This window comes from Rhipicephalus microplus, chromosome 3 (assembly GCF_043290135.1).
Source record: "Rhipicephalus microplus isolate Deutch F79 chromosome 3, USDA_Rmic, whole genome shotgun sequence".
Taxonomy (NCBI): Eukaryota; Metazoa; Arthropoda; class Arachnida; order Ixodida; family Ixodidae; genus Rhipicephalus; species Rhipicephalus microplus.
This window is the reverse complement of record NC_134702.1, coordinates 26,859,498-27,003,676: the sequence shown is the minus strand read 5'-3', so window position 1 is coordinate 27,003,676 and position 144,179 is coordinate 26,859,498. Positions and strand designations below refer to the sequence as shown.

Sequence of the window (144,179 nt, the reverse complement as noted above, 5' to 3'; positions counted from 1 at the left end):
TAGTGCTTCTCCGATGTTTTTCATGTGTTTTAAGCAGCGACCACAAGGTGCTAACATTTTTTAAATACAATTTTCAGTGGTCATACTCAGAAAAAAATTTGCAGACTCCACGTGCATTCAGAATCGGTGATATGCGAAGCGCGAATGGCGATGTTGATATGTCACTTTAAAATCAGCACAGCGTTACGAGGTGGAGGTAAATGATGCCGTACATGTCTTCCATGTCATGATTATCAAGTTTGGATGTGTTGTTTACTTTCGTCATCTATTCACGTCACATGATACCAAATTTTGTATATGTGGAGCTAGCGAAACGGCCGCGAGCAGCTATAAGCGTGGTATGTTGTCATGTTCTTACATGACACGCATGTCAGGATTATCATGTTTACACCAGTCATATTTCGTCGTCCATGGACGTCCCGTAGCACCAAATTTGGTATAAGTGGAGCTTGCAAAACAGCCGGGAGCACTTCATGAAGGGCCCAATATACTCCAATGTAGCGGTCACGCGCGCGCACACTGGGTACAGCGAAGCTACGTTAGCAAAACACGATAACTCTTTAGTCTGACGCCAGGCGCAACCGGCGTCCGTTGGCGCGGCTCGACGGCAACCGGCGCGAAATGCGACATGTTGCATTTCGAGCCGATGCGTTACCTAAACAACACTGCGTCTCCCTTTTTTCGTGATGAGGGATGCGGGACGCGCTGAAACGCGCATGCGTCAAAGCAAAACAGCGCTGCGCGCGCCTGCGCGTATATAGCAGGACCGGCGCCTGGCGTGGCAACGCCGGCGTGATGCGACGAAATGAACGTCGGCGAGCACGCGCACCGCGTCACGTTGAAATCTATTGGCGCCTTGACTGGGCATGTAGTCATGTTCTCACTTGACACGCATCTCATGATTATCCAATTTGCACCAGTCACACACCTTCCTCATTCATTCGCGTACTGTAAAGCAAATTTGGTGGATGTGACGCTAGCGAAACGGCCGCGAGCGCATCGTGAGCGTGGCATGTAGTCCTGTTGTTACATGAAAAGGATGTCATGACTTTCATGTTAGGGTCTGTCGCTTGTGTTCGCCATCCAATCATGCCGTACCATACAAGTTTTGCAACATGCCATGTGAACGAAACTACCACAAGAGCTGCATTTATTACGATGAAATGTAAATCATGACATTCATGACATACATCTCATGGTTTTCATCTTATGACTTGTCAAATATGTTATGTCATACGAAGTTTGGTATTGATACCATTATCGAAACAGCCAGGAGAACTAAAAGTCATAGGCGGCTAGATAGATAGATAGATAGATAGATAGATAGATAGATAGATAGATAGATAGATAGATAGATAGATTTGTGGCGGGTGACTGCTACACACACCCATTGGGCGGGGGAACGCGCCGTTGTAATCCAAGAGGAGCCCGGGTGTTTGGTTTGGTCACTAGTGATTTTCTACCTATGGGGACGTGCCCCTTGGGTCACTTACGGTGCGCCTGTTTTGGGCCGTGTGATCAGGGCCTTGTTGAAGTCGTCTTGGCAGGCGCTGATGCTGGAGGGAGTGGGGTCCCTTTGTAATCCAGGCCACTGGGAGGCAGTGCTCGGTGACGGGTGAAATGTCCCGCATTCGCTGTAGGCCGTTGCGCCCTTCTGTAGTCCATCGTGATTAGTAGGAGGCGGGCTTTCGATTCAACGTCAGCACACTTGCGTCTGTCGCTACGATTAATCAAGGAACTGGTGCGCATTGGTTCTTTGCAGGACAGCGTGGTGCGGGAGGTCCACACACTTACAGGTGTATGCGCGCGGGAGGTGGCGTTCTCGCATTTTCCAAACCGGTTTCAAGGAAGCGCTGCCTGTGTACCAACCTCGCCCCCCCCCCTCCTCGTGGGCGCCTCGGGCAACATTGTTTTGCAGTGGCTAAGGAGACGAGAAGTAAAACCGAGCCTTCGGGCTTGGTAGTCGCGCCATATTTGGGTGCTCTGTTGGCCCGGGACAGCATCATCCACTTATGGGAGGTCCTTCTTGCGAGGGCCGGTGGCCAACTCGGCCACTTTAAAGATGTGAGGAGAGCTTGCTGTCCTTTTGGGATTTGCAACCTTGGGGATGCTTGCGGGCAACCAGGAAGAGATGTCCATGCGCGGGTGGACATTCGCGGGTTGTGCGTCCCTGCCCTCTTGAGCACATGCCATGTACGCCAGGGACGGCGTACATGGAAGGGACCCTACTTCAATGGGGGGCCGGCGAAGACCCAACGTAAATAGGTACAGGAGAGAGCCTTGTACGGATCTCGTCTGGGAAGGTACCCGGCCCTTGTTTATCCGTGTAAAACCGGGGAGATACTTTATGGTGGGCTGAGACTTCTTGTGGCGCAGAATGGACGCCGGTCATGAACCGATTAAACCAGCCCACTCGGAGAACTCTGGGAACAAGGAGGCGCACCGCGTAGCCCAAGCTCTAACAAATCGGGAGGCGCGTGTTGCGGAACCATTCTTTGATGGTGAGTCACCGACTTCCTTTAACGACATCAGAAACTTTTACAAAAGTAATCGGCGCGTCCCTTTACTTGCCGATGAAGACCTCACGAGAGCGTAGGCCACGATACTCCACCGCATTCAATCTTGCTCTTTTTCTTAGTTTTTACCGGCTGGCGCCTAATGTTACATGCGGATCAGTGAACCCCGTCTGCCAGAACTGTTGCACCGAAGAATAGGTCACACAGGATCACGTATCGTGGGGCATCACAGCCCCACAATACGTTATCACCGCAAAATGCTCCTGCCAGCTCGCTCCTGGTGTGTGTGAGAGAAGCTCATAAAAACTTCTATTAAGGAGAAGCATGCTCGCTATTGCTGCAGGGCCGAAAGGGTCGCTGCCCGCCTGGAGCCACCTTGAGGACCACGCCTTCTCTGTCATTATTGGCACCTACCCTCTGCAGGGGGACCGGCCAAGAGTCGGGCGAATCGCATACTAGATTTATGATTTATATTTAGTAAGAGATAAAATAACTTATAGATGAATTTTTCAATGTAACGTTAATTATGAATAATTGTGAATAAAGCTGGTTCCTCTTATCTTCATTGTCTTTGCTGAGGCGGCCGCCGAGCACGTGCAATCTCCTGGCGTTGTAGTCAGCAATGTCGCCTGAAATCACACATCTCCTTTCGGGAGAAAAAGAGCAAAAAATTGCAATTTAATGTAGTCCTCGAACTTCCATGGTGTCTTCTTACAAGCGTTTCTTCTAAAGCGCTTAATATCAGGTTTGGTGAAATTTGCACAGTGTCTGCCGCGGGGTGGCTCAGGAAAGTTCACATTTTCACGATCATCCTCTCTTTATCTTCCAGGATGCGATAGGTCACTTATAGCTGTAGCTGCAGCAGAATGTTGAGTAGATATATAGTTCATGACGGCAGAGATGCGGGATCTTATTTTGCTGACAGTTGCAAGGCGAACAGGGGCTAACTTGGACGCGTTCTTGGTTCCACACGCGTCCATCTTCCACGAGGTATAGGCCGGTTCGCGCTTTTAAACGATTTTATATAGGGCGCAGAGGACCGTGAAGAAAGCTTCCCAGGAACGGCAGATAATTTAACCCACACATGAGCACGAACGACGAAGTTTGGTGCCTTAACACCATGTTTTTCGCCTCTATTAGACCTTGCTTGTTTGTTTTCGATGTGCGTTCACTACCTTTCAATCACCCTTGACGGGCCTGTGCTGAGGCATTGGTCTAGTCTTGTGCGAGGTTGTTGTTCATGAAGAACAGCACGCGCCGCTCCAACAGCCACGTGAGACGTACGGCGAGTAATCAAGAATGGCAGTTCTTATGTCACGGCGTTCAAACCAACTGTACGTGAGACTTCAATGCAATGTTAAATCTTGCCACCAAGCCATTATGCTTGCGGGTAGTGCACGGAAGAGTTGTATAGTGTAATTCCGCGTTTCGTGGGAAATTCTTCAAATTTTGCAAATGAAAACTGTTACCTGGTCGGATACTAGACCACGTCGGTCTCTCTCTCGTACACAAAAAGTTGTTAAACAATACGGGGGAAAGAACTGAGCCCTGACGGACACCGAGGGTTTGTTCGTGCTTCTAAGAAGAGAAGCCATCTTGAAAACGCTATAATATGCCACTTAGAAATGAAGTTCTTCTTCTATTGTTGAGAGGAGGCGCTGCGCTGCAAAACTCTGAATGCAGGTGACGTAGATATTGAGGACGAAGATCCAGCGTGCGAGGTGCCTCAGTTTTGGGATATTGCCACAGGGATGCTTTCAATGCCGTTTGCGGTTATATTCAGGCAACCAAGCGTATACCTTTGTGATCTTCAATCAAAAAATTATTATTTATTACTCCCCAGGGCAAAGTGAAGTAAACGCAGCTGAGTGGTAATCATAACACCTCACATCTCAAAATCGCTCAACTTGACTTTTTTTTCTCGTTTGCTCTTTTTTATGTGGTTTTTCTTACACTAGTCTTATAATACAAATTCATTACACATAGTTATAATGATCACAGAAAAACTGCACTACACTTTCTTGGCCGATCCCCCTGAGTGGGTATGAGCCATCATCCCAGGGAAACAAACGAACAAACGAATCCCCAACAGTGGGTATGCGCCATGGGCAATAGGTGAACAAGAACAAGGACGGCACGAGAACACGGTCCGCGAACCTGCCTGCCATTTTACACCACGTCGACTCAAGCGCAGCTGCGGACGCCTCGCTTCTTCAGCCGCCTTCCTAACTCTCCTGCCGTTCAACCATGGCCGTCGGTGGTGCACCAGAGAAGAGGAAGCGCTCAGTGGGGTCTTCTTCAGGCTCATCCACCAGTTCAGGGAGACGAGTAGTAAGTGCGGAGATGTCGCCGTAAAGATTCACACTCGGCACACAGACCCTAAGCCACTTTTGCAAACGTTCGCGGCTACTTTAGTTTTCCCCCAGAACAGCTAGCCGACCGGGACAGCTGGTTACGACCGCACATCTTTTACACATTCTTTCTCCCTCGTTCGCCTAATAGCGAATGCCACAAATGCGTGGCATCTTCGAAAAAGGAGCGTTTCAGAGGCGCGGTAACTATCTTAACCCCAGGAGCACATGATAATCGGCTACTACCTAAAGATGAAATCTCAGCACTGCCTACACGTCGGGAATATTTGTATTTATAAATGCTCCATCCATTACCATTTACGCATTTTCGTGACGTCAAGCATTCCTCGATAGTTTCGCATAGTCGATTTTCCTATATAGACGCACGTCTGTATCACTGATTTTGGGCAGTAACCGCAAGCCTTTAGCCATTCATATGCGAAGCACTTACAATATTTAATAAAGAGTACTTACGGTTTTAGAAGAAACAGGACAACTGTCTTTCACATGTTAGATGGCGTGTGTTCAAAGTCTGTGTAAGCAGAGCCTCCATATTTTTTTCTTCGCTCGTAACCTGCTTCACGTTTGTAAACGGTAATAGGCGCTGTCCACATACTAAGGCGCCTGTAGCGCTTCAATATGTACACCACGACGCCGCTACAACCACCTCACTATGGAATCGGTCTATAGCAAACTCGCAGGCGCATTCTAAACTTTTATTTGTTTCTTACCATCCAACTGCAACGAGTGACTCGGGCTGCACATTCTGGTTTATTCGCTTTCGCGCAATCAGAAAGGCACGTATATGGCGTTTCGCTGTCTTTCGCAAGGTGATCCCTATACCAAAGCCGTATATGTACGATTTTGCTTCCGTTCGCCGTACATGGTGTGCCTCATCACGCCCATCAACAGCGCAGTATATTAGTGCGAAGTGTACGTCACTGTTGCGTACAATTATTATTCGGCTATTGCAGATCAAAATTTGATAACATAAGCGGACATTTGTTGGATTGATTGATTGATATGTAGGGTTTAACGTCCCAAAACAACCATATGATTATGAGAGACGCCGTAGTGGAGGGCTCCGGAAATTTTAAATAAAATGAGTTTATTTAGCGTGCACCCAAATCTGAGCACACGGGCCTACAACATTTCCGCCTCCATCGGAAATGCAGCCGCCACAGCCGGGATTCGATCCCGCGACGCGACCTGCGGGTCAGCAGCCGAGTATACCTTAGCCACTAGACCACCGCGGCGGGGCGTACATTTGTTCGGTTACATGTATTTTGTGCTGAGTTCAAGCCATTTATGTATCGCACAAGAGGAGCGCTAAACAATAGCCGCACACGGCTGGACAGACGGTCAAGCCCGAGCTGCGCGGACTGCGGTCATTTTAAGACAACGCCGGAAAAATAAACAACGAAGTTGGCTCCACTGCTGTCTACGCAAGATGGTGGATAAGCCAAAGGCACTCGCCGTGAAGGCCGCAGTGTTCCCTAGAAGACTAAGGCATTTGTTATTATACCTTTAACCCACAAACTAAGCCTCGCCGCGGTGGTCTAGTGGCTAGTGGAAGGTACTCGGCTGCTGACCCGCAGGTGACGGGATCGAATCCCGGCTGTGGCGGCTGCATTTTCGATGTAGGCAAAAATGCTGTAGACCCGTGTGCTCAGATTTGGGTGCACCTTAAAGAACCCCAGGTGGTCGAAATTTCCGGAACCCTTCACTACGGCGTCTCTCATAATCATATGGTAGCTTTGGGACGTTAAACCCCACATATCCATCAACCCACAAACTAAGTTGACTGAGTGCTCAGGTGACAGCACGAGAATATTTTAAACGCCAAGCGATCACGCGGACTTTCTTCTTTGCTCTCTTGTCTATGGTTGATAACTACCAGAAATTATGCACATATATAGTCTGTCATATTAGCTTACGGATATGTATTAGTTCGAAAAGCGAGAAGTGAACCTCGGCATGTCAAGTCCTAACATTGCTTTTTCTCTTCCTCGTGAACACAAGAGTCAACAATCGAATGTTGGAAAAGCAAGAGCAACGAGAAAGAACAGCGCGGAAAGAGAATCTAAGCCTTCGACGAAAGATGTTACGGCGGCTGCAACTACTACAAGCCTTACAGGGGTGAGTGGGGCGAGGAGTGATGCATGTAAAAACAGCATGAATGATCTCTTATGCATTTGCCTAAGACGACTCTGAACTCTAAAGCCGCATTCTTTCATCTCAGTCGACGGACGAGTTGCAAAAAATAATAATTTGTCGCAGTGCCGTCTGTACGTATGTACAAAAAGAAGTTGACTGCTGCCATTGCGCATGAGAAGTCTCGTGTGTATACAGGGTCACCATGCATACCACCTTGGCGCACAGATCGCAAAAAAAAATGTTTACATCGAATAGAAACGTCTATCCCACGTTCATACTTCACTCACACGAGCGCAGCGTTCTTGGGTGTTTTTTTTGTTTTCGTGCACAATGGCGGCATGGCCCATGGTTGCTCGACGGAGCTTTGTACAGTGTTGCTGGTATTTACGCAACTCGTCTCTCGTAGTGGCACCTAAACTCCCACCGCACGCACACGAAACGTTTCTGCAGCCCACGCGGTTTCACAGTCCCTGCGGGATCAGGCATCTTATCACCAAGCGAAGATGTCTTGTGACAGATAAGCCATCACGTGACGTCATCACGACGCCGTGATGATGTCATCACACCATTTTGTGCATGTTGACGCGGACTGTCCGTTTTCACGTTTCACGGAGGCCTTCATTTCCATTGTGTACTAGGAATTAAAAAAAAAAAACTAAGGCCTACTCAACCGTGAAAATGAACCGTCAGCGCCCACAACGAATGATTCAAAATGTAATGACGTCAACATTCGGAAGCGACACGGTGCGAGAGTATGTAAAACCGATGTCCTAAGGCCCTGAGGGACGTGCCGTAATTAAGGTCCCTCTGCCGTAATGCAACTGCAGCGCTATCTGTCAAACATCGCCCGTACGAGCGATAGTTCACGAGTCCGAGCACATCACGTACATGATCTGTGTTGGGAACTTCGAGCACAGTGGGCACAAGGCTTGCGCGGCCTGCGGTCGCTCAAATTCACGCCGTTATCATTGCCGCGATGACGTGGCCTCTCGCAGGTATACGGCGATCCGCGCTAAGCGCTGCCAAATTCCGGGGCACTAATAAAAAATGACGACAGGACAAGGCGACCAGTGCTTTGTCCTATGGTTATTGTTATCTTCTTTTGCGCAACTTTAGGCATCAAGCTTATCCAACTCGCCTGGGTTTTACATCCTTTACCTGAGTCTTATTTTGGAGGACCGTAGCACAGCGCAGAGAAGTCCGCTACTATGAGGTGTCTCGTAATATTGTCATACGGTTTTTGAACGTAACAATCCAAGATTTAATTTAATCGCCATATACTACGGTCATTCTGTAGCAGCCGTCAAAGTGCCCGATTGATTGCCTAGGACTATAATCTTGCCATAGTAAAAAAAAGAATGATTTTAAGGATAAATATGGGTGTCCACAAACGAGCATTTTAACTATAAATATTTCAATAACACTCCCGATAAATGCAAGTTCCATATTTTATGAAGACCGCCAGTTGGACAAGTTGATATAATTTCATGATGAAACAAGTGCCAAAAAGTACGAAGGGATTGTCCTGTGTGCTTTCCGAGTGTTCGTACCTTTTGCGCTTGTTTCATTGATTGATTGATATGTGGGGTTTAACGTCCCAAAACCACTATATGATTATGAGAGACGCCGTAGTGGAGGGCTCCGGAAATTTAGACCACCTGGGGTTCTTTAACGTGCGCCCAAATCTGAGCACACGGGCCTACAACATTTCCGCCTCCATCGGAAATGCAGCCGCCGCAGCCGGGATTCGAACCCGCGCCCTGCGGGTCAGCAGCCGAGTACCTTAGCCACTAGACCACCGCGGCGGGGCTTGCGCTTGTTTCATAATGAATTCATATTTTAGTGTTTGAAACATATTAAATGATTCTAAAATACCAATATGAGAATAACTTCTGTACACACTACTGTATACGATATATATATATATATATATATATATATATATATATATATATATATATATATATATATATGTATATATATATATATATATATATATATATATATATATCATGGGCCAAACGTACTTCAGAGGAGAAGAGACACAACTTAGCGGTTGTCCTCGTTTTATTTCTAACGGTTTTGACCGGCAGACCATTCTTCGTCAGGTTTGCGAACAAGTGCTCGCGAAGAGCTTGTTCGCAAACCCTGACGAAGACCGGTCCACCTGTCGAAACCGTTCGAAATAAAATTAGGACAACCGCCAACTTGTGCCTCTTCTCTCTCCCTCCAAGCCGCGTGCTGCGCGATCTGCTACCACCGTTTTTTTTTTTTTTTGTTAACGCACAACCCGCTCACGCTGACTTGTGCTGCTCACTCTGAGTAGCTCGCTATTTTGTAATTTGCTTAGGAACGTCTATGTGCATGGCGATGTTGGCTTGTTGGTGCACAATGAAAATGCAGTTACTTAACGCTAGTGAGGACGAAGACACGAATGTATACCTAGTGTCTTTTTCTTGTTTCCCTCGTCCCCACCATCGCTAAGCAACTGCCTTTCGTTCAAGCGAAGAAAATGCATTAGTTATCGTATACACTGGTATACACTGGTCACTTCGTTCTTTTCTTGCTTTCTTGCCCCGCGAACAGACAACCCATTTTACGGGAAAGCCGACAGAACTCACGTCGACTGCGAGGTCATCCGCCGTTGGAAGCGTAGCCGCGCCGAAGGTGAGTCAGCCACGCGAACCATTCATACAACAAGATGGGCGTCAACTTCCAACCGGTTTATTTCGCAAGAGAAACGCCTTTAACCGCGTGGATGTTTAAAGACCACTAAATAACCTCCGATAGTTTAACGTGTCTATTGAAGCCACACATCACGTTTGAAATGGCGCCACGATGAGAAGGGCCGCGGGCTAGCAAGAAATTCCAAAAATTTTTTTTTGCTCCTCGGGCCGTTCGGCAATCCCCAGTGTAAGCCGTGACGTCAACATTTGCATCTGATAATTCCAGGAACGAGATGAAGTTCTTTGTCTGCCCGCAGGCCTGCGCGCTCGCCGCTCTTCCTCCTCGAACGTGGAGTACTCAGCCTGAATGGGCCGCCTTTGGAACGTCAAACGCGTGCAACTCCGCTATCACGGCACAGTTTCGACAAATACTCGTGGCTGCGAGTTTGTTGAACAGTGTTCCACGAACGCGATACACAAATAAATCTAAGTCTCTGGGTTGTTTAGGGGCTCCGAGGTGACAGCCCTAGGGATCGTTTTCAGCGCTTTCTACTCCAGCTGCGGGAACGAAATCTGACGAGAGCGTTAAGCTAAGTAGGTGAGAGGGAAGCCGCGTGTATCGAGTTAAACCTGATAGAGCAAGGGTAGCAACGTTGCAAATATGAAGTTCGCCGGAGTGTGGAGCTGAAGCTGTACCGGAGCTGGTGTGGAGAGGAGGGAGCAGGAGAGAGCCGTGTGATTCGTAGTGCCAGAGAAATAAGTCGTCCAATGGTAGCGCGCTCTCGTGTACAGGTGGTGCTTATGAGAGAGGAGGATAACAGGGGAGCTGGGCAGCCTGTCTTATTTCTTTTGTCTATTTTCTTCTACTTATATTAGCTTATAAACAGTTCCACGGTCAAAACGGCATTACAAAATTCTCTCGGAGATCCGCCATTTCGTGTGCTTGTGTTTAGTAACTCTGATTTCAAATCCTAATTATTATACTAATCGAAATTCGTGCACTTTCTGCATTTCAAGTTGTAGCGGTAACATACAAAATAATTCGTCGAAATTTAACATTTTTACGGTTCATCTGAGATTTTGATGCTCAATTTTTCGATTCACGTGAGTTTTCAAACATGCTATACTGAAATCTTCTCTCTTCCTCTTTTATGTTTTTAGGACAGCTCTAAAATCTGGGGCGGACTCCTCCTTGAACAAGACGGGATGCGGGTAAGCAAAACATTTCTTCATGCAGTGGCGTCACACATGTGTCCACACTTCCAAATATTAGGCACCCAAACTATGCTTGACCACATTTTACTGACCGGCCCCCTACTTCAAGGACGTGCGAAACCTCACGTAACGAATTTCTGCCAATGCCTTTACGCCTAACGGCATTCGTCATAAAGGAGTCTTGTGGTAGCTAGCTCGCACGTTTTCGTATAATCAAATTATTGAACACATCAAAAATTATCTAAGTAAAAGCTGAGATAAATTAAAATTGAGGTGCAATATTGACATTTCGCGTCACCTCACAAGTTGATCACACAAACACCAACGACATTCCCCCTGTTCTGTCCACGTGCTTTCAGTAGCGGCCACGGGTCGCAGCGCACTCACAGCCAAAGTCAGTTCGTGAACACTCAGCAAATAGAGCTGCGGTAATCATAACATCTATAACAGCGGCAGAAGCGCATTAAAAGGCCGCAAAGCAAAATAATATTCTGCACCAAGGGCTCCTTGCCGAGTCCGGCCAGTCAAAGTTATTCCCAAGCACCTCCCCTCCCCACCTAAAATACCGTCCGTCGTAAAATGTTTAGTTTCGCGACGTACAAATCACAATCTTCTTAAATTATCGGACTACCTGATTGATTGCCAGTTAATTATAAGACCACCTCTTTCTCTTATTTTCTAGAGTGGCACAATGTCCCGCAGCCGAATGAAGAGAATGCAAGTGATCGTCATCATCGCCATGACAACGGTGTTCATCGCCTGCGCATCCCTGCTGATATTCCTCGCGTGGTTCGTATCTCAACCCACTATAAAGTTCTGCAACACGCCCGATTGTATAAGGCACGCCCTCGAGCTCAAGAAGGCAATGAACACCCGCGTGAAACCATGCCAAGACTTCTACAAGTTCACGTGCGGCTCCTGGAAGCCGCGGGGCAAAGGGAGGTCTATGGTAGCGCAAGTCTTCGAGCAGTCAACCACAGATGCCATCAAGGAGATGGAGGAGGGTTCCAGAGAGAAGGCCGTGGTGCCCAAGGCACCGGACTACTACAGGAACTGCATACATCGACGCGACCTGACGCCGGCTGAGGCCGGAGTGTTCATCGACTTCAAGCATCAGCTCGGCTTATTCTGGCCGGAGAAGCCGCAAGTGGCCATAGACGCTCTGCTGCCGTTGCTGAATATGACCATCACGTGGAATATCAACCTCCTTTTCCATCTCAGGGCACTTCCCGCCTACAAACGGAGGCCGCAGACACTGTATATCAGGCGAGGTATATTAAACACCAACTGGCTGGACCCCAAATGGACACCGCTAACGTTCGCTGAATCCGTCAGAATACACTGCGGCGTACTTGGAGTCGAGGCGCCGTCCTCCTCGAACATCCAGGAACTCAAGAACACAGTGGATGACATTGTAAACGCCGCCCTCAAAGTGCCGCCGGACGCCACCAGCGACACGCAGTTCAAGCTCAAGCAGATCGAGTATTTGATGCCCAATCGGTCGGACGACTGGCTGAAGCACCTGAACATCCTGCACAGTCCCCAGTTCACGTGGACACTCGACAGCCCCGTGGCGCTGGAAGACGACGCGATACTGCAGAACCTCAACGCGCTGCAGAAAAAGTACAGGGACAAGAAGCAGACGCTCCTGGAAGGCTTCGCGTTCGTATTTGTCCGGACGACTCTGTGGCTATTCGCGGGGAAACCTGAAATGCGCTACGGGACCGACCCCGAGGTCAACCGCTACCTTTGGAAGCGGGCTTGCCTCTCGTATACAACCGCAAACTTCGGTCTTCTTGTCGCGGCCAAGCACATTTACTCGCGCTATACTCCAGCTGTGCGCGCCAATCTCCAACGCTTCCATCACAGCATCCAGGAAGCGCTCAAGCAGCTGATACAAGATGCCACGTGGATCGACGAAACCGTCAAGAATAAGGTGACCATCAAAATAAACGAGCTGACGCTTAACGCGATGCCAGAGGAGAACTTTTTCAACGACGCCAATCTGGCTCGGCTGTACCGGGACTTCCCGACTATTGGCCTGTCGTTTATAAGCAACTACATTGCCGTAGCCACCGCCTACCGCCTCCTCATCGGCCACGACAGCTTCATCAGCGTCTACTCCAAACGACTCGGCGGCGGCGCGCCCAGCCGATATAATTACTACTACAACATCGCTTATATGTCATTGGGCGCCATGGAGCCCCCTATTCTCTACCTGAACGGTACTATGGCCATGATGTACGGTAGCTTCGGCGCCCTTATCGCCGAATGCTTGGTCCGCTCTTTCGATAAGCGAGGCGTCCTTGTCAACGACTTGGGGAAGAGCGAGCTTTGGTGGGACTCGCCGGCTTACACGCAGCGTATCAGATGCGATTTGTTATCAGACTCGAAGACGAGTGGTTCCGACGATGGCGTCTCCAGTACACCGCCACTCGGAAGCCGCGACCCTCGAGAAGTGCGCTTCTCGGCCCTGTTCCCGATAGCGCCGGCGTTGACAACGGCGTTCATCGCGCACCGCAAGGCTATCGCCACGGACGGTTACGTCCAACGGCGTTTACACGGTCTTGACGACTTCGACGACGACCAGATCTTCTTCCTCAGCTACTGCCTGACGACTTGCGCCGTCAACAGCACCGGGGAGGCGTGCAATGTGCCCCTGCGACAAATGGACAAGTTCGCCAGCGCCTTCCAGTGCGAAGTTGACACACCGATGAACCCGCGAAAAAAGTGCACGTTTTTCTAGCAACTGTGAAATTATATTGATTTGGTATCAATTCTAATTTCTTTATTTGGCAGCGTTTTCCATAGGTTAGTTTCGATTTCTTGTAGCGCAGCTTAGTTGCACAATCATTCTTTTTTATGTATGCAAGACCTGCCGCTGCACCAAGCCAACGGCTAACTCTGTGAGAAGCAACTGGTTGCCTTCAGCGACAGACGTTACCAATAATGCCCTTCACCGTTCATCTACGAACTCCTGTATGTCACAGTGTGCGCAATTTTCTTTCCCCCTGACCGTTAAAGCGAGTGCCGTACAAGCGCAGTTCTTGAATAAGGTGGGCACTACTACCAACACGCGCGTCGTGTCACGTGAGCGACTGCTTCGCGGAAGTTGCGCAACTATAGCCATGCCGCAATCAAAGATTGTGTGCTCATTGCACTGCGCTCCTTCACATGCACACACATGTGCATGATTAGCTTATGTGACTTCATATCGCGTACAGTTCTTGATGATCTGCGTTTATATGTAAAGACTGCATAAAACAGAGACGAAGCAAGAAGTGACCGCGTGTTTATGATAGTACGTCACGTCACACAATTAGCGCTTTCACCAATGTTCCTGACAGGGACATTGGTGAAAGCGCTCATTTTGCAACCGCAAAGCACCCGAAGCTTTTCTTGTGCGCCTTCTGTGATGGTTCATACCCAATGCAGGGGATTGGCCGAATAGTAGGTGAATTTTTTTTCAGCATTTCTGTGTACGATTTTCTGCGAGCCTACTCAAAATGAACCAGTTCGTTGCATGTTGACGGACCGAATAAAGGTAGGAGTTGGTCTTAGCTGCTACAAGGCGCCAGTGTGGAGACGCACACGATTATTGGTAACGTACTGCTGCGTTCCTCCCGCCATTCAAGCTTTCCACTGAGTTGCAACACTACGTCAGGCGCTTGGGGTCAATTTAAAGGTTGTAGATTCCGCCTTAGTGGAACAGGGGCTACGGCGCTCGGCTGCCAACCCGAAGGCCACGGTGGCATTTCGATGGAGGCGAAATGGTATATAGTGGCTCTTGTACTCGCTGTGCACGCTAAAGAACACCAGACCGTTGAAATTTCCTGAGCCCTCCGCTACGCGCCGTGCCTCTTAGTAGCGTTATGGCATGTTAAACATATATGTTACTAAAGGCTTAGGAATGACTGGTCGCGTAGGCCCGAGGTACAGACCTTTATTCTCGCTTGCATAAACAATGGGGTGTCAAATAAAAAAACTCGCAGCATATCCACGGAGTGAATGATAAGTGGGGCGAAGTGCTGGAAGGTTTCATCGCTAAACCATGAGCCATCCGTGAATATCACCCACTACATCATCAAAGACGTGCCAAACACTGTATTTATTTTTACAAGAAATGTTCTTATTCGTAAGTGGTAGCTATACGTCGCTTCCGTTCCTCCTCCTTTATAACGGCTATTATGGTCGGTGAAGTAGTGGACCGATGATGGGGCGTATTGGGTTTTTGCATGGACGAAGTATTGGGCAGTTTGCAAAGATGGAACTCATAGGCGGTTACGTACAAACAAGGGATGGACACAGTAGGACCATCAATGGTTCCCTAATGCGCACCTAAATACTAGTACATGACCATCTTGCATTTCGTATAGGCTACTTCTCAGCAGTATTTACTTTAGATGGGCCCTGAAACACTTTTTCAAGTAACCATGGAATGAACTCACTGGAAGAGCTTATTGCCTCACGAATTAAACACATCAAAACTTTTAAGAATCCGTCCAGTGCGAGTGGAGTTGCAAAGGTTTGTCGCATGGTGCAATTGCATTCTCTCTTCTCTCGTCCCGACGAAAGCGCTGGAAGCTAAGCAGGGAGAGATGGCCACAGAAAAACGTTGCGCGCACTTCACGACCTTGAGCACTTTTTTACTTTTTTTTCTTCGAATGCGCGGCTTACTCAGTGTGATCGCGCGAGCACGCTCGGACAGGTAGCGGCCTCCCGTACCGATCTCTGTTACGAGCGAGAGCGCTATGTTCAAATCAGCCAATGACTGATAGATGGGCTTACTACGTGTCACGTATTACTACGTGGACGTATTGCATCATTTGTCGAGAGAAGAGAAAGCAATTTTAGCTCACTTTAATAATTTATTGTGAATTTCAGGCCCTGTGCTGTGCTACAATATTTGGCTCGCGTGTTGTCGGGAGCCTCTACTACCGATCGGCAGCGTTTTCTGACCATGCTCAAAAAGCGTTGCAGGGCCCCTTTAAGGTCGGTGAAGCGGTGGATCAGTGATGGAGCGTAGTGGGATGTTTGCAAGGACGAAGTAGTCGGCAGTTCCGCGGCAAAGGTGAAACTATAGACGGTCACGTACATACAAGGATGACAGACCCACGCCTTTAGGAGCTGGACAGTGCACGGTGAGGCTTGAGGAGGGCAAGTGCCCTTTTTGCACCCCCCTGCTGATGCCCCCCTCCGTTTCTTTCTTCGGGTTCTAAACTGTAGAGCCACGGTACCCATTTGATAAGCACAGGAGTTCATTTATTTGGCTGTAGTGTTTGGAGCCGAAATACTTTGTCTAGCTTTCCGAATAATGCTTTATTCGCAATTATTCGACTGACGGGGTGTCCGCAAAACTAAAAACACCAGGCTTACGCGGAACGCGCAGCACAGTCACAGCGAAAGCTGTAAGAGCGGTTTTTCGGAGCCTTCTTTAAACAGTCTTTGGGTAACTACTACAAACACACTGGGAGGGTACCCACAACGTCGTTATTCGTCATTATTTTCGTGTATTAGGAAGGCATTACCTATGCTCATGAAGTTGCCTATGACTATGCCATATTTCGTCATTCTTCAGAGAAGCGTGGTACCCGCTACACACTTGCAAGTGATTTTGTGCATTTTTTTAAAGTACTGTGGCTGACGATGATGAGGAAATTATGCCTGAAGCTTTTGTAATACAGCCTGAAGCATTCAACAGCCCATTCATTACGCAATTAACATTGTGTCACACCTGGTTGTTCATTCGCTGTTTTAAACGCTTTATTACTCATGTTAACGTGATTTCATTCCCGACACTGCATGTTTTTTCCTGCCTCTTCCTGTATGCTTTCCAAACAGTGTCCCCACCTCTTTAGCTTCTCATCACCTTCGATTCCTTCTGTTACCTCTTGCAATACATAAGCAGACCATACTATACTTTATGTTATGTTCTGCTAGCGTGCTGGGATTTGGATGACCGAGTAGACTGATGAGGCTCGTAACCACATCACAAGTGGTTACAATGTTCGCCTTCGGATCGTAGGTACGTAGGTCAGAATCTCTCCTTGCCAAGAAGTTTTTTTCTCTCTTTCGCCACAAATTTCTCTATTTCGGTCGCTTTGTGCTAGCTAACTGGCCCATCAAAGTCACGCCAGAGAAATCTGTGCACGTGTTCTGGGAGCGACGTAGAAGAGGGGCGAAGATGATGAAAAGAGCTCGTGTCGTTTCACAGTGATGATAATGCACCATCTACGACACGCGCGCCAAATCTCGACCATAAAAGATCTGCTGTTATAAATTAAAGTATACGGGACGAAGACATTCACGTGAGGGCCGGGCCGCCGCCGACCCTCGCAAGGTCCACAGGCCACGTATTTGAGAAGATAGACTTGAAGAACACAAAAAAAAAATTGCCCGCAGCTTCCCTCGGGGGAACACTGAGGAGGATGCGGAAGCATGTAATTGGTTAACGGGTGTTAAATTGCGACTTACTTGGGTCGATGGCTGAATTGGTTAACGTGGTTGTGAAATGGGGTGTTAAATGAGTGAACACGTACGGCACGTATGCGAAAGGGCGGTGTTTTATTTATTGCGACGAACCAACGGACGAGCGGCAACTGAGCGAGCGAGCGCCGACCTTGAGTATATATACAGCGCGACGGTGCATGCGCTGTCAGCTGTCGAATGTTCTCGAAGGAGAAGCGCGCGCGCGGCACAGATGGCGACGGCGCGACGGCGCATGCGCTGTCAGCTGTCGAATGTTCTCGAAGGAGAAGCGCGCGCGGCACAGATGGTGGGCGACGGCGCGACGGCGCATGCGCGCGCGTCAGCTGTCGAATGTTCGAGAAGCGGTGTGGACGGCGCGGACGGCGCACTACAAGGCGCGAGTATAAGATGCTTCCGCATCTAAAATCAATTGCTCGTGCCGCAGACGACGAAGAGGATGCACCACGCGGGATCACGAGACGCGAGTTCGCGAGCCTCGTCTGACGCCAACAGAAACGCACTGGTCGACTATCGCGGCAGACGTCGTCCAGCTGCGTCGCTTCTGCGCTCCGAGTCGTAGCGTCGCCCACAATGGCTGCCAAGGCAGCGCAGGCTCTGGAGAAGCGCAAGCGCGCGGGTTCCAGGGCGTCGATCGGGTCCGTCGCAGCTTCATCGAAAGGGGTAAGTGCGGGCAAGCTCTTCTTCTGGAAGTAAGCCCCGCACGTCTCGTGCATCACTGACGCGCCCGATGTGGATGAATGTTCATGACGTACATAACCTCATTTTGCCGAGTTGAGGCATGTACATGTCGGGAATCCGCCATTTTTGTCTATTTTTTCACGGTGCCACCTCGCCGCATGCGCCCTTCCCCTAGCGGAGAAGTCGCGAAACGCTCTCACGGGGTCTCCGCTGTAGTCCTTCAACATCGAAGGCTTTGGTTATGAATATCCCGGTTGTGCTCGATAAACTTACAAATGCGACAGAATTTTACGTCGTTCATGCTATCACCAAACCGTCACATTCGTCAGATTCTCTTGACCTCCGACGCCAATTTTGGTTAACACGAAGTCAATCACGAGAACACTCAGACGTAGGCGGATGGATGGATGGGATGGACAGCTTTATCCTGCCATGATATTTCAGGTTAGCTCCATCCATCTACCATCCTGCATCATGAGTGACTTAGGCTCGCTGCATCCATCCATGCATCATGCATATGTGCCTTACATGTTTGCTTAGAAATGTCTTGCATTTGATAACAGTTTAGGCGCAATTGCGAACAAGCAGGGTCTACGTCTTTCGTTTGTGCTTCAGTCTTCTTGCGTGTCTGTGCGCTTAAACGTTTGTTTTGGGAAAATAGGCGGTGCGCACAGGGAGGCCTCTAAATAAAGAGGGGGAGGTGAAAATATGCCCCATCCATTGACTTAGCAGGGAGAGGAGAAACGCTGCAATAAACCACCCCCCCCACCCACCCTTCTTAGGGACGCCTATGATTCACGCCTATGTTTAGAAAACTTAGCACGCTGACACTTTCGCGAACAGGGTCGACTAGAGCTAGGGTGAATACCTCATTGGTATTAAGCCTCTAAAACCAGGGCGTTCGTAGCACTTCCCGAGGGAAGTGTTCGCCATGTGACTTCTAATTATCAGCCTTCTATAAGGTCTTGAGCACAGAGCCTTCCCTTTAGATGTGCATCACCCCTGCATAACTATATAATCTGCCCGTAAGTCAGTGTCGTTAGTGAGTTTGAGATTTGGTCCACTGTTGTCCACAGCCGAGCTCCGCATCTCGGCAGGACCGAAATGCAAGACGTGCGGGGCACTAAACAACGCCATGAGGCCAAAATAAATTCCCGAGTCTAGCAATGGCATGCCTCAATCGTACCACACGTAACGACCCAACACAAAGTTTTCAAAACAGGAAAAAGTGATACAGATAAAACGAAGAAGCTCCGATGGCTGAAATCTTAACCAACTCGTTCAAGCTTCAATCGTGTCCAAAGGCTATTTAGATAACTGTAGGCTTTGTCACGTGACCTTCACATAAAAGCAGGCGTTTCTGCCTGCTGTTTGCTTGATGCGAGAAAAAATAAAATTTGATCGAAAGCAGCACTTGGGTCGCAAGGTACCGTAATATAGAGCATGGTCCTGCTTGCGCATTGGCTGTTGGAGTACGCTTCACCTTATTGCAATAAAATGCTTTATCGTTTCTTCTCTTTTCACACGTGATTAGAAAGGCTCGGCATCGACGAAGGCATCAAAGACCACACCAAAGATCACGCCTAAGATCACGCCGAAAACCACGCCGAAAACCACGCCGACCAAAATGGAAATGGAGGAAAATGAAGGCAAGGCTTTCCAGACCGGAAACACTCAAATGGCAAGTCCCGCTCGTGAACATCGTAACAAACTTGGAGCCTTATTAGATAAAGGAAAAACACCGAGGGGGCGACATGTGACTATCTTGAATACCATGGTCAGTTGTAACGTAAGAATAAACGAAATCTACGCCCATAGCCGTCACTGACTCACCCAGACGTAATCTGTATAGATGCCACATCCAATAGAAAGGGGCTATTTATGTGACGTCAGGCCCCTCACGCTTTTGGTGACGGCGACGAAACAATACATGTTAGTGCCACTGCTTTTTGGTCGAAAACTTGTACTACTTGGCGAACCTTAGCCAGAAATTCAGACTTCACTTCTCACCCTAACATCAGCAAGGGACGACGAACTTTCGATTCGCAATATGTGAAATACGTACTTTTTTCACTGACAGTAAAAAAGTACGTATGATTAGAACGTAAGCCGCCTATAGGACGACTCTCTTGCAGAAATCGACGACAGGCGCACAGTAGTTCTAGGGGCAGAAGGTGATGATGATAACGAAGGAAACTTTAGTTTATTTAAGTGCAAACAAAACTGGGAGAGTCGTTATTCATGGACTCGAACCTCTGCGATAGTCCGGGCCCACCGAACGAGAGCCCGACAAAGTATCACGGGGGCGCTGTCGCGAAGGATGCTTTCCCACTGCTCTGGGGTACACTTCTAGCACACTCAAGTACGGGTAGACCGAAAGATTATCAGGAATGGAGCGAAGTAGGCAGAGCTGCACTCATCAACGACGTGAACGGTTGCGGAGATGCGCCATATCCGGGACAGGCGTCGGCATAGCTTGTACTTATCCCTGGAAAAATATAAGTGAGAAACATGCCAGTGTCACCTGTGCTGGAGGGGAGCTACTATTTGTCGGCTCTCTGTGGTTGCATCTGCTGCGGGCGCTACCAGGCCGAATCCAAAGAGGCACCGTGCCGTTGAGTTGGAGGGGCGACTTCAGACGCCATGCTGAGTATTACGCATCATTCACGCAGCCGCCGGTCGCTACGTCACGTAAAAAAAAGTACTACAGCAGGCGCGACGGATCAGTGTACAAGTATAGGTGACACCGGTGGTAACATCAAAAGTAGCACACTTTGGTGAAGTGCTGACTTACTGGTCTCATGTTCTCCTAAACCCAGAAAAAAAGAGATCAACATTTAGCATTCAACAAGTTAATTATTACTCCTCCTCTGTGTAATGATAACGTTAATTAAGAACAAACTCTCGAGTAGTACACAACCGAACACCACGTTGATATTATAGTAGCGGACAAAATTCAAGGACATTCGTCCGATCGGCTGCCATGACAACCACATATCTCAATTCGTGATCCAGAGCGGTTTTATGATGCCGCTGCTGCTCTACGAGCGGGCGAGAGTGACAACCGCACGAAGCTTGGCGATGAATGTGGTTATGAAACACGTGCAGGCGTCACACTGAGTGAAGACGTCTTATCGGTCCTTCCTGCAGCGACGGAGACATAGAGCCCCTCTTCGTAGATGTCAACCAGTTTTTGGGGCGATAATAACGACTAGGAAACCTTCTCTCCAGACGAAAAGCGGTGTCATGACGGTGACGAGACGAAGTTTTTGGCGGCTGTGTGAATGAGGCATCATTTGTTGATATGTGGGGTTTAACGTCCCAAAACCACCATATGATTATGAGAGACGCCGTAGTGAAGGGCTCCGGAAATTTCGACTACCTGAGGTTCTTTAACGTGCGCCCAAATCTGAGCACACGGGCCTACAGCACTGTCGCCTCCATCGAAAATGCTGCTGCCGCAGCCGCGATTCAATCCCTTGACCAGCAGCCGGTTAGCAGCAGAGAATGAGGCATAAGTGTGCACGTACTACACTTTCACTCGCACACAGTATATGCGACGTGCACAGATTATTATTGATTAGATTTGTGGGGTTTAACGTCCCAAAACCATCATATGATTATGAGAGACGCCGTAGTGGAGGGCTCCGGAAATTTTGACCACCTGGGGGGATTATTATTGAGACGGCAAAAATGCGCTCCAAGTGTCCATATATGTGATATCTAAACAAAAGAACGATGTGTGTTGAAAAACAATCCACAATATGAGCTTTTATAGTTCGCACTCTTGTGAAGAAATATTAATCCCTTACCGCCATTTTTGTCTACCTCCAGGAAACCGGCAAATGGACCAATCTCTTCCCGAATCCGGCGCCACTACAGGTATGGAACAGTCAACCATGCACTGAAATAAACTTTATTGTGTGAGCGAGCTATCCTTTAAAATGTCACCGCAACATCTTATAAGTATACTGTTGTATGACATTTAAAATGACCAATGAAGTATTGCACGACGGTACGTACAATATGGACACAGAAAACGATAAGCTTCAGATCCTCTAGATTTCCAGCAGCAGCCTCACTTCGAAGACGGGATGCTGTAAATTCCCCGATCACCTCCGCAATTACGTGCTGCCGGAGCAAATCGCGGAGGCCACGGGAGAGACCAGTGATATGGGACAGCCCGCACACTCCAAGAACAAGGTCGTGCGAGTACGCTACTAGTATTGAGAGGGTTCACGGCACCCGCAGCCAAAGAGTAACAAAACCATCTTTTCCCATAAGTCTCGCAGAGGTTTAAACTAGATCGATGCGCTAACGACATGCAGCCTGACTTCTGCCTTTTTGCGTTACAAGAGTGTAATACCCGCCAAACTACCTCGTTTCTGTGGTTGCTCTAGCCTATACATGGTACCAAAGTCATCTCTTTATTTTTTGCAGCCTGGCATGACGCCCCGGCGCGAACAACAACGATATAAAGTTACGACGATTGTCATCGCTGTGACAACTCTGTTAGTCAGCTGCGGGGCTCTGTTGTTGTTCCTGATGTGGGCGAGGCATCCCGAGACGACAGTGTACTGCAGCACGGCAGATTGTCTTAGGCACGTCACTGAGCTCAAAGAAGCCATGGATACTAGCGTCGACCCCTGCGACGACTTCTACAGGTACACGTGCGGCTCCTGGAAGCCAAACCACAAGGAGCATTCTATGGTCGCGAGGATGTTCGACCATATGACTAAAATCGCCATTGAGGAGATGGAGGGCCCCAGCGACAAGGCCTTAGTGCCCAAGGCATTGGACTTCTTCAAAAACTGCGCCCAGCCACGCAATTTGACAGCGGCCGATGTCAGAACATTCGTAGATTTTAAGCAGAACCTCGGTTTCTATTGGCCCGAGAAGAAGCAACCAGCCTCCGATGCGCTGTTCTCGTTGCTGAACATGACTATCAACTGGAAGATAAACTTCCTTTTCTCGTTGCGAGCTCTTCCCGCCTACAAGCATAGGCCGCAGACGCTGCACGTAAGTCGCGGGATATTGAAGAGAGCGTGGGTGGATCCCACGTGGACACCTCAGACGTTTGCTGAAGTCGTCCGTCTGCACTGCCACTTGCTGGGATCTGAAGCGCCGTCCAACGCCTGGGACGTCACGGTGCTGAAAACCACCGTTGAGGACATCATAGGCGCCACGCTTGCAACGCCACCGGAAGCCACGGGCAAATCGAAGTTATTTGCGCTCAAGGAAATCGAGGAGCTGATGCCGAAACGGGCCGACGACTGGCTTAGCAGCCTGAACAGACTGCACAGTCCCCAATTCACGTGGACTCTCGACAGTCCCGTGATTCTGGAAGACGAAGCGATACTGCAGAACCTCCAACTGCTGCTTAAGAAGTACGATGAAAAGAAGCAGACGCTCATGGAAGGCCTCTCGTTCGTACTCATTCGGTCTACAATGTGGCTACTCGCGGGAAAGCCCGAGTTACGACACAATGTCCAGCCCGAAGTGGGCCTCTACATCTGGAAGCGGGCTTGTCTCACGTACACGGCCGGCAACTTCGGCCTGCTAGTGGCGGCCAAGCACATCTACGCGCGCTACACCAGCACTGTGCGCGGCGAGCTCGAAGATTTTTACCACAGAATCCAGGCAGCCGTGAAACAGCAACTGGAAGACGCCGCGTGGATCGATGACACCACCAAGCACAAGGTGGTCGCCAAGATCGACGAGCTGACGCTGGACGCAGTTCCCGAGGACCTTTTCTTTTCCGAAGACAACCTTGCACGGTTGTACAAGGACTTCCCGGTCATTGAATCGTCATTCATGGACAACTTCATTGCGGTCGCGGCCACATACCGGCACCTCATCGGCGATGACAGCTTCTTCAGCGTCTACTCCAAGGGGTTCGGGGACGGCGCGCCTAGCCGATACAATTACTACTACAACACCGCCTACATTTCGCTGAGCGCCATGGAGCCTCCCATACTCTACTTGAACGGCACCATGGCCATGGCTTACGGCAGCTTCGGCACGCTGATTGCCGAGTCTATGGTGCGCTCGTTCGACAAGCAAGGAGTCCGTGTCAACACTAGAGGCGATGAGGAGCTATGGTGGGACTCTGCGGCCTACACGGAACGAGTTAGTTGCGACTTTCTATCGGACACCACGTCTGGCGATCATCGGGAGGCTCGCGTCTCAGCCTTGTTCCCGCTGGCGCCGGCACTTAACGCGTCATTCGCGGCGCACCGCAAAAGCTTCGACGTAGACGAACACGTCCACTGGCGCCTGGAAGGCCTCGACTACAACGACGACCAGATGTTTTTCCTGACCTACTGCCTCATGACGTGCGCCGTCAACAGCACTGGCGAGTCGTGCAACGTTCCACTGCGACAGCTGGATAAATTCGCCAGCACGTTCCACTGCCAACGTAACTCGCCGATGAACCCATCGAAAAAGTGCACTTTCTTCCAGTAACTAAAACTGCAATTCGTTTAGTACTAAGTTATTCGATTCGATCGCTGCACTGTATTGCAATTTTAAAGGTTGTTTTTATGACGTAATTTTATACCAATGAAGTAATTTAGCAATTTTCGCCTTTTGGAAAAAGAATTCACAATACACAAAGAACCATTGATTAGTATTACTACGCACATGTCACAGTGTAAACAAATTGTTTTACTTGATAGCCACTTGTAGGCACAGTGTTCGAACTTTATATGTCGAGCATGGAGCCAGCAATTGCTAATTGAACATGGCGAGCTGTGCAAGGTTTTTGAATGCAGCTACATGCATGGTCTGCGCCAAGAACTGTTGCCATCACTGAGTTGCACTTCGCTGGCTCTCTCCAATGAACTCTCGTTATACGGCATAATCGTGAAGGTAATTCGCACTAACACTGAGCATTGCTATGCTTTGACCATATAGTCTATTTATTTCAAATGCTTACACATTGGAAGAACAGTGCAATCGATGTTGGGTTCCAATGTACTAATCTACTATTCTACACGTCGAGCGCAATTTTCGTAGATTTTGTTCCTACGTATGGAACTAATTGGCAGCATGCTGAACTAATTGGCAGCATGCTGCAAAAGTGGGATGTGAATGCACTGGTTACATAGCATTCTCTTTCAAAATACTGAATTTTTCGTAAAAGCATAAATACACGCATCTCGTCTGACCGACAGCCTACACTCAAATATAATCTTCAAAATGAAATTAACCACGAAATGTGAAACAAGATGAAACAACAATGATGTTTATTTGCCTGATTTACTATGTCAAAGCCTGCATAGCATATACAGTCGTGCTCAATAAGAGTTAACAAGCTATCTGTACTCAAAACAGTGCCAACACTGCAGAGTGGCATCTATACTTTCTGTAACAATTTAATGTTTGGCAGTGCCTTTGTTCACGCTTGAGGTCACTTTGGTGCTGCAACTTTGAACTTGTTAAACTTTGAACGGATTGAACGAGACTTTTGATTTTGATTGAACGTAGTGAACGAGACAACTTTGAACTTATTGAAATTTGAACGTATTGAACGAGACTTTTGATTTTGATTGAACGTATTGAACGAGACAACTTTGACCTTATTGAACTCTGAACGTATTGAGCGAGACTGTGCAGGCAGAGTTGCGCAGCACCAGCAATACCAATGCTCTTGTTCGTAATTTCCCTTCCTTTTAACTTTTTCTCCGATTAAAATAAATGCGGACAGTTGGCACAGAGTCATGGAAAGCCTAACACTGCGCAGCCCGTGCCCACTACCACACATTCCCAGTCGGCCAACACGTCCACGTTTGAGATGCGTGGCTTCCCCCTCGGGAACACATGGACAGACTTTTACACTCTAGAGCGGAAGTCGCACACAACATCCGTGGGTGTGTTGTGGCTACAGTGCATAAGTGGCTTGGCCTGGTGGTGACTATGGCATGCTCACTTGCTTTTTTTTCTCTCGTTGACGCTTTATTTCTGCATTTTTTCATTGTCATTGTGCTTCCCTTTTTTCTCTCCCCTTCTGCACCTCAAACTTCCTTGTGGGCATTACAGGTGACGCCATAGCTATGACTAAAGGGCACACTCCTGTTTCACGACGAGGATTGCTTTCTAGCACGGCCCCACATTTGACGCAGCACAAGAGCCCAAATATTGTGCCACATACCCGTTTATGATGATGTTGACAGTTTTTTGCCACGGCCACACATTTTACACTGAGCTTCGCTTTTATTGCAGTAGCAGTGATATGGGCATTCGGCAACTTTTTGCAGTCCCCATCATGTCCCACAATTGACATAAGCATATATATAAAAAAAGGCACAAAAAATGACCATTCAGAAGAAAAGCATTTGGAACCACGTGACTGGACATCTCAACCAGTGGCCGCTTCTTCTGCAGTGGGCTGCGTTATACAATTATCCATGTGACTTTCATGTGTTGTGATAGTACTAACAGCGAGCTATTTGTGGCAGGCAGATCTGAAGGCGTGGGGGTGGGAGAGGCTTAAACGTGTTTTTTATCAAAGGCACCTATATATTGTTGCGTGAAGGCACAAGGGAAACTAGGCGTTTTAAAATATATTTACACAGCGCCAACGCGCAAGCCAAGATGGCGAACAAGAGAGCGCGCGCACCCAAGTCACCTCGTCTTCCTCGGCGCCTATCTCACTGTTTAAGTGGGGCATTGTCTCGTAACATAACCCCCGGGTGCTGAAGCACCGTCTCGGTGCTTTCTATTGTGTTGCCGAGTGGTAAAGCTTAAGGCGGGATACGTGGACAATGTCTGTAGACAGCGAAGCGGAGGCGGAGGAAGACTCGAGCGGGGCTATCTCGTAGGTCACATCTGTCACCTGGCGCAATACGCGGTAGGGTCCCGAGTACCGGGAAAGCAGTTTTTCAGAAAGTCCGACGCGTCTAGTCGGAGTCCACAATAGCACAAGAGAACCTGGTGTAAAGGAAATTTGGCGGTGATGTGAGTCGTAACGATGCCGCTGGTGATCTTGCGATGCTAAAAGGCGCTGACGAGCAACTTCTCGTGCTTTGCGAGCCCTGGTGATAGCATCACGGGTGTATTCAGTCGTAAAGTCGACAGCTGTCGGAAAGATGGTGTCGAAAGGTAAAGTTGGATGACGGCCAAACACCAGATAGAAAGGTGAAAAACCAGCTGCATCATGGCGTGAAGAATTATAGGCAAACGTAACGAAGGGCAATGCAACGTCCCAGTCCTGGTGGTCGGACGATACGTACATAGCGAGCATATCAGTTAAAGTCCGGTTGAATCGTTCAGTGAGTCCGTTAGTTTGCGGGTGGTAAGCTGTCGTAAATTTATGTTTCGTCTCGCAGGAGCGAAGCAGGTCGTCGATAACTCGGGAAAGGAAATAGCGCCCACGATCTGTTAGGAGTTGGCGTGGGGCGCCATGGTGAAGTATGACGTCGTGCAGGAGAAAATCGGCAACGTCTGTGGCGCAGCTGGTCGGCAAAGCCCGCGTGATAGCGTACCGGGTTGTATGATCCGTCGCGACAGCTATCCACTTATTCCCCAAAGTGGATGCAGGAAAAGGGCCTAGGAGGTCAAGACCAAGTCGGAAGAAGGGATCAAAGGGAACGTCAAGTGGTTGGAGGAACCCGGCAGGACTCATGGAAGGTTTTTTTCGGCGTTGACACTGATCGCATGAGGCGACGTAGCTGCGGACCGAGCGATAAAGACTGGGCCAGTAAAATCGACGCTGTACGCGGTCATACGTCCGAGACAGTCCGAGGTGACCGGCAGTGGGAGCGTCATGAAGCTGGCCGATCACGCTCGCACGTAAGTGGGAAGGTACTACAAGGAGCAGTTCGTGTCCATCAGGGCGGACGTTGCAACGGTACAATGTGTCATCCTTAAGCACGAACAATCGAGTAGAAGGATCGGGTGCCGCAGAATGAAGCTTCTCGATGATGTTACGTAAGGCAGGATCTCGGCGCTGTTCCTCACGGATGTTGCTTAAAGCGGAGAGAGACAGCACACATGGCGATTCATCGAACGCTTCAGGTGGGTCCACTGGATTCCGAGATAAGCAGTCAGCGTCATGGTGTAAACGGCCAGATTTGTAGGACACCGAGTAGGTATACTCTTGAAGCCGTAGTGCCCATCGACCAAGGCGCCCAGTGGGGTCCTTCAAGGACGAGAGCCAGCAAAGTGCGTGGTGATCGGTTATGACAGTGAAATGTCGACCATGTAAATAAGGCCGAAATTTTGCTACTGCCCAAACGAGAGCAAGGCATTCCCTTTCGGTGATGGAGTAGTTCCTTTCCGCCTGCGAGAGGAGACGGCTGGCATAGGCGATAACGCGGGCGCAGCCGCTTTGATGCTGAACCAAAACAGCACCGATTCCGTAACCGCTGGCATCTGTGTGTACTTCTGTAGGGGCAGAAACGTCGAAATGGGCCAGAACAGGTGGTTTTGTTAGCGATTCAATAAGTGTAGAGAACGCCGTAGCCTGCGCAGCGCCCCATGTGAAGGAGACATCTTTTCTCAATAAGTCTGTGAGAGGACGGGCGACTTCCGCAAAGTTGTTCACAAAACGTCGAAAGTACGAGCACAGACCGAGAAAGCTGCGTACTTCTTTAGTGCAGGTCGGAACAGGGAAGTTACGCACGGCTCGCACTGTATCGGGATCAGGACGTACACCAGAGGAGTCGACAAGGTGGCCCAACATTGTTAGTTGCTGGCGTCCGAAGTGACACTTTGACGAGTTCAGTTGGAGACCGGCATTGCGAAATACGGCCAGTATTGAGGAAACGCGGTCGAGGTGGGTTTCAAAGGTCGGGGAAAAGACGATAACGTCGTCAAGGTAGCATAGACAAATTGACCATTTGAACCCACGCAAAAGAGAGTCCATCATCCGCTCGAAGGTGGCTGGAGCGTTGCATAATCCGAAGGGCATGACCTTAAATTGGTAAAGACCATCGGGGGTGACAAAAGCGGTCTTCTCGCGGTCCATGTCATCGACAGCAATTTGCCAGTAACCTGCTCTTAGATCAATAGAAGAAAAATACTTAGCGCCGTGAAGACAATCTAGGGCGTCGTCTATGCGCGGTAGCGGGTAGACGTCTTTTTTAGTGATCTTGTTCAGATGTCGGTAGTCAACACAGAATCGCCAAGTGTTGTCCTTCTTTTTGACAAGAACAACAGGGGAAGCCCATGGACTACATGATGGTTCAATTATGTCTTTGGCGAGCATGTTGTCGACTTCTGCTTGAATTATGTGACGCTCGGTCGAAGAGACGCGGTATGGCCGTCGATGGACAGGGGAGGCATCGCCGGTGTCAATGCGGTGCTTTACCGCACTGGTTTGACCTAGTGGACGATCACAAAAGTCAAATACGTCCCAGTATGACTCAAGAACGCGAAGGAGTTCGTCGGCTTGATGCGGCAAAAGGTCTGACGCGATCATTTTTTTAACATCAGGAGACGGGCTTCCTTGCGAAGATCGAGCATGTGTGAAGCTGGAGTGTCGAGTCTCGTTCGAAGACAGAGCTGATATGACGCATTCTTCAGAAGGAGTCAGCATGGCGAGGGCGATTCCGCGCGGAAGCACTTGCGGACACAGAGCAAAGTTGAGCACAGGAATGCAGGCGCGGTTTGCACGTAACTGAATAACAGTGTGTGGTAAGGTAACACTGTGGGTCAAGAGAAGGGATGTGATGGGCGCGAGCACATAGTCACCATCGGATACAGGTGGCGAGGGCGTAACGGTGATGCAGGTCACAGTTTGCGGTAACAAACGGACATGTTCAGCAGAGCACATACGGGCTTGCGGTCGACTGGGCGGATCAATCGGACACGGTAGGTCAAGTTGCACAGTACCGGCTGAACAGTCGATGAGAGCGGAATGAGTGGACAAAAAGTCAAGACCGAGGATCACATCGTTGGTGCAGTGAGAAAGAACAGTGAAGAGAACTGAAGTTTGACGGCCGGCAATAGTAACGCGTGCAGTACAGACGCCAATAACAGCAGCCGTACTACCATCAGCAACGCGAACGCTGCGTGAAGGGGCTGGAGTAAGTACTTTCTTTAAGCGGTCTCGAACGTGCAGGCTCATCACAGAAATATGGGCGCCAGTGTCTACTAAGGCTTTAACAGATAAACCGTCCACTTCAACGTCGATCAAGTTCTGATTGGTCGGGAGCGTCAACAGAGGAATTGGAGAGCAAGTCGTATCAGCAGCGTCACCTCCAGGAGCTGCAGCCGCTAGTTTTCCGAAGAAAACCGCCGGGCAGAGGACGGGGACGGGGAACGAGGTGGCGGTGGAGATCGGGAAAATCTACGTCGAGGTGAAGGTGAGCGACTGTACTGGGCAGTGGTCGTAGTGGTCGGGTCGTAATTAGCTGAGCCATCACGCCGTGGTGGTTCCTGGTCATAGAGGTGGGCCGGTGAATGGGGGTTGGAGAAGCTTGGGTTTGCCCGATACGGTGAGGTCCACGTGCTTCGGCAATGACGGGAAATGTGTCCCACTCGTTCACATCGGAAGCAAATCGGCCTGTCATCAGGCGTTCTCCACGCATTTGGGTCACGATTACGTGGAGCAGGGCGGCGATACTGCTGTGGGTGGCTCGGGGTAGACGAACTGACAGCGCCGGGACGGTGCACAGAACAGACTGTGTGAACACCCGCGTTGGCTAGTTCCTGGCGAACAACGGTCTGTATTAGCGATATGGTCGGCTGAGGATCACTCGGTGCCAGTGCTCTCAAGGGGGCGGGTGAGATGGCTTCGATTTCACGGCGTACAATTCTCGTGATGTCACTGGAGTGTGAATTGGGCAAGGTCGGTACACGGAGATCCGCACATGTTGACGTCGCAGCAGTGTTGGGAAGGCGCGTAAAGTGGTAAGCAATGCGACGGCTTTTAGCCTCTTGAAACTGTTGGCACTCCAAGATAACATCTTGCACGGTGGAACAGCCTTTGCACACAATGAGGTTAAATGCATCGTCTGCGATGCCCTTGAGCACGTGCGCTACCTTGTCGGCTTCAGCCATGGTTCGGTCAACTTTACGGCAAAGGGTCAGCACATCTTGAATATACGCCAGGTAGGACTCCGTGGACGTCTGAACACGTGTGCCAAGTTCTTTCCTAGCGGCCTGCTTGCAGCCGGCAGATTGACCAAACAACTCGCGTAAGTTGGTCTTGCATACGTCCCAGCTTGTGATACCGTCCACATTGTTATTAAACCACGCCTTGGCCGTTCCTTGTAAATAAAAGATGACGTTTGCCAGCATTAAGGTTGGGTCCCACCTGTGATTTGTGCTGAAGAGCTCGTAGAGTTTAAGCCACTCATCCACGTCCTCGCCGTCCGTTCCCGAAAAGTTGCCGGGATCGCGGGGTGGAGCGGCCACGAGATAAACAGGAGAGGTCGGCGCCATTGATGCATTGGGCGTAGCAGTTGAGGAAGCGTCGCTGCCGGTGGACATGTTGGGAGCAGAGACTAGGCGTCCGCTGCGTAACTCCGTCGTGCGTTGTACCCCAGCACCTTCCACCAAAATGTTGCGTGAAGGCACAAGGGAAACTAGGCGTTTTAAAATATATTTACACAGCGCCAACGCGCAAGCCAAGATGGCGAACAAGAGAGCGCGCGCACCCAAGTCACCTCGTCTTCCTCGGCGCCTATCTCACTGTTTAAGTGGGGCATTGTCTCGTAACAATATTTTTTACTGTTGAGATGGACACAAAAAAGTGGCCCTGCGAATAAACGATGGAAACACCTTGAGTAAGACTCCCCCACATTCCGGGAAATACACAGAGCGGTCACTCCACATTCTGCAGTTTAGCTAAGAGTGTAGGGTTTGTCGGAACTTAGAGCGCGTCGCGCAAGCTCAAACACTTGAAAAGTGTGACAGTCGTATATTAATGCTTTTTCTCTTTGTACCTGCTCATCCTCGCCAAACGTCCTTTTCGCTGCAGCAACTTCTTTTCGCTGCAGCATCAGTTTGTAGCCTCAAATACTTGTAGTTCGTGTGACATACCAATTTCTTGCTATCATAATAATTGCAACGCACTTCTGCTAAAACTGGCTTTTTTTTTAAAGCATTCCTCCAAAAAAGACGTAAGCCGTCTCATTCACCATTTATTTTTGTCAATGCTCATAAAGGTTCACACACAGGTGCAAAAACTTGGGAAGTGGGCTGTGAAATAATAAAGCACAGGTAGATGGAATGACAAAAGAAGAAATAAAGAGGGTACATATATTCCAGTAACTCGCTTTAAAATGTACTGTTTCATCTCGTGTTATTTGTATAGTGGAACCCCGCTGCTACATTTGTCACTGCTGCATTTTCTTGGCTGTTACGTTGTCTTTCATCGGTCCCGGCATAGCTTCCATACAATCCTATGTACTGCGAACTCCACTGTTACGTCGCAACTGTGAGAACGTTCCTACATGATGCGTCCCAGCCAAGTCAGCCGAACCCGCCCAGCATGCAGCCCGGGCACCACCATTTTGATTTGATGTTGTAAAGTCTTGGTCTGGCTTGGCTACGGAACAGGCTGGAAGATGCCGCAGGCAAATTAGAGAAGCCGCCCCTGGATGGCCATTTGTGAAAAGTGCTATCACCATCATCACAGCACTTACAACAGAAGTTTCACTACAGAATGCCGAAATTATGTGACAGTCCCACAACCACACGTCGCACGTTGTGACTCGTCTTCAGTTGCTGTTGTGTGCACTAAGCCTGTTGAACACCGTTTAACTTTTCAACACAATCTTTGTCAAGGCTTAATGGCATTGCATAAATGGAAAGTGCTTTTCCTTGAGGAAAGGCTGGATGTAGCATGGAGTGCAGTGAGCGCCTCAACTGCAGAGCGCTGCTTCACGAGGTGTGGGTTCCGTATGGACTGCAAATGGGAGCTTGCCATCGAAGCTCAACAATCGAAAGCAGCCTTTTGTGAGCAAGAGCTCAATGATACAATGAATGCGCTGGGTGCCATGGGTATGACGTCGCTGTGGATGCTGCCATTATGATGTCAGAGTGCCAGACAATCGCATAGATTGTTGCAAACTCGATCGCATCTGAAGACGGGGACATCGGTGACAACGAAGAGCACGAGTCACACAATTCTAAAGAGTTGACAGTAGAGTTGGCCAATCTCAGCTTTGGGGAAGCCGTCGCGGCCCTCAACTACCGTCGCAGGTACGTCGCACACCAAAGCGATGGTGAAAGCAATGCGGCCTTCCAGATTATAGAGAAACGCATGGTGCTTACTGGCGAGCGAAACAAGCGGCAGTCAACTATCTTCGAATATTTTATGTCCTTGGCTCACTTTGCCGAAATAAATTGTTTGTAGTCAAAGCACCTGTGCTCTCATTCAATTTCGGAGCTTTCCTCACTCTTGTGTTTGCTCAGCTGTTACGTTTTTCCAGCCCGGTCCGCTGAAAAATCTACGAATGGGGTTGCACTATATAAATATATATGCAATCTATAAATTATCTTCATTCTTTTCACCCATATCTTAAGAACACCAGAAAGTAGGCAACCTGCACATGCCTGGACATCTCATCAAGTTCCTCTTGGAACTCTCAGAGGAAGTCATTACTAGTCATATTTGAAACATAGTATATACAAGCAGTTCGACAACAATAGTATAATAGAAAAAGGTACGGCAGTAACGTATTCACCTTGGGTTAAATAAAAAGATCACAGTGATATGAGTGATGCACATCATAGCGAGCAGTGAATAGCATACACAAAGAGCGATAGCAGAACAAATGAAGCAGCAAAAGGGCTGCCATGTTGCATAACATCTTGACAACAGAACATACATTTCAAACTAATGTTCCAAGCATACTTTCAGCATGGTATTGCCTGACAACACCACGATATGTTTAATACACTTAGGATGACAGTCAATACTTGACAGAAGTGAATGCTGTGTAGACAGGTTATTTATAGAATATGTTACGAGTAATCGTAAGTTTAAACAAAGAAACGTGGACAGAAAGATAACTTGCCACGGCCAGAGACCAAACCTACGACCTTTGAATAACGCGTCCAGGAACACTAGATGCTTTATTCAAAGGTCATAGATTCAGTCCCTGCAGTGGCAAGTTATATTTTTCATCAACTTTTCTTTTCTCACATTCACATCACAATTACTTCTAATAACATCCCCTATACGTTCCTTGGCATCGTAACCTGTTAGCTCTCATTGATATTGTGTCAAACAAGGAAAACGAGCCCTTAAATTTACACTTTCTTCCTTCATTTGTTAGCATAGAGACCTTTATGTTCTTAAGATATGCTATACTATAGATTGTACAAAAAGTACTTGTCAAATGTTATACAGGAGGACATCCTCGTTCCTACTAAAAATTTTTAAAATGTGGGTATATGAATGGTTGAGCTGAGAGAATAAAAAAGCAACAAGACAAAGAAAAACTGAGCTAGCACCGTTACGTATAGCTACAAGTGAGCCATTTCCCAAGAATGTCGATAATGTAACAACGCATAATATTGTATATATTGTAAACTGAAACTGCCGCATGAATATAAGCTTCAGAGTGGGTCAATGTACTTTATAATTATACCTCAGTCATTTTTTTTTAATGCCACAGCTGTTTCAAAATTTTTTTTCCAGGCTGCTGTCGCCATAGTGCAGAGCTTTCACCTCTATTGAACATTCACCGAAATGAGGCATTTGCAGTAATTATCTCTACAAAGCACCACAAATGCTCAGCCTAATAGCAAGTCAAATGCCTTTGTCATAAATTCCAAGTGAGATGTGATAGATAGGATGTACTTCAGTGCTGAAATACTAACAGCCGAGCCGAAAGCACGTCTACTCGCTTGAAGGTGCAAGTGTCGTGCTACAGTCATATTGTCAAGATATTTGTCAGGCCCTCATCAGTGAACCAGCTATTCAGCCAACAGATTGCGAGAACTGTAGCTTTCACACTAATTATCTTCCGGTAATCCTGAAATTTCACCAATTACAAAAATATTTTCTCACTACGAACAACTTAACTGGCATGCTCACCTGTTGACACTCACTTTTCCTTACCTGGATGTCTAACCGGGTCGGCAAGCACGGCGCAAAACCCACCATGCGCATGACTGGGTTGCTTCTCCTCTTGCCAAGAGGGCAAGGAACACACGTGAGCCCTATCTGGCTACTTAACCTCGTATATCCCCCCCATTCAAGAAAGTAATCTCATAACACAATGTGCGCTGTCAACGGCAACGGACAACCTCAGAGCTTTGCCAAGAGAGAGCCCATGACAGGCTTGTCCAGAAACTCCTTCCACCACGGCGCCCGCTGTGTGCCTCCCGGAGAGAGAACAAATGACTGAAACAGCTTCTTGTACACCTGGAAGCAAGAAAACACATTGGAAGTAGTACTTACAAGAATCACTAAGCTAGTTGATGCAACTTGACATAAAATTATAAGCGGACGGAAAGCTGTGAGAACATAAGGAACGAACAGGACAGACACCCAAATTACAAGTGATGTTTAATGGAATAGTATAACTTTATTAATGTCCTGCAAGGAGTACATAAACCTGCTTTGGGCTCCCGCATAGGAAATGAAAGACCTAGCCTGACAGCTGCATCGTGGGCTTGCTGGACGGCCCATTTCTGGTCGGCTAGGCTGGAGTTATGCAAGACAGCGTCCCATCTTGCCGAGGCAGCATCAAGGTTCGCATGGTTATACATAGTGGTGCCCTCCTAGAGCATGTCTCTATATTTGAAAATTCTTTCGTCACAGTACTGTTTCACAGACGAACAGCAAAACTTATCCCAAAGTGTTACCTTGCAGGTCCAATCCTGTTAGCCATGTGGACCTGACCCGGGTATACCAAACTCGCCAAAAAATGTTTTTTAGTTCGATATATGGCATAATTCGATATAGGCCCGGTATAGGTTTTGACACAGAGGCACATAACAAACTAGAAGAAAAGTACTTTATTAATATGATGGCTTACTTGTGTGCCCTACTGCGGAATAAAATATTCCCGGATTTTTTTCTGTGTCAACGACTTCACTGCCTGCGACAGCACGCACGCCTCCACGTTGTCCAACGAGTCGGAGCAGCTGAGGCCGCAACCTTCCACATTCAAGCAATAGCGCCGGACCAACGCAAATGCACTAATCACTTCGGAGGATGTAGGCAATGGGCCGTCGTCGATTTCCATATTGCTGTCGCTTTGGCTCGTGGTCGGCACGACGTCTGCAATGTAATCCTTATCCTGTAATTGGCCCATGATGGGGACATCATCGTCCGCACTGACGAACTTGTTGAATCTCGATCAGTCGATAGCACCCGGTAACTCTGCCAGCTCGTTCCAAACTTCGGCGAAAACACCTGCGGTGTCTTCAGTGCTATCAGAATTTGGGGTGTCATCACCAGGAATGCGGAAGCCGGCATGCCTAAAGCAATTCTGAATCGTCTCTTTCTTGACATCTGCCCACGACCTACCCAACATAGAAATAGCTCCGAGCAAGTCGATCTTAAGCTCCCTGCCGACACGAAGATTCTGCAGCAGCCTCTCTACCAGGCGCTTTCAATAGCCGGCTTTCATTGCGCTTAACGCCTTGATCCAGTGGTTGCAGTACAGACGTAGTGTTCGGGCGCAAAAAACGCAGCTCAATGTTGCTGAAGGTCGTACTGCAGTGGTGCGATGAACAATTGTCCACGAGCAGGCACACTTTACGATTTTCGCCTACCAAATCATCATTCCACGACGATAGCCATCTGCTGAAAAGCTCCCCGGTCATCCACGCTTTTGAGTTTGCTCTGTAGGTAACTGGAAGCGACAGCGCATTTCGAAAACACCACGGTGTCATGCTTTTCCCGATAACCAGAGGTCGAAGCTTTTTCGATCCGGCTAAATTAACTGCCAACAGCACGGACACACGACCTTTGTTTGCCTTGCCACCGCTTGTCTTGTCCCCACGACATGCAAGTGTCTTGTTTGGCAACATTTGCCAAAATAGAGCGGTTTCATCCGCATTAAAGATATCTTGGGCTCTATATATTGCTGCGATATCTCGCCAGTTTTCCTCGAGCCATTTTTCTACGCTGTCCAGGTTCGCCGCTCTGCTTTCATCTGTAACAGCTTTGCCAACGATGTCATGCCGTTCTTTGAACCGCTGAAGCCAGCTTGAACCACCTTGGAGAAATCATTCCTGCCAAGAAGAAAAGCAAGGTCGTTGGCTTTCGGCTCGATCATAGGGCCGGACACCGGAATGTTTCGCGACCGAACGTCCACAAACCACTTGTAAACAGCCGCTTCAACATCTTCGTACACAGCAGCGCGCACACGTCGGGCGCCACGAGCACCTGGCCTTTTGTCCGACTTGGCCCTGATGTCTGCCTTGTTCTTCAGGATAGTACTCAAGGTGCTAATTCAAATTTTGTATGCGGCGGGGACGTCGAACTTCTTTTCACCGCACTCAACCCGATTGATGATTTCGAGTTTCGCGGCGAACGGCAAATTTCGCCTCTTTGCGCAAGCCATGATGACAGCGCGCCAATACAGTTCACAGAGCACCAACAGGCAGCACCACAGACCACGCTGAATCGGCAGAAGCAGGTACACAAGCATAAATAAAGAAAAAATGGCACTCACTTCTACCGCTTCCGCGCCTCGGAGAAAGGACGACGGCCTCTGATTGGCTGTAAGCGCTGCGAGCGGGCCAAGATCATTTCTTGGAGGGGGGTGTTCGCCCGTGCACAACCGGGTCTAACCAACTTTTTCTAGGGTGGCGCCGGCAGTTTTTCCCGCCACCGCGAGGGAAAGCCAACTTGCTGGGGCACTTTTGAGGCACATGGAGTTTGGTATATCAGCTGTCGTTGCTATTCTCGTTCGATAAAACAGTAACTTTCGCTATATATTCTCAATGTAAACTTACCGTGTTTAGGAATTGTTCGATATACGGGATAATTTGATATAAACAGGTTCGATATAGTTGGGCTCGACTGTAACATCATGTTTTAAGTTTAGCTGAGCATACATGAATTCGTACGCTTCTAAACTAAATTTCTAGGCTTGTGCGAACAGTGAATTTTAGGGTCCAAGCGAATTCGAAGCAAATAGTGATTTTCGTCGAATATTTTGAATAGAATTCGAATAGTATATATATCACCTATGATAAAGAAAAGGGGCATATTTGTCATGACCAAAGTAACCAGCACAATTATATATTAATTTTTTAACATCGAGACAAGGCCTGTGCAAAAGCCATTTTTTTGCATTAAAAGAAGTGGCGAAAATTTTGAATAGTAGCAGGATTTGACTTTCGGTACAGTCCAAGTGATAGCTAGTAATATATGCTACATTTCAAAATTTGCTATACTTACAGCATGTAAGTTGGTGTAACAAACTTTTCAATTGAAAATAAAATAAAAAATAACAGAAACCTTGATGTGAGGCTTCACTGCAGTGCAGATTTTTCTTGAGTGTGTTTTGACTGCTTTGCAGCACTTCACTGCAGAGAAACTACATTTACATGCATTAGTACGTTTGAATAGGTAATTTCACTGCATAGTACCCCTCCATTGCAGTGAAACGACCTTTACAAAGTGTAGCAAGCAGATTAATATGCACCTACTCGTTCCCTTCGAATAATTCAGAATATTCAACAATTTCAATTCAATTTGAAGCAAATTCGGATACTGCATTATTCATTCGATTGTTCAAAGCATTTGAATATTCACACAAGCCAACAAATTTTCAATAAATATCATTTGCATGTTGACCATCTTTTCTGGCAATTATTTTCTGTTCTTGCTGCTATTCTGCTCATGTTTATACAATACAGGGAAAGTAGGGTACGGCAAAGTGCAATATGCACTGTGGTTATTTCTACGTATCCAGAGTTCTTCGCACAGTAGGTGGCAGTGGATCTGCTGCCCACAACTTTGGTCGACCGCCCATCCCCATGACCACTCGCCCGCCACTGTCTGCCTCACGGATTTTAACTTAACAGTACTTGAGAACTCCCTGTTGCCCCCAAGCACTGTCTACATCTGCTTTTGTTGGGCCTTGTCGAGACCTGGATATCGTCCAAAAGGTTGTGTCGTCCAAAAACTGACACATGTTTTCTTACTACCCCATTTGCACAAACAAAAAAGCTTGTGGAACACATTAAATTAAGGGTCTCAAACTTATCTTGGGCGTTGAGCTGAAGTCGGAGAATTTAGCCTCGCAAAGAATCACTTGCGAAGGTTTGGGGCCAGGCTTCCATCCAACATGTCGATACCGATCCCGAAAATGAACAAAATGTAGATGCAGATTCTCCGATACTGTTGGTTGTTTCAGAGTTACAGTTCACCACATGGTAACCCACGGGGTGCCTCACAAAAACAAGATGTGGGGTGTCTCGCACCAGTGTTGATCACACAGATGCTTTTTATAAAAATGAAAAAAAAAATGTGGCAAGGAGACAGTCATGTGCAGACTGCGGCTAGCAAATAAGTTTGCAACCTACACGTACGACACACACACACACACACACATGCGCGCGCGCGCCCGCGTACATCAGGGCATTATGAAGCCTTAGGTTTCATTGTAGAGCACTACTGCATTGCGGCGAAATCTACTCATGAAAACCGCAACTGCTGCGAACAGATCGGCACATCATAGTGCACTGTCTTGAAGCTGAGAGATAATTGTTCTCTAATAATGCCATTTTGCCCTTGCAATCAGAACCTTGTGTATATCCAACAGCTAAGTGCAGCCGGACTTGCATATAAAAGGTGTCAAATTTCCGTTACAAAGTTGCTCAGTAAGAAATAATACCCACACAATAAAGAACAATGGCTAGGTCGAATTGCTATCTGATTCACCTAAATGTCCTACAACTGCCATAAACCATGCTAAAACAAAACAATTTTTTAAAATTTGTAGCTGGCTTCGTCACAATGACAAAAAGTACTTTGGGAAAGAAAGACACACACACATGCACACACACAGCATGCACACACACACGCACACACACAAAGCTTTTGTATATATGTAGGATAGCAGAATGGCTAGAAGTGAAATGACCTGATCCCAGCACTTTTTTAAGTAATACTGCAGAAGTTTATCACACAACGAGCACGGATGCCCGGTAACAATTTCTATCAAAGCACGAATCCAACAAAATAACCGCGAGCCTTTGCAAAAAGAAATGCAACGTTACACTTGAACAGGTGTGAATGTCCATCTGAAGCTAACCTGTCCATCCGAGCATCCGAGCACAGAGTTGAGAGCAACATCAGGTGGAGCAATGACATCTGCCAGCGTGACGGCATCGTCCTTCAGCTCGCGGCAAAGCTGCAGAATGCCTTCTCGCATCAAATTCTTGGCAGCTTCACCTGCGCAATATCCACCTGAAGTAGAGAAATTAGGATGAGTTGAGGTCAAACAGAATTGGAGAACTGCCCAAAATAATATAATGCTGCAATCGACAACAAAAACATAAAATAAGGGGCATATTGATACATAAAGCAAGAGTATAAAGAAATTTAGTGAAAAAAGTGTTCTAATCCTACCGAGAAAAAAAAAGGTATACTTTGTGTACGTTGCTGTACAAACTGCCAATCTATTATTTTCCATAAGCTGAACTTGAAGGGGCTGAACTTGACAACCCTGTCCAAGTAGCCATAGAATGAATTCAGCATAGAAGCTTATAGCCTCCTGAATTGACTGCGACAAATATTTCTAGAATTCGATCAGTACAAGTGGAGTTGCAAGGATTTGTTGCACGCTGCAATTGCTTTCTCTCTTCTCTCGTCCTTACAAAAGTGCTGGAAGCTAAGCAGGGAGGGATCGAACAGGGCGAGAAGGTACGTCACGTGCATGCGTTTCTTGACCTTGGGCACTTTTTCTCCATTTTTTTGTACTTCTAAAGTGCGGCCTTTCAGTGCGATCACGTGAGCACACGAAGACAGGTTTCGGCATTACAGGGCGTTCCCAGTAACTCCTTAGCAGACCATGCTGACCAGTGATGCACTGATTTTCGAGCATGTACTATCATTTGTCGTGAGTGAAGAACGCTATCTTTAGCTGACGTTTGTGGGGGTGCTGACAATTCCTGTAAAGTTGTTTGCACCACGTGGCGCACATGTCTCGCCCAAAAGCCGCATTTTGGAGTGACAACCGCCGGGCTATAGATGGCGTATTGGCGTTGAGCACCACTATCATCATCATGGTTGTTACAATGGTAGCGCCGGCAGTGATTCTTGGCGGAAGCGAGAATTGGTGGTGGGAGAGAGTTGAGCAAGTCTCTTCTGCACGTGGCGGTTGCGGCGAACGGTTGTCTTCAACGTGGGTCCTCGCCGCGTGGCATCGCGGGCCTGCGCGCCGGGGGCCCTCGTGGTAAGTCAAGCGTTGGCGACGACACCTTGGGTGTGTTAGTGTGTTTGTCGTGTTATTGTGTAAAGATGTCCTAGCGTGTTAATTGCAATTGATTTATCGATTCGGTGGACGATATCGTCGTTCAAAAGTAGTTAAATAAATGTGTGTATGTTCTTCGGTTTCTACCGACCACGTCTTCTGTGTTCGTTCACTCCAAGAGCGTAGCAAGGCGTGTCGCCCGCCATTTCGAGACCCCACACTGGCTGCCCAACGTGCACTCTTGGAGTATCAGACGACAGTTTGTGCGATTCGTTACAGGCTTTTGTTTGAGCCGGGAAAGAGTAGGCCTAGGGGTGACTTTTTTTCTAGCATTGATGGTGTGCTTTGTTGAGAAGCGAGGAGATTGTGTTGTGATGTGTTTGAACTTGTCGGCGGGTTTTATTTTTTTCCAGTTTTTTTTTTTCAATGGCTTCCAAAAACATTGTTGAATTAGGACGAGAGCCATGCAGCCTGCCTGCTGCGGTGAGCAAGGCCTAGAGCATGTGGTTTGTAGGCCAGGCCCAAAGCGAGTGAACACGGAAGCCTCGTGGGTGGTCCGAATATTCTGTAAATAGCCTCTTGTATCTCTTTGGGCTCAGGGAGCCGGGCGTCATTGCTGTCTTGTATTGTAGCTCGACGCACCGTCCGGGATGGTGGACGCCAATTGCTCGGTAAGCTGCTGTGTGCGGCAAGTGATAGGGCCACCTCACAGAGTGGATGTCCCCTCGCGGCTGCCTCTTCTACGCCTAGGCTGGGTGCTGGGTGGATGTCGGTTGTTGCCGAGCGACTCATTGGGCCCAAGGCTCTGCGCAGCTGCCTGTCGCACGTGGCTCCACCAGGAAGATCGTGGCGTCGAGGTGTAGCACTCTGCTTCCCTCTCTTTTTTTTAAATCTTGCGATGCACAAGTCGGGGAAAAAGTGATTTTTGTTTTATTTTGATGGGCGTCTCGGCCGCCACCGATGTCTGGCAATACGGACCATCGTACCACGTGGGCGAAAGCCCGATGCTCCTTTCCCTGGGCCCTGCTCTATTTTTTTTTCTTTCTTTCGAGCGTTTTGGAATGTACACAGTGGGAGGGATTTAACACGCGGCTCGCTGTCTTGTGCACATCGTCAGCGTCGCTGGCCAGGAATGTGGTCGTAAGGTGGGGCGAACGAGATGCCTGCGACCTGCGCAACTGCCTGCAGTCCGGCGTCCTCGTGAGTGCTGGTCGCAACGGAAGACGTGTCGGCACGAGTGACAGATCAAATTGCCCACAACAACGTTGCTGTTGCGGGACCGCTACTGAGGTGAAGTCGAGTTGGACAGTGCAGCAGTGCCGACCGGCGGCGTTGTCGTGGTGCAAGGTCATTATGAAGAAACATGTGATGTCATTTTTTGTTAAAGCTTGTGTAGCTAATTTCCTTGCTTACAGAATATGGTCTTAATTAGAATTGAGGGAACGTAGGGGTGCTGACACCTCCTGTAAAGTTGTTTGTGCCGCGTGGCACAGGTGTCTCGGCCAAAAGCCGCATTTTGGAGTGACAACCACCGGGTGATAGATGGCGTATTCGTGTTGAGCACCACTATAATCATCATGGTTGTTACAGTGGTAGCGCCAGCGGTAACCCTTGGCGGAAGCAAGCCTTGGTGGCGGGCGAGAGTTGAACGAGTCTCTTTTGCGTGGCGGTTGCCGTGAATGGTTGCCTCTAGCGTGGGTCATCGGCGCGTGGCACCGCGGGCCTGCGCGCGGGGGCCCTCGTGATAAGTCGAGAGTTGGCGACGACGCCTTGGGTGTGTTAGTGCGTTTGTCATGTCATTGTGCAACGATGTCCTAGCGTGTTAATTACAATTGATTTATTGATTCGGCAGACGATACGTTGTTCAAAAGTAGTTAAATAAATGTGCGTATGTTGTTTGGTTTGTACCGACCGCGTCCTCTGTGTCCGTTCACTCCAAGAGCGTAGCGTGGCGTGTCGCCCGCTATTTCGAGACCCCACATTTTAAGAATTTATTGTAAATTCTAGGCCACGTGCTGCGCTATAATATTTGGCTAGTGTGTCCCTGGAAGCCTCGACTGCCGAGCAGCAGCGCTTTCTGACCATGCTCAAGAAGTGTTGCAGGGCCCCTTTAAGGCGCCATACTTTTGTTTTTGCTAGATATGCAGGCGTCCAAAATTTTTTCATAATAAAAAAATAGATTGATAATGAATATTGGTGCTCAATATTTTCTGCAAACTTAGCTCCTAAAAAAGTCGGTAGGATTAGATACTAGGATATATTAGGGGCATGTTTATAAGTGCACAAGTATTGCAGAAAATAAAGAAAACAGCAATGTACTTCAACACTATTATATAACTGCATTAATTTGACATTGGTTTTCAGCGTCAATTTAATCTGATTATTCTCATTGGTGCCATCAAAGTCAAATGATTGAATGTTGACAGCGGCAAGACATGGCAAGGCGGGAAACTCGAGCTCACCACCGTACAGGTCCCCTATGCGTTTCTCCAGGCTCCAGAGCGCAAAAAGGGAGTTAATTCGTTGCAGCACAACGCACAGCTGAGGGTCTTTCAGGTCACCAATGAAGTTCTGGAACTTTTCCACAATGGTGTGCTGCAGAAAGAAACGAAATGGACGCAGCCCAATGGTGACAGAAAGTATTGCTTCACGACAGTTCAATCTTCAGGTCGCAGCTTTCATGCACAATTTTCAGCTAGTCCATATTGTTTGCAAGAAACGATTGAATACGATAAACAAAATGTACGCGATGATAGTAAATGCTGACACATTTTTTGGTCTTGTCACTGGCAAAAGTGGGGGTGCAATCAACAATCTGTGTGCTGTTGCACATTGGTTGACTAGTAACGGTTAGAAAAGAATATCCTTCAATGGGCGCTGGAAATATTTACCCCCGCCATGCTTTGAATAGTTGTATGCTACTTCAGATTAGCACACCTCATTGAAAGGTACCACTTCACAGTTACATCAGGGCAATGAGTTATGCTGCGGTCGTGGAGGTCTCCGTGATGGGAGAGGAAGCTACCGTTCAATAATTATAGAAACTGAATTCTGGAATTTAACTATTTTCCCGCCACGGGGAAAGTATCTTGGCTATTTTGGAAGCTACACTATATATTTTTTGCTCAAAGAGCTACTGCAACTCCGCCTAACATTTTTTGTAACACAACAAATGAGAAGCAGAACGAACAAACTTTTTACACATATAGGTTCTCGTTACGAGATACTCGTTACACGAGCTGTGTAAATTGCCAGGTTCAATAATACAAGACAATTACATAGTTTGCAAAGACATATCTATATCTGCCGAGAAAAAAAAATATGACAGGAATTATGAGATAATAGACACCATCCCTCAAAAAAAAAAAACTCAAACTTTTTTCTATTAACGGAACTTTTGAGATCTTACTATAAGCACTCCAATTGGGCATGTCATGCAGCAAAGCAGCATAGTGTAACATAGCATTTCTTGCAGCAAACTCTTGTTTTCTGGTTGTTGTTTTTTTACTGCACATTTGCACTTCTTACAGTTAACAGTTTCCATTCTAGCAGGCTCATGGTTGAACCTTAACTGAGATGGCTTAAAGCAGAAAGCAAAGCTGACGGTTGTTTCGGGCTCGTTTGCATCGTCCGTGCACTCAGTTAAAATCAGACCGAAATGCAGCATTCACACATTTGCTGCTGCTCATTAAATCGACAAAATCAGTCGGAAACATGCCCCAATGTCGAAATTTGCAACCTACCAAAGTGCATGTGCGTGCGGCATTTGGTGGCAGCTATTTTTTTGCTTTCCACTAATACAACCGTGTTATACAGTAGCCAAACGGCAAGCCAGTAAGCAGCAAACAAAAACTTGGTCAGGGATTATTCGCAGCTATGTTTTAACAGATCATATGACTAAAGTTTGTACCTATTAATTCGAAGTGCACCAAAGCATTTTTGAATTTCAAAAGCAAAGCTTTTAAAGCTCGAGAGGTAAAACATTGGGTGTCTGCAAGAAACCTCTCCTGGTTGCTGCTTATCAGCCTTGCTCACTAATAGAGGCAGACCACGCAGCTACCATGCCGTGTTTGCTCGTCGCCTGAGCCGTGTACGAGCAACAAAAGGCCTGCACATCTCCCGGGGATGCCGCAGCCAGCTTTGCACGTTAGTTCTGCAGCTGAAAATTGGACATTTTTGCGTGGTCTGTGACACAGCCTGTGGTCCGACTTTACATTGCCTAGAAAAAGACTTAACATCAGCCAGGAAGGCTCTGTAAAGCGCCTAGAGTTTAAGCTTCTGCTTTTTTTTTCCTTCAAAGTGCAGTCAGCCTTGCCAGAAAGTGAACTTCCATGCTCATAGTTGACATCTAAGTGCTGTAGCTCCTAATTACAACACTTTGGGTGGCTTGACGAATTCTCAGCTAGATAGACTACAATTACAGAGGGGCCAGAGTGGCCAGCCAGGTCCAGCCACACAAACTATTCTAGCCAATACACAAGCTTAGGAAAGGGCAAAAAGCAAATTGGAGCTTCGAAATGAATTCCAATGATGTGGTCGGATATTTTCTAGCAGAATAATTCGAACAGTATAGTATATCACATATTATAAATTACATGAGCATTTTTGTCATGACCTTATATAAATCCCTAGTATTTTTTAGGAACGAGTACTTAACATGTGCGAACCTCACGCTTTTGGTTCGAAGAGAAGTTGAAGCAACTTTGCACGATAATAAGATTTGAATAACAGTAGTGTGCAAGTTGTAAGCAGTAAAAAATGCTGTTTTAAAATTTACTATAGTACCTAATGCATATAAGCCTGAATAACAACATTTTGTTAATCTCAATTGATTAATTAAGGCATAGCCAATATGTATTGTCTAAAACAGTTTGATGGACTTGTAGTGCGTGATAGAGCAATGGAAAAATACATTGCTGCAGCACCTACCATCACATTGTGATTGTTGAGGCTATTGGCTACGGCCTGCACGATTAGAAACAGCAGAATTAGGCAATGTGCCATTGCTGAATCTCATCGTGGAGGCAGTGGCTGATAGCTTCAACACCGTGTGATGGTAGGAGGCACAGTAATGCAGTTTTTCATTGCTACGTCACGCACTGCAGGGCCAGCAAACTTTTGCGAATGACAGTGCATTTAATTATGACGTTAGACTTTGCAGCAGTGTAAATTTTAGCGCGATAGGCGGTTTCATCGTGCATTAGCCCCATGTTGGCCTAAAACCACTTCTACAGCGGTGGTTACATAAGGTTAGATATACATGTACTTGTTGATTTTAATTTAAATTCACGTTGCCACTTTTACCGAGTAATAGTAGCTTATGTGGACAAACAATGGGCTGTGCTGTAGTACCTCAATGTATGCCAAGGCCAGTTCACGAAGGCAGAAGGCCTGTGTGTTGTTCTTGGCCGAAAACTGGTCTTCTCCCTGAGACAGCAGCGTCGTGTACTTCTCGTCGCTCACCCTCAGCAGGTAGCACACAAGCCACTTGTATGCTGCCAAGATCACTGCGTACGAGACCGGGCAATCGCGAGAAAGGCATAGGATGTCACAATCTCGAACAACACATTGAAGCAATTTCCGATTTCAAATCTCAATAAAAAAAATATTTTGTCCACATGGGTGCAGCAGTGAATGCAATAAACTCAAACTTCACGATAAAAAAGTTGCACGTTACATGAAAGTAAAGTCTTTATATAGGAAAATTCTTTACAAAGATATATTCTTAACACTATACTGTGACACTTTCTCATTTACTTCGTTATAATCGATATTTTGTTATATTTGGGTTTGTTATACCGAGGCTTGCATGTAGCGAAAAATTGGAATGTTATACAAGTTAAAGGGAGACTCAAATACAAGGGACACTCAAGTTAACGAGGTTATGGTGTCATGACGGGTCATTTTGTGTGGCGAACTCTAAAATCAAGTCGAAAGTTTACACAAACCAACACAAATAACTTTTTTTGTCCAAAAAAAGCAACAGGTACTGCAGCAGCCATCGCGAGTATCGCTGCCGCTTGTGATTGGTCCAAGTTTCATGACATCACCACACAGTGAAAGCGGCATACGCTTCCAGCTTTAGTTCCACACATGCCACAGGCGCATTGCCTGACCCGAAAATTCATGTTTCCCATGAAGCGTTGATGGATACGGCAACGCATTTTGTCTTGAAGTTGCATCGTCCTGTCGATAGAGATCCGCTACTGTCAGTGACCGATATCAGCGGCCAGGCGGCGTTTTTACTTTATCTGGTCGCTCGCGAGTGTCCTAACATAATGATTATAATAAATCATACTGTGGGTTAGGGTTTGCACACAAACTACACGTGACCAACGTGGCCTCCATTTCTAGCTGAAATCAGCGCAAGTGAGAAAATTTTGAGACTGGTTGGGCATTTTGACACAACGTGGTGCAATTTTAGCAAGTTTGATTGTTTTGGCGCAGCTCGGCGCATAAATGGGGCATTGTATCAAATTAGCGCAATTGGCACAGCTGTTACACACCACAGTTTGGCATCACGAGTCCATTTTAATGCCACAAAAACACAACTGAAAAATGTCAGGTGGCAAAAATCTCTAATCAGAAAAAAAAATGGTGCAATGGCGAGAAACTCCTACAAACTGGCAGAACTGATGGTTCGTTAGGCAGCATATCACAGAAGAAAGGAGGCACAAGCCCGAAGCTAACAGGTTGAGCGGCTCCGGCGACTTGGCTCGATCCTGCAACTGGTGTCACTGCCCCACTTGTCTCTCTCTCTCCCGCACTCCACTCCTGCGCTTCGCGTGTGGCAATGGGCGTTCCCTCGGTCAAAGTTTGCTCAATTATACCGTCGTCGTTTAATTGAAAATAGTGAAAGAAACCATCGCAAACATGTTCTATGAGGTCACGGATAGCGAATTCGCAATAAGTTCGAGAATGCGAACCGAGGCAGGAACTGCCGGCCAAGCTCTAATAAAGTTTCCTCTCTCTCTCTCTCTCTCGAGAATGCGAAACCGCTTTAGAGTCCCTTTAAGGCCAGCAGCTAACTTCTTAAGGATTTATTCTTATAACTATAAGAAAACAGTGGCGCAAGGTAGTGTGACCGTTCCAGAGAGCGAAGCGGTTTTTGTGACTCCTGCAGTCTCAAACTTAAGTAAGCAGTGAAAGCAGAGCATTTACATTGGTACACGAGCTGTCTATTGATGCCTGCCAAGATAGCGTGCACAAATGTGTCCTTTTGATGAAAGTTTGCATTTGCTGCCCAAACAATGCAGGCGTTCCCCCTCTACCTCTCAACAGGCATCCCTTTACGATATTTTGCTTCACTAAAGCCAGGCACAGCATTTCCTCTCAGCTTAAAAAGCCATCAGCGACAAGCGTTGCACGAGGGACGTTAGTATGGCATGCACCCTTCGTGCGACGCGAGGTGGCCGGCTCGTTTCATCTCTGCTTTGACCGCGTTCGTCCCCAGTGCTAGCACAGTTTCACTTGCACACAGAACATACGATGCATAAAGAGTCATTATCGATGTAGAGTTTATGTAGAAATTGACGGTGACAGCGAGAACCCATGGAGTGGGTCCATGTGATTGCTGTTGTAATGAAAATGCGCATAAGGTTTGCAAGCTTTCCTTTGTTGCCCCTCAGTTTCTCTTGCCTTCCCTTCACCTCCTCAACTATGGAGAGTAAACTTGAGTTGGTCTAATCATTTTCAGGTGCTTCATCAGCTACGACAAGGCTGCTTACCGTATTTACTCGCATAATCCCCGCACTTGCATAATTCTCGCACCCCCCACATTGCCCAACAAAAATACGATTTTTCTTTTCTCGAGTAATTATCGCAACCCCAAAAATTGCCACAATAATGTCATCTGCTCGTTCCAGCCGTTGATGATGATAGCGCACGACATCAGGCGCCATCTCTTAAGCATCAAGTGTACTAGTAATGCACAGAGATTCAATCTAATCCAAGCCAAGCTGAAGCGGCAAGTGCGCGTTGCCGCGTGTTTTGTATGTTGTGTCAGTAATCTTGTCACGTTATGGGACAATACTGAAGCTACACGGCTGCTTTCAAGTTGAAAGTGATTGATCATGCACTAAACAACGGCAACAGGGCCTCCGGTAGGCCCTTTGGAGTCGACGAGTTTTGTGTTTGCTACTGGTGACGGCAGATGAAAATCACCAAGACGTGTTGTGCCTGCCATGTACCTAAAACTGGGATTGATGATGGTAAACTTTATATCTTCAGAAGGAAACTGTGGACGATTCTGTTAAATTGCCATCAGCCCAATACTGACATCCTACGCTTACCTTTCGAGGGCTCCTGTTGATTGACGAACGCTAAAGCTACGCCCGCAATGCCCACAAGCTTTGTGTACGTTATTTTAATTCTCGACTCTTTGCTTGCACTTTTTGTGTCTTAAATAAATTTTGCCTTGTGTTGAACTTCTGCTTTTATTGTTGAGGTAAATTTTAATTAGTACTCCTCAAAGCTTGCTGTTAGTTGCTGGTGTGAGAATCTATATTTTCGGCCACTGTTTTTTTTTTTCACTCTGTACGTTTTCGTGAAACATTTTCCCCGCGTAATTCTCGCACCCCTTAATATTGTATCGGTTTTCCACCAAAAAAAAAGTGCGAAGATTATGCGAGTAAATACGGTATTTTCTCTACCAAGTGTTCCCATTCAACAGAGTACCAAGTGTTGCCCTCAATTGCATGGCATAACTAACCGTTGATGTCGGTCATCTCACGGACGGTCGTTGCTGTTAGGGTGCCCTGCAGAATGGCCTCCATGTCGTCGAGAAACTGGATGGTTGGCATGGATGCTGGCAAGGGCTGGCCCGTCTTGCGTCCTTGCACCAGTGACAACAGCACGTTGCTAGTCTGCTGCAGAAGCACGTTGTTGTCGCCCTCGTAGGTACAGTTGGCATCGTTGTCGTTGCGCAGCTCGCCGAGACCTGACACTGAATTTTGAAAGGAATAAAACGGAACAGGGCTTACAAGATGGAGCTGGACATTTGCAAGGAAGCACACTGTGCAGCCCCAGTTTCAATGGCCAACTGAACGCACACTCTTTCGATTATAGTAGTGGTAGATAGCAGGAAACGTCAAGAATGAAAAAAAATAAACTACATTAAAAAGGTAACTTATTTTTCTCACTTCAGTAAAATATCTTCTCATAATACTAAAACTACCATGCTTGTTGCGGAAAGACACTTGGCAAGCGAGAAAACGCTTGATTATTCTCCAAGTGGGCCATAGACTTTATGTACCAAGTTTCAAGGAAGTATGTGTAGCCAATGTCCCCAAAATATCAAAACCCACTGAGAAGTTCATGTTGTCACATGTGAAAATTCAGCACAAAATATAAATGTGCAACTTCTATCTTGATTTTGATTTCTGTTCATAAACTTATAGTGGCAAAATTAACAATAGAGATCTCAGAGTATAGTTTACCTCTGTAATTTAGTTCACTGTTCCCATTTCGTGCTCCACTGTTCCCATTTCGTGCTCCAAGAAAACAATCAGCAATTTGGCTCCCTCACAGCCAAAATAATGTAAACTTTTGTTTGTTGCAGGCATGTCTGAGACAAAGCACAAGCAGATAAATTAGTCTAGAGCACTCAGCCATGCCTGACAAGGCCTCTAAAAATTGCAGAGGGATGTGAAAAGCTTTAGCTGGTCCTAAAATCAAATGTCGGAGAAAAAACTCGGCCTCTAGCACACAGACTAACTTGAACAATGCGCTTTCGTTGAGAACTTCGAAGGCGTGAAGTTTTGTGGGCAGAGTTTGAACCGAATTCTAAGGCTGTTGCAAAATATGCGCCACATGTTGACATGAGTATTGTTCCCGGAACAGATGAGAAAGTACCTTTGAGATAGCCATGGCCACCACAGGCTTCGCGGCTCTCCTGTATTGCGTCCCTTGCCAACCAGCCGGCTTTACACTTGGCAGCACACGACAAAATGTGCAACTCCACGCCCTGTTCAGACTGTGTGGCACAGGAAAAGAAAGAGGAACAGATAAAGCCTTGATTGATTTAAAAGGGTGTATTGTTGGGCGAGTTGTCAGCCCATAATTAAAAAAAAGAGAGCTAAAAATGAAGACACAGAGAGGAATGGGGACAACACGAATGCTTACAACAAAGATAATTCTTCACAATTTTCACACGCCGATTCATTGACTGATTCACAGAGGTTTAATACTTAGCTTAAGACTTTCTTTTAAAACCTCAGACTCATATGCATCATAGAGTATTTCTCTCTTGTTTTTTGTTGCCACTTATATACCCGCCAAGTTCGAGGATTCTGAATCCGGGATATTTCCGCAACGGGGGGGTGGGGCGTGGTTTGAATTATTTGCCCATATTTTTTTTCCGGCACTACGAAAAAACCCAAGGTCAAACGAACAAAATAAAAACATTGCGAAAAACACGAGGGGGTGGGGGTCTCATTTGCAAGCGCCAACATCAGCATTGCGGTCTTATAGTGGCTTGAAGTGGCCGAACACACGAGGTTAGGGTTTCCCACTAATGTGAGAGTCTCAAAGGATGAACACAACTAGTAGAATCTATTTCCTTCAAAACAACTCGCGTATGTCTTCCTGGGACACATGCAAACGGACGGGATGGGGCGCAGCTGGCTGCCGCAAAAGCGCGGGTCAAAGCTTTGCTCGCTATTAGATTCTTTTGACAGGAACGCCAAGATTGCGTCTGGCCCCTTTTTATTGCGCTGCGGTATGTATGTATGTATGCATGTATATATATGTGTGTATATATATATATATATATATATATATATATATATATATATATATAAGGGAAAGAAGTTTGTACCTAAGGGCTCGTTTTTCCGTGTTTTGACACAATATTATGAGATCTAACAGATAATAATGCCAAGGAATGTATAGGGGAAGTTATTAGTTATTAGAACAAATGGAATGTAAATAAGAAGAAAGAAAAGAGGGTGAAAAAATAACCAGCCGGCTGGTTATTTTTTCACCCTCTTTTCTTTCTTCTTATTTACATTCCATTTGTTCTAATAACTTCCCCTGTATATTCCTTGGCATTATTGTCTGTTAGATCTCATTAATAGTGTGTCAATATATATACATATATATATGCCTGTGAGTGTGTGTGACGCTAGATGCGGGAGACGTGGTCTGGCTCAGATGCCATGTTTATTCTACTGTCACTTCTTCCTCCTCGGCTTCTACCAACCATCGCTACCTTGTTATGTCACATGATTCCCCCTCCCCCCAGAAGAAGTCGCGTCAGACACTTAACGAAACAACGAAAATGCAGAGTTTTAAAGCGAAAAATGTCAAAATGTACCATAGTTACATTTCAGAAGGGAGTTCCGCACAGAAAAATACACAAAAAAATACACAGCAGAGGGAAACAGTCCGGCCATATCTAAGAAAACTCAGGTGGACGAGGCTGGCTGTTGCGTCCTGGATGGCATAACCACACCCTGGAGATCTGCACTGGTGATGACATCGGTTGTGTTCTTGTGAGGAATGGACAAGGTTGGGAGTCCCTGTAGCATTTCAGGTTCGAATGTCGAAGGCGTCAAATTGTGTGTCGTGGCGGGAACAGACGGTGTGCTCCCAGTTTGCGAGTGCGATGCTCGCGGCTGACGGAATGGTGTCTTGGTCTCTGCGTTCTACGGATGATGCTTTTTCGTCTCTTTCGTCGTTTTCGGTGGTTTCGGAGCTGTAATCGTAGGTGCAGTCTCGATCTCTTGTGCCAAATGCGTTTCTGGCGCCAATCCCTCATGCGAAGATGCCTCACGTCTTGCTTGGCATTGTCGTCCTTGTTGGTGTATCCGTTGGAGTGTCTGCGATTCTTGGACTTGCTTTTGCTGGCGTTGCTGATGTTGTTGTGGAATGTATTGCGGTGGAAGCCCTGCTTGAACATCACGCTAGTTTTCTTGACAACTTGATGTGGTGTCCGGTTGGCAGCTGGTAGTCTTTGGGCTATTGTCATGCACTTCGGGCAATGAAGATAATGCTTCAGGGTTGGTAGAAAGTTCTTCAGAAGCTTCTTCTACCCTGTTCACTATGAGAGGCTCTTGCACATGGCAGCGTGCGTCGTTCGATGTGTCTGAGCGTTCGGCGTTGCTTCGACTGTCGAGTGTGCATGCGCCGAACGGTGATCCATGAACCTGTGCGGAAGGAGCATGGCTCGACAGTGTATGTTCCCAGTGCATCAGCTCGTCTATCATGAACACGGCGTCCTTATGAGGCAAACGGTGAGCGCCAGGAGCGCTTGAAGAGCCGTGAGATGGAAAACCAGGTCGTGGACCACGTACGTGAGACGAAGAATGAAGTGCATCAGGTGGGTAAGCAACGTCTAGTGTCATGTACTGGAGCGAGGAATTTTAAAATACCGGCTTTCATGAAGAGAAACCTGGTGGAAAGCTATGTTCCTTGAGAAATTAGCGTGGACTGTGACGGCTGAGTGCGGTTGTATGCAGATGGTCGGTAATGAGGAAGTCCTTGTCGTAGTCGTTAAAACGGTCGATCATCTCTTCTATGATCTTTTGCAATGATTCGTAGTTTTCGAATATGTGTCTGGTAAAACTTAAATTCCTCACCGGAAATGTAGTCAGTGAAGTTGGCCATCATCTCCTGTTCCGACCATCATGCAGCGGTAGCGTGGAGCTCAAACAGGTAGAACCAGTCCTGCACGAATCCATCGTCCGCTGCTCTGATGCACTTGGGGATGTCAAGGTCGCTTGATGAATCTGTCAAGGTGCTGGTCGTTGTGTCCTGGTAGGAGATGCTTCGGTAGCCAATGTATGGTCAGGGCGTCTTGTGGGGAACTGCGTCGATTATGAGCGACTGATGAAGGGGCAGGCAGGTCTCCATCCTGTCGACTGGTGTGACGCAGGAGACGTGAGGCTATATGATGAACCATTTGTCTTCGTCTTTCTCCTTCTCTACTATTTCACCACGCCGTTCTCGTATGGTTCATTATATATATATAAGTGAGCGCTCAAGAAAGAAAAAAAAAAAAAAGCCGCCCGCACTCGGCGCCCAGCTCTTCGCGTTGCACCGACGTGCGCTTATTTCTCACGTGTACCATGCCATGCGGATGAAAAGGGGAGGGGGTAGATCTCTGTGTGCGCGCGCTTATCCTTTGGTGGGGAGAATGGTATGCCTTCGGTTTTTACTGAAACAAAAGCGTTAGTAGCCGGGCCCACAAAGGTCAGTCCGGTCTCTGCACAGGCCTGTTTTGCGAAAACAGCACGCTTTTCATACACAGCGAGGTATAACAACTGGGACACTTGTAAGTTTGTACCCACCTGTACCTGTGATTATGTATCGTGCATCGTTGTTATTTAAACAGCGCATTACGTGTCGAACAATAAACGCTGTTAGTTCGCACTCGTCTTGCAAGTATTCTTTTCGTGCGTCATTTGTGCGTGAGCAGCGCGCTGCATGTTTGCATCTGCTTGCCGTTCTCAGCGTTGCATTCCAAGTTGTTGCTGTCCCATTTATTGCTTCGTGCTTGCGGCGAAAGAGTAACTATTTTTTACTTTTTACGTATTTACTGCTTTTAACCTACCGCTGCGTGCCCTCAGAGCTCGTAGATCGCTATCGTGTCGCTGCAACCACGGTTTGTGCGCGGTGGTTGTGGCAAATGGTAGTTCAATTTACCATTCCTATGCGTTTGGCTGTGCACGTGCCTTCAAAACTAAGTAGTTTTATGCCATCTGCGATAGCATCTGCCACAGTTTTGTCCGCAGAGTTTGCGGAAAGCAGCGTTGCTTTGACTGATTGAGCCCACACTTTCGGGGTTCTCTCGGTTACGTCGTCGCCATACATGACTGCGTCAAGAGCGACCGCGGTTTCATCCACACCGTCCACAGTGGCAACGACAATCACTTGCACTGTAGAAGACAGTGCATGCGCTGGTCACACGCATACTTCCGAAGCTTCAGAGTACGCTCCTTTTAGCCTTCGTTCGACAGTTTCCGTATCACCCGCCACAATTACGAAATGTTTTCAGAAAATTCAAATTTAGGCCCAATAGACAAAGCGGCATTTGGCTGGGGAATTCCACAAATTCGTATCTGACACGATTTCGCATCACTGAGATTCTACTGTACGTATAGATGAACACCTCTTGAACTCATTCGTAATGAAATGGGGTAGGTTCAAAAAGCCTGGTGCCTACTGAGCTGCTTTTTTGTCAATGCTGCCACATCATGCACAGAAACTTCGATTTCCGGGAGATTTTCATGACAACCGTACAAAGGGAAGAAACAGTCCCAATCCGGGTGTCTTCTGGCCAATTTAGGAGACTTGGCAGGTATGCACTTATGTACCTTTCTATTCGTTTCTTGCTTTCATGTCCTGTTTTGAAAAATGTTACACTTGTAGTTTTCCCAATTATACTTTAATCTTAAGGCTTGTACTTATTTTGACATTCAGGTTCTTATTCTGTTTATACCATGCTTGCTAGTGGATTTTATTATTGTTAAGTTTACATCTTGCAATTATCTTTGTTATAAGAATGGCACAGGAGACCCCATTTCATGCACAGGAATCATGCAGAGGGGACCCTATTTCAGTTTCTCACTACAGGACCTCCTTTTATATGTACCTTTTTCTGATAGATATGATATATATGTGGGGTTTAACGTCCCAAAACCACCATATGAATATGAGAGACACCATAGTGGAGGGCTCCGAAAATTTCAACTCCTGGGGTTCTTTAACATGCACTCAAATCTGAGCACATGGGCCTACAGCATTTCCGCCTCCATTGAAAATGCAGCCGCCGCAGCCAGGATTCGATCCTGTGACCTGCGGGTCAGCGGCCGAGTGCCTTAGCCACAATACCACCGCGGTAGGGCTGTATGTACACGGCATCCTTCTGATTCACTGATACTTATTATCTGACCCCTTCAATGTTTTCCCGTTAAGAACAACTGCGGACAAACCCAGTACATTGGCAGTGCTTTACTTTCATTCTTGCAATTCCACTGATTAGCTGGTTTGATCTGAATGTGCTACCGTGCTGTGGTAGCGCAATTTATCCATCTAAACCCTTTCATTGTTTCATTTTAATGCCCTTATGCCCCCTAAGGAGCATTACAGTTAATAGATATGCTGTGATGGGCAACTCCAATTCAATGCAGCCAGTGGGACTTTCTTAAAGTAAAGTGGAACCTTACTAAAATTCTGCCACTGTGGCTTGCACAGCAGCAGCCATTAAGCTTGCCTGCATAAAACCAGTCGCAGAATAACCGCTGAGGGTACTAGTGAATTCAGCACTGGTTCACGCATACCAAGAGCAGCAATACACTACTGCTGTTGGCTGATCGCTTTCATGCTTCCACGCAAATGGCATTGGTCTTTTGAGGTGGTAATCGTACGTAGATGCATGGCGGACATTAAGGTTGCGAATTTCTTCAAGTTAACACTTGTGTTTGCCTTTCCATTTGATGCTGCCTTCTTTTATATTTAAGCCTCTATATCACGTATGCCATTAGCCCGCTTCCTGAAAATTTTACTAATGGAGTCAAGACAAAGTTACCATTGAATACATTTGTTTGTTTAGCGAAATTTGGTATGACAGAAGTTGTAATGCTGCTGCAATGGACCAAGCAACCAATATGTGACGTTACCAATGTGCCTCTCCTCCCTGTCAATTTTATTGGTCAGATGACCTGGCAGATCACAGTATCATGAACACAACAGCACTTCTTGCATCTCTTTGCAATGACTACAAAGGCTCATAAATAAACTAGCAAACAGCGGTTAATGAGGCATCAGCATCCTTTCATTCTAACATACACCGTAATGCAAACACATACGATCGTGCAAAACTGTCACTCGGCAATAGAACATCAATGTCAGCACAGTCAGTACACAGGTGAAGCATCTCAAACAGGGCGAGTGAACAGATGGACAGGAGTAAACAAACGCAATGACTACAAAACAAGTGCACTCGATGCAAATACGCAGGGCATACCAACTTGGAGCTGTTGAATGACTAGCCTAAGTGGATGCTGTTCCTTATGTTATTCAGCCTGGCCCACTCCTGTACTACCACAAAAGAAAAACAAACATCCACCAATCTCACCACTTCGGGAGATTTGTCTCCAAAAAGGACCGCTATGTGGAAGCTGACAAACTCTCGATACAATGCAGCCGAGTAGTAGTTCATCACATGAGCCGCTGCAAGGAACGGGATCAGTCGCCATTGCTGAAAGGAAAAAAAAGAAAAGAATTCGTGTGAGCCCAACTGGTAAGCCTACACCACCTCTTGAAGAGGTTCCAAGCCACTTTTTCAAGTAATCAACCGTTAAATGACCTCAGTATCAAAGTTTATCGCCTCACAAATTGACTGCCACAAAAATTTCTCGCATTTGTCAAGGACGAGTGAAGTCACATGGGTTTGTCGCGTGCTATCTCCCTTCTCTCGCTGTAATGAGTGCACTGGAAGCTACACAGGGAGGAAGGGATGGCATGAAGGAAATAAGCTATGTCAGCGCACATCATGACCCTAAGCATGTGCGGTGAAGCAGAATCGCTCTCTTCCTTCCACTGTTAATTTTGAGTGCAAGTGTGCTGCACAGCATAATATTCACAAACTAGAGCGCTGCCTATAGCACATGGCGGGACCTCATGGCAAGAAGCGCATCTGACACAAACACCCACTTGATTTATGTCCGCTATTGGGCAACAGCATGCTATCTGCTGCTCAATGTCAGCCAACAGGCACCAGAAGATCTGAAGACAGTGAGTACAGGCCTCCGTGAAGAATAGGGTGCTTGTGAAAATGGCCACTTCACGCTCCGTTTGTAAGCTCTCTTTGCTGCACATGACTGCAAGATTTGGCCGAGACATTCATAGCAGTGTCTGCTATCCAAAAGGTCTGTTCTCTCACCAGGCATTAAATGTGGTTGAGGACCCCTTTAAAAGATTCACTGGCATACAAAGCAGTGTACTTACAAAGCTTTACACAATGCTGTTTGTATGTGCTCTGCTCCTCCAGCTGCACATATGTGCAGGCGGGAACTCAACTAACCACTTTCACGATCCCAGTAATCGTCTGCGCAACAACTGCAGCCAGATTTTACCTGCAGCTGGTATTCGATGACGGGCAACTCTTCCTGGTTCTCTGGGCCAAACTGGCGACGTACTGCTGAGTACCGGGTTGAGATGACGATGCTCTTGATCAGGTTTGTGGTACAGATGCCTACAATGGCGACACGTCCCATAGATAGGGAGCCCAGGGTCATTCCAAACCTCTTCTTCGGATCCTAACCATGCAAAATCGTTACACACGCATGCGATAAGTATGGGAAATAAATGGTACACATTGCTCAGTCATATATAAGGCAAGAGCACAGAGCAATGTCGTAAATAGTACACATCAGAACAAAAAAAAAATCTGTTCCCGTGATAGGTGGCCAGCGAGTCTCACGAAACGAAGATGCTTGGTCCGAATTATAATGTACTACTTACACACCAGAGCTTACACAACTGTTCAATGAAATACAGTTAAACCCCTAATAATAGCCATGCTCCAGACAGCAGTTATTGTCTTTTATATGAGATGTCTCTTATAAGCAGGGTGCCTCATATGCATTTTCTTATCAACCCGTATTTTACCGTAGGCCTACTGGTGTCTGTTATACCAATTAGTCTCTTATATTAGTGTCTCTTACAAGGGGGTTCGAAGGTATTGATTATGGCTTAAGGCATATTTTCAGGGTTAAAGGAAAATAAAATACATGACAAATCTTGTGTTCTAATGAATTATTATTGTGGTTTAACATCCCAAAACCACAATATCATTGAGGCGTATCGTAGTTCGGGGGATGCTGGGCTCAGTAAATTCAGACCACTTAAGTTTCTTCATCAAGTAGCAAAATCTACCGTTGGGTCAGCAGCCAAGTAGTACTGGAACCACTAGAACATCATGTGGTAGGTAACTTCTGTTCTAAAATGCTTCCAATCCCTCAATGGGGCATGTTTATGAGGTGGTAATAGCTTCAATATGAAGTGACATACGAGATGAAAGCTATAGTTAAAATACAACTGTCATGCTTTGTCAATACCTCCCAGTACAGTCATGTCTGCATAACACTCACATTACCAGGATGAATTTCACTCAATTACCTGGCTATAAGACATTCCGCATATAGTATGCATTCTTTGAAGTGTACTTTTTTCATATTTATCATAAAACTTGAAAAGTAATTTAACAAATTCTTCTGTAGAGCACCTTCAGTCTATTCATGCAGAATTTAACCATAATGATGCCATGATTATGAAAGGTCAAATCATACTTGTTCCGAATTTGTCAATTCCAAGCTCAGCCCGCGGAAAATTTAATGTGCTAGTTTAAAATGGTCATTTGCCACTTGGTACACCACAATAATTTTCATGTAGACATGATTACGAGTCCTTCAGACTGAGTTTAGTGGCAAAGAAAGCACAAATCATAGAAAACAAACTTTCAAGTGTCTTACCTTTAGTGGTGTAACGTATTCCCCTTCAGGTGTCACGTCTGCAGTCCTGTTTAGCAGATTCTCTCGAGGTATCCGATAGTCGTGAAAAGACAGAAACCTACACAGACATAAGGTATATTTGCTTCAGTTACAGCCACAAACAATTCCTTCGTTTATTGCTAGATAGGCTTAAAGGGACTGTCTACCGCTCGAAAAAATGCTTTTTATTGTGACATGAATGAGAGGATCGTTCATCACATCGACAACGATGAACATGCTTTTGTACCATAAAAACAAGTTTTAATTTTAATCTGAGGTCGAACGTCGACAAAAAACGACCGCTAGCAGCACCCAACAGCGATGTGGTCAATCTACTGGTATGAAAAGAAATCCTCGCAGGTAGATTTATTTTGCTTAATAACAAACATGTATGACTTGAAATTGTGTTTAAGCGCATGAGACAGCTTTATGTTGCACCAGATAACATTTTTTTCGTGCATTCGAAGAGGCGCCTGTTGGTGCTGACAACAGTGGGTTCGCTTGGCTGTCTGCCTGCCTGCAAACGACAGAGATACTCGAGCACGGCCTCCGCTCATTAGAACAGCAAAGGAACAACCAGGCGTCACACAATGGGACTTGTGTAACGATTGGGTCGTCCAATGCTTCAACCCATTACAACAGCTTGTTCTTGATCCCCTATTAACTGTGGCACAAACCCACATCAGGCATATTTCTTTACCTTCATCAGCCACAGCATAAAAATTTTCCCACAAGATTGCTGGCAAGTGTGTAGCAAATACCACACTTCTCTGAAAAATGACGAAGGATAGCATAATGAATGCCGGCCTACTACACAAAAGTTATGATTATTTATGGCTTAGTGGGTACCCTGCAAGTGTGCTTGTAGCAGTTACCCAAACACTGTTTAAAAAATGCCCTGAAAGGCCGCTCTTGCAACCTTTGCTGTCACTGTGCCGCGAATTCCACACAGGCCCGGCGTTTTTTATTGATAAACAAAACTTGATGAAGCTTGCAAAAACCACACATGGTTTCAGTTTTCTACTCTAGCCAACAGTACAATTGTCATCGCCTCCACCAACCAGTGTTACGGGCATTTATTTTACCGCTCGAAGGAGGTCGAATACAGATAAAAATATTTTGTTTTAATAGTTTCTATACACTTCCCAGAGAAACCGCTGCAAGACTAGACACTTCAGATTAGACACTGAAATTACCCTTTTTATTGCGGCACCGACAGAAAAGCAGTGAAAGAGAGAACACAATTCCTTTAACAATATGGCACTGCATCACTGGGGGCATTGCATCACTGGGTGGTACTTTAACATTGTGGCATTGCATCACTGGCACATGCAGGTAGGTAACCATGTGACAAAGAAGTTGTGTCTGACAAGAATATGCTTGTTTTTTTCACATAAGCAAGCCTGCCAATATTAAATATATGCAGAAAAATTGCAGCTGGGTCAATGTAACATGCAAATGCAATAATTTTAGTGTTCAATAAATCGATTCGCTATCATAGGCATTGGCCAGAAACTGCACAAAGGGAATCTACCCTTTTAAGCCACACCAGCAGTTGCATTGCCCAAGCAAAAGGTCTCAAAGCTAACAGGCCAGAGTCGCAAAAAATATTTACTAAGGAAAGGGCCAGGACAATGAAGCAAGTAGAACAAGGGGGCGAAGGCGTTAGTCAGCACAACATCTAAGCTAACGTTGCCATTTGAAAGGCCCTTCTCATATCTCATATACGGGTGATGTGGGTCACATATCTATACACTCAAACCTCTAAGTAACGAACATGAATGTAATGAATTATTGGTTACAATGAAGTGAAGGAAAAATAGTCTTGCAATATATACAGTGTTAGGAATAAACATTCGTAACGAATTTTCGAATATAACAAACTCATTTTTGTGTTAGATGCAACTTTGTTATAATGAGGTTTGAGTGTGCTGATCCCCAAGCTGGCTAAGAGTTGGACACCTAAATCTTCATTTTACGCCTATGTATCAACACATTGTGACGACAGAGGGTGCCTCACGAAAGAAATGCTTAAAACCAGTAGTGTCTATAAGTAGCACATAAACATACTTAATAAAAAAAGAGAGAGAATAGAACGTAGAGAATGTGCCCAAGCTGTGAGCTGTGAACGATAGGTCGGTGGGCTGCATGTTTGAGACACCTGCACTAAATCATACGAGGCTCTCGCCCTCCCCCCGCCCTCCCTTGCCCTATGTTCGCTATAAATACTGATGGCCATTTCATGGATCGCCAATAGCAACACCCATGAAGAAAGCAGTTATTCCAGCCTTCTTCACCATCCATGCAAGTTGCGCAAACTGCAAGTTAGCAGGTAACGTTCACTAGTGGGCTGCCGAACAGCTAAATTAACAACAAAGCATATGCAAGTCCAAAATGTGCCGTATCATGTTGCTCTTGATTGGTTATAAGGACTTTTACCATAAGAATCATGATATCTATAAAAATCACAACTAAAAGGTCAAGTTAGTTTAAATAATTGCAAATAGATTTAGACAAACGTGTACCTGAAATTTCTTGACAAAGTCCCTAAAGATTTGAAGCTTGTCTTGTCTTGCCTGCTTCAGTATTCCAAGCGAAGCTTCTTTGAAAGTTCGGTGGCAGCAGCAGTTTTACATGCGAAAGACCTTGCACCAGTGAGGTTTTTCTTTTTGGAAATGAGGCCCTCGAAAGTGTGCCGGTACTATGCACATTTGTATGTGATTGATGATTGATATGTGGGGTTTAACGTCCCAAAAACACTATATGATTATGAGAGACGCCGTAGTGGAGGGCTGCGGAAATTTAGACCACCTGGAGTTCTTTAACGTGCACCCAAATCTGAGCACACGGGCCTGCAACATTTCCACCTCCATCGGAAATGCAGCGGCCGCAGCCGGGATTCGAACCCGCGCCCTGCGGGTCAGCAGCCGAGTACCTTAGCCACTAGACCACCGCGGCGGGGCACGTTTGTATGTGCCGTTTCCTGCTAAATGACAGTTTCACAATCGTGAGCTTGTCGGCGATGTGCTGTTTTTCATATGGCAATCCAATCAAAAATCAAGGTCACTTGTCATTTCATATTGCCATAATGCATTGTGGTTTCGATATGAGCACATGACCATTGTCATAGCCCGTAGCAACTAAAGTTTTGCAATGCCAAGCCTGTGGAAGAGAGGCCCTATCACCAGCATGAATGAAGAAAGAAAATCAAGCGAAAAAAATGTGCAATGTGACAAAAAAAAAGAATATGGAATACTAGTACAACGCCAAGCAAGCACACACTCATTTCCCGAGTGATAGAAGGGGTTTTCTGAACTCCTTTTTTTTAAAGCTTTTTTTTTTTTTCATTCTCTCAAGATCAGAATGCGCAGAGGCCCAAAAGGGGAGCATGCTGACGTAACAACTGATAAAGACAGGAGTTTGTCGCCACGTGACATGTTTTCTTTGAAACAGAGAAGCGGATTGCTTCAAGGTAAGGGTGGCTCTTGTTATAAAGGAGAATGACACTGACCCATTGTCGATGCCATTGAGGCCCAGCTTGGGACCCATGTCGCCCACGAGGACACCTGGGAACGGAAGCAGAGTCTTGCGGTTCCTGATGGGAACAATGAAGGCGTGCAGGCCCCGGTTTTTCCTATCGGCCGTCAGCAACTGAGCAAACACTATGGCATCTGTAGCCGTCTGCCCCATGTTTCCTGACCAGACCTTGATGGCTTCAATGTCGGGAGTGTTCAGGACGAACTCCTGCACAGTGAAAAGATAATATGATAACTGCTGGAGTTTTACATCCCAAAACCCCGAAATGATTATGAGGGGCACCACAGTGGGGGGCTCTGGAAGTTTCGAACACTGGAACAAGTGTTTTGACAAGCAGATGTGTCCTTTCTGCCTTGACAAAGACAAGTCTGTTGCCAGCTTCACGAACATACCCTAATTAAATATTTTTTCACCTCTTCACAAAAAAAGAATGCACCAGCTGCAAACACACCTACCTCACCTGAAGATACGTGCAGCGAGACAGCCTTCTGGAATGTCGAGACCTTATATAATGTGTGTAGAATGAAAATTACAGAACAGCGCGACAATGCAGTAAAGACTACTTTGGTGACTAGAGCTCGTGTGAGGCTCTAGATGTACGACTTTTACAAAAGCTTAACATATGAAATGCTAAGAAACTTATCTTGCATTTCTAGAATTTCTTATTTTCTGAACTTTGATAAAAAAAAATGCAATAGGGAGGAAGATCACAATGTATGCTTTGGATGCTCCCAAACAAGTATTCCTAAATTTCTGTGATTATAGCAACCATGGTGAGAAGATTGTTAACGTACTGGTAACGTAAATTGTAACACGAAGGGTGACTTCCAGAAAGAATAAAATAAAACAAAAACAAAACAACTGCGTGCCTCAATATACTTTTCAGACAACTTGAATTTGGTTATTCCATTGTAATTTGAAGGCTGACTTCAGGTAGCAAAAATCGGGAAAAACCTTACGTTACATTCAAGTAAGCGAGGTAAGTTGGTTGGCTGGTTGGTTGCAAAACCTTATTGTGGTCCTGCAAGGCGCACGGTAGCGCGCAGCGAGCGACTTTCACGTCGGGATCGTTAGGTCAAGCCTAACGGTCCCGACACAGGGTAAGTGTCCACCAAAAATTTTGCTGCATCTCAACCCTCTTTTTTTTTTAAGCCAAGTGGTACACTTATAAAATTGGGACACAAGGAATTCAGCTGTACATTAAATTACTATAAACACAAAAACACAATACAACAATGTGATCAGTATAGCATTCTTATACCAATAGAAGCCCAGTGATATTATAATGAAGAAGATAAAGCAAGCTTTTCGATCTCTCTTTCACCCTAAAGTCCCAACTTTTGTATGAGACGAACGTCAGCAGCCTGAGAAAACTGACGCAACAGTAGAACGTGACAGCTTCTGACATTGTATTGTTGTTTTAGGATGCCTTGTCAACATCTTCAATGACAATGTTGCTGGTCAAAATTTTGGCCGCATAGTTTTCTCTGTGCCTCTCTACACAGCATGCAACTTGACAGAATATTGATACACTGCATGATTGATTTTCCAATGAGACATCTAGCTTCTGTTCGGCCTTGTACAAAGTCATAAACATAGATAATGTTGTCCGATGAGCCCAGTGAAATGTTTTTCAGAGGAGAATGGCAACACTTAATTACACATTGGGAAATACATCTAATAAAGCAACTAATGAAAAGTTTTGTTTCGTAAAGCGATGCTTTAAGTCGACTAAAGCTTCTAAGTATTCAAGTGCCCGGAACATCTGCCCTCTTTAACTATACACAGATAAACTTAGAATTGTGAATGAAAGTCCACAACTGCATCAAATGACCGAGACAACTTCAAAACGACACAAAAAGTAATGTCATTGGCAGGGTACTTAGCATTATTTTGTACCTTGATCATGGCTACAATGAAGGAAAATGTGAAACGTTACTCATCCATACTGTTGAGTGGTAAGTATATACTAATAACGAACATCCCATAAATATAATGAGAGCACGCTTGCTTGAGCCCGCCTTCATTTGACCATGAGGACTGGACTGTACTGTATGTTGCTTCTAAAACGAAAGAACACATAAGGTGCTGTCACTTGCCTGTGTGTTTGGATCGTACAGTGCTTCCGTCCGCATGGCTCTTGTGTTTGTTCCATGGCTGAGCTCAGTCAGGGCAAAGCATCCAGCTGCCTAGCAGGTAAAAAAAACATACAAAAATGTCACAAGAACTAAACCAAACCAATGGAGCAACTCCAAAGAGCTTACCTCAAACTTCAGTATTTCGTCGAATATCCGCATGTGCCTCTTCGTTCCCAGTCCCCTAACAGCTCCAATGAACATCTATGCAGAAGGAATGGAAAAGTAAGAAACACATCCCTTGAATGACCTTGTAGCACCGTAGCCCATTTCAAATCAAAGTTGCTGTAGCCAATGCTTTTTTTTTTTTTCTGAAGCTCGCCATTAACCCTTTCTGGCCCATTTACGGGAGGGTTCATGATGAGCCATTGCTCAACAAGTTTTGTGCGTGTTATTTCACCGCATTATACGCTACCTCTAAATGAGCAAGTCATCATCATCATCATCATCAGCCTGTCTACGTCCACTGCAGGACAAAGGCCTCTCCCATGTTCCGCCAGTTAACCCGGTCCTGTGCTTGCTGTTGCCAATTTATACCCGCAAACTTCTTAATCTCATCTGCCCACCTAACCTTCTGTCTCTCCCCCTACCCCGCTTCCCTTCTCTGGGAATCCAGTTGGTGACCCTTAATGACCAGCGGTTATCCTGTCTACGTGCTACATGCCCGGCCCATGTCCATTTCCTCTTCTTTATTGCAGCTATGATATCCTTAACTCCCGTTTGTCCCCTAATCCACTCTGCTCTCTTCTTGTCTCTTAAGGTTACACCTACCATTTTTCTTTCCATTGCTCGCTGCGTCGTCCTCAATTTAAGTTGAACCCTCTTTGTGAGTCTCCAGGTTTCTGCTCCGTAGCTAAGTACCGGCAAGATACAGCTGTTATATACCTTCCTCTTGAGGGACAGTGGCAATCTACTTGTCATAATTTGAGAGTGCCTGCCGAATGTGCTCCACCCCATTCTTATTCTTCTAGTTACATCAATCTCGTGGTTAGGCTCTGCGGTTATTACCTGCCCTAAGTAGACATAGTCTTTTACAACTTCAAGTGCACTATTACCTATCGCAAAGCGCTGCTCCTTTCCGAGGTTGTTGTACATTACTTTCGTTTTCTGCAGATTAATTTTAAGACCCACCTTTCTGCTCTCCTTGTCTAACTCCGTAATCATGAGTTGCAATTCGTCCCCTGAGTTACTCAGCAATGCAATGTCATCGGCGAAGCGCAGGTTACTGAGGTACTCTCCATTAACTCTTATCCCTAACTGTTCCCATTCTAGGCTTCTGAAAACGTCCTGTAAGCACGCAGTGAATAGCATTGGGGAGATTGTGTCCCCCTGCCTTACACCCTTCTTTATTGGTATTCTGTTGCTTTTTTTATGAAGCACTATGGTAGCAGTTGATCCCCTGTAGATTTCTTCCAGAATGTTTATATATATTTCATCTACGCCCTGATTCCGCAGTGTCTGCATGACGGCTGATATTTCTACTGAATCAAATGCCTTCTCGTAATCTATGAAGGCTATGTATAGTGGTTGGTTATACTCTGAGCATTTCTCTATTACCTGATTGATAGTATGAATGTCGTCAATTGTTGAGTAGCCTGTTCTAAATCCTGCTTGTTCCTTTGGTTGATTGAATTCTAATGTTTTCTTTACTCTGCTAGCAATTACCTTTGTAAATAGCTTGTATACTACAGAGAGCAAGCTGATCGGTCTGTAATTCTTCAAGTCCTTGTCATCTCCTTTCTTATGTATTAAGATGATGTTAGCGTTCTTCCAAGACTCTGGTACTTTTCCCGTCAGGAGGCACCTCGTAAATAGAGTGGCTAGTTTTTCTAACACAATCTGTCCTCCATCTTTCAGCAGATCTGATGTTACTTGATCCTCACCAGCAGCTTTGCCTCTGTGCATGCTCTCCAAAGCTTTTCTGACTTCTTCTATCATTACCGGTGGGGTGTCGTCTGGGTTACTGCTAGTTCTTATAGTATTGAGGTCGTGGTTGTCTCGGCTACTGTACAGATCTCTGTAAAACTCCTCCGCTATTTTAACTATCCTATCCATATTGGTAGTTAATTTGCCTTCTTTGTCCCTTAGTGCATACATCCACCTTTTGCCTATCCCAAGTTTCCTCTTTACTGCTTTGACGCTTCCTCCGTTTTTCAGAGCGTGCTCAATTCTCTCCATGTTATACCTTCTTACATCGCATACTTTACGTCTATTAATCAGCTTCGAAAGCCCTGCCAGTTCTATTTTGTCTGTTGTACTTGACACTTTCATGATTTCATCATCATCATCATCATCATCATCAGCCTGACTACGTCCACTGCAGGACAAAGGCCTCTCCCATGTTCCGCCAGTTAACCCGGTCCTGTGCTTGCTGCTGCCAATTTATACCCGCAAACTTCTTAATCTCATCTGCCCACCTAACCTTCTGTCTCCCCCTGACCCGCTTCCCTTCTCTGGGAATCCAGTCAGTTACCCTTAATGACCAGCGGTTATCCTGTCTACGCGCTACATGCCCTGCCCATGTCCATTTCTTCTTCTTGATTTCAGCTATGATATCCCTAACCCCCGTTTGTTCCCTAATCCACTCTGCTCTCTTCTTGTCTCTTAAAGTTACACCTACCATTTTTCTTTCCATTGCTCGCTGCGTCGTCCTCAATTTAAGCTGAACCCTCTTTGTAAGTCTCCAGGTTTCTGCTCCGTAGCTAAGTACCGGCAAGATACAGCTGTTATATACCTTCCTCTTGAGGGATAGTGGCAATCTACCTGTCATAATTTGAGAGTGCTTGCCGAATGTGCTCCACCCCATTCTTATTCTTCTAGTTACTTCGATCTCATGGTTCGGCTCTGCGGTTATTACCTGCCCTAAGTAGACATAGTCTTTTACAACTTCAAGTGCACTGTTACCTATCTCGAAGCGCTGCTCCTTGTCGAGGTTGTTGTACATTACTTTCGTTTTCTGCAGATTAATTTTAAGACCCACTTTTCTGCTCTCCTTGTCTAACTCCACAATCATGAGTTGCAATTCGTCCCCCGAGTTACTCAGCAATGCAATGTCATCGGCGAAGCGCAGGTTACTAAGGTATTCTCCATTGACTCTTATCCCTAACTGTTCCCATTCTAGGCTTCTGAAAACCTCCTGTAAGCACGCGGTAAATAGCATTGGGGAAATTGTGTCCCCCTGCCTTACACCCTTCTTGATTGGTATTCTGTTGCTTTCTTTATGAAGCACTATGGTAGCAGTTGATCCCCTGTAGATTTCTTCCAGAATATTTATATATACTTCATCTACGCCCTGATTCCGCAGTGTATGCATGACGGCTGATATTTCTACTGAATCAAATGCCTTCTCGTAATCTATGAAGGCTATGTATAGTGGTTGGTTATACTCTGAGCATTTCTCTATTACCTGATTGATAGTATGAATGTGGTCAATTGTTGAGTAGCCTGTTCGAAATCCTGCTTGTTTCATGATTTGACGCTTCTTAATTAGGTTCTTCGTTTCCTGGGAAAGCTTGCCGGTGTCCTGTCTAGCTACCCTGTCTCCAACTTCCACTGCACACTCCGTGATGATACTCGTCAGATTATCATTCATTGTATCTACGCTAAGGTTGGTTTCCTCGCTAAGAGCAGAGTACCTGTTCTGCAGTGACACTCTGAATTCCTGTACTTTCCCTCTCAGTGCTAGCTCATTGATTTGCTTCTTGCGTATCAGTTTCTGTCGTTCCTTCTTCAAGTCTAGGCGGATTCGAGCCCGTACCATTCTATGGTCACTGCATCTTACCATGCCAACCACTTCCACATCCTGCACGACTCCTGGGTGTGCAGTCATTATAAAGTCTATTTCGTTCTTATTTACGCCATTAGGGCTCCTCCATGTCCACTTGCGGTTTTCTCGTTTTCGGTAGAAGGTATTCAAAATACGCAGATTATTGCGTTCTGCGAATTCTACTAGTAGCTCTCGTCTGGCGTTTCTAGTGCCGATGCCATAATCTCCTACTGCCTGGTCTCCAGCCTGCTTCTTCCCTACCTTTGCATTAATGTCGCCCATTACTATAGTATACTGTGTTTTCACCTTACTCATTGCCGATTCCACGTCTTCATAGAAGCTTTCAACTGAAGCGTCATCATGGCTGGATGTAGGCGCGTAAGCCTGTACCACCTTCATTTTGTATCTTTTATTCAGTTTAATTACAATGCCTACCACCCTTTCATTAATGCTATAGTAATCCTCTATGTTGCCAGCTATGTTTCTGTGAATTAGGAACCCTACTCCCAGTTCTCTTCTGTCTGCCAAGCCCCGATAGCAAATGACGTGCCCATTCTGTACCACAGTATAGGCCTCATCTGTCCTCCTAACCTCACTCAGCCCTATTATATCCCATTTAATGCCTTCTAGCTCCTCGAATAATACAGCTAGACTTCCCTCACTAGATAACGTTCTAACGTTAAACGTTGCTAAGTTCAAGTTCCAATGGTGGCCTGTCCGTATCCAGAGATTCCTAGCACCCTCTGCTGCTTTGCAGATCTGACCGCCGCCGTGGTCAGTTGCTCCGCAGCTGGTGGGGACTGAGGGCCGTGAGTTAATTGACGAATGCCTACGGGAGGGGGTGGCCAGATACTGCACCAGGGTGGCCAATCCTTCTCTGGTGAGATCAAGAAGTAAACTTCTTTTACTTGGGCTTTGCTTTCTTCAACTTCTTACCAAAACAAAAGAAAGACGGATAAAGGTTTTGGACCACAAAGGGTTAAAACACATGCAAGAGCCCATGAGTAGTTAAAGGGCAAATGTAAATGATCAGATTTAGATATATATTTAACTCTCGAATGGCACCGAGAAAATTTAACTTTCCCAATGCACTTAAAAGAAAACAGATGGCATGCCGATTCCCCGTCATGAACTACAAACATTGAATGCACAAGTGCATGCACTACACAAACAAAAAACCCCAAAAAATGTACACTTACATCAAAGCAGAGAACTTTCTTGATGGAAAGAGACCAGTCATAAGCCCCGATGCAGTTGTTGCACGCAGATGAAAGGAATGGGTTTTGGAAGAACTCCTCCTGAGAGTAGAACTGATACTCAAAGATGCGCTTCATCCGCCGGAAGCACAGGTGACGGTGCTCTTCCAAGGTGATGTCATCAAAAGGCTGACGGGCAAACAGCGGGTCATTCTCCAGAGTCTTGAACACCTTAGCCTGGGCTCAAAGACGACGCAAGAAGCAAAGTTTAATTGTAGAAGCTGTGGGACCCTAAAATTTGAATTAAATGTGTACCGCCTACGTCTTTTAGTCACTTCATCAGGTGCCTTTCTCAGAACAACAATCTTCTCTTTTGGTTTTTTTTCGTCTTTTTCAAACTTTCACTGAACAATAGCCTTTATTTTCTAGTGTTTCAGCTTCGATAAATGACATTAGATTCCTCAGCATTCGTTGAGCAGACTAAATAAACTGTTTTATACCAAAGTAAAGGCTGAGAAAAAGACAAGAAAAAGACAAAGACAGCTGAGAAAAAGACAAGTTTTTTCTATGATACGTGAAGGTCACACAGTGCCAGGCTGTAGATACTCTGCACCTTGTGTAGTGTGCTCATTATTGGAACTCTAAAGAGGGTATTCTTCCTGACACAGCCAAGCTTCGGGCAGTTGCAGAGTTCCCTAAACCTGCGTCTCTGAAGGATCTGCGCAGCTTTCTTGGCCTCTGCTCGTATTTCCGCCGCTTTATTCGGAATTTTGCTATGATCACCGCCCCCTTGACTGAACTTCTGCGCAGTAACTCGAAAAGTTACGCTTGGTCACCCGCCTGTGACGATGCTTTCGAAAAGTTGCGCCATCTGTTAACCTCGCCACCAATCTTGCGTCATTTCGACCCGACTGCTCCGACGGAGGTACACACCGATGCCAGCGGTGTTGGACTCGGCGCCGTGCTCGCGCAGCGTAAATCGGGATTCCATGAGTACGTAGTCGCATACGCAAGCCGTACCCTTACCAAAGCGGAGAAGAACTATTCTGTGACAGAGAAGGAGTGTCTGGCAATTATATGGGCTCTAGGTAAATTTAGACCGTACCTATATGGTCGCCCTTTCGACGTAGTCACCGATCATCATGCGCTTTGTTGGTTATCCACGTTGAAGGACCCCTCCGGCCGTTTAGCTCGCTGGGCTTTGCGGTTGCAAGAGTTCGACATGCGTGTTATCTACAGGTCTGGCCGACGTCACACTGATGCCGACGCTTTATCACGCTCGCCTATGTCCGCTGAAAGCTCTGCATGTTTATCTGCCGTGGACGAAATGGTTGCGTTCCCAGATAACTGTGACATGGCGTCTGAGCAACGCAAGGATGACTGGATCAGCTCTGTTCTGCGATTCCTTTCAGATCCGTCGACTTCTCCATCTTCTCGAACGTTGCGCCGTCAAGCGGCTCACTTTGAGGTCCGCGATGGCCTCCTTTATCGCAGGAATTACAAGTCTGAGGGCCGAAAGTGGCTACTTGTCATACCTCGCCATCTTCGTGCTGCAATATGTTCAGCTTTCCACGCTGACCCTCAGCGCGCACATGCGGGCATCTTCAAAACATACGCTCGCATTTCCTCCCGGTTTTATTGGCGAGGCATGTACACCTTTTTGCGCAAGTACATTCAGTCATGCCCACAGTGCCAACGACGGAAAGCTCTGCCTCATCATACCTCTAGTCCGATCCAGCCAATTCCTTGCCCAGCCAGGCCTTTTGACCGCATTGGGATCGATCTGTACGGGCCTCTTCCATTCACGGCTTCCGGAAACCGTTGGATTGTTGTCGCTGTCGACTATCTGACGCGATACGCAGAAACAGCCGCTTTGCCTGCTGCCACAGCACGCGACGTATCTTCTTTTCTCTTGCGGCACTTCATTCTCCGTCACGGCGCACCGCGCGAACTTCTCAGCGACAGAGGACGTGTGTTCCTCTCTGAAGTCGTCAACGCACTCCTCGCCGAATGCCGTATTATTCACCGGACTACCACCGCCTACCATCCGCAGACGAATGGATTGACGGAAAGATTCAACCGTACCCTAGGAGACATGATATCAAAGTATGTTGCCTCAGACCACTCCGACTGGGACCTCATTCTGCCTTTTGTGACATACGCCTACAATACTGCTCCACAGGCGACTACAGGCTTTTCACCATTTTTCCTGTTATATGGACGAGACCCTTCCACCACGCTAGATACCATTCTGCCCTACCACCCCGATTCCTCCGAGTCTACGCCCATCTCTGAAGCTGCCCGCCACGCCGAGGAATGCCGTAAGCTCGCCCAGTCGTTCACAACCATCGACCAATGGAGACAAAAATCTCGGCGTGACGATAACCACCCGTACCCTAACTTTGTTCCGGACACTCTTGTGTGGCTTTGGGTTCCCGCTGTGCCTACAGGGCTTTCCTCGAAGTTTTTTTCAAAATACCAGGGACCCTACCGCATTGTCTCGCAGACTTCACCAGTTAACTACATCGTCGAACCCGTTACGCCATCCACAGACCAGCGCTTTCGGGGACGTGAAATTGTTCACGTACAGCGGCTGAAACCTTATTACGACCCGCTCGTACTCTGTTCACCGTGAGTCGCCAGGATGGCTCTTTTTCCGACGGGGGACGAAGTGTAGTGAAGAGGAATGCCCACTACTGCAGCGACATCGACACGTGGGCGCGAGACACGAGCTAGGACTGCCTGATTGCTGCTGCGACGCTGCCCGTATACTCGGCCTGCTCTTGCTGCTTCGATACCGACGCCGCTACCGCTGTTTACCTTGCATTTACATTATATTACACAGCCATTTACATTATGACACAGTCATTTACATTATGACACAGCCTGCCCGAAGCTTGGCTGTGTCAGGAAGAATACCCTCTTTAGATACAACATGACCGAGGATGGTGAGCTGACTTGCGCCGAAGCGGCATTTCTTAAGGTTGAGCTGAAGGCCGGCGTCAGTTAGGCACTGCAGCACTTCATCTAGCCTGCGGAGATGCGTTGGAAAATCTGGGGAAAATATAATCACGTCATCCAAGTAGCACAGGCATGTTTTCCACTTCAGGCCACGCAAAAGATTGTCCATCATCCGCTCGAATGTTGCGGGTGCGTTGCAAAGACCAAAAGGCATGACACAGAATTCGTATAGGCCATCAGGTGTGACAAAGGCCGTTTTAGGCTGATCTTCAGGTGCCAGAGGGACTTGCCAGTAGCCACTCCGTAAGTCAATAGAAGAGAAGAACTCCGCACCTTGGAGGCAGTCAAGGGCATCGTCGATTCTCGGTAACGGGTAAACGTCCTTTTGAGTTATTTTGTTAAGACGACGGTAGTCAACACAGAAGCGAATTGACCCGTCCTTCTTCTTAACGAGAACGACTGGAGATGCCCAGGGGCTGTTCGAAGGCTGGATGACGCCACGCTTGAGCATGTCAGCTACTTGGTCATCGATAACCTGGCGCTCGGCTGCGGACACGCGATAGGGTCTTTGACGCAATGGCGCATTGGTACCCGTGTTGATGCGGTGACACACGGCTGACGTGCGGCCGAGGGGAGTATGCTGGCAGTCGAAGGAATAACGGAACTTGTTCAGTAGTCGTAGAAGCTGAGCACGTTGCGAAACGGTTAACGTGTCGGCGATGGAGCTGCTCAGTACGTCCGGCCTAGTAGTCTGCGGCGAAGAGGCACAGGTCACTCCGGCGACTTCGTGTTCGGCGGAAGGACCAGCCGGCATGTCGATAATTGCAGAAGGGTCGAGACTGTAAACACGCCCGACGCACTCACCCCGAAGTAGTGTTATAGGACATGACAACAGGTTCGAGATGAGTAGTCTGCTGACGCCGTCATGAAGTTCTAGAAGGGCATAAGGTAGCGTCGAACACTTGCGACGAACGAAAAGAGCAGATGGCGTGAAAAGGGCACTAGACTCGGCGAGAGAGTTGCAAGACACCATGGTAAGGGCAAAAGAGTGCGGCGGTATGATGACGTCTTCAGCAACAAATAGTTTGTCCCCGGTTTCATGAGCATCATATAATGGAGCGTCGTCAAACACTTCAAATGCCACCTCAGCGCGCGAGCAATCGATACCCGGCCTTATTAGCGGAGAGAAAATCCCAGCCCAAAATGAGGTCATGGGAACAGGAATCCAACACTAGCAATTCAACGACATAAATGAGGCCATCAATCGCGATGCGAGCAGTACAAGCAGCGGTTGGTGTGACGTGATCTGCACTGGCTGTACGAAGTGATATACTAGCTAGTGGCGTCATAACTTTTCTCAGCAAGCGGCAGAGTCTAGCACTTATCACTGAAACTGCGGCACCAGTGTCGACAAGAGCGAGTGCAGCGACGCCGTCCACATGTACGTCCAGAACATTCGTTGGTGAAGTGAGAGGCCTTGGTCTTTTCGCTGGCGACGCAGTTCCTGCCTCTGGAACTGCGGCAATTAGTTTTCCCGCTCCGGCGATGAAGGACGACGACGCATCGGCGATGGCGAGCGGCGTCGAGGTGATGGCGAGCGGCGGTTAACAGGAGGGCGGTGGTCGGCGTACGATGACATCTGGTCGGGTGGCTGAGAGCCTGTGAACGAACGGCGCGGTGGCACATAAAGGGCAGGTTCGAAGGTCTGGTCGTAGCTCTGTCGGTAGACAGGAACGCGCCGACGGCAATATCGCGCTATGTGGCCAGGTAGCCCACAGGCAAAGCATATTGGGCGATCGTCGAGTGTACGCCATTGTCCACTACTCTGGACGGACCTTGGCTGAGCGAACCGAGGAGTGGGTCGGAGCGGCCCGGCTGAGGGAAGCGACGTAAAAGTCTCAAGAGGTGGTCGAGCCGCTACTTCAGCATAGCTTAGAGGTGCATTTACCTCGGCACAGGCAACAGGGCTCGGCAAGGGTGAAGTGTCACGGGCAGATGGCAGAGCCGCGCAAACTTGCTCCTGGATGACCTGGCGAATGTTTGCTGGCAGAGGTGACGCTGGTTGGCCGGCTGTTGATAGCAGCGATAGCTGACGAGCGACCTCAGCACGAACAAACTCCTTAATCTGCGATAGCAGCGACTGAAGGTCAGACGTGGTGGTCAGGCTGGAGAGGGTGTCATCCGGGACGTCAGGGCGTCGAGTGAGAAGACGCTGTCGTCGCAGCTCGTCGAAACTCTGACACAACTCAATGACCTCAGAGACAGTGACAGGGTTCTTGGAGAGCAGCATTTGAAAGGCGTCATCGGAAATGCCTTTCATGATATGTCGCACCTTGTCAGTTTCTGCCATCGACCGGTCGACACGCCGGCAGAGGTCAAGGATGTCCTCTATGTAGCTGGTGAATGTCTCACCAGTTTGTTGGGACCGGCCTCGTAGGCGTTGTTCTGCGCGAAGTTTGCGCACACCAGGGCGTCCGAAAACATCTACAATGCAGGTTTTGAAGGTAGTCCAGGTGGGGATATCCGCCTCATGGTTTCTGTACCACAGCTTGGCAACATCCGTTAAATAAAACATCACGGTGCCAAGCTTTGTGGGATCGTCCCATTTGTTAGTAGCGCTGGCTCGTTCATACGATTCCAGCCAATCCTCAACGTCTTTCTCATCGGTGCCGCTGAAGATGTCTGGTTCTCGCAAGAGCTGGGCACCGGGACAGCTCCTGCGTGGCGAAGCCGGTGGGGGTGTGAAGACAGCGTCGTCAGGCATGACGGACGGCAGCTTTCGGCTACGCAGTTCCAGGACTGGGGAAGACCGCAGCACTCTCCACCAAAATATAATGTAAATGCAAGGTAAACAGCGGTAGCGGCGTCGGTATCGAAGCAGCAAGAGCAGGCCGAGTATACGGGCAGCGTCGCAGCAGCAATCAGGCAGTCCTAGCTCGTGTCTCGCGCCCACGTGTCGATGTCGCTGCAGTAGTGGGCATTCCTCTTCACTACAGAACTCATGCATGTTATCTTCCCTTTCTTCTCTCCATATGTAGGGTAGAAAATCTGTTCAAAATACTAAAATTAACCACTGCATTTTTTATTCTCTCTCAACTTTACAGTTCATGATAGAAAAATCAGTCTACAAATGCCTTTAAATGCACATGACACAAACAGAAAGAATGAAACATTAAATACGTCAAAATATGATAAAGGATCTTCAGGTGTCAGAGCCTATAATTGATGAGAAAAGAACAAATAAGGAAAGCTTCGTTGCAAGGCCAACATTCCAACAAGGAAAAGCTCCTTTAGGCCTCACATAAAGTATGGGCACCCTGGGATGAAATAAGCTATGTTGTAATGTCAATAATGGTTGTGATGAGTCACTATGATAAGTGGCTGAGCTGGCTTAATAGGATGTTCACTGAAGCATGTAATTTACTGTGTGCAATAAATGTGCAAAACATTACTACCTACATAAGAAAGACCAGATTGTAAGTCTCGTTGACAGCAAAGGGTACACTGTGTCAGCTTCATGTCATACAAAACAGATAAAACTTAAAGTAATTGCAGTCCTTTGGTTCTCCTATATTCTCTCATAAAAGCGAACCCCCGAAAAGATGTAAAAGTTCAAGAAACCCACTGAGCCTGCATTAGAACATTGATTTGATTTCAGATAGATTTGAATATCTGATAGTAAACTTCATTATTAAAAAAATCCAAGTTTGAAGATAAGATACTTTTTATGTAATTATCCTTACTTAAACATGGTTTCAAGTATTATGTAGTGAAAATATGTAACACAGGCATTACCAGTTTACAAAAACATTACATGTGGGCAACAAATTCGGGCATGATAGAAAATATTTATGAAATATAAAAGCTACGCTTCATTACCATTCAATGAACTGTGTTGCTTTGCTACAATGCAGAAATATGCAGATGCTTTTTCAAGTTACACATTTCTCTAACTATTAAATACGCAAGTAGTCGCTCCAGACTCAAACATGTAAACACGTCCTCATTAGGACTCAAGGTTCACGGACACAGATTTTCATTCTGCTTCATCTACAAAATCTCTAACATCATTATAACACGCATTCCATGTAGATATTGTCTATAGAAAATTATCTGAAGGCACAAATGTGATTATCACCTGCACAGTTGTACTCTGATAAGTTGAAAGAAGACTGACTTAGTCACCTCAATAAGTGAGACAATGTGTAGCAAAAAGCAAACAGATGAGCCGTGACATCTTTGCACACTGGACAGTTCACATGCTACGACGTGGAACAGGTGTTACGTTTGGCATCCCTGTGCACATTGCTTTGTTCACCGGTCTCAACTTCAATGAGGAACTTGTGAGCCATAATACCAGTGGATTTGATGCTTCTCAAGACTCTGTTCATAGAAACCACTGAGAAGATCACATATAGAAAGGTCACTTTGTTTTCCTTTGTATTTCGTCTTTTAGAGAAGATACCCGCAGTAAGAGAGTGGCAGATTCAAATATTAAATAAGGAGCCTAATTGACTTATCACTCGGATGACTACATTACTCTTGCATGTTTTGGAAATCTGATAAACGTAATGTGGCACGTGTGAGGAAGTTGATGAACTTAAATTAAAAAGCGCAAATAATAATCATGATATAGGAAGCTAATTTAGCTGCACAAACACTCAGGTCCCCGGAACATCACAGATTTCAATGCCTTGTGTTTCATACTTGTTTCACGTTTATTCAGGTCTAGGGAAATAAGACAGCTCTGTTACTAGTTCATTTTCCTCATGATCACACCGAGAAATTCGCAAAGACTTGAGGTTACTGATGTTGAAGGAAATCTCCCAGCAGTAATTTCTACAGGTTCTATTTTCCGTGTATGTTTTGGAAATCTGACAAATAGGATGTGGTAGGTGCGAGAAAATTAATGAATAAATTAAAACTGACGCGCAAGAAGGACAATTACGATACAGGAAGAAAACTTGGCTCTCAACCACTTTGAATACATAATCCTTTCCTGGTAGGCGGCATAAAAAGCACCTGGAGGCTGAATCTCTAAAGGAAAGGACATGAATACTTTCGTCCAGGCCTATTTGGCGACACTGAGTTTTTTTTTTTTTTCATCAAGCTTATTTTTTTGAAAGTAGAAAATAAGTTGCATGACACAAACTGGCCTGTCACTGTCAACTGTCGTTTTCCTTTTGCCTAGCACGCGTTCATCGCATGAATGCAGAGCAATTCGAGTCCGTGTCAGAAGTGAATTCGTACTCATTCCACTAAATTACACATCTATGTTTCTGTAGTCTGATGCTTTGCGCTCGATTCGCGCCGCTTCAGGCGACGGCCACTTTCATTCGCCACTTGCTGACGTAATTAAGACATGCAGCCGAGCAACAAGCACGAGGAAACTAATAAGCAACACTTCTGGCAACGTACGAATACGCGTCTTAAAGCAACAACCTTCCTTGTTTCACTGGTACTAGTAATGTACAGTTTGGCGTACCAGTTAGCCAAGCACGATAACTGCGATAACTTATCAGCACCTCGCACACTAGCTGCGCATCACATGTCGCGCGAATGCGCTCGTGCCTTCGCCACTAGCTCGCGTCTTCGTACCTTGAAACGTATAATGTCTTCGCCCTCCAGGGCCACTTTCAACTTTCGCCAATCGAAGGAGGCCAGCTTCCTATAATTGTCCAGGGGTCCCGACGGGAACGAAGGCATGTACTCGAGAACGGAATCGGAGTTCTCATCTTGGGACGACATGACAAGCGGACGGTCGTTGAGCTTTTGAGTCCCGTTCAGCTAGTGTCACACGCCGCGGACAGCATGGGGAAAGAGTTCAATTATCTCCGCTTCGACTGTGCTCAATGTCGCGAAAGAAAGCAACAAATAAACGAAACCGCGCAGCGCCTAATACTTTTCCGCAATTCCGAAACACACGGACCATACAGGTTTTAACGGTGTGAGAGAAGAGCAGCGACAACTTTTTCTGTGTACTACGCGGGAGACAAGGCTCTAATCACTACTGTGGTTTTCAACATAACAGACTAATAGTAGCCAACAATTATGTTTAAAGCAATATTTATTATAAGCTTTTGCTTTACGACTAAAGCAAAACACAAATATTAATAGTGTTTGACACAATAGTCGAGTATAACTTGTGAAATGCACCAGTGACAGTGAACCAAATGTAATTGAACAAAATATTTAAAAAATAAAATTGAAAAACTAAATAAATGCTTTGTTTTTTGTTGTCAAGAGTTTGTAATTATTTTACACAACAAAAACACTAACTTTTATTTAAATTTTTTAAAAAGTCACTCAGGGTTGAGTCAAGCTTCTTTGACAGCGCGGTTTATTCAAAGTTATAGCGCCGTTAACATCTTGCAAACATTTTCATTTTTGACAGATATTAGTCACCATGCGCTGTCTGCGCCACTATTTCTCACTGAAAGGTGAGGGTGCGATCTGTGGACCTACGCAAATTCAGTCAGGCGCTGAATAAACAGTGCTACTGCACCATCATATGTTTTTTGAGTTTAAGTTATGTTTAAACTTGGTGAGCTTCGTTACAGCGTTGCCAAAATGCATGAGACAAGGCACTGTAGCAAAGTTAATCTGCAGAATGTGACCTCCAACTGAACAGCTCAGGCAACTCAAGGTTCAATTGCACATTCTTTCAATTAACTACCTTCATCAATTGTTTTAGGCCACATGACGGTATACTGGTGTACCGGGCCCCCTCGCAAAATTCGGATGGGGGGGGGGGGTGTTTTACCGTGAATATATAATAAAATTAAGGGTTGTTCAAGGCCTTAAAGAAGTGCTCCTCCTGCTCTACCGCACCCCTTCGAGAAAATTCGTGGCTACGGGTGTCATGGGTGGGTTTATGTTACCCACTGCTTCAGCAGCAGTGTTCCTTATACCAAGTGTGACGATCAGAGAACGCTTCCATCTAGATCACCGAATGACATCGACTGCAGCAAAGATTGTGGCCTTCCACGAGGTAATTCATTATGTAAAGACGCAGCCTTCTCGCAACTGGTCGAGATTTTGTAACTGTAAACCAAAGCTTCAAGTTATTGATTCTGCACATAAATAGGGCGACATGATATTTTTGCTCAAGAAGTGAGCGAGTCACAATATGTATCACTGAAAACTGGCCATCGCATAAAGTATTAGTCAATTCCTCGGCACTGCAACCTGCATGGAAACAAGCTGATGTGGAAGCAAAGATGGCCAATGTTAACACCATTATTATGGTTCATTCCATTTTCATGAACGGATAATAACGCCATTGTGTATACACACTTTCTTGAAACTACAGAAGTATATAAATCTTTACCAAGTCATTGTCATTCCCATTTTCACAAACTCTACCTAGACATGCACATTTGAACACCGCCAATGATGAAAAGGTGCACTATACAAGCTTATTGCACAGACTACGCTTGGCGATCCATCTCCGATACTTACTCCTTGTCGGCTGTACAGAGAGTTCAAATTGTGACTATGTGGCACTCCTGTTGCGCAAACAAGTTTTATGGCCACTTTCTTGTTTAAATATCTACGAAGCAACAGGTATCGAAAAGAGTTCTATCAAAACGCCACTTTGTCATCAATGGTGAGCAAGTTTTTACTCTAAACTGATCTCGACCAGGGACCGTTCCTCTTCCTCATTAAGACATCTCTTCTCGTTTTACACTCTAGTCTACTTTTTTAACGGTGAGTAGCAGGTGAGAAAATTTATTCAGGCCGACCTTCCAGCTTTTCTGTCACAAAAAAGTCCTCTCCATTAATAATTTTCTCACCTTGACACACTCGATCCACTACTTTTGAGAATGGCAATGTTTGCAGCCACACTACTAAAGAGCGTACACCATGAACACCAAGCAATCAGACTCTCTGCAGGACAGTTGAGCTTTTGTAGAATAGTTGGCCAATTTAAACTCCCGAAGTAGTTCACTTTAGTGTCCCTTGATGTAAGCAAAGTTTTCGACTGCCAACACAAACCACTTTCCACACAATATGCTTCCACATTTTCACAATCCAGATGGGAATAAGTTACCACTGATATTACTCGAGGTACGTTTCATAACGAAACTTGCATTGTTTCACATAAATTTTCATTGCACTATCTGCTATTATACAACCAGAGATGTAGGATTTCTGAAAATTTTGTTACAGGAACAGAGTAATTCATTCTGCTTCATTTACTAGCAACTGAAGTTCCTGTTGATGACAAAACAGTGTTTCGACGGTCACGGGATAAGCTTTCCGAGATTACACTCTGGATACTGACGAACGTTAGAAAGATGAAAGATGTCGTGTCCGTGCCATCTAGCACTCGAGGGAATGCTGCAATTTGCAGAACAGCTCCATGCTTACGCATCACTCTAAAGGAAGACTCCAAAAAAAAGAGAATTCGCAGAGATTTCTCTAACAATGTAATGAGACTGCACACTTCTCATCAAGCAACGAAATGTCCCATGAGAATGAGAGTTATTCCAAATGAGGCACTGGAGGACACAGCACACCTGTCCTATATGACTTCTTTTCTGAAATCTTCTGCGCACAAAACAAGTACAGCCAACTCTCGTTAATTCAAACTTAGAGGGACCTCTGAATTTTGTTTGAATTATCAGAAGTTCTCAGATACTACTATACAACTCCAGGTGAGGTGACAGCACGCATTATGATTAGGCATTGATTTTATCACATTTAAAAAAATTTTATGTGTTTTTAAGTTCTAACTGCCCACAATGAACACAAAGCAAAAGTGCAAGTAAATGGCCAAGTTTATTGGCTATTTACTGCTGATCAGACCTTTTGAAGAAATCGTGAATTGCCAACTGCTTCTTAGCTATATGTGCCTTTAGCACAAATCTTTCTCTATACCAGTTGAGAAGCATCTCAGTTTACCATGCGCGTGCTTCATTTCAAACATTTGTTTACTAGCAAACCCTTTTTCCTTGAAAGCCTGAGGTGCTTATTTTTCATTTTTAGGCTGTCAGGATTATATAGGCATGCAAATTTTTAAATAGTAGCGAGAAAGCAGCAGATTTCTTCTGGTATGGAACTGCAAAAAGTATGAATTAACCGCATGATGGAGTTTGAATTAAGAGGCCTTTAAATACATTAAAACAATAAAGGACCAACCAAAAAAATGAATTTTGTTTGAATTAACCAAAAGTTTGAATTATCAGAGTTTATTGAGAGTCTACTGTATATTCCTTTCAGAATTTTATACCTTCCAACCCAAGTAGCCGCCCTTTTGTAGGGAAAAAAACCATGTCAACACTCCCTTGCTTTCACAAGGCATATACTTAGTCTAGCATTGAATATGTTTAATCAAACATCAAGCTACTTATTGTATGTGTAAGATGGTAAACTATAGAGGGTAACGCAAAAAGCTTCACTCATTTTCAATCACCAATTACAGTGAGATTGTTAGAATACTTGTAGACTTTGTAATCCTTAATTTTTTTCCTCTGCTGCTTCTGTGAATATTAGATTTAAAGCACCCAGTAACTTTCCTTTGGGTGCTATTACACTGGGTAACTTCTCCATTTGATTACACACAGGCCCAAGTCATTATGCTAGGAATGTCATGAAGAAGTATAACTTGTTATGCAAACAAAAGAACAGGTAACTGCGAAATGCACAAGGCAGAACAACCTGAATGTTTCGGTTTGCCAGTCAAGCTGGCTTCAAAAGGCAAAAAACAGTCTACAACCGTGATTCCCAAAGAGGGTTCTGTGAATTTATGAAGCTATTTTTGTGGTTCCATGAAACCCATCCTTGAGAAAAAAAAAAGCGTGTTCTGGAGGCACATCGTTCACCGACAGCAACACTTCATGAATTTTGATATGCTTCACTGCTTAACTAGTTGTTATGCTAGTTGTTATGGTCTATTACAAAGAGTGTAGCACTTGCTTATGCTTCGTTAACTTGTACTTCTCCGTTTCGACAATACCACAATGATGTTTACATATCTCGGTCGTGTAATTTAAAACAAAGTGTATTTTCTTGATCTATGGATATAGGTTCGCGTCATTTTTCTGTTTAATGATAATGAGTCGAGACGATTCCTCTCATAAATTAACAAAATCAGAATTACACACTATTTTGGATTAGATAGTCAACAGCCGGGTAGTAAAAGAGTAGTAACAAGGCAAGAAAGGTAGTAACGGCTGCCGTTATTACCTCTCTCATTCCAGTTACTATCTGTTTACTAACCTAGGTAGTAAACAGGTCACAAAAAGTTAATAACGGTTGAAGCTAGTAACTGTTTACTAACGTAGGTGCAAATGTGTGCACTGCTGTAGAGCTGATTTTACGACATATGCACATAAGCATACTTCTTATAGCCCTGCAGATTTGAAGAGGTAACACAGCTAGACATAAGTTTAACATGGCAGCAGACAGCATAGCTAGTTCACGCACAGTTGAGATTAAATTGACGATCAAGGATCTTTGCAGTTATACCATAGCTTTTCCGAGAGAAATTAAAAACACCTGTTCACGCTGTACGTTGCGCTAATTTATGATGCCGCTCTTCATTTTTTCTCCTTCACTACTTTCACCAGTTCACAAAGGGCTCCTAATAGATCAGTGGCTGAGCACCACTGGTCTAGAATTTTAACCAGTGTTCCAATAGAAAAAATATAAAGTAAATAAAAGCATGTCACAGACAGACTCCATGAATGCGGAATTGACTTTATACAGGGTGTGACGTGCGTGGTCGGCTCCTTTGCTGTTTGTCACAAATGACGTTTCACAAAAAGCAACAACTAAGAGACTTCTTCCTCTTCTTTATCCCAGTCCTTCATCTCAGCACCGAGCATAAAGTCATCTCGAAGCACTCCCCATGACTGCTGCTTGTCAGATGATGTTTCCTGCAAATACGTAAATTAATGTGGAAAAAGCTCTTGTTTTGCTTGATAACAGCTTTGTGACACTCAAAACTAATCAGTTTGAACAATACACTGTAATATGTAAGCAATGATTGGGTGTTCAAAATGTTTGAGCACTTGATTGTTTATAATGACAGGACGTAATGAAAGGTTATCAAAAGTGCTTCTGAAGCATGCAGGTTAGATAGATCCAAGCACTAACCATCGCTCGCATGGTTAACTGAAAAAATCATAGCACCGAGTTCTGTGTAGTGGTATGTGCAGATAACAACACAAGCAACAAGCATTTTAATCTGATAACAACATGACTATGACATTTTGTGCAGTTGGCGCTGATAGCATAGACTAGAACAGGTTCAGACTGGTCCAAATGAACTTTTTAAATATGGTGCCCATTAGTTTGATGAAAATGGGAAACTAATGATGAAAGTTGCAGATGAACACCATAATTGTTTGAGCTCTACTGATGCCACAAGCACTAACACCAGTGACATTGCTGCATGAGGTTGCAGATTTCAGAGCCTTCTGGCGAATTCACAGGCATCGCACGTTACATCAAGAATGCAATGACAAGGTTTTTAAAAGAAAAATGAAACGTTGCGCAAATGCCAATAAGTGCTGAAAAATAAGTTTTTGTACCTTCTTATCCTTGAGCATATCAAGGAATGCGCCCTTGCTAAAAGACTTCAACACTTTGTCTCGCTTGGTCTCTGACTGACCAGCGGCACGGAGCTTTTCGTCAACTTCCTTTTGGTGAGCTTTGACGGCATTGAAGAGCTGTACAACACCTCTGAAAATATGCAAATTGTAAAATAAATGGTGACTTAAACTAGTGAAGAACCATCGAAGCAATAATCCACTATCTCTGCCACTGAACTGCACTACACAACTACACACACATGAGCATATGTAGTAGATACCATATTATCTGAAGATGATAACCACGAAGTGACCACTTTTCTACCTACCATGAAACTTTGATTATATGTCCTCCGAATTCGCCACGACCCACATTTCACGACGAATTGGTTTTGTCCCGGCAAAATCCCCATAATGTATTGAAAACCTTGGTTATACGATGCAGCTTTACCCCAACCCCGCATCTTGCAATGACTTTCAGATTCTGCCCTAAAAAAAAAAAACTACTTTTACTAGAATGAAGCGTCGACCAAATATTCACGAGCGAAAAGTATGAACTTGTGTTCCCCTAGGTTGGCAATTAGAAAAGTAGAGAGTGACATAAGATGTCTTCTCAGAATGAAAAATTTATTCTGCTGGAAGCTCATGCGCTTCTACATACGCCCCGATCGCGTGCATATGTATCCAGGGTTACCTAGTCAGGCTCTATTCATACAGAGTAGATTCAGCAGGCCGAAAAGCTGATGTTTTCAAGTTTCTGGTTCGTGGAAACATTTCCTGGTCATTAACAGTACGTTATGTGGGGCTAGTTGGTACATATTAGGCTGAAATACGTGGCGCAAGGTTGCCAAAGCTGTTTGCTGTTTTTTCTTCGCATTTTTTTAATTTTTCTTGCGCAGGCTTGGGTGTGCTTGGTTTTTTTTTTTTGACGTCTTAAATCAGGAATATCTGTTTGTTGCTGGTTTCCAGATATCATGATTGCAACAATCGTTCATTATATTATTACGACGTGTATGTGCCGGATTGATAAGAGGGAATAGAAGTGTGGACTTGGAAAGAAGAAGATCTCTCGGCAGTTTTATCCGGTGCGGCCTCGCCATCCCAGCTTCCGTTCAATAAACCCCCGTACCCCTACTTCAGGCGTAACAGAGTGGTGGAGGTGCGGGGTACAGTATACGTCGACGAACCACGGAGCCACAGCTGTTCGAACTTCGCCGGAGCCGTCGTATTGCCGGTCTGCCACCGACACCAACTGCCATGGCCGAGAGCGAAGGTCACGCCTTCTCAACCACACAAAGGTCAGTGCCAGCTGCACCTCGATATCACTATATGGAACCCCGCCCGTTCGCGGGAAGAGCAGGAGAAGATGTGGATGCGTGGCTGACACAGTACAAAAGGGTGAGCCGGTACAACTGCTGGGATGCCACCGACCAACTAGGAAATGTCGCGCTGTTTCTCACGGAAACAGCTCTGATGTGGTACGAAAACCACGAAGATTCCTTAACAACGTGGGATCGTTTCACTGAAGAGCTCAAGAAATGCTTCGGCGACTCTGATTCAAAAAAGAAGAGCGCGGAGCGCACGTTGGCTCAAAGAGCTCAGACTCCTGGAGAAACGTGTACCACCTACATAGAGGAGGTCCTGATGCTCTGCAAGATCATAGACCCGTACATGACTGAAGAGGACATGGTCGGCCACCTTCTGAAGGGTATAGCAGAGGACGTCTACAACTTTTTGATAGGCAGGGAAGACCTCACTTCCGTCTCCGCCGTCCAACGCCACTGCCGTACTTTTGAGAAGCTAAAGACCCGTCGTATTGCCCCGAAATTTGGTAGGCTGGCAAATGTAACAACGGTCGCCAGCGTCGACGTGAGCCCGCCCGCCGACCTTGCCGCTACTATCCGGACAATAGTGCGGGAAGAACTACAGCGACAAGACACACTGTTCCACGACACCATCCGTCATACGCCTACCTGTTCATCCTACTACCCGGCCCCGTTCGCTCCTCTGCCACCATCAGTATGTGTGACAGACGTTCGCGAAGCTAGGGCTTCGTGGCCACGCCGAGACTCATTCGCGTCTGACCAGCGGTATGACCAACGTCTTCGTCCCGGCCCCGCCCCACAGAGGCGCGCAACTCCCGTTCAGCAATCTGCTCCACCCCGTTCGGTTAGGCGACCCTACACAGCCCAGCGCTCTCAGCAGTGGTTCGGCGAGCGACCCCTACCCATCTGCTACAACTGTGGCGTCGAAGGCCACATTGCCAGGTACTGTAACTCCCGGCAGCCGCCGAGGTACGACTGCCCACCGAGATCCCACCTGTCCGACTTTGCACAAGCACCAACGTTCCCTGGAAGCGCATCTTACGAGACACCAAGGCCGCTGCGAAACCGTTCTCCAGCCTCTGACCGCAGTCTGACACCCCCCGCCAGCCCCTCGCTCCAATCGGTCGCCGTCTCCTAGGCGCCGCTACCCTTCGCCGCCTCCGGAAAACTAGGCAGCAAAATGTTCAATATCATCAAAATGTTCATGCCTGCACGTGCGGTTAATGAAATGGTCTGCGCATGTCCTCCAAGAGCCTATATATTGTGAGTGCTTCATGAAAATAAACTTAGTTGTGAGTTGGCGCTCTTTCAGTCTCTTCTCGTTCTTCTCTTCGGCAACCTTGCGCTACATATTTCAGCCTAATTTTCTGGTCAACATACAGCTGATCTAGAGGTGTGCACGGGCTCCGGGTAGCCCAAAAGCTCGAGCCAAGACATACCCGCGGACCGTGCTGGGGCAGCCCGACCTCTTTTCACCTCAGACTCGAGCCGGGCTCGGGCTTCCTTGTTAATTTATTGGGCCAGGTTTGGACTTGGTGAAAAGCCCGAATTAAGCCAAAAATAAAGATTATGTGCCGGAATTGTCCTTGTTCATTTGTGTGCTTTCTTTTAAGGGTAGAAGTGCACTTTTTGTGAAAGAAAAACGTATGTGAAAATTCAGCTCATGATTCAGCTTAGTGAAAACACCAAATTTTGAAACTACTATAAAAGCCTGCTGTAGGTTTTTTTCCATTGCAGCAACACTCAGCACAAAGTGTTTTATACAGGAAACATCTAAAAAATATTCAAATTGCCTTTCAAAGTGTGCCTAAATGGTCATTCTCATAAGATCTATCACTAGCACTACTGACACCTACATTACTGTGAAAGAAGGGTTAGAGTGACGTGCAATAAGCGATGGCCTACAGCTCCGCTACACTGCACAAGCCTAGATAGTAATGGCTATGAATAGACATTTGCTAGCTTTTCTCAGCATGTAACGAAACTGGCAAGCTTACTGGCACTGTGCAAACTGCTTCGCGTTGTTACACAAACTTGTGAAGGCAAAATTACATCATTTTAGTTTGCTTGTTTGTGCATTTCTTTACTTTAGAATATTATCAAGTTATACCAAGTCACCATACCCATAAACGTGAAGGTCTGAATAGGTGGGGCCACCTGGAAGCATTAAGATGAACCAGGCAAGCAACAAATTGTTGTTGTAGAAGTACAACATATTCCACTTCTCCGCTTGTGTAGTTTTGGTAGTGGCATAGTTCCTAATGCATTATCTTTATTATAAATTATTGTTGCCATGGTTCCTCAGCAAAACAAAGAAATGCACCAATAATTGTTGTGCATGAAGCGGGACAAGATGTCGATATATACATTGATCCGGTACTCCAATACTCAGCAAACACCTCTGGGTATGCAGGAATGCTGTATGTACTAATAGTCTCAACTAGAAAATTTAGAAAGTGTTAAAGGCACCCCGATGGTTGCTCGCATGTGGCGTGTACAAGAGCCGACGACGCAGCACCAGATGCATCACAGAAATGCCGGCCCATGTTTTCAAGCATCTCACCCAGTGACACCATCGTCAGATTCAGCACCCAGGAACCGATACCAAAAGTCATTCACGTAAATAAGGCGATAGTATTAAATTACTTGGCAAGAATGCATGAACCTTGGAGCCTATATCATACTTCCTGGTGTAACAAAAAATGTTTGCAACAAAAAAAGCACAAGCCACAGACTCGATGCCGCTACTCTTTTATTAAAATCTATGTGTTACTGATGCTGGTAAAACATCCATCAAGTTTTCTTGGATAATTCAAAGGGGCGACGCTGTGCCTAATGAGTTTTTTAAAAGTACTTTATTGATATCAACAAACTTCGCTGAGTTTATGTATATTTGTGTGCTGATTTCAAATGTGCTACTTGTTTTTTTTGCCTAGTACCACTATGTAGTTTCTAAATTGATTGATATGTGGGGTTTAACGTCCCAAAACCACCTTATGCTTATGAGAGACACCGTAGTGGAGGGCTCTGGAAATTTCGACCACCTGTGGTTCTTTAACGTGCACCCAAATCTGAGCACACGGGCCTACAACATTTACGCCTCCATCGGAAACGCAGCCGAGTACCTTAGCCACTAGACCACCGCGGCGGGGCGTTTTTAAATTCCAGTAACATTTTAGGAGCCATACTTAGCCTAAAGTGGGAATGGTACAGAATAAATAAGCACATCACAACGACCTGAAGCTAGAACAGAGTTCAAGAAAACAAGAACAGATGTTTTAAGCCTATTCAAACAAAAGTTGTGGTATGCTGAATATTTGTGACTGAAGTGCCAACTTGATGTAGACTCATTAGTGAATGCTCAACATGCCACAACTTTCATTCAAATAGGTTTTTAGCGTATGTTCTTATTTTCTCTCACTCAATACTCACCCCAGATTATTCTCATGTGCTTAAATGCTTTGTAACTCTCTCAGTTTAGGTAAACTATGACTCCCGAAAATGCCATGATATGTTTGATATTTTAAAAGCTACTCGTTACACTACAAAAATAATTGCATATTTGAAATCTGGGCACAAATATACATAAAATCTGAAAGTTTCATGGCAATCGATAAAGAATTGAAAAATAAGTTTTAGGACCTAAGAGCTGATAAATTTGAGACAGTAACGTTACAGTAAACCAAAATATTGCCAATGGTCCGACAATCCAGGAGATGACTTTGGATGAATTGCAAACAGAACTCGGCATGACAGAACTGGTACTGACACATATATTTCTGAAGTTGCAGAAACTCTGTTACACACTTTGCACACGTGTAAGAATAACACAAAAACACTAGAAAAGCTGATAAAAGCCAATCAGATGTTTAATTATTGTTATCATTTTTTTCTGGAATGTCAGATGTGGCAGAATCATCATTATGACGTGGAGCAAAGTTTATTGAAGCTGTGCATGATGATGTTCGAGAAAAAGTGAAAGAAGGTGCGGGACAGACATTATATAGCTCTAAGGACTACCCCAAGTCGCAATGTAAAAAAAAGTATCTCTTTGTCTGTTAAGTCAATTGTCATGCCGACCTAGCTATTATATAGGCTTTTGTTACACTCTCACAAAAATGCGAACAAGCTAGTTCATTGATTTGATATCACTTTGCAGCAGCATGATTGATAACAACCCACCTGCTAAAGCTATAAATTCACTCAGCCGTAATAACAACATGTCTTCCGACTCTACATAAGAAGATTTACCGTATTAACATGATTTTAAGTCGACTCGAATGTTGGTCAACCCCCTAAAAACGTACAGACAAAAAAAAAAGGCATAAGCACATTTTATAACAATTTTATTTAGGATGTCCCTGAAGAAAAAAGAAACAGTCGAATTCCGGTGTACCAATGTGGCTTAACGGCAGAGCTTGAAAGTTGTGTGGGAAAGCTAGCTTCGTAAAAATACACGGGAATAATTTTCCGAAACACTTTACAACTGAAAGTAGTTTTCGATTCTAGGTCAACCCCCCCAGCGTCAGATTTGAAATTAAAACGAAATTGGCCGACCTACATTCGTGTAAATACAGTAAGTTTCTCACCACTTTATATAAAACCTCTACTCATTTAAATTGTAAATCTTTGCACGGAGGTTCTCTTATCCTACGTGCGCTGAAGCTATGTTTTTCCCACAGTTGGACTTTGAGCCCACGATAACTGGTGTGCAACTGAGCCTCACTCAACATTACAGTGAACACAAGCCACGGTAGTGCTCCTATGTAAAGAGTGAGTTCTCCTACGGCCTCCCTTACGTGTACCAAGATTTCCAATGAACAGCTTTTCCTAAAGCCACAGCAGCAAATACACAGAGAAAACTATGTCAGTTAGTGCCTCCCAAGTCATGACTAAAACATTCGAGCAAAATTCTTCTTACCTAGTGGCAATGCTCCTTAACCGTTTTTCACAGTCATCATGCACCGGTTTTATCCGGCTCATTTCCTCCCATTGTCGCCTCTGAAAGTCAAATAGAATTAATACAAGTGAGTCACAAAGAAAAAAGAAAAACTCATGAATTTACATTTTGGAGTAACATCCCTGTTCTTTATCTCAATGGTCGTCCGAGACAGTAATAAAAAAAAAGAGTAAAGCAGCATGGAGCCAACTCCATCAGTAACCGAGGTCCAACTAGATGCTATTCCCACAAGACATGCAAAAAATGTTCAATAATCATAAGCAAGGTTAATAGGAAAACAAGGAGTAGGCAATTATATTGTTACGAGATTAGAGACCCAGCACCTCCAATATATTACGGGGTTAGAGACTTTTGTACAAAATGCGTTTACAGAAGAAAACACACAGGCAAGAGTCACAATGGCTGATTGGCACCCTCGCGTGCCTATCAGCTGCGTGGGTTCTTCCTCTTCCTTTTTCTTCATCTCCGTGACAATGTATAACAACCTTAATAGATGAAAAATTAACACACACTACTCAATCATGTACCTTCCAGATGTTCAGCTTTACTCTAGCAGGAAATATAGCACACAAACAACCTTAAGTTCCAATAACATTATTTTTCCAAGCTTGTGCAATAAAAAACTACACTAGTGCTTTGAAAAAGTGACTTCTTAGTGAAATTAAAACAAACTGTAACTTACGGTAACTAACCTACAGGTGAAACAGAGTTATATAGAATGTAAACTACAGCTCTATGAACGACTTCACTGTTGTGGAGAGTTCGTTTCCAGTCAGATTAGTTAATGACTCGCTTCAGAATGTTGGACCACAAGTAAGAGACTTGCTTCATTATCTCCCACAGCACGAGTCGAATTAACACTTCATTAGGACACAGATGAATACATATTTGCATCATGTGAACAATAAGCACTTGCAAATGGTTAAAATGTAAATGGGGTTGCGAACCAACAATCTGCTTCGAAAGCGCAAGAGCACGCTCACACATGACCACACACAAAGCAATGAGACGTGCATGTAAGAGCCAATTTCATACCTGCCTTTTGAATGCATGAGGAAGAATAGCAAGAAGTTGCTCATAAACACGAAAGCCAAACCGTTTTCCTCAAGTTGTATTGCCTTCTATGTCTAGCATGATTGTAAAATTTTTTTCACTGCAGTAGAGTAAATGAACTGTCATGCCAGCAACCTTGCTGCTGTTATGATAGACAAGCTGATGTCATGCAAACATTTATGTTAACTTTGCAACATCTCCAGTAAAGCCTAACAAAGCAGAATAGCCAGTTAACGTCAAGGTGCTTCGCACTATGCCGATTCCTATAAAACAGAATATCTCCACAATATTGAATTGCTTATTTTTCAAAATGGGCATATCCTGTACGACCCATAATGTCTTGAACATAAAACCCTTCAAGCAACTCTGAATGTGACAGTTATCAAGGCACACACTCTAAAAAAAGATTGAGTAAAAGAGTTTCTTTTAGTCTCACAACAACAATCATCTGGTTTGCTTACACTTCCTTTTTCTTGAAAACTTGGCCCTGGCCACTTTCAATTCAAGAAATCTATGTCACGGTGATAATGCAAAAGTAATTCGTGAACTGAAAGTGCCGAGCATGCAGCGACAGTGCAAGGAAAGGAACGCAAGATAGATGAAAAGTATTGTTGTGAGACAAAAAGACGACCTTCATACTCAATTTTTTTCCTTGAGTGCAGAAGCAATCAACCGTGCGACCCAATGAAATCAAAAGAGCAGGTCAAACCTTTTCTTTCCTTTCCCGAATTTCTCGCCTGGAAAGAAACTCTGGTTCGTTGGGTAGTTTTTGAGTCTCCTGTTCCTTGACTTCCCCTTCCTCACCCACAATTTCAAGGACAGTGGTCGGTTTCTGGCGCTTCTGCTGTCCGTCCTTTTTCGCTTTGAAAAGAATGGGAGTCTTCGTCCTCGGCTCCTTTGTACGCAGTAGCTTGCTGAGCACATCGGCCCAGGCCTCGTTGCCTTCGGCTGCAGACTCATCAGACCCACTGGCCGGATCTGGCTGCTGTTCTTGAGAGCACTGATCAGACTCATCAGACCCACTGGCCGGATCTGGCTGCTGTTCTTCAGAGCACTGATCAGACTCATCATCTATGAAAGATGAGGGGAAACAAGCCATATTCACATGAATTGAATGGATGAATGCCAGTATCACCAAAATAGAAACAAATTCAAAATCACACTTATATCTTGAATCCATCTTGACATGATCTACAGGGCACATATTTAACTGAAATGATAGAAACCTAATAAAGTGAACTTGACTATTTGGTTAAACATTTTAATCAGGAAAAAATGAATACCAAGCAGAGGAATGCACCACACAAAGTGCTGTGTGTAGAGTGTAGTTTATTACTCTGCTCCATCTTTGTTCTCACAGTACCGTTTAAAAATTTAGGATGAAAACCTACCCTCGTTTTATGTGTCTTGCTGAAGGCCGTTAAAAGAGACGCTTCAAGTTGACCTGCTTCATTAAGAACAAGGCATACGTATCGACACCAAAATGTAACTTCTCTCAAGCTTTTATTTGGTAGGCGTACTTTCTTTCATGTCATAGATCTGAATTATATGAGGCGTATATGAAGACATGTTAAAGAAAGGGCAAGTGAAACAGTAGCAAGAAACACTGTGCTGAGGAGCCTGCTCATAGGAAAAGGCCAAAGTGATGACAAATCGTTGAACGAAAATTGTCACAAGAGCCAAGGTTTCTATATTAGGACCCATCTTCAAAGTGCATATTGTTATAAGACAATGTCACACTGAAACAGCGAGAGAGACGCCAAGAAAGACGACATGATTTTGGTGTACAGCATGTGCTTTTATCCTCCATCCTAGCTTACCCATCAACATTGTGCAAATATATCGTAAAACGTGCCTTGTTTCTTTGGGTGCCTTAACGCAACAATATACTCGAGCGTGTTGGTAATTCATGTTCCCTTTTATGGTGCACAACAAAAACACTAAAAGAAATCACTGTGTCTGTGTTAGTCATCCTTGTTGCTATTGTGTGCTGTAACAGAGAACGTGAAGTGGCCTTTGCCTTCATCATTTCTCGTAGTTTCATGTACTCATGCTTCCTTCATATCTGTTGTCTTGTACAGATGAAGCGAGGCGCGCCAATACACACACTAAAGTGCTTTAGCAACTTGCACTTGCTGTAAATACACCTGTCTAGCAAACGCTGGCGTAGCGGAGGGGAGGGGGTTGTTCTCCACCCCCCCTTCTCCCATCTGACTGAATATTTTCAATTTCGCATAAGTACATGCACAAGCACACACACACAAGTGCACGAACACACATCAAGCATAATCCCTCCCCCTCCCCTCTCCCCCCAAGAAAAAAAAATTTGCTCCACTATGAAAACGCGAGGCAGGTCGGCGTACCTAATTTTACTGCCTAGATCAAAGAAAAAGCTTCCTTGTTTCACAACACAGATATTTCGCTAACACGCTATTTGTAGTTTCGCCTATTGTGCTTTCAGTGAACGCTCATCGGCTCAGTAGCTGCGCAGTGTCTACTGTCAACATGCCCATGAAGTAGCACGGGTATGAAGTAACGAGGACGATCGAGCACGCGTGCATGGAGGCAATGTGGCTATCTGGGCATGCATGTATGTAGTACGTGTTTAAAAACCATAAAATCTCGCTAGAGAAGACGCCACAAGGAACAAACATGCGCTACATGTTGGAGTGTGAGCTTCTGCTGTACGGCGACGTCTCCAGTGCGGTCTCACCGTTCTCAAACAGAAAACCATCGAGTGGAGCATCATAGACGTGACTGACACCCTACACTTGTGATACAGTAACTATGATATGAAAAGGTAAATGTCACGCATGGTGCTCTAGTTGAACGAATAAGACTTCTTCCAGCACTGTGTGAGAACTGACGTCTAGATAGTATTCAGGATTACCGTAAAAGCTACACTGAACTAGAATTCACTGCGGCTAACTTGCTCGATTAGCGCTAGCAGGCAGCGTACGTATATGCCACATTGTAGAGGGCTACAACAACATAAGTGAAACCCTAGCTGTTAATTAATTAATGCATGTCATAAAACAGCCCTTTCGATGCAATGCATTAATTTATGATGCGTAATTTGCATCGTACAAAATTTTCACGCTTACCTGAGCTGCGCGCAGCCATGTTTCTCAATGTAGCCAGCTTATATTTTATTTGCAGCTTAAAGCAGTAAGTGCGTACTGACAATCACTAAGGACGCAAAATGTTTTTATTGTGCTTTCAGAGACCTAAACTGATGTAACCTGTATGTAAAAGTGTATCATTTATTAGCTTTTTTTGTGTTTAAAGAAAACATTGTGTATTTTTGGCGGGGTACTTAACAGTTTTTAAGGCAACATGATGGAGGGACGGACGGATGAAGGATAAGGAATAAATGATTATTTTTCGAAACGGTGTTGTGGTGTAGGTTCCGCGTCCACCTTAGGTGGGAGGTCTCCTCATTCCTCAAAGCAGGCAATACGCATCATCGCTTCCACGTCCACACAATCTTTCCCATGCCTCTGCATTGCTCCGCTCATACAATATATTGCCGATTATTCATTTGTTTCAATTCAACATAGTTGTATTGTTCTACAAACTGCTTCATAACAACTTGCCTCTTCCATTTATGTCGCGTGACTCTTTACACAATAAAACGTGACGAGATTTGCAGCTAACAAATTTTTTTTTTGTTACCCACAGTTCATAGTAATTACAACAACAAAAAAAACATCGGCGTTCACTGCAATTTCACTTTGGAATGATTTGCCTACAGCCATCAAATCTCGTGTTTCCGAGGCAGCCTTCAAAAATGACCTCAAACACCGCTATCTTACCTAAGTGTAACATGTCATATCTCTTTTCAAATCGACTTTTTTCCCCTCATTACCTGTACCTTCTGTTTTCTCTTGATACGATTATTCATGTTCCACTGATATAATTGTAAACACTCTAAATTACTTGTTTTGATTTTGCTTTATATTCCGTTCTTTTGCTGTACTGGTCATTACGCTCTGTATATGCATAATTTACCAAGGGTCCCACTGCAGTTTCTTACTTTGGGACCATTGCCTGTATATTGTTCATGTTGTAAAATCTTGTTCTGAAAGCAATAAACTGAAGCTGAAACTGAAATCCTCTGGCCTTCGCTGCCTTCTTGGCCCTGGCGACGAGACGTCGTTGTTAGTCCAGGTCCTCCAAGGAGAGCTTGGCCTCCCACGTTTCGAGAAGGTGCTCGTTTTCTTTACCAGCGTCGGAGGTGTTCGGCGGAAGCGACAGATCTGTATTTGTATTGCATGAACACTCGAGGGTCAGGTGGCCCAACGTGTCAGGTACGGCGCAAATCGGGCAAACATATTCATGTTATATTGGGTATAATCGGTGCATTAATACGCCATGTGTGTTATGTGTTGTTCTGCAGTCTTCTCAGTATGGTGCTGTCCTCTTCGTTGAGCTTCGAGTGTGGTGGTAGATACTCTCTGCACGCCAGCCTATGGTGTTGCAGTATTGCAGAGTAAGTTTTAGGTACAGACTCATCCTCCGAGGACAGAGTCCTGGCGCCTAGAAAGCGGGAAGGGGTAGCCCGGTAAGCGTGATCACGGGCCGCGGCATGAGCCGCCTTGTTTCCCTCCATCCCTTCGTGCCCAGGAACCCATGTCGCACAGATGAACGGCATCGGAGTGCTTCGGTGCTTCAATATCTGAATCGCTTGGGCAGACACACGACCTTTGCTGTAGTTTCGCATGGCTGCTTGAGAGTCTGTGAATACCACAGCTGCATCCAAGCACGTTGTGGTAGCTAGGACAATTGCCGTCTCCTCTGCAGTTTATGGGCTTCGGGTGCGTAATGTGACAGATGCGAGCACTACGCCCCCAGTATCAACGACGCTCAAAGCGTAGGCGTCTCTACCAAGATACTTGGCTGCGTCTGTATATCTGGTGTCCGGATCTTTGCTGTGATTTCATCGTAGAGCATTCACTCGTGCCTGCCTTCTTTCCTTGTGACGTTTGGGGTGCACATTGTGGGGGATTCGTGCAATAAAGAAAGATTCACGGTTGTTTTGCGGAATCCGTTCTTTACGGTCCGCGTCTGTGTCGCCTATAAAGGTTTCGCTATAGTTCAGCCGTTGTAGGACTGATATTCCAGTGGACGAGAGCTTTAGTCGTTCTAGCTGGCTAGCCCTGTGTGCTTCGGACGGTTGAAAAAAAACTTAAAAAAAGAAGTACTGCAGGGTTACTGGCCCGGGCTCACACCACCCGGACGTTAAGTGCGGTGAGGCATAGCCTTTCCAACGCTGTATGAATTCGCTGGATTGGCCACTGTTCGTCGTGCAGATCTGAGATTTGAGCTAGCCAGCGCTTAACCATCGCCTCTCGATAAAGCCTGGTCCAACGTTACTAACGTTGGCCCGGTAATTGTGGGTGTTGCCATAGTATCCATGCCATATCTGCGTGTTCGTGCTTACAGAGCTCACAATTAATTGTCTAGAATTTACTCTGTTCAAGTGTACCGGATTTCGAAAGATTCTGGTTCGCAATCTGCTTTTTGAGATTTTTCAACCTGTTTGTAAGGTAGTGGTGGCAGTGGTCAGAAGATGAGAAAAGGCACCTAATTTCTGCAACCCGGTTGGGAGCAGAATTTAGAATTTAGCAGAATTTGTGAGGGGGGCGCAAGTCCGTAGCTAGGCGGTGGATGGGGGGGGGGGGCTTAGAGGCTTGCCCTCGCCCTCGAAATTCATATGCAGGGGTATTGCGAAATAGGTATTACGAAAATAGGTGTTCTTCAAAGCTTTCGACGAACGCCCTTCACCCCCTCCCTCCGCCCCCCCCCCCCCCCCGCGAAAAGAAATCATTTCTGGCTACGCTTCCGCACATGCTGTGGGAGTGTCCGGCACAGTACAGACACTAACGCTACGACCCTCATGGAGCTTCGACTATATATAGCCGAAGCTCTATAAGGCTCTGCGGAGCCCCGCTCTTGACGACCAAACCTGGGCGACCCAGCACGCCCGTGAGGCGGCGTCGAGGCATGCCCTTGACTTCCCCTCATGAGAGGCCTAGGCCCGGCCACCCAAACTTGCTGGTTTCTTATAATAACGTTTATTCCTCCTTCTCCTCTGGCTATCATGGACCCCCTGGTAGCCTCAACTCCAAAGGACCTCTTCATAAAGTTCTTGACTTGACTTACTGGCTATGGGCTTGAGGAGAGGGGGGGGGGTATGGTTTTATAGCTGTTAGTTTACAGTGTGCCAGTATGTGTCTCTGTCTTCTCGCTCCGCATATTCGTCGTCACCTCCTCCGTTCGCCCATCGCCTCCGCAGAAGTCGTCCCCCTTCCGTGGCGGGCGCGGGCTGTCGGGCCGTCACTATCCGAGCCATGAACGCTTTTCGGACGCAGGTGCGAAGCTACAGTATGGCATCTTGCAATATGAAACATAAACTTGAAGCTTTACAGTGCCAACAAAAAATAAATAAATAAACATTTGTAATAAACGTATCCCGGGCGCCCCTTTTTTTCATTTCTTTCTTTTTTGTATCACGCACTTAAATTTCCAAATTTTTTTATCTTGGAGAATCCGTTCGTGTCTGGACTGTTTTTTTTTCTGAGTGGGTCGATGACAATCTTTTCGGGAGCATCATCATCATTACAATAATCATCAATGCTACGCAGCTAGTGTGTGAGCCACGTTCACTCGGCGGACGAGAACAAGGAGCGCCCGGAAGCAGAAGCAGCTGGTCCTAAAGCTCGGGTAAATTAAAAAACTTTCTTGAAAATGGTGCTCCTCCACCGCCCCTCAGTGGTGGAGAACAGAGATCATCCGGCCACATATAACGAAATTACTCAAAACTTTTATCTCAATAGCAGAAGTCAAGTAGAGCGCAGTCATAAGCTCTCAGATCTTAGCAAATGGGCTTGTATTTTAGCCCGGCTTCATTAAGCAATACCTCGCCGCGGTGGTCTAGTGGCTAAGGTACTCGGCTGCTCACCCGCAGGTCGCGGAATCAAATACCGACTGTGGCGGCTGCATTTTCGGTGAAGACGAAAATGCTGTAGGCATGTGCGCTCAAGTTTGCGTGCACGTTAAAGATCCCCAGGTGGTCGAAATTTTCGAAGCCCTTCACTACGGCTTCCCTCATAATCATATGGTGGTTTTGGTACGATAAACACCGTATATCAATCAATCATCATTAAGCAATAGTTAACTCGGCTCTTATACCGGTAGCTTTTGCAGGAACTGAACAACTTCCCTAGTTTATAGACCATATGAACTGACATTGCCCCTCGTTGCGAGGCACGTGTGGACCAGATCAAAGCAAGTCGCAATCTGCAACCAAGAGCCACGATGCCGGGTCTCAAATATGGTCTGTCCAGGACACCCATGATGTGTCGGTCTGGCTCGGCCATATACTGTTCCAACGGGGGAGCGGCCTGATGCGCTATGAACGTAAAACGCAATAACTTTTTGCAGCCACATTCATCTATCCACTTTCGAACCTTTATCTTTGGACATAGTAGCAAATTGGGCTAGTTGAAGCATACTCATGACAGCCACTGCAAACGAGACAAGACACTGCACATGTGCACTCATTGAGCCTTTAAACAGTTTTCATCTGCTTCCAGTCGATTTCTCGGTGAATTTCTTACTCTGATTCGATTCTCAGGTTCTTCCCCAAACATTTCTGTCGTTTCCCGGCTGATGCCAAGAACGGCTTTCTAATCTCACGCTGATCTACGCCAATCATCCATCGGCAGAGGCAACGTGAACAAGCAAGGGCCTTCCGAGAAATCAAGGGTTCGAAACCATGGACGTCTCATCCCTTCTTGGTAGCACTGGCGGTGGCACGCTCGCAAGCAGTGGAGGAGGTGGAGCAGGAGACTCTGCCAAAGGAGGGGATACCTTCGACAAGTATGTTATGCTGAAGTTCGTACACTTGTTGATTGAAATCGTTAGTTGGACAGAAATCCGTTTGGTGAGGAACAGACATGAACCTAATTAGAACAAGACGCTGATCACGATAAAAGCAAATAAAATGCCGACGTTTCGACGGTCGTACTAAAGCTTTTGTTAAAAGCTCCCATATGGGGGCCATAACATTTAGGTTGGCGAACAAGCGGGTGGGGGGGGGGGTGGAGTGGCACACCCCTTTCCATAATCATCGGAGTGGAGCGATGCCTTTAATGAGTAGGACCTGTACCATGTCAATGTTTATTATCATGGCAACGACCATGCACATTTTTCACAATAATGGTGGCCTGGGACAACTGATGTTACTTTCCAAGAATCGCTTACTTTCCACATTTCCCCCGGAAAGCCGAGGACCAAAGCCAGGTTGCTAAAAGTACGTCATCGCTTCAACAACACGCCAATATTTTGTATGTGTGTTTTTATACTAGAGAAGGCGTACATAAATAATTCTAAGAACCGCAGCGTTTATCACGCTGCGGTGACAGTGCAACGCAATGCTCAAAAAGGCACTGAGTGTTTTCAACGCTTTGCTATGACGACACGGTGGTGGCACCTGTTCGTCACTTTGCGTTCGGCACCTTATCGCCTCAAAGACAGGCGCGTACGCCTTCCTTCGTTTTCGAAGATAACTGCCAGATGGCGCTCGTGTCTAACGTGCCTAGATGCACTCGTTCGCCTTCAGTGCATGGATCGAGACTTTCTAACGCAGCGTTTCCAGAATACACTTCACCGATTTTTTTTTTCATGCGGATCGTCAAATGAACGTTTTGCGCGCTCTCTCCGGACGCAAGAATATCGTCTTTTGACGACATTTGCAGTGAAACATGCAGATACGGGGCCAATTTTTTTTCTCATGCAAGACGTTTATTTTTCCGTGTACACGCAGCCCCATCGGAAATCTCTGCTGTAACGTCTTGACGTTGATCTGCTGCTGCTGATGCGCACCCTTCCTTATCGTCTTGTTCCTCATGTTGTATCTCCTCGGCCTTATCACCATCGTGACGCCTACGCCCCCGGACATCACGTTCGAGAAGTGGGCCGCCGTCTGCGACGCGCCGCTCTGCGCAGATGTCGCCAAGTGAGGCACTTGTGCAGACCATATTTTACGGAGAGCTTTCAGTGTCGTCACATTAGTCTGTTAACCTATGTATTTTGTATCTTTAACATACAAACTAACAGTCTTAAAGTAGACTCACCCGCATGAAAACGGTTGTGTTGGTGTATACGGTACTTCGTGATCTTTTTCATTCATATCGCAGTATGCAACAATAATGATTGATTGATATGTGGGGTTTAACGTCCCAAAACCACCATTTGATTTATGAGAGAGGCCGTAGTGGAGGACTCCGAAAATTTTGACCACAATTTTGAGCACACGGGCCTACAGCATATGCAAAACCAACAACAACAACAACAACAACAACAACAACAACAACAACAACAACAACAACAACAACAACAACAACAACAACAACAACAACAACAACAACAACAACAACAACAACAACAACAACAACAACAACAACAACAACAACAACAACAACAACAACAACAACAACAACCGCCAGGCCTGCACGAAACTCGCCACACTGTCACAGCGAAAGCTGAAAGAGCGGCCTATCATAGCCTTTTTTCCCTAAACACTCTTTGGGTAGTCTGCAAGCACACTTGCAGGGTACCCAGTAGACCATTAATCAAGGTGTAGTAGGCAGGAATTCACTACGCCATCCTTCGTTATTCTTCGGAGAGCATGGTACCCGCTGCACAGTTGCAAGGAACCTTGTGCAATTTTTCGTCCTGTGGCTGACGACGACGAATCATGCCAGAAGCTTTTGTAATCCCCACAGTCCCTCACAGTGGGTATGCGCGGCAGTTAATAGGTTAACAAGATCAATTTTTTAAAGGGATGTAGCATTCGACGAGCCGCTCGTTGTGCAATTTGCATTATGTTACACCTGGTTGCTTCTTTGCTATTCTAAAACGCTGTATTACTCATATCAACGCCACTCCTTTCCCGACATAAAGCCTGCCTAAGGCAATATTGCGAACAATTCCCAAGCATCGGCGTGGCTCAGTGGTAAAATACTGCCCTGGCACTAAGGGGACGCGGGTTCGAGTTCCATTGTGTCCTTGATGTTTTCTTCTTCACCAAGGTTTTTTTTTATTATTTCGTGTGATAGTGGTTACGGACACCGGCGGTGGCGGCGGCGGAGAACTACGGTGCGCACGCGACTCATGTTATGATTTCATAACATCTCTCGCTGTAAAAGATCTGCTTAACGGCTCAAGATGACGGCGCCCCTATGTCTTAGGTAAAATAGTCTTTATCAGGCGCAAATTATTATGCACTGGCTGCAAATGTGTCAACTTCACAGAGAATAAATCCGAGGCACTGAGTTTTAAGATTGCGCGTTAGAAAAAAAGAAGCAATGTGTCGCTTTGTGTGAGTTTCAGCGTATAATTCTAATTAGCATATAACTAAATAAATAATTATTCTGGAGACAGTCATAATTTATTTTGACAGGAAACGAATGGTACCACTGGTTGCATTCCTTTTCGCGAATAGAAAAGTGACACTTTTGAAGTTGGTGTTCGAATGCGGTACGTCGAACGACCCGTTGAACACCATAGTGCTTTTATCACAGTCATCGATTACCGTCATACGCGTAACACTGAGGTCAAGTCGAGACCGTGGTCGAGACTTGTAAGCTATACGTATCTTGCGCTCTTTTACCCCCAAGTGCACACAGCCAGTATTAACAGGTTGCATACGCAAACGCATACTTAACGCCGCTGGAAGTAATATGAACCGAACTTTCTCGGCTGTAAACCTCCTGGCTCATTCTCACTCGCATTTCGCACAGTTTATCTAACAAAGAAAAAAAAAAGGCTCCTTAGCTTCTTTTCCGCACGTCCTGGCTTGCCACGTAATGGGTGACTTTTAGAACAGACCCATTTCATTGGGCTCTAGTTTTGTCACAACGGATCACATTCAGCAAGCATTCTCAAATCATGAATAGCGATCTGCTACTAACCCTCAAAAGGAAGATATATAATAGCAGAATCATGCCGGTACTTACTTACGGAGCAGAAGAAACCTGGAGGCTTACAAAGAGGGTTCAGCTTAAATTGAGGGCGACGCAGCGAGCGATGGAAAAGAAAATGATGGGTGTAACCATTAGAGAAGAAGAGAACAGAGTGGGTCAGGGAACGAACCGGGTTTAAGATTATCATAGTTGAAATCAAGATGAAGAAATGGACATGGGTGGGGCACGTAGCACATAGGCAGGATAACCACTGGTCATCAGAGGTAACTGGATTCCGAGAGAAGGCAAATGTACAAAGGGGAGACAGAAAGGTATATAGGTGGGCCGATGAGATTAAAAAGTTCACAGGTATAACGTGGCAGCGGAAAAGCACAAGGCCGGGTTGATTGGCGGATCGTGGGAGATGCCTTTGCCCTACAGGGAGCGTAGTCAGGCTGATGATGATCCAATTTTAAAACGGTTTGCGGCAAAAAGATTTAGGAGAAGTAAAAATCTAATGGCCTGTCCCGTTGTCTGATGTATAACGAAGAAAAACAAAAAATTATATATATATATATATATATATATATATATATATAACGAACACCGGGACATTCTACGATATCACATACAAAAAGTTAGCTGTCTGGGTTTGACGGTTCGGCATGACACAGGGTGAAAGCGAAAAAATGAAGAGAGAGAAGGGGTTGGAAAGTACTCAAGACCGGGACAGCGGACGAATGGGAAAAACCAGATGCGGGGGCCCACGTCACGATCAACGCTGGGGAAAACGAAAGGCTGGGCAAAGTAGCATAAGATTGATTTTTTTTAAGTAGCAAAGTTCCTTAGCCCTTAGGTCGTTCCATCCTCTGTAGTCGTATACTAGTAGGGTGTAGCCACCTCTAGTTTATGAGTTGCTCTATAGATGGCGTTGTGTGTACAGGTTTTTAGGAATAATATAACTAGATGGTGTTCGTCGTTTTCACAGCATATCCATAGAGTGAATGATGAGGTGTGGGGTGAAGCATTCATCCGTCCGTCCGTTCGCTCGTCCGTCCATCAGTTGGTGCTTCCGTCCATCCGTCCATGAGTCAGTCCATGCGTCCGTCCATCTGTCCACCTGCCCGTCCGTCCATCCATGAGTCCGTCTATGCTTCCGCGCGTCCGTTCATTCGTCTATGCGTCCGTCCATCCGGATGCTTCGCCCCACTCATCATCATTCACTCCGTAAATATGCTGGGATTTTTTTTCAATAACACGGTGTACCAGCGGCCACGTTTGACATTGTTGATCATGACGGTGTCTTAACTCGATGAGCGTCTCCTTGAAATTTGTAAAACAAAATACTAGACGTGTTTTAGGGGCCCTTAAGGTTTTAATATTAAAGGCACCACGCAACATTTTTTGAGCATGGTCAGAAAAAGCTGTTTATCGGTATTTGAGGCTCCCGAGAACACGCAAGCCAAATATTACAAGGTAACACGCGGCGTAGAATTCATAAAAAATTGTCAATGCCAGCTCAGAATTGCTTTCTCTTTTCTCGACAAATGACACTACAGGCTCAGAAATCACTCGTCACCGTGCTCGTTACAGCCATTTTATCAGCCATTGACTGATTTGAGCATGGCGCGCGTGGTCGTTACTGCGGTCATCGTGGTAGGGCGCTACTTGTCCACGTGTGTACATGATCACACTGAAAAGCCACATATTCAAAGGAAAAAAGAAGAAAAAAAGTGCTCAAGATCATGAGGCGTGTGTGACGTATTTTCTTTCCCCGTGCCATCCCTTCCTGCTTAGCTTCCAGCGCTTTCGTCGGGATGGAAGAAGAGTGAAATTTTTGTGACTCCACTCGTACTGGACGGATTCTAAAAATATTTGCGGTAGTGAATTCGTGAATCTATGAACCCCTTTAGTGAATCCATACTATGGCTACTTGAAAAAAGGTTGGCAGGACATATTTAATAAGTATCCTACAATTCTAAACTCTGACGCTTACTTCAGGTGCCATCCATCGTGGAAGTTCTACAGCTTCGCAAATTCAGGAGTCAAGCGCTGCCGCGGTGGTCTATAGTGGCTAAGGTACTCGGCTGCTGACCCGCAGGTCACGGGATCGAATCCCAGCGGCTGCGGCTGCATTTCCGATGGAGGCGGAAATGTTGTAGGCCCGTGTGCTCAGATTTGGGTGCACATTAAAGAACCCTAGGTGGTCGAAATTTCCGGAGCCCTTCGCTACGGCGTCTCTCATCATCAAATGGCGATTTTGGGATGTTAAACCCCACATATCAATCAAATTCTGGAGTTAATGCCACTCGCACCGTACCAGCCGGGTCTTTTTTCTCGTCCTGTACTTTGCAGAGAGATTTTCGGCAAGGGCGGCGCAATAGGGGACGCCGCCGTGGCCACGTTGCTGTGCATGGGAGTCACCGCCCCGCACCTCACCGGAATCGGTGGTGGTCTCATGGCCATTCTTTACAACAAGTGAGCCTTACTTCGTACCTATATATAATAAGCAGAGCATGATTACGATGATACCGGTACTGTGCGTAGCTACAGAGGGGGGGGGGGGGGGTTAAACACCCTGCCCCCGAAAAATTTCACTTTTGCTGGCGTATTTATTCACGCACACATACAAACGCACGCATGAAATTGGTCTGTCAAAAGCCGCCTCCCCCCCACCCCACCCCCGAAAAAATTTCTGTCTACGCCAATGTTTTGCGTTCTATAGTGCCATGTGCAGTTCCGTTTTGAAATCATTCTGTAGTGAAAAAGCGGTATCCGAGGTGACATAGCTTAGCGTCTAGAGCTTTCCGACTATAAGCTCGCGAACGTATGGTCAACGTCCAGTCACTATGACTCTATTTCGATGGATGCGGCATGCATGTTTAAACTTACATTCTGCTGCACGTTAAACAATCCCAGGTTGTCAAAATGATTCGTTGCTTTGTTTCTATCACACATATCACAAGAAAAATATAAAATGACGTTATAGGGGACGAGAAAGATAACGCAAAAGGGCGCTCTGTGGTGTGCTCTTGTCATCACCCGAGTCGAGCCATTTCGTATCTTATTACAGTGTCAGTGTACCCACCAGTCCCGAAAAAACATGAGTCATCTTGAAGTACAATTGAACCAGCTCCTTTCTTTCTGTTTTTTTACGGCCTCAGGGCTACCATGAAGGTTCAAGCCTTGGACGCTCTTGGGGTGTCTCCGAAAAGCATCACAGAGGATATGTTTTCATCCAACGCATCGGCGCTAAAACTCGGTGGGTTCTAACGTGTCTTCTTGGTTGTAAGCGCTATGAATGTTAATATCGATGATTGATTAGGCGATTAATAGAAGAAAAGTGTCCCGCAAAACGATTAATCACCATCGCTGTCCGCTTCTTATTTAAACACTTTCATTGTTTGAACTTTTTTGATTAATCGATTTACAGGCAGTGACTGGAGGAAAGTGATAATTCGGGAATCTAACAAGATTAATTAACGAGTAGTGACTGAAATCAATGTTCTATCTATCTATCTATCTATCTATCTATCTATCTATCTATCTATCTATCTATCTATCTATCTATCTATCTATCTATCTATCTATCTATCTATCTATCTATCTATCTATCTATCTATCTATCTATCTATCTATCTATCTATCTATCTATCTATCTATCTATCTATCTATCTATCTATCTATCTATCTATCTATCTATCTATCTATCTATCTATCTATCTATCTATCTATCTATCCGGCGATTGATGAAGATAGATAGAGGGGATGGTCATGTATTTCCAGATTATGATGCATTATTACACTTACAGCACTTTGAGAGGGCAGGGGTAGATATAAAAGGAGCGCTTTCAAAGCCTACAAAGTATATGTGATCGGACTGCGTGCCCGGCAGCTGTTGTCGCCGACCGAGAGGTCATGGGTTCGACTCCCCATAACGGAACGTTTTCTTCTGGCGTGTTGTTTTTCAGACGTGATTTTCGTGACGGAAGTACATCCCTGAAATCTTGGTGGACCCCGGCATAAAACACTTTCATGTTAAAAGAAAGATTTCAAGCAAACTAATTTGCCTTTTGTTAAGCTCTAATTCATGCTTTCTGTCCATCCAGGGGCGAATGCTGTGATCGTGCCGGGCGCACTGGCAGGGATGCAGGCTCTGCACAACGAGACGGGCAAGCTTCCCTGGAAGGACGTCTTTCAGCCAGCCATACGCATCGCCAGGGAAGGTTTCACCATCGGACCGAACCTGGCAGCTGCCCTGGCGAACAACATGATTGTACTAAATCTATCGCCTGCCCCTATAGGTACTGTTGTATCATTATTTGCACGAGTAAGAGAGATCCATCAGCTGACTCCAGATGAGTCTTAAGCAGCCCTTCAACATTTTTACAGCATGGTGAGAAACCGCTGCTGATCGGTAGCAGAGGTCGGGGCTGCTCAGAACACGTGGGCCAAACGTTATAGCGCAGGACGCTGCCTCGAATTTGCCGCTCGCTCTTCTTCCGGCAAATAATTCCATGAACAAAAATAGCCGCACCATAAATAGTGGACGTCCATTAACTGATTTGAGCATCGTGAGTTGCACAGTTGCCGCTCAATGTCTTCACGTGTGCACACTCGAGATCACGTAGAAGGTAAGCCATGCCTTCGACGAAGAAGAGAAAGAATGGCCATGTCTTTGCGTTATTCACTGCAAATGTCACTGAAAGAAGATAGTATTTGGCCTGCTTTGTTTCGTGCATAGCATCGCATTTTCAGCGCATTCTAAGAATCATTATTGCCTTTAAAATTACGTATATATGCATTTTATAGTAAAGCTACATACCACCTAATACCTAAGTATTGATATTGCGCCTCAGATATGCGTTATATGCGCTAATATGCGTCTTAGATGGCGACAAGAGAGAGAGAAAGAATTTATTGACAGAAAGGTCGAGGTTGGCCTGAGCTACAATTTGCTCTGACCGAGTGCTCTACACTGGAGAAAGGTGACAGTGGAGCTAAAGAGTGACGAGCGACGATGGTAAAGTAAGGATATGAAAATTTGGTTTGGCTACACTGGGGTAACTCTAAAGACGTGCATGCAGTCCATTGGCTTCTATGAATGCTACAGCAGCTCCTAAGATTCACAAATATGAACGCTGCCACCGGTTCAAGATGGTTGGGCGTTGAGCAAATGCCTAAACTTTGGCCGGGTGGCTGAATTGTATGACAGACAGACAGACAGACAGACAGACAGACAGACAGACAGACAGACAGACAGACAGACAGACAGACAGACAGACAGACAGACAGACAGAGAGACAGACAGACAGACAGACAGACAGACAGACAGACAGACAGACAGACAGACAGACAGACAGACGGACGGACGGACGGACGGACGGACGGACGGACGGACGGACCGGCCTAAATTCCGGCATGCAAGTATCCCAAGAAAGACTATGACTATCATGACGTGCAAGATTCAAAAATAAGTTAATCAGAAAGGTTTCCGGATCCTAGTGAAGATCGAACACAGACCATCTGCGTGGCAAGGAAGAGTTCTACTACAGAACCATGAGATTTGCTGAAGCTTATATAGCAAAAGAAAAAGAAAACACTACATGAATGTCATGTAGCGGAACGAGTCTCCTCAACGCTTCAGATATATTGAGTGACAGAAACGTATAATCGCACCAGAAACTACCATTCGCACGCTAATACGCGTTGTGCTGGCGTAGCTGGGAGGGGGGGGGTTGGTTTAACCCCTCCCTTTTCTATTACCCTCGAAATTTACAAGTTTGCATGAGTGCGTACACGAACCTATACAAACGCACACACGAAAATACATAAAGTATCGTTAATCCTCCCCATCCCCCCAACGGAAAAAAATTCCATCTGCACCCCTGGCGCGTTATGATTAGCCGGTCGAAGTGGTACACGTGGTGACACAGTAAATGGCACGGTAACTATATAATACGCAACAGTGGTCGTATTAATCAATCTTTTACGAAGGGGACGAAACTCACGTTCAACGTGTCCTACTGTCGCGATGCAGGAAGCGCTTCTCCAACAACGCGACCGGTGCCCTGCTACAAAGCGGAGACAAGCTGGTGCAGACGCAACTCGCCGATCTGCTGACCAAGCTTGCCGAAGAGGGCGCGGAGTACCTCTACGAAAAGGAACTCGCCGAGGAGATCGAAACGAACGTGGCAAGTGCAGGTAACGCAGTTGTGCTATAGACAACCGCTTTCGGTAGCCAGACGAGTGGTTTTTCGTTTATTAGAATTCATCATTGTAGATTGTTAATTTCTCGATAATTTGGAAGGCTGAAGCTCAAGCGTTCTCTATTCCCCCCTTCCATTGAGAATTGCGTTGCCTTTTAGACTCAACCGCGTGCACCCGAATGCTAACATAATTTGCTGTACGTAAGTTTTATATATCTTTATTTACTGTAACAGCGGAGGACTTAGGTGAAGGGGTGAGGGGGATGAAGTGATTGGGGGATCACCTAACTCACCAACATGATTAACCAATCCACGCATCGGTCCATCTTTTCGCTTTCTGGACAGCGACGTATAGGCGCGTGGAGTCTTTTTAGATCACTGCGGCGTCTCTCCCAGCTCCTGTACTTATTCGCCACGCAACTCAAGAAGGTCACTCAGACACGTCTTAACCAAGAAAAAAAAAACGGCACCATACTCTTGAGTTGTTTCTAATATGCAGTGCTTTCTGCTTAAAGGGGGTTGCGGCGTGCCCACGTGTCATCTAGACGCCTAACAGCCGGTTCTGGCTCTCCTCTTCACCCACAGGTGGGTCTCTCAAGGCGAGTGACCTGTCCGACTACAAGCCTCTCTGGCTGGATCCAGTTTCGGCCAAGATGGGAAGCAGCCAGCGCGTATACTCGGCTCCTATTCCAGGTGCCGGCGTTGTACTAGCGGTGGCCGTCCACCAGATTAAAGTCAAGTGAGTCTGCGCAAAACCGCCAGAAAGGCCTCCAGCGGGACCTGCTCATAGGCCTATGCCATTTCATACTACGCGCCTTTACGTTGCTACAAGATTCTTAGTAAGTCACTGGCGCCTACCACTGTTTACAAATACAAGAATAGGCCTGCAAAATAATGCTTAAAAGGACACTATAGTGGAACATTGAATTAGTATAGACTCGTAAACTGTACTCTGAGAACTCCACTATCATTAATTTCACCACCAAAAATTTATAAATAGAGCAGACAATTAAGCTAAATGTTCCATTTACAAATTTCGCACAGAAGTCTAAACGCGTGGAGTCACGGATTTGAAACAGTATTCATGTTCCAGAAGCATCGGCTCGACGAAGTTTTTTGAAACATGGTATTTTAAGACCATGACCCTCTCAGAGGTGAGAGTACTTAATTTTTTTACCAATTCGAAACTATGCAAGACTCCGGTAGATGCCGTCAGAATCTGTGACGTCATGGCATTTGCTGGGCGAATTAGTATGTTGAGGCAGTTTCACCACGCGCATTTTCTTTTCACGCGTTTTCTCGCTTATGAAGAATACTACCACGGCGAGCCTCTTGATTTTGGAATAGTAGAAGGGTAATTTACTGATAGTAAAAACAATCGTTTTTTTATTTAGTGTTCATTCGACGGTCAATACACTGATCCGCAAATTTTTGTAGACTGCACATTGTGAGAAAAAAAGCTTCAAGTATAAGAAGCCTTGAACCCGGTAGTTAGGTTTTCTAGTCTTTAGTATAACACACGCGAACAACACAACGCTGCATGCTTTCAATATGTGTCCGTTCGCGAACGACTCGAAAGCGTAACGTCGATCGTCTCTGATATCTGTGTCTGTAAACTTTTGTCATTGAGCGTGTACAGCATTTTCTCGTGTATAGTCGGCTTAAGAATATATATATATATATATATATATATATATATATATATATATATATATATATATATATATATATATATATATATATATATAATCGCAGTTAACAACAAAGTGTTAAAAGTTGGCTTCACGGCATTGGCGATCGGTCATCTAAGGGAGGCAGCTTCACAAAAAGTCGCGTTTTCTAATTTTCTTTTTGCAGTTTCTTGTCAGGGTAGCGGACCATATAAAGAGGCGGGTTATATGTAATAAAACGCAACAATTTCCAATGCTTGAAGGGGTACACTATGGTCACATATTGAGCACAACGTAAGCTATGGTATGAGGGTGTAATAGATGTTAAATGTTTACCCTTAACTCATTATATGTTCCATGACAGAGTGATGTCGTTGGAAGCGGCTGACAGCAGGTACAAGCTTCCCGCCATGTCTCCCAAGAGGATGCATAAGTAAGTGGATCATTATATATATCAGGCCATCTTTGTTGTGTGTTATGAACACTTATGTTATTTATTTATTTGTTCGAAATTTTTTAAAGGCACTGTGTGAGGGGAGGATCAAAATAATATGAACATGGATGTGCACAACTTACATACAAACAATAATATTAAAAATGTCGATGAATATACAACGTATAACAGCGACAATGACGATAATAATAATAATAATAATAATAATATTAATAATAATAATAATAATAATAATAATAATAATAATAATAATAATAATAATAATAATAATAATAATAATAATAATAATAATAATAATAATACAACGCCAATGTAAAGCAAGTGATTTTACATGTGAGTTGACGTAAAGAAGATATAACAAAGTAAACACAATTTGTAAAAATACTTTCCATTATTCAAAAGAAAACATTGCTCAAGATTACACATCAAATTGAATGAATGGCATGTTAGCATTCAAACCTTCTAAAAATTCTCTAAATAAGCGAACTACATGAAAGAAGAAAAAAGGTATCGCAATATCCTAACCACTAAGTAAGATATAACGATATTAACGTAATAAACAATATAAACGTAATAGTGACAATGTTGAACTGTCTGCACGGTTGAGTAACGTAGCCAAAAATTTTTCCGGGGGTGGGGAGCATAGATTTTCCTAAATATACACTAGAGGTAACTCTGGCGCTAGTGTCTATGGAAGCTGCAACGCACGGCGCTTCAGCGAGCATGCGAATGATGGGTAGTACACGGATTTGTCTAATTTTGGCTCCGTGTGCGTTCGTTTGGCTTGGAGCTTATTTTTCGCGAAACAAAATACAGCGAATGTTCAGCAGTTGGACTTCACCACCTTTTTTTTAGGCTTATCATTTCAAATCTGGTCACAAAGTTCGAAAGGGTTCCTTTTTTCTTTTGAAACGAAACTTAAACACAGCAATAAACAAAACCGCAAGTACAATTCGCCACCTGCAAGTACGAAGACTAGGCAAATCCGTATACTACCTATTATGCCCACGGTCGCTGAACGATCGCAGCACCAGAGTCCCCCCTTGTTAATTTTTGGAAACTTTTTGGTGGGGAGGAGAGGGGTTCAACTATACATTAAGTATGTTTGGTCGTGTGTGTGTGTGTGTGTGTGTGTGTGTGTGTGTGTGTGTGTGTGTGTGTGCGTGCGTGCGTGCGTGTGTGTGTGTGTGTGTGTGTGTGTGTGTGTGTATACACATGCGAAATTGAAAATTTGAGGAGAGTTGGCATGACCTGCCCGTCGAGGTGGATAGTCTTTCCGATCCGATGAGATCGACTTTATGAGTGATCGTAAAATATTTCTTTAGTGCCTGTGCTGACACACTAGCCCAACTTTCGATTCTGTTACACTCTTCCTTCCTTTCTTTTTCAAAGCTTTGTAGAGGATTTGAAATTCGCTTTGGCAAGGAGACCGGAGCTTGGAGACGATGAAGACGTAAAAAGTATGAGTATGTAGTCTTAAACACTCGATCAATCAATCAATCAATCAATTAATCAATCAATCAATCAAGTAATAATATACCTGCACTTGCAATGCACCGGGCAAGCTGATTAAATAGCCGTGATAGCAATGACAATGACAATGACCAGTCAGATATCTGAATTTTGCCACTACTACTTCCACCACCACAACTACTTCCACAACTATCACGGCTACCACCACCACCACAACAGCTATTACTGCCACCACTACTGCTACAAGAACTACTACTACTACTACTACTACTACTACTACTACTACTACTATTACTACTACTACTACTAATACTACTACTACTACTACTACTACTACTACTACTGCTGCTGCTGCTGCTGCTGCTAGTAATAGTACCGTTACTGCTGCTACTGCTAATACTATTAGCTTTCTCCTTCCATTCATTATAGGCAAATGCGTACGGGATCATACGAGTTTTACAGTAAGCATAGCTAACAAAGGCCTTACATGTCTCGGTATTACAGAAGCAGGCCGACATGGTGACTGAAGCGATCGGATTCGCCGATCAAAACCGCGACAAGACGAAGCCCCTGGCATCGGCGCAAAGCTACGGCATCAAGCATTCCCCCGAGGAGGACTTTGGTGGCGCGCAGCTGACCATTGTGGCGCCCAGTGGCGATGCGGTGTCCATCACGTCCGGGCTGAATGGAATGTGAGTTGATTGCGTAGCAACATAAAGCGCACTGTTAGAAAAAAGTAGAGGGATCGAGAACAAATGTACGCTTTTGACTCTCACGCTTCTGACTCACTTAACCAAATCTAACCTAACCTGTAGCTCGTCGGCATAAAATGCATGAGAATCGCAGTTTTCTTTTCTCTTGAAGCTGCATTCTTTAAATCCGTTTTGTACGTACAACCTAGATTCGGCCAGTCATTATATATTCACATTTAGAAAAAAAATTTAAGCAGCTTAAAAAAGGAATGCTAACAAATGGCCGAGAAAGTAGTGCTCGTGCAGTCTTTTCTGCTTATTGAGATGCTTTGAAATGTTTGAAAAGACGAATCAATACCATATCAGCCGAATTTCAACACCAAAATGACTAAAACCTAACAAGATAGCGAAGTTACACTTATTTTAAATCTTTAATACATGAAGCCATTTCATCGGCCCTAGAAAACAATAGCCTAATGTTAACTCTTATTTTTAAGGAGCCCTGTAACAACATTGAGCCCCTCCGCGGTGGTCTAGTGGCTAAGGCACTCAGCTGCTGACCTGCAGGTCGCGGGATCGAATCCCGACTGTGGTGGCTGCATTTCCGATGGAGGCGGAAATGTAGGTCCATGTGCTCAGATTTGGGTGCAGGTTAAAGAACCCCAGGGGGTCGAAATTTCCGGAGCCCTCCACTATGGCGTCTCTCATAACCAAATGGTGGTTTTGGGACGTTAAACCCCACATATCAATCAATGTACCAACATTGAGTCTCATGTAACTACATTCATTATGAGCTTATTTCTTACATTGTCTAACATAAAGATGGTTACTTGCTGAAAAAAAATTAAAGTTAGCCACGAGAGTAAAACCGTGAATGCGATAGCAACAAACTGGAATGTCACGCGAGGAACTGCAACCACATGGATACGTGCAGTGCGTTGCTCAAGACGAAAGAACGAACAAAAAGGACACTCATAAAACGAGCGCAAGCTAAGATTGTTCACAGCCGAATGCTTAACTCCTTGCTCAAACTCAAATGACGCACAAAACGCCTACGCACAAGTATACACATATACGATGAACTAATGTCACACTTGTTACTTCGCTGTGTTTGAAAGACGGGCTCTTGTCACAATGGAGACAGTGCAGCGAGTGAAGTGACCTTAGTCCGCCCTGTAAATACAACACAATCGTTGCTGTAGAAGTCGAAGATGCACAATTCTCCACCACCAGAAGATAAGCGCACGGGCGGGGCGGAGGGGGCGGGGAGGGAGGGGCTATACGTGCTGTATGGCAAAGTACACGAGCGGGCCACCGAGAGCTCCCTTCGCGCTACCTCGCTGGAAAAATTAAAAACACTCTGATATCCTCACCCCCCCCCCCCCGAGATCGGCAAACTGGCAGCAGTAAACAGTTTATATATAAATAGCCTGCTGCTACTACGATTGAAGACATGTGCTTTTGTGGCTCAGTGCTTAACGTCGTGCGCTACGGAGCGGGAGGTCACACGTTCGATTCCGCATGTCGCAATATATATTCCATCGTCCCCTATATATATATATGGGGAATGATGGCGGAGACCCACGGCGTCGACAAGTGGTGCCGCCGACGGCAGAAATCTGCTGAGAGTGTCCATTTAATTGCTACCTTGTTTTAAAGCACATCTCTCATGCAGGGGCCCGCTCCTGCGTTGAGCATCGTCATCGTCGCTGTTGCCGTTGCCTTGATCGTCAGTAACGTATACAATACATGAATATAATATAATGTGAATATAATATATATACCAATATATTGACTCATATAAACACGTATATACTTAATCTGCCGGAGCCCTCCACTACGGCGTCTCTCATAATCAAATGGTGGTTTTGGGACGTAATACCCCACATATCACTCAATCAAATCAATTCTTTATGTAATCCTCAGCAGCACGGCTTTTGTAGTCCTTTTTCCTGCACAACACAGTTACTTGAAGTGACACACGACTTCTCCTCTGCTTTAGATAAAGGTTTCTCTGTTGACTGCTTGTTCCTAGATTAAAAAAAAAACATTTGACGTCGTAACCCACTCTTTATTGATTTAAAAAATACGCAGATCCCACCTACAGTGGGAATCAATGACATGCGAATCAAGAATAAGAAACCTTGATATGTCAGTTTAAAATCAGCACACCATTATGAGGTGGAGGTGAATGATGTCGTCCATGATTCAGTGTCATGATCATTATGTTTGGATCTGTCGTTTCCCTTCGACATCTATTCACGTAGCGTGATACCAAATTTAGTACATGTGGATCAAGCGAAACGGCCCCGAGCACGCTATCAGCATCGTATGTTGTCATGTTCTTACAGGACACGCGTGTCAGGATTACCATGTTTGCACCAGTCATATATTTCGCCATCCCTTCACGTCACGTTACACCGAATTTGGTATATGTGGAGCGAGCAAAACGGCCGCGAGCGCATCACGAAGGGCCCAATATACTCCACTGTAGCGTTAACGCGCGCGCACGCTGGGCACAGCGACGCTGCGTTAGTAAAACGCGAGCACTCTATAGTCTGACGCGAGGCGCGACCAGCGTCCGCCGGCAACCGGCGCGAAATGCAACATGCTGAATTTAGCGCCGATGCGTTACCCAGACAACACTGCGTCTCCCACTTTTCGTTACGGAGGGACGCCGGACGCGCTGAAATGAGCATGCGTCAAAGCGACCGTGCGCGTCGCGCGCCTGCGAGTATATGGCAGGACCGGCGCCAGGCGTGGCAACGCCGCCGTGACGCGACGAAATGAACGTTGGCGAGCACGCCCACAGCATCTTGTCAAAATGTATTGGCGTAGTCATGTTCTCACATGACACGCATCTCATGAGTATCACGTTTGCACCAGTCACATACCTTCGTCATCTATTGGAGTCGCGTAATACCGAGTTTGGTACATGTGAAGCTAGCGACACGGCCGCGAGCGCATCATGAGCATAGCATGTAGTCATGTTAATACACGACACGCATCTCATGAGTATCATGTTTGCACCAGTCACATACCTTCGTCATTCATTCACGTACCGTAATACGAACTTTCGTATATGTGGCACTAGCGAAACGGCCGTGAGCGCATCATGAGAGTGGAACGTAGTCATGTTGTTAAATGACATGCATGTCATGAATTTCATGTTAGGGTTTGTCGCTTGTGTTCACCATGCAATCATCTCATAACATACCGGTCTGGCAACATGCTACGCGAGCGAAACCACCGCAAGAGCTGCAGGACCAAGAAATGTAAATCACGACATTCATGAAATATGTGACATGATATTCATGTTATTACTAGTCAAGTATGTTCTTCATACAGTAATGTTATGCCATACCAAGTTTGGTATCGATACCATTATCGAAGAAGCCACGAGAGCTGAAAGTCGTAGGCGGCTAGATAGATAGTTAGATAGATACGCTCAAAGTCGTCGAAGTTCGCTAAGAAATGCTTCGCATATAAAACTAAAAATGTATAAAGTGAACGATATGGTTGTGAACTGAATAAGCGAGCATTTAAATTTAAGGAGACAAAAGGTTGTTATCAATAGTAAGTCATCCCAGGAAGTTGACGTGTCCTCTGGAGTGCCTCAAGGGTCAGTCTTGGGTTCGCTATTGTTCCTCATCTACATAAATGACATTTGTTCCGGTATTTCATCACATATCAAAATATTTGCTGATGACTGTGCTTTGTACAGGCTTATACATAGCTCCCATGATTGCACTACTACTACTCTTCAAAACGATCTTGACACAGTTTCTGAATGGTGTGGAAAGTGGCGCATGTTCATTAATGCAAAAAAAAAACTAGTGCACATGTGTTCCAACATGACTCATTTTACACTTTAAGTTCAACCAGGCTGCTAACAGTTTGTAAACGCAATCATCTCGGCGTACATTTTACACCGGACCTTTCCTGGAGCCATCACATCAATCAAGTCACAAGCAATGCAGCACGTGTGTTAGGTTTCCTGCGCAGAAACACAAGTAAGTTAGCACTTGAGGCCAAGAATCAACTATAAATGACTAACACTCGATCTGTCTTAGATTACGCTTGTGCTGTGTGGAATCCGTGTAAGGCATGTGATGTGTCCAATTTAAAAAGAATTCAAAACATGGCTGTTCGGTTTGTCTGCTCTGATTTTACCAGAAATTTCAGTGTTTCAAAAGCAAAAGAAAAGCTTGGTTGGGAACTTCTAGACAAGCGAAGGGAATATCCGAGGTTGAAACTTTTTCACAACATATTTCATAGCCGTACAGGTATGGGCCCCTCACGATACCTTTGCAAACCGGACTACGTTTCACAGCGACTAGATAATGCCAATAAGATAAGGGAAATAAGCTGCCACACTGACGCATTTTAAATGTCATTTTTCCCAGGACGATAGCGCGGTGGAATAGGTTACCCTCTGAAGTAGCAGAGGTTACTTCACATGAAGTACTTTCAAGATTACTTCTGGGTTTAGAGTATAGTGTACTCGCAAGGATGTGTAGGGACGAAACGGCATTTTAAAGCTGCTTTGTATTGTCTACTCCTACGTGCCGCTACGTATAGTTCACAATGAATTGCGTTATTATTGTGTTGTAGAAGTGGGAGCATCTGTATTCAGTGTTGCATTTTGTATCCCCCCCCCCCACTGTAATGCCCTTGCACGCTGTGGGTACTATGATAAAATAAATAAACAAATAAATAAATGAATAAATAATAACGCAGTGGGTGCGGTTCTTCCCTGAAAAAAAATTGAATTGCGTAGTCAATACCTTGTGGAAAGCCAAACTTCTAATGCATTTGGTCTTGTCTAAAGAAGAAGGTGCTCCCAGAATTCGCATTAGGTGTTATCGTATTTATCGGTGAACGTTTTTCTGCTCTTGCATGTAATACATTTGACAGCAAACATCATAAAATAAACTGCATAAACGATACGTGGTGCAATTGCCTGCGTTGCTCTGTGCCTTGTGCAAGGAAATGTCGCAGGGTTCCTCACGCTCCAAGGCTAATGCCATCTTAGATTTGTTTTCCTCAGTCGAATGTGCTGATGCATCTCCGCTCTCCCTTCAGTCATCCTGCACTTCAAGTTGTTTCACAGTGCCTCCGTGATCAGGCCATCCTTGACCAAGCGAGACGTCAGGTCATGACGTCAGGTGACGCCATGGTCGCATCATGGTGACGTCACTATGATGTCAAAACTTTCGATGGTTTGGGGTGTCATGATGACGCGACACGATGACGTCATCACACGATGATTTTCGCATCACTCGTGGTGATGCCAATGAACAGTTTGCGTTTTTAGGCTTTGAGGCCATAAAGCAGGCCTCACCGACTGCGCTCTCTGCATGACTCGTTGACACAGTTTCGGAAGCGGCTTCGAGACCACTTCGGGTCTCCTGCTCAACAATTACATGGACGCCTTCGCCAAGACCGGAAAGCCCTTCGGCCTGGACCCGTCGCTGGCGAACAAGCTGGCCCCCGGCAAGCGGCCCATGACGTCCATGGTACCCACCGTCATAACCGCAGGTGCCACGCCTTCTCCGCTGGTGGGTGTCTTCGGCGGCAGCGGAGGACTTCCCGCCATCTCTGCCGTGGCACAGGTGAAAACCGGTGACTAACCGGTGACTATGCGGCTGTAACCGTTTTCATGACAACAACCACGTCGTCAGGTGCTAAGTGGTTAGTATGACTGTGGACACTTTGTCGGATCACGCAGAGCTTCATTAACTTCACGAGCCATGGGTGAATGTCTTCTTCCTTTTCCATACAGTTCTGTTAAGGCGCTTCCTTCTGGTTTCCTGAATATTAAAAAAAAAGTCTTCCGAGTATCAGATGGGCATTACATCGATGGTTCTGATTCAAGTTCTGACTCATATAGTCTGATTTGAGTTATCATGGATACATGATGAGTTATTTTGGATAAACATAGACCTGAACTTTCCCGCAGCCAAAGAATAGTGAAAAGAGTGAATATTAGTTGGAAGTTGAGATATTGTTGAAAATAGAAGGAAATATAGAAGATTGGTTATCGTATGTCCAGTTTTCTTATTCATATTACTTTATGTTCATTTAAACCTTTCGGTAGATACGCAATGCTAGAGGTCCGTATGATCAGACTTAGGTGCAGGTTAATGAACTGCAGATGGTTGAAACTTCCATAGCCCCCCCCCCACTTCGGCGTGCCATGATCCCATTGTTGTTTCGGCACTTAAAACCCCAGAAATCATATTCCGCATCAATGTTCGAGCAACCGATCGTGGTAATACACGTTCGCATCTCTTGAGCCGCGTCTTTATGAGGTACTGATTTTCCTAACCACCGCGTCTCTTTGTTGCAGCTCATCACGTGTCTTCGCATGTACGCTCTTCCTCACTGCGTGTGGAACGACACGCGTGTGCAGCCCACGTTTCGATCGACCACGCCCAACGCGGTGTTCGCAGAGCACAAGTCGACGCATTTTGACCCGGTATGCGCTGTGATGGCCTGGTTCAAGTCAAGCTTCACCACAGCCTCCTAGATGTCCCTTGCCTGCCAGATTATCGGCGGTCACTTGGAAAGCGGCCATTGTCGAAACTATGGTGGCGGCGCCACCTAAGTAGGGGTGTCTTCAAAGACGTTTACGTTTTTGGAGCTTATATGCAACAAAAATAACGTAAAAAAGTTTTAAAAAGGCGAAAACGTAATTATAATTAACACTACGTAAGTGACGCTGTCATTCACTGAGCAACTTCTACAATACAAGGCATAACTTCTGAAATTAGTAGCAAACACGAAAATTGCCGATCTCAGAGGCTAAGTACAAAGACCCTTACCCCAACGTAGGTAGCGCCGCCATAGATGACTGGCGTTTCGCGCTCATCCGGCAGGCAAGGGAAATCTAAGAGGCTATGGCTTCACATATTCATACTAAGCCCCACCGCGGTGGTCTAGCGGCTGAGGTACTCGGCTGCTGACCCGCACGTCGCAGGATCGAATCCCGGCTGCGGCGGCTGCATTACCGATGGAGGCGGAAATGTTGTTGGCCCGTGTGCTCAGATTTGGGTCCCTTCTAGATCCCTCCACTACGGAGTCTTTCATAATCATATGGTGGTTTTGGGACATTAAACCCCACACATCAATCAATCATATTCACACTGAGACATTGCGCACATTAGCCATGTTTCTTTTGTGTCACTTGTGTCATTTACGGACCATGTGCTGCAGTAGATTTGTCACTAAATTGACCTATATGTTGCATGATCTTGTAATGATGACGCTGGCACGCTGTGATAGTCAGCGATATTGAACCACGTTTTAGAAAACATGGCTCTCTGTGATAACGGTTTGTCTACAGTAAAAAAATATACAGAGAGAGTGATTTAAGTAGGAAGCCATTGTGAGGATTACTATTTCCGCCCCTTGACCACGTTTGTCCACTCAGCTCTTATGAAAGCCTCAAATACCGTGTGACGTATATGCAGTCGACAAATGCATAGAATCAGAGATCTATTTGTGTTTGGAAAAATCCTTCACCTTAGACAGATTTCAGCGAGTCTATAACATTGCTCCGGGTCTCGGAAGGAACTCCCCCTGGCACCACAATTAAGTTTTGTAAACACTCGGAAAGGTGCTACCCCTGTAATACAGGTTGACGTGCAGCTGCACAATAAAACAAACATGGCCACTAACACTGCATATGTTTATTTAGAGTGCACCTATTAGCAAAAGTTTATGGGACATTGCCTCCAAATGAAGTGCGGATTTCTTCTCTATTAGGGCGTAATAGTCCCGATTATGGTGGTGACTGTACAGTTTGCAATGCCAGCTACTGTGACAATATTCCTTTCGCGAACATTTTAAGTTCAGAAAACTTGCTTTTGTGTGTTCATGGTCGACCACACTGAATGTGAACAACGCATTATTCAAGCCGGTAAAACTAAACCTTAATCTACTTCACGAGGGAGGGGTTCGTTATATGACGCTTAACAACGCTATCTAGAAATACAGTAATAAATGCCCGAATTATGCACTAAACGTCACCTTTTATGAGTTCATCAATTCTAACGAGGTGTTCACCTTATATGTGGCCGACCATGTACGTCGTTAAATAACGAAAGGCAAGGGTACGCGGGAAACAACTAGACAACACAAACACCGCGCCTGTGCATCTTACTTGCTGTCAAGATGAATCCCTACCACTTAGCCCACACAGCTTCCTACAGCAGCTTAGAGGGAGTTCTGGCGCTGTGATCGTGCAGCCACCACAGGAAAGATGGGCAGTACACATATTTGCCTGTATTCGTGCTTACGGGCTTCAAACACACTTGTGGCTTCATGTAGTGTTGTGTTTTTAGAGTTTGTTTCGAATAAAAGAATGGGTCATTGATAGCTTCGTTACCCGATTTGTATTGGTGAACCTAGAAAGTCAAAGTAGAAAGGGGAACTGCTGAACTTCATCTTACGACAAAGCGGATGCACGTCTCTAAACGCAGCCTATAGAACAAAGCTTAGACTAGTCCACACGCTACACTTCATTCCCATGTAGGCTAAAGCACCACGCGTTAAACTACCCCTTCCCCCCATAGACCATGTAAAGCCATAGTTGTATTTAGAGTGTTATTGGGAAACTATACGAATTAGCCCAACTTTGGGGCATCAAGAGTAATGTTTTGCCAAATGTGTGTGTACCATACCTTTCTAACGCGAGCCGCGATTGTCGCAGGCGCACCTGCTTAGGAAACTGCGTTACAGCGTTACGGAGAAGGCCATCGCATCTGCTGCAACGGGCATTGCCGTTTTAAAGACCGGCCTTCTGCTCGCTCCAAACGACACCAAGCATGTCGACGGCAGCCGCTCGGGTGAATGAGCCAGACTAAGCTGCTATAGCAATGATGGACGAAAAAAAAAAGAATCTGGGCTTAAGCTTGTTGGTGTGGTTTTATTGCGAATAATATTGCGAAAAAAAAGTAAGCAAATAAGACAACACGGTGTGTGGTCGATCTTTGTAGACTCGTTTTTCATTTTTTGCGCAGTTTTCCCGTAGAAATATCACTGACTTTTTGCAAGAACTTCTTTTAGGTTCTCTCGTTGCAACGTATTCTTTTTTCTGAATACTGTTGTGAATGTGAAAACGTATTTTTTCTCCCACACACAATTACAGAGAGAGAAATATCCCGCTACTCGGGAGATTCGTTGCTGAACAGTGGTATCCTTCTACGCAGATTTTCCTAAAGATTACTCCTGGAGAGCGTCGTTAATAAGAATGTCCTGATCCAGATATTGAATCTGGGTCAGTTAACGCCCGCGCACTTCTTCAGTCCGACTGTAGCTGGGCACGATCTGTAGTCGCGGTGATGTGGTGTCACGGCGAGAATTCTCCTACTCCGCCGCCGCTTGTCGCCTTTCTCTGCGTCCGCCATGTACCCGCTCCTTAGCGATACGTTGGGGTTGGATTGCTCCTCTATTTCATGACGCAAATATCTCAAGCCACAAGGTGTCACAACCACACTAAGTTATTAAAGCTGTAGGTTTAGCAAAGGTGTTTAACAATTTAGAGTATTTGACACTCTACTATGGAAGATCATTAAGCCATAGAGAAACAAAGAAGTCAAGAGCGGACACTTCCATAGACCCCAGCGGCCCAATCGACCTTAGCGCACCTGGTGGTTGGTGAGAGCAACTGACCTGCACTTCCTGTTTCGTACCGTTTCACTGGCGTAAATTTTGGATTACTGTGCGCAACTGACGTTTGGGTATGGCGAAACTTAATGATTTCAGACCACTTTTCTCAGCCCAAATGGCAAGGCTATTGTTTTCCGTTTTGATTTATTGATTTTCTATTTTGTACAGCTCAAAATTGTTCGTGTGAATTGATGTCGCGACGTAATTTTTATTTCGACCGGTATAAAAGAAAGAGATGCAGGTAATCACGTCCTTGGTAGCTGAATGCTACCATCGTCGCAGGTGTTTCTGTAGCGCCTTTACGCTGCCTACTTCAGCGGTGGACGATATAGAGCACTTGGAAGCGTTGCTTGCAATCTTTGTCCGCTGTGAGAGGAGGCCCCTCACAGCATATAGTTTCTCAAAATTAACTAGAAGGGACTCTGGCGCTGCGATCGTTCAGCGACCTTGGGAATGATGGGTAGTACACACATTTGCCTAGTCTTCGTACTTGCGGGCAGCGAATCGTACTTGCGGCTTCGTTTATTGCTGCGTTTCGATTTTGTATTGAAAGAAAGATTCAACTTTTTTGAACTTCGTGACCCGATTTGGAAAGGTAAGTCTAAAAGAATAAGGTGGTGAAGCGCAGTCGCTGAACATTTGCTGATTTTTATTTCGTGAGAAAACAGCTTCAAGCCACACGAACACACACGGAGCCAAAAGCAGACCAGAAGTATGAAGTTTAGACAAATGTGTGTACTACCCATCATTCCCATGCTCACTAAAGCGCCGTGCGTTGCAGCTCCCTTGACACTATAGCGTCAGAGTTCCCTCTAGTGTATATTATTATTATCTAGTGTAGTACAGTGTTTTTTCATTGTTTTGTAATTGGAGTGAAAACTGGCAAATGTCAATTAATTTCAAAAAAACTGTAGCCATGACCTTTTCAAATAAGAAACAGCCTCTTAGTTTTGCATACACTAATAATGGTGTCAGTCTAGCTCGTGTCACGGAGTTTAAATACCTAGGTGTAACTCTGACAACAAACTTAAAATGGCGCACGCACGTCGAAACAATCTGCAACAAGGCTCTTCGAAAACTTTGGTATCTCCGACGCACTTTAAACAACTCGACAAAAGAATGCAAATTGACAGCGTACAAGACCTTGGTCAGGCCCATACTTGAATATGCGTCGGTTGTTTGGTCGCCTCACCACAAACATGACATAGCTATGTTAGAATCTGTTCAGAAGAAAGCAATAAGGTTTATTTTTCGTCGCTATGACCAGCGGTTCTCGCCTACTTCGCATGCGCATGTTTTATCACTGCAGTCTCTAGAACATCGGCGCACTTGTGATCGTATCATCCTCCTGCATAAGACTGTTCACACAGGCTTGGGTGTTCTAGCGCCCATTTCTTTTGTTGCAGCTTCTGCGCGCCGTACCCGACGATTTGATTCCTTAAACATTACGCCCTTTAGAGCTAGTCTCGACTGCTTTAAGTTTTCCTTTTTTCCGTGGACCGTGGATCTATGGAATGAGCTTGATGGGTCTCTGCGCAGACTCGATGCTCTGCAATTCGAAAAAGAGTTGCGTAGTCATGTATTCTGTTAATTTGTTTTACTGTTTGAACATTTGTATTCCACTCCTGCAATGTCTCAAAAACTGAGACAGCAGTATTTGTAAATAAAAATAATAAAAAAAAACTATATGCCTCACAGAGGGAACACGTGAACGAACACTCGCGACCTTCTGTGGGAGACGTGGGGCCGCATCCCCTCAAATCGAGTTCTTCGGGGCCAGCCCCGCCGTGGTGGACTAGTGGCTAAGGTACTCGGCTGCTGACCCGCAGGTTGCGGGATCGAATCCCGGCTGCGGCGGCTGCATTTCCGATGGAGGCGGAAATTTCGTAGGCCCGTGTGCTCAGATTTGGGGGCACGTTAAAAAGCCCCAGGTGGTCGAAATTTCCGGAGCCCTCCACTATGGCGTCTATCATAATCATATGCATGGTGGTTTTCGGATGTTAAACCCCACATTTTGTCACGTCCTTGTCAAAAAGAAAGACAATGACAGTTGTGCATGTTCCATGAAGTACAATGAAATGGATGAAAAAGAAGAACTCTCTTGCGCGTTCTATTAAAAGAGGGATCTGAGCCACTCGGCTACGATCGGGTGCCTGCGGCTGCGTTCCTTGTTCCATCCTCAGGGTTGCGGTCAAGTAGCCAGCGGTTACTTTTATTTTATTTTATTAGATCTACCTCTTGTTACGCAACTGTTTTAGTGCATTGATAAGTGTAACTTCTTCTTATTTCATGTCTGTTTCTTCTCCGGGCCAGAGGCCTGCCCTCTGGTCAGCCTCTGTTCCCCTCAAGATCTTCCTCTGGAGTTGTTTCTCCGCAATGGAACCCGTAGCGTTCCTGTCGCTTTGGTGCCGACCACCGGTGGGTTCATCCGCATGATAAACCCCAAGACAATTCAAACGGAACTTCGTGCGATCACTCCCCACTCTCTACTGATAACAGAGGTTCGTCAGTTTGGACGCGGGAAGATACTATGCTGCTTACCAGACAAGGTCTGCATCCAAGACCTTCTGAAGTGCACTACTTTTGCATCACATCCGGTGAGCTCTTTTATCCCACCTCATCTAGCTTGCTGCAAAGGATTGGTTCGGGGGGTAGACGCAAGTCTAAGCCCAGCAGAAGTCTTGGACATCTTTTCCCCAGCAGGTGTTATTTCTGTTTACCGCTGTACCAAACAGGAAAACCAACAGAAAGTTCCCACTGAAACTGTAATTGCCACATTCGCTGGTACAGATCGCCCTTCGGAGATCAAGGCATGGCCGCTTATCTATAAGGTCGAAGCTTTGGCTCCCCGTCCGCTGCAATGTGCTAAATGTTGGCGCTTTGGACACAGTACTAAAGGTTGTCGATCGGAGACTCGATGCCGCATATGCGGAGCCATATACGGGGCTGGTCATAGTACTGCTGAGTGTCAATCAGACAATAAGACATGCTGTTTGTGCAAGGCAAATCACGCTGCAGTCGATCCTAACTGCCCTGCAAGATCAAAGGAACTTCAGGTTATTGAAATCATTGAAAGGAGACGATGCTCTCGTAGAGAAGCAATTGCAGAAATTCAAAGCAGGAGTCGGGGTTATGCTGGTATAGCAGCTCGTCCACCTCTTTCTATGGATGCATCACTTTCTCAGTCCATTTCTGCTATGGTAGAAAAGGCCGCAGAAAAAGTATTAGAAAAATTTTTACTCAATCTGTCAGGCTCACTCAATAGTATTATGGATTCACAGATGTTGGGTGCATCTGATCGAATAACTAAGCGTATCCAACCTCCTAGTGCCTCAATTAGTAAACCTGTCGAACATCAGTCAGATGTCAGATGTCTCTATCGATAATGAGGCAATGCTTTCCAGTCCTAATACAACTGAGCAGGAAGGTATATCTGATTCAGAATCAATAATTAATCGGGATGTAGATATGGATGCTCGCCTTTTGAAACGCACCAGATCACCCACTAGCAAAATTAATAATTCTTCTCATCCGAAAACAAAAAAGAGTGTGAAAGAACCTAGGACTAAAGCGGACTTCCTAAAAGATAGTATCTTAGATCAAGCAGTTGCTACTGCTTGCTTATCATCATAGGGTACCTTAGAGTACTTCAGTGGAACTGCCGTTCAATTCTCTCTGCAACTACAGACTTATTATACCTAATTTCTCAACAATCTCCAGACGTCATAATTTTACAAGAAACTTGGCTGTCTGCTGATCAAAACTTCTATCTAAAAGACTATCAGTGCTTTCGACTGGACCGAGACTCACGTGGTAAAGGATTAATGTTTTTCATTTCATCCAAAATTTGCCATAAAGCACACTTAGTTTACCAACAAATATCACACGATTATGAAGTATTGGTTCTGGAAATTCACTTTCCCGGATGCGCGCCACTATCTATAGTCAACAACTACTTTCCGGCTGGAATACAAGATGAAAGAGCCCTTGACGTGACTGCGAGTTTTTGCAGAAACAGTATGCTATTTGCGGGAGACTTCAATTCCCATCACGTTTCATGGGGATTCCGCACTGATTCATCAGGAAAACGGTTGTGGGACTGGACTAACCGGAATAACCTTATTTGTTGGAACTCCAGAGTTCCGACATTCGTTCGATGTAATTCGAGGTCCGTCTTAGACTTGACATTTGCTAGCTCAAGTGTGACAATATCGTCTTGGACTGTTCTTGATACTGCTACAAGTAGTGATCACTGCCCCCTGGTATTTGAAGTCAGCATTCCTTTAGTGACGGTAGATCTCCAGGTGCAAAGTTTTGTAAACTACTCTAAATTTAAAAAGAACTTACAGTCAACGCTGTCTTCCTTGCCCAATATGGAAACAAATATGAAAGCTATGAGCCTTTGTTCCACCCTGAAGTGTACAATTAAAAAATCACAGTTCACTATATCTTCAACAAAGGGAAAATTCATATCTGCCTGGTGGAATGCGGATTGCGCCAGAGATTATAGACGCCGCAACGCTGCATGGAAAAAACTCCTCACCAACCAATGTCCGACTAATTGGAGAAATTATTTATTTGCTAAAGCTACCTTTAGGAGAACAGTTTCATTAGCGAAAGACGATTATGAAGAAAAACGGTACACCTACTTATCCAAGAGTGGCAACAAGAAAGCTCTATTCAGATTTCTCCGTAATCGTAAAGCTATTACAGCACACGTAAATATTGACTCAGTTATTTTTTCTCCAACTGATTTGGAAAATACATTAACGGAAATTGCAATAGAATTGGAGAAGAGATATACATCACAAATTAAAATAAAGTGTGCAGAACCATCATTCGAAAATGATTTTATTGAAGTAAGTAGGGATGAACTTGCGCACGTCGTTCGTATTGTGCCAAACACAGGTCCTGGACCAGATGGCGTCACTTCGGAAATGTTAAAAATATTATTCGACATTTCTCCTGAAGACCTCCTTAACGTTGTCAACTATTCACTTGAAAATAGCTGGATACATCCTGACTGGAGACTTCCAAAAATAATACCGCTTCTTAAAAAACAGGGACTAGGAATGCAGATAGATAACATTAGGCCAATCGCTTTAACATCACACGTAGTTAAGTTAATAGAAAGAATACTTTACATTAGAGTTACGAAGTTCATAACAGATAATGCGATACTCAGTGCGTGCCAGATTGGATTTAGACCAGGTTACTCTATATGGTGGGCGCATGTTGATTTAGTGGCTCGTATAAAGCTTGCTCGGCACAGACGACAATATGCGGCCCTAGTAACCCTTGATTTAGCCAAGGCATATGACAGTGTTGAACATGCTATTCTTATCAATGTCCTAAAAGAGCTTACGTTCCCGCAGTACATAACAAATTGATATACGAATTTTTAAAAGACAGAAAATTTTATTGCTTCCAACGAGGTATTTCCACGCCGAAGTATAGCCAAACGAGAGGTGTTCCTCAAGGCTCTGTTCTATCGCCTGTGCTATTTAACATTTTGTTAAGTTCAATACCACAGAGTGATAAGGTACACGTATATGTATATGCAGATGATATCGCGTTCTTTGCATCTGACAACGATATTCATTCACTACATTCGACTTTACAGTGTTATTTGGCAACATTGGAAACCTGGTTTCAGAAAATTCATATGAACCTGAACGTAACTAAAAGTGGTATAATAGTTTTTCCGTTGGACGCACCAGTTACTATTTCTCTTCAGTACCATCAAGAAATAATACCCCAGGTTAATTGTATTAAATATCTGGGTGTACTGTACGATCAAAAACTGAGCTGGCGTGACCACGTTGAATATATTAAAATTAAGGCTACACGCGCTGTTGGAATGATAAGTAGGCTTGGCCGCCTCCGTTCCGGTCTTCGCAGAGATACGATGATCATGATTTATCGCATGTACGTTCGTCCGATTCTTGAATTCGGATATGTACTATTCTCTGGTGGACCAGCATACAAAATAAACCCCCTCATTCTCTTAGAGCGGGAAGCCCTACGTAGTTGTTTAGGTGTGCCAAAATTCACAGCTAACAATGTTTTGTATCAAGAAGCTCGGATACCCACCCTTGCTTGCAGATTTCGTATTTTAACAGTAAACACCTATTTAAAACTTTCTGAATCCACTTTAAGAAGGCGACAATTTGTATTCTTTGCCGAGCCTGGTGTCTTTTTCAATGAGCATTGGTCCCGTGTATATAAACCCCAAGTGCTATTTGTTCAAACACTTCTAGATGCTTTAAATGTTAATATATTCGAGATCACACCATCTGTCAAACCAATCGGCCAAGTGCAAATAGAATTTGACGATATCTTCCCCATGAACGCTAAACACTTGCCCTCCAAATATTTGATTGGTTTATTAGAACAACACCTGCCTCAATTAGGTACTAATACAGTAATTGCAACAGATGCATCTATGAGTGGCGAGAAGGCAGGTGTGGGTATTTTTTCTCTCTCATTATTCTAGTCATTTTCATTACGCCTCCCAGATTATACACCAATATTTGAAGCGGAATTAACGGCCGTTATACTAGCTATTCGTAAACTTCCTGCGACTCATTCGACAGCTGTGATAGTGACTGACTCGTATTCCGTGTGTTCATTCTTATCATCGTCGTCGACATCAGCAGTACTAGAGACTTTTAAATCATTAATCCCAGCAAACATTCATCTAGTGCGAATGATATGGGTGCCAGGCCATCGTAGTATATTTATAAACGAGGTGGCTGACAAACTTGCGCGAACATCTCTTGATCTTCCGATTGTGCCAATCATGCCTCCTACAGCTTATGTAACAGCAGCGAGGTTTAGAAAACTTTCCCTTCTTGAAGACTCATCAAAAACCATGATACCGAATCCAGATTTCTCGCACCTGCAATTCACATGGAATAATAAATGGTGTCCCACGCGTAAATTGGAAGTCTTGGTAACAAGATTACGTTGCCGTGTACCACCTCTTAATTTCTACTTAAACAGGTCTGGTCTGGTGCCATCCCCTTTGTGCTCAAGCTGTAACGAACCTGAACATATCGACCATTTTCTTATCACATGTCACCGATTCAAAAATCAAAGAAAAAACTGCTTCGAAATTTTATTCAGAAAATTAGGAATATCACTTAATACTCCCAATATTTTGTCTTTTGGGGCCATTTCATTGGGACATGGCGACAGGAACATCTGCGGGGCTCTCTGCGAATTCATATGTAACACAAGAAGATTACCTTGCTGAGTCAGCCATCAGCTCCCGAATTTTACTAGTCACACTACCACTTATTATTTAGCTGATACACTGCAATGATTCAAATTTCAGGAAAATTTCATATAACGATTCCATTACAGATATTCAAGAAATTCCATTATTCCCCCCCCCTTTTTTTTCTTTCTTTCTTTACATTGCGCCAAATTAATTTCACAGTCAAAACACAGTAATCATATTCCCCTAATCTAGAAAATCTATAGGTATTTACTTGCATTAACCACCGACTTCTTGGCCAATCCCCCTTAGTGGGTTAGAGCCACAAAAGAAAGGAACAAGCAAGCAAGCAAACCTACCGGCTGAGCAAGCCAGCCGGTCTTTTACATCCAGTCGAAGCACCAGCGAAGCCGTTCACCCAGATTTGAATGGATTTCCTGGGCCCCTTTCCAATTTCCACAACAGAAACAGATGGATAATCGTGGCCACCGATTACCTCTCCCGTTATGCGGAGACTAAAGCTATGCAGCGTGGCACAGCAGCAGAGGCCGCTCAGTTCTTCATCGAAAACATCGTCCTTCGGCATGGCGCTCCGACAGCAGTGATCACAGACAAAGAACCTGCCTTCACGGCAGAGATTTTGGAGTCGGTTCTCAGACTCAGCGGTACAGCTCACCGGAGAACAACTGCTTGCCATCCGCAGACAAACGGACTGACGGAGCGCCTCAATAGGACCCTCACAGGCATGATCAGCATGTGCGTTGACACGGAACACAGAAACTGGGATCAGATATTGCCGTACGTGACCTTTGCCTATAATACCGCTCGACAAGAAACCACTGGAATGACGCCGTTCAGTCTGATCTATGGTGGCGAAGCCACGACAACGTTGCACGCCATGTTGCCGCATGAGTGTGACGACATCCATGTGGACGCCGAAGGGTTCACTCAGCGCGCCGAGGAAGCCAGACAGCTCGCGCGTGTGCGCATCTGTCATCAACAGCATCAAGATGCACAACGGTACGACCCCCGACACAAGTTCATTAGCTACACACCAGGCGACAAGGTCTGGGTCTGGATTCTGATACGTCGACGTGGACTGTCGGAAAAACTGCTAGACGATACTTTGGCCCATACAGCGTCACGCGACGCTTGAACGACGTGAACTATGAAGTTGTTCCCAACACTGACTGTTTTTCTAAGCGCCAAAAACATTTACCCGAAGTCGTACACGTCGTGCGTATGAAACCGTATTTATCCAGTTGACGCGACCACTTTATACGCTTGGTAGAGCGCCTAAGTTGCGCATCGGGACGATGCCTCTTTCGGAGGGAGGCAAATGTCACGTGCTTGTCAAAAAGAAAGTGACAGTTGTGCATGTGCCATGAAGTACAATGAAATGGATGAAAAAGAAGAATTCTCTTGCGCGTTCTATTAAAAGAACCTACCTGCTTCTGGTGTCTCAGTTTCTGCGGCAAGACCTCTGTTTTGACGTCGTGACAATATCAGTCAATCAATCAATCAATCAATCAATCAATCAATCAATCAATTAATCAATCAATCAATCAATCAATCAATCGAGTTCTTGGGGGCTAGGCACTCGTCGACACGGTGACCCAGCCTGCCCCAGACGTAGCAAATGTCTGTCTGGCGTCGGTAGAACGTACAGCGAAGCACACTGGTGCCAAACATGTCATAATTTGGCACTCTGAGTCCATCGAACAGAACAATGATTGTAGTAATGTCCTTGATGCGTTTCACTTCGAGGGCTTTCGGGTTCCTCGGATGTATGAACATTTCACGCAGCTGGTTGTGGTCACAGTCGAGGTCGACGCCCCGCGATATCCCTTTGCATATGTTATCCGGTGCCGCGAGGTACGAGTTGACTTCGTGTTGGGTGGACCCTACTAGAAAAAAAATTCCGCCATATCCACAAAGTGAATTATGATGAGTGGGCGAAGCTCCGGAGGTAAACCTGGTAAACCATGAATCCTCTGTACATTTTGCCCACTCGATTTTATTACATCGCTCCCCCTAGCGTACGTCGCCGCACTAAATCGAACGATTGCCTTCAACCAATGACACGCGCCATATGTGACATCATTCCTATTTTATAAGATCTCGCGTCTTTCATCAACTACAAGTACCGCTTTCTAGTTTATAACATCTTGCATCTTTTCATCATCAGCTACAAGTACCACCATCTAGTAAACACTACAAGAACTAAACGAGAGGTGGCTACATACAGGAGACGGTACCGCCATCTAGTGAACACTGCAAGAACTAAACTAGAGGTGGTTACATACAGGAGACGGTACCGCCATCTAGTGAACACTGCAAGAACTAAACTAGAGGTGGTTACATACAGGGGACGGTACCGCCATCTAGTGAACACTGCAAGAACTAAACTAGAGGTGGCTACATACAGGCTATAGGGGACGCACAGCCCACGCCCTAAGGAGCTTCGCCCCTAAAACTTCTACTCTCGCGTAAGTACGGGCATTCTTCTCCGTCGGCGTACTAACGACGAAGTTGTTTTGAACCACATTGGCGCTAACGATGCCGTCTTCTGTTTCGGCCGAAGCGAGGTGAGCAGCCATGGCGAGAGCCTGGGCCACCTTAATCTGGCTGCTCTTCCAGACGCCCATCCCACCCCTGGGGCGAGCGGTGATCCTAAAATGCTTCCTCGGTAGGTAGGGGAGCCTAGAGGCCGTGGCGAGGCGTTTCTTGAATCCGGTGGCGGGGGCCGGGACCCGCCGTGTCCGTTGCAACGTTGTGTCTAACTTGCGCCAACGTTGACTCTGTGCTAGCTTTGCGACTTGCGCTTCGAAAGAGCCGAGGTCCATCCGGATTCTAGGTACTCTTCGGGGGTGATGTCCTTTCCCTCGACCGTTAATTGCATGGACATACTTAGGAGTAGCGAGCGCACGGCGGCGTTCGAGAGCTAAGCCTCGACGCGCCAAACAACCATGCCTCAGCTTCGGAGTGAAAAGCCCTGAAAAATGGCTACAATACCACCCACCGGCACAAACTTTGTATCGGCGTGGTACTCTGGAGGAACTGCGTTCAATGATGGGAAAATTCACTGAAGATGAGATGCGTTTCTGATCGAAAACATTGACAGGAGCGGCAGCCGATGCTCGAGCGTCCACGTAGCTATGACGCGGCTCAACAAATATAACCGCGTGATGTTTGTTGAATAAAATGTTTGGCAGAGACAGCTGCGCCGCGCGACGCACGAGCCACCCCCCACACAGAAACGGCTGCTGCGCCGCACGAAAGTGACGTCATGCACTTTTCCGGTAGGCGCTTTGTTTGAATAATCGGAGTGTTTAGTGGTACATCTAGACGTAACGATAGAAGTAGCAAAAGTTACATCCAAACGTAAAAGCAAAAAAAATCTTAGTTAGGTCCAGCGTAACAGCTATACGAAACCGGCTTGTTAATTGTTTCGAACCCATTGGCAGCTGTGGCGTAGTTGTGCTCCGGGGTGGCTTAGTGGTCAATGCCTCGCTTTTACTCAGCTGTGGCGTAGTAGGTTAGAGCGGCACAATAAGAACTGGTGAGGCCGGAGGTTCAAGCCTTATTGCAGTTTTTGTTACTTTTTGTTCACGCATGTATTGTTTCAACATTTGCGCCTCCTCGTCGGCCTCCCGTCAGCCTGACTTGCGGCTGGTGGTGGTCCTATCCACAAGCCCTTTAATATTGTATGTTTGGTAACTCTCACGAAATTGGCTATATTTATTATGATAATGGTTTTGCGAATTATTGCTCTTGACAGCGAGACGCAAAAGAACACGAAAAAACTAAAATGCAGCTGGCTGCATTGGTTTCTCCGGCACACGTGTCAGGAATGTTGATTTCCACGGTTTATCGAAGTTTTGATGACAAAAAAACGCACTGCATAGTAGCCTCGGGAAACTTTTATGCTGCTCAGTGTACCATCACCTGACGAGGTAACTGGCAGGCCACTTCAAAATACTGACGTGCCACCGCAATGGTCTTGACGATCAGCACTTGATAAACGATGCCCAAGAGGAAGTGCCGACTGCACTAGCTCATCTAACTACAAAACAGCTTGTCTGCCTTGCTGAATAACACTCACGGCCTGTGACAGCACGGGGGCATTTATGTAGCAATGGACTTGAGAATGGCCGTACGTGTTCGCACTTAACAACGTGTTCGCACTTAACAAAACAGCCGGCAATGCAGTAGCGTTGGTCTCCGGAGATCAAAGGCTTCGTAAGAACGCTATATTAAAGTTGTTTCCATCCATCGTAAAAACACTTCGCAGACGCCCTGGGGTTTCATGCAAGTGCGTCCGGTCAGTCACACGTGAATTGAGCAAAAGCATTTATTTCATCGTCGACCTTGTACTACGCGACAAGCAAAACTCGGCAAAAAGGACACTTTCACCTCTGACAACACCGCGCTTAGCACTGCAATCTTGAAAATACAGTACGTCCCACAACAATAATCCGCACTTCATTCTGAGAAACTTCATGGCGCACACACTCGGATGACGCTGCGGCGCGGTGGACGGCCGCTGTAGCTCCACCCTCCAGGTTCAACTGGGCATCCAGCATTCACATGAAGCAGCGACGACACAGGGTCTCCGGTCCTCTTTTGGGGCGGCCTAAGCCATGGCCACGATTTTGTCGGAGCTTTCACCACCAATACACATTGCCGGCGGCTACCATCTCGCATCGTTTACCTTTCACAGCCGCAGCGTGCATGGCACCTTCTGTATTTAAAATACTTGTGATACCCATTTAATTGAAAAATATAGGCTGACTGACTCGTCATACACCTGCTTAGTAACATTTTTGTAGGTTTGACGCATTATACTATAATAATTTATACATTTAAAAAGCTTTAGTAAATAATTTTTAAAGCGACGTCACTTCCGTGCGGCGCAGAAGCCACTTTTGTGTGGGGCTGGCTGCTGCGCCGCGCGGCTATGGTGGCGCAGGAGCCACCATAGCGTGGCGCTGGAGACGCTGCAAAACTGTTTTGATGTATAAATACATGCGGAATATGGACGTATAATTATTTATTTGTAAAAAAAATTCGTTGGATTGATGATTACTTCATTTTGTATTTCGCACTTGCGTCTTCTGGCGTTTGGTGAGAGGGCTAGTTTGTTACGTAGTCATGACGTACTTCCTAAGGCCAGATTCCGCGAAGTGTCCGCTCTTTTAGGGGCGAAGCTCTTTAAAGCGGCACCCATTCGTCCCTCGTAGTAGCAGTAGTAGTAGTAGTAGTAGTCGTAGTGTGTAACCAGTCTAAGATTTTCACCTCAAAGGTGCGTGCCGGTGGGAGATTTCTTTTGTGCGTTGTTGAACAATAAAAAAATCGCAGCGTGCGCGTTAACTAAAAGCCGAATTCTCCTGTCTCTCATTCCCCCTTGCCATTGGCATGTACATCGAGCACTATCTCACAAGAAAGTGTATCTACGTTATACTCGCTGGGTGTAACCTCGTTGGTTTTAGAAAGGTCTAGCGAGCGTTGGGTCGCAGTGCCATGAATACAGTGAACTAGTATATACCATGAACCCGAGGTGGTTAAAGGTGGGAAGTAGACACGAAGCGCAAGCCGTAAGAACGTGTGCGTGTGCCTCCTCCCGTTCAGTCCTTGGAATGTCTGCTGGATGACGGTGCTTCTGTATGAGAAATATATGATGAAATGATGCGAGATGGTAGTATTTGGAGTGCTGAATAGGTGGATGAACGGGCCTACAGACAGATGCATAGACGGACGCACGGATGGCTGCACGGACGGATGGACGCATGGACAGACGCAGGAGCGGATGCATGGACGAACGCTGGGACGGACGCACAGATGGACGTGCGGAAGCCCGAACAGACGCACGCACGGACGGGCGGATGGACGCGCGGGTGGCCACACAGACGCACGCATGGACGGACGGAAGCAAGAACGAATGGACGGACAAATGCTTCGCCCCACTCTTCATCATTCACTCCGTGGATATGCTGCCATTTTTTTTTCTTACTCTATGAATGAGGCGTCCTAGTTGTCGAACACCTCAAGGCACGCGTGTTTAGAGAGAGTAACGATTTAGAGTAATTGGTACTCTACTATCTGAGAGCAGAAGCCGTCCTAGTCAGACGACCATGTAGTCTGTGTGTTCAGAAAAAGTGGGCAATGATTTAATGTACTAGATACACCACTATAAGAGAGCAAAAATGCCGTAACATGGACTACCAGGCTAGCCTCGCACTCCCTCCTGAGTCCAGAAGTGTGTTTGAAAAAAGTTGTAAACGATGTAGAGTATCTGCTACTCTACTATGAGGCAGCTGAAAGGACGCCCAAAGTTCAAGAATAGAACGCTAAAGCGATTGTTTAGAAGAAATGTTTAACGATTTCGAGTGGGAGAGCACTTAGCCGTCCCTGACCGCGATTGTGTGTTTAGAAAAAGTGGGTAACGATTTAGAGTACTAGGTACTTTACTGTGTTTAGAAATAATTGTTTACGATTTAGAGTACAAGGTACTCTACTACGGGAGAGCTTAAAGCCGTCCCAACACCGTCCCGTTGACGAATCAGCGGTCACAGAAGACATATACAGCGATCGATTAGAAAAAATTTATTGCCACAAACGTCAATAACACTCAACAGAACATTTCCGTCTTAGACATACTCTAACGATGATGACAAGACAGACGTCATTTACATGAACATGGATATGAGATGACTAAGCGAGAGAGCTCTCACGTTTATAAATACATCTATTTCGCAGATCATTTGTTCGTGCCTGGTCATAATACAGACCCACTACTGTGTCGCTGGTTGCATGTTGAAGACTTGAACGCCTTCTTAAATTTTTTTGACATTCTGTAATCGCCGCTCAACCAAACACATTATTATGAACAGTGACGTTGAACTTTTAGTAATAATATGCGTAGTGGTCATATTCGCTGCATAGTGCATGCGGTCGGAGCGGAAATCAGGTAGCGCAACTTTCTTTTTTTTCTCAGGAGAAGGGCAAGCGTGCCGGCAGGCGATTCGATGGGAAGCGTTTCGGAGAAGCGCCCCAAGAATGTGGATTTATACATGCACAGAAAAAAAATCGCAACATATCCACGGAGTGAATGATGGAGAGTGGGGCGAAGCATCCGTCCGTTCATTCGTTCTTGCTTCCGTCCGTCCATGCGTGTGTCTGTGTGGTCGACCGTGCGTCCATCTGCCCCTCCATCTGTGCGTCCGTTTCTGCGTTCGTCCATGCATCCGCTCCTTCGTCCATCCATGTGTCCATCCGTCCGTGCAGCCATTCGTGCATCCGTCTATGCATCTGTCGGTGTGTCCGTTGGTCCATCTATTCAACACTTCAAGTACCACCATCTCGCTTGTTTTCATCATATTGCTACATGCATGTATATTGATATTCTAGGGGGCGACGCGCTTGTGTGCCTGACGAGGAAGACGAAGAGTTGTCTCCGCTCGATCGCTGGTGAACCGGTCACGCCATTACCGCTGGTTTTGAATATATCTAATCCCCAGCCTCGTCGTTACGGCGTCTATTCTTTTCCGTAACATATTTGGTGGAGGTGGAACGTTTCCCGTCTTCACCATGAAGCTTCGCAGTGGCCGCACCGTTCACTCTCCGGCCATGGCTATCAATGACAACAGCCCGTCAGAGTTTCCATCTGTAGCTCCAGCCACTACATACCTGACGATGCCCACCCCCCATGATCCCGGTACATTCTCTGCACAACCTGGACTTGACCTTGACTACTGGCGCCGTATGTACGAGCGTGTTAGCCAGGCACACCGATGGGACCTTACCATGATGCTCGCCAACGTAATATTTTACTTGGACGGCACCCCACGGGTCTGGTTCGGCACCCATGAGACCGAGCTCACCAGCTGGGATACCTTCAAGGAGTGACTACGCGGCATCTTTGGGAAACGCGACATCTTTGGGCCAAATGGAAGCGCGAAAAGAACTCGCCACTCGTGAACAGTCCTCACCAGAGTCATATGTCTTGTACATACAGGACGTGCTCGCGTTGTGCCGGAAAGTCGACGAGCAAATGACAGAGAGTGACAAGGTGGGCCGCATATTTGAGGGCATTGCGGATGACGCCTTCAATTTGCACGTCTACACTAACGTTACGACCGCAGATATGACTATCAAAGAATGCCGCCGCTTCGAAATGGCCAAAAGCCGCCGTGCTCTGCCTCCATTTACGCGGCTACCAAACACGGCTGTTACATCCACCTGCACTGATCTCGGTGCCGCACCACCCATGCAGGACAGCGTGACACGAATAGTTTGAGGGGAGCTTGACGCGTCAAGTCCGACACCATTTCCTCCACATCCGCTCTATCATGGCGCCACACAAACGCCTCCGGCGGTCTTCGTTATTCAAGCCGTCGTGAGGCAGGAAATTGCAAAGCTCAGTTTTCCTGTGGCCTGCTCTGTCTCCCGACCCGTCTCCAGACCAATGACAACAAATGCACCTCGCCGTGACTTACATATTATTCCGCGATCCCGCAATGCGGCGGAATGGAGAACTGCAGACGACAAGCCGATCTGCTTCCACTGCCACCGAGTTGGCCATATCTCCCGCTACTTCCGCAGCACTTGGACGCCCTCAAACTAGAGCCCATTTTCCTCTACTCGACCATACGAAGACTCCCGTCGGTATTCACCCAGTCGTGTGTAGCTTTCTTCCGACGTCCCTAACAGCCGCTCCTCTGCTCGTTCGGTGTCACCTCAACGCCACCGTTCCCCATCGCCCCAACCACGCCGCTATTTGTCGCCGGTCAACTATGCATATTCTCGGACGGAAAACTAGATAATGCAGCTCCGGAAGGTAGTGCTGCATCAGTTGCGACTGATCCAAATCCTCCGTTGACGCTCCCCACTAATACGAACTTAATTGAGGTGTATGTGAACGGTATTTCTTTGACGGCGTTAGTTGATACCGGAGCTCAAGTGTCCATATGAGTGCTCATCTGTGTCGCCTGCTCAAAAAAGTCCTCACGCCTGCAGCAACTAAAGCCCTCCGTGTCGCTGATGGTGGAACTGTGGCCATCACTGAAATGTGTACCGCTCGTGTTAGTATTGCCGGCCACCATGTCCGCGTTTTATTTACGGTGGTTGAAAATTGCCCGCACGACCTAATCAACGCATTCTGCCCTGATAGATTGTGCCGCCGGTACTCTCTGCCTAGAACTTCCTTTTCTCCCACATTCTCACCCTTGAACTCCCGAATAGACTGTGCACCACTCACTTCTTCCGGATACCGCCTAAAGCTCTCACATTCGTCGAATTAGCAACACCCTCTCCCGCGCTCAACGGTGATTATATCGTGATGCCGATTACTGATGTTCTCCTGGCGTGTGACATTACTGTCCCACACTCCGTCGTAAGCATGGCCTCTAACCGAACATATTTACCTGTTATCAATTTCGGTTTCATAAAACAAGTGCTACCCCAAGAAATTTCGGTTGCCATGCTAAGACCCTTAATTGACGACCACGTCACCTGTTTTACGGCAAACGTATGTCTCGAGCGCCCACATAACTCGCAGAATGCCACGTGTCTCAATGCGACCTTACGCTCCATGATCGCCCCGGACCTCAAACCTGAGAGGTAAGCCGCGCTGTGCCGCCTTCTGGCTTCATATACCACGACATATTCATATTCGACATAGACAGGTGTCCACTCGGCCAGACTTCACTCGTCAAGCACCGCATTAACACAAGAGATTCTCATCCCATTCATCGGCGCCCATACCGGGTGTCTGCCACCGAGCGGAAAGTAATTCAACAAGAAGTCACCAAGATGTTAGCCAAATGAATTATCGAACCCTCTTCGAGCCCTTGGGCGTCCCCTGTTGTGCTCGTTATAAAGAAAGATGGCACGTGGCGCTTCTGCGTGGATTACCGTCATCTGAATAGAATCACGAAAAAGGACGTTTACTATTTACCCCGTATCAATGACGCTCTCGATTGTCTCCACGGCGCCCTATACTTCTATACTTTTCTACAATAGACCTACGTTCTGGCTACTGGCAGTTTGCTGTTGAAGAAAAAGACCAAGAGAAGACTGCATTTGTAACTCCAGACGGCCTATATTGGTTCAAGGTTATGCCGTTTGTGCTATGCAACGCCCCAGCCACGTTCGAGGGCATGATGGACGCTCTGCTACAAGGATTCAAATGGTCAACATGTCTTTGTTATCTTAAAGATGTCGTTGTATATTCCCCAACATTTGAGACCCACCTTCAGCGTTTGTCAGCTATTCTCGACATATTCTGCACTGCAGGCCTTCAATGGAACTCGTCGAAGTGTCGCTTCGGACGCCCGCAAATTACAGTGTTGGGCCACCTTGTTGACGCCTCTGGTGTGCAGCCGGACCACGTGAAAATTCGCGCAGTCACCAGTTTTCCTGTACCCCAGTCAGCCAAAGACGTCCGGAGTTTTGTAGGACTTTGCTCCTACTTTAGAAGGTTTGTGAAAGATTTCGCAACCATCGCTCGACCCCTCACAGAGCTTCTGAAGAAAGACATCACATTTACGTGGGGTACCGAACAAGCTGCTGCTTCTTTTCACCTAATCACGCCACTGACGACTCCACCCATATTGGCTCACTTTGACCCATTCGCTCTAACGGCAGTTCGAACCGATGCTAGTGGTCACGGAATCGGAGCCGTGTTAGCCCAACGCCAACGGGCACACGACCAAGTTGTCGCCTACGATATCCGCCTCCTCACAGCTGCTGAGCACAACTATACTATTACAGAGCGCGAATGTCTTGCTCTTGTTTGGGCAGTCTCAAAGTTCCGCCTATATTTATATGGCACTAATTTCCCTGTGATAACTGACCATCATGCGCTATGTTGGGTTAAGTCACTGAAGGATCCTACTGGCCGGCTCGGGCGCTGGGTTCTGTGACTCCAAGAGTACACCTACACCATGATGTACAAGTCTGGACGCCTACATCAGGATGCAGACTGCCTGTCCCGCTACCCGGTCGCTGAGTCGAGCACTATGCCTGACACTGACACCAAGCCTTGCGTATTTTCCCTTTCGCAAATGACATGCATCGGTGACGAGCAGCGCCATGGTGCGTCCTTGCGTGCTATCATTGAGCGCCTCGAAACACCATCTTCCAGTCAGTCTCATCGCTCATTGGTGCTCCACGATGGTGTATTGTACCGCCAAAGTTTTGAGCCGGATGGACCGGCTCTGCTGTTTGTAATTCCGAAACACCTTCGCTCGGAAGTTCTACATGAACTTCATGACCTTATGACTGCCGGTCACTTTGGTGTATCACGCACTTATGACCGAATACGCCGACGCTTATTTTGGCCAAGGCTTGCATCTCAGTCAGAAGATACGTTGCGGCTAGTGAGAAATGTCAGCGCCGCAAAACACAATTGACACTTCCCGCCGGACGCCTTCAATCACTTGATATTCCATCAGAACCGTTCTTTCGCGTTGGCTTGGACCTACTTGGCTGGTTCTTCTTGTCTTCCTCGGGTAACTAGTGGATAGCCGTGGCCACCGACTACGCCACGCGTTATGCCATCAAGCGAGCTCTCCCACCAAGCTGCGCCACAGATGTCGCCGACTTCTGCCTGAAGGACGTGATTTTGCAACACGGAGCCCCACGGCAGCTACTTACAGACCGTGGCCGCACCTTTTTGTCGAAGGTCATAGCCGACATCTTGCAGTCCTCTAAGACGAGACACAAGCTGACTACGTCATACCACCCGCAAACCAATGGACTCACGGAGCGTCTAAACCGAACTCTTACAGACATGCTCGCTAAGTATGTTTCTACCAACCACACCGATTGGTTTCTGGCGTTGCCGTACGTCACATTTGCCTACAATTCTTCGCGCCATGACACTGCCGGTTACTCTCCATTTTTTCTGCTGTTTGGCCGAAAACCAACATTGCCTCTAGACACCGTCACACCGTCCACTGCAGTACTGACCAGTGAATATGGCACGGGCGCTATCACTCGGGCCACTCACGCTCGCGAAATCACCCGTACTAGCCTTCTGACCTCTCAAGAGAAGCAATGGCGCTTGTATGACCAACAACACCGCGACGTACACTTTCCGCCCGGTTCTTTGGTCCTGCTCTGGTTTCCGACCCATCAAGTTGGCTTATCAGAAAAACTGCTTACTCGCTACAGAGGCCCATACCGAGTTCTTCCTGTGGTGACTCCTCCTGCCACCCCGTCACCTTCATGTGTTCAACAGGCAACCGATATTGTACATGTTGCGCGCTTGAAGCCCTACAACTCTCCTAGTGACGTTGACATTTAGATGCGCCAAGACGACGCTTGTTCCGCCGGGTGTTATGCTACATGCATGCATATTGATATTCTATGGGGCGACGCGCGTGTGGGCCTGACGAGGAAGACGAAGAATTAGTTGTCTCCGCTCGATTGCTGGTGAACCGGTCACGCCATTACCGCTGGTTTTGAATGTATCTAATCCCCAGCCTCGTCGTTACGGCGCCTCTCCTTTTCCGTAACAATATATTCCTCATATAGAAGCACCACTATCCAGCGGATATTCCAAGGACTGAATGAGAAGAGGCACATGCACACTTTCTTACGGCTTGCGCTTCGTGTCTACTTCCCACCTTTAACCACCTCGAGTTCATAGTATATACTAGATCACTGTATTCATGGCACTGCGGCCTAACGCTCGCTAAACCTTTCTAAAACCAAGGAGGTTACGCTCAGCGAGTATAACGTAGCAACCCTTTCTTGTCAGATAGTGCTCAATGTACATGCCAATGGCTGCTAAGGAGGAAGGAGAGACAGGAGAATTCGGCTTTCAGTTAACGTGCACGCTGCGAATTTTTTATTGTTTAATAATGCACAGAAGAAATATCCCACCGGCACCACCTTGGATGTAAGAGGCTAGTTACATACTAATACTACGACTACGAGGGACGAACGGGTGCCGCTATAAGGAGCTTCGCCCCTAAAAGAAAACCATCAACATGGGGCATAGTCAGCCGAATGGCCTCACGCTTTCGCTGAACAAACTACGGAATATACCAAGCGTTCATCAATTTTTTGAAGGGGGTAGTACTTTAGAGGCCCGGCTTTTCCATCCGCAGCCTCATGTCGCATGAGCCCTAGAACAAGGCTAAAATGCCCAAAACCAGTTCAATATAAACCAGCAAGGTCAAAAATAATACCAACAAAATAACCAATAGCCAATTTCCACAAGTTACCCTAAATTATGTAAAACACTTCTGAAACATACGGTTGATACACGCACCGTGTAAGAGAGTAAGACAGTTGGCACTCTTGCACTTAGAATTCACTTTACAAGTTTTACAAGTTACAAGTTTTTTAGTCCTTTTATTAAAATAAAATTCAGAAAACTTTTCGCCTGCATGAGGGTTTGTCCAGCTGCTTTCGTTATACCC

At 45.8% G+C, this 144,179-nt stretch overlaps 6 protein-coding genes across 7 annotated transcripts; 4 read left to right on the top strand and 2 right to left on the bottom strand.

The window, feature by feature from the left end:
* Positions 1–11,596: 11,596 nt before the first annotated feature.
* LOC119162197 (neprilysin-11) lies at positions 11,597–13,651 on the top strand. Its single transcript, XM_037414668.2, has one exon. It carries the CDS (start codon positions 11,597–11,599, stop codon positions 13,649–13,651), a length of 2,055 nt encoding a protein of 684 aa, XP_037270565.2.
* An 8,861-nt stretch (positions 13,652–22,512) lies between these two features.
* On the top strand, positions 22,513–24,671 carry LOC142803647 (neprilysin-like). Its single transcript, XM_075889135.1, has one exon. The coding sequence runs from the start codon at positions 22,519–22,521 to the stop codon at positions 24,535–24,537; it is 2,019 nt and encodes a 672-aa protein (XP_075745250.1). The 5' UTR covers positions 22,513–22,518; the 3' UTR covers positions 24,538–24,671.
* A 10,476-nt stretch (positions 24,672–35,147) lies between these two features.
* LOC119177213 (peroxisomal acyl-coenzyme A oxidase 3) lies at positions 35,148–79,394 on the bottom strand. Its single transcript, XM_037428639.2, has 14 exons — positions 79,102–79,394; positions 70,546–70,779; positions 65,710–65,784; positions 65,545–65,634; positions 63,420–63,652; positions 59,891–59,987; positions 58,493–58,675; positions 57,493–57,615; positions 51,267–51,387; positions 50,125–50,358; positions 46,767–46,921; positions 43,877–44,009; positions 40,254–40,408; positions 35,148–35,398 (listed from the first exon to the last, which is right to left on the bottom strand). Exons 1-14 carry the CDS (start codon positions 79,249–79,251, stop codon positions 35,282–35,284), a joined length of 2,100 nt encoding a protein of 699 aa, XP_037284536.2. The 5' UTR covers positions 79,252–79,394; the 3' UTR covers positions 35,148–35,281.
* Positions 79,395–84,187: 4,793 nt separating this feature from the next.
* LOC119177227 (RRP15-like protein) lies at positions 84,188–95,582 on the bottom strand. 2 transcript variants are annotated; one of them, XM_037428652.2, is made up of 5 exons: positions 95,486–95,582; positions 93,091–93,452; positions 91,290–91,369; positions 85,044–85,194; positions 84,188–84,386 (listed from the first exon to the last, which is right to left on the bottom strand). In XM_037428652.2, the coding sequence occupies exons 1-5, from the start codon at positions 95,502–95,504 to the stop codon at positions 84,282–84,284; spliced, it is 717 nt and encodes a 238-aa protein (XP_037284549.2). In that variant the 5' UTR covers positions 95,505–95,582; the 3' UTR covers positions 84,188–84,281. The 2 variants fall into 2 exon arrangements, with proteins under 2 accessions (XP_037284549.2, XP_075745249.1); XM_075889134.1 differs by lacking the exon at positions 95,486–95,582 and adding an exon at positions 95,043–95,142.
* Positions 95,583–100,161: 4,579 nt separating this feature from the next.
* LOC119162207 (scoloptoxin SSD14) lies at positions 100,162–110,303 on the top strand. Its single transcript, XM_075887805.1, has 7 exons — positions 100,162–100,265; positions 105,707–105,829; positions 106,516–106,613; positions 107,461–107,655; positions 107,744–107,747; positions 109,392–109,555; positions 110,146–110,303. The coding sequence occupies exons 1-7, from the start codon at positions 100,162–100,164 to the stop codon at positions 110,301–110,303; spliced, it is 846 nt and encodes a 281-aa protein (XP_075743920.1).
* A 3,370-nt stretch (positions 110,304–113,673) lies between these two features.
* LOC142802769 (scoloptoxin SSD20-like) lies at positions 113,674–122,709 on the top strand. Its single transcript, XM_075887804.1, has 4 exons — positions 113,674–113,849; positions 119,227–119,464; positions 120,202–120,330; positions 122,566–122,709. The coding sequence occupies exons 1-4, from the start codon at positions 113,674–113,676 to the stop codon at positions 122,707–122,709; spliced, it is 687 nt and encodes a 228-aa protein (XP_075743919.1).
* Positions 122,710–144,179: the final 21,470 nt, after the last annotated feature.

Bases quoted from the DNA above. Each gene is read 5' to 3' on its own strand.
- LOC119162197 (XM_037414668.2), top strand. From the start codon at position 11,597: ATGTCCCGCAGCCGAATGAAGAGAATGCAAGTGATCGTCATCATCGCC.
- LOC142803647 (XM_075889135.1), top strand. From the start codon at position 22,519: ATGACGCCCCGGCGCGAACAACAACGATATAAAGTTACGACGATTGTC.
- LOC119177213 (XM_037428639.2), bottom strand. From the start codon at position 79,251: ATGTCGTCCCAAGATGAGAACTCCGATTCCGTTCTCGAGTACATGCCT. The intron at 50,359-51,266 runs GTACTTTCTCAT...TTCAAAATTCAG, and splicing joins TGGCCATGGCTATCTCAAAG to TGTCAGGTCTCGGCGAGCTG. The intron at 46,922-50,124 runs GTTAGTTATGCC...TCTCGTACGCAG, and splicing joins TGAGATGACCGACATCAACG to TGATCTTGGCAGCATACAAG.
- LOC119177227 (XM_075889134.1), bottom strand. From the start codon at position 95,130: ATGATGCTCCACTCGATGGTTTTCTGTTTGAGAACGGTGAGACCGCAC. The intron at 85,195-91,289 runs GTAAGAAGAATT...GCATATTTTCAG, and splicing joins TTAAGGAGCATTGCCACTAG to AGGTGTTGTACAGCTCTTCA. The intron at 84,387-85,043 runs GTACAAAAACTT...ACGTATTTGCAG, and splicing joins ATATGCTCAAGGATAAGAAG to GAAACATCATCTGACAAGCA.
- LOC119162207 (XM_075887805.1), top strand. From the start codon at position 100,162: ATGGACGTCTCATCCCTTCTTGGTAGCACTGGCGGTGGCACGCTCGCA. The intron at 100,266-105,706 runs GTATGTTATGCT...TGTACTTTGCAG, and splicing joins GGAGGGGATACCTTCGACAA to AGAGATTTTCGGCAAGGGCG. The intron at 109,556-110,145 runs GTAACGCAGTTG...CTTCACCCACAG, and splicing joins AACGAACGTGGCAAGTGCAG to GTGGGTCTCTCAAGGCGAGT.
- LOC142802769 (XM_075887804.1), top strand. From the start codon at position 113,674: ATGGTGACTGAAGCGATCGGATTCGCCGATCAAAACCGCGACAAGACG. The intron at 113,850-119,226 runs GTGAGTTGATTG...TCGTTGACACAG, and splicing joins ACGTCCGGGCTGAATGGAAT to TTTCGGAAGCGGCTTCGAGA. The intron at 119,465-120,201 runs GTGAAAACCGGT...TCTTTGTTGCAG, and splicing joins CCATCTCTGCCGTGGCACAG to CTCATCACGTGTCTTCGCAT.